General features: G+C 38.4%; 11 protein-coding genes across 15 annotated transcripts in view; 1 reads left to right on the top strand and 10 right to left on the bottom strand.

Annotated features, from left to right (window-relative positions):
• Positions 1–5,187, bottom strand: part of LOC139147489 (ganglioside-induced differentiation-associated protein 1-like) — a 6,690-nt gene extending 1,503 nt beyond the window's left edge. Inside the window, exons 1-5 of the mRNA XM_070718599.1 lie at positions 4,971–5,187; positions 3,788–3,980; positions 3,215–3,400; positions 2,282–2,491; positions 1–721 (exon numbers count right to left, since the gene is read on the bottom strand). The exon at positions 1–721 is cut by the window's left edge and continues 1,503 nt beyond it. Coding sequence (XP_070574700.1) covers positions 438–721; positions 2,282–2,491; positions 3,215–3,400; positions 3,788–3,980; positions 4,971–5,021 — 924 coding nt within the window. The 5' untranslated portion in view covers positions 5,022–5,187 and the 3' untranslated portion in view covers positions 1–437. The remainder of the gene's footprint in view (positions 722–2,281; positions 2,492–3,214; positions 3,401–3,787; positions 3,981–4,970) is intronic.
• Positions 5,188–9,120: 3,933 nt separating this feature from the next.
• Positions 9,121–15,200, bottom strand: LOC139147491 (ganglioside-induced differentiation-associated protein 1-like). 2 transcript variants are annotated; one of them, XM_070718600.1, is made up of 5 exons: positions 14,852–15,200; positions 12,224–12,416; positions 11,187–11,372; positions 10,572–10,784; positions 9,121–10,091 (listed from the first exon to the last, which is right to left on the bottom strand). In XM_070718600.1, the coding sequence occupies exons 1-5, from the start codon at positions 14,906–14,908 to the stop codon at positions 9,697–9,699; spliced, it is 1,044 nt and encodes a 347-aa protein (XP_070574701.1). In that variant the 5' UTR covers positions 14,909–15,200; the 3' UTR covers positions 9,121–9,696. The 2 variants fall into 2 exon arrangements, with proteins under 2 accessions (XP_070574701.1, XP_070574702.1); XM_070718601.1 differs by having other exon boundaries at positions 12,224–12,406; positions 14,852–14,948.
• Positions 15,201–16,640: 1,440 nt separating this feature from the next.
• Positions 16,641–21,512, bottom strand: LOC139147492 (ganglioside-induced differentiation-associated protein 1-like). Of its 2 annotated transcripts, none has more exons than XM_070718603.1 (5): positions 21,193–21,512; positions 20,219–20,411; positions 19,456–19,644; positions 18,438–18,647; positions 16,641–18,041 (listed from the first exon to the last, which is right to left on the bottom strand). In XM_070718603.1, exons 1-5 carry the CDS (start codon positions 21,259–21,261, stop codon positions 17,755–17,757), a joined length of 948 nt encoding a protein of 315 aa, XP_070574704.1. In that variant the 5' UTR covers positions 21,262–21,512; the 3' UTR covers positions 16,641–17,754. The 2 variants fall into 2 exon arrangements, with proteins under 2 accessions (XP_070574704.1, XP_070574703.1); XM_070718602.1 differs by having other exon boundaries at positions 19,456–19,647; positions 21,193–21,426.
• A 3,430-nt stretch (positions 21,513–24,942) lies between these two features.
• Positions 24,943–38,496, top strand: LOC139147493 (ganglioside-induced differentiation-associated protein 1-like). Its single transcript, XM_070718605.1, has 5 exons — positions 24,943–25,352; positions 32,110–32,302; positions 33,424–33,603; positions 34,269–34,472; positions 35,223–38,496. The coding sequence occupies exons 1-5, from the start codon at positions 25,302–25,304 to the stop codon at positions 35,507–35,509; spliced, it is 915 nt and encodes a 304-aa protein (XP_070574706.1). The 5' UTR covers positions 24,943–25,301; the 3' UTR covers positions 35,510–38,496.
• Positions 38,497–39,047: 551 nt separating this feature from the next.
• Positions 39,048–51,240, bottom strand: LOC139147010 (amine oxidase [flavin-containing] B-like). The gene is made up of 18 exons (XM_070717861.1): positions 51,162–51,240; positions 50,397–50,503; positions 49,945–50,039; positions 48,977–49,114; positions 48,601–48,705; positions 47,903–48,107; positions 47,392–47,429; positions 46,581–46,644; positions 46,306–46,391; positions 46,080–46,163; positions 45,537–45,624; positions 44,702–44,792; positions 43,972–44,016; positions 43,362–43,419; positions 40,802–40,896; positions 40,519–40,630; positions 40,197–40,259; positions 39,048–39,823 (listed from the first exon to the last, which is right to left on the bottom strand). The coding sequence occupies exons 2-18, from the start codon at positions 50,440–50,442 to the stop codon at positions 39,689–39,691; spliced, it is 1,548 nt and encodes a 515-aa protein (XP_070573962.1). The 5' UTR covers positions 50,443–50,503; positions 51,162–51,240; the 3' UTR covers positions 39,048–39,688.
• Positions 51,241–52,450: 1,210 nt separating this feature from the next.
• Positions 52,451–55,646, bottom strand: LOC139147496 (amine oxidase [flavin-containing] B-like). The gene is made up of 4 exons (XM_070718609.1): positions 55,553–55,646; positions 54,353–54,464; positions 53,698–53,760; positions 52,451–52,624 (listed from the first exon to the last, which is right to left on the bottom strand). Exons 1-4 carry the CDS (start codon positions 55,597–55,599, stop codon positions 52,484–52,486), a joined length of 363 nt encoding a protein of 120 aa, XP_070574710.1. The 5' UTR covers positions 55,600–55,646; the 3' UTR covers positions 52,451–52,483.
• A 1,843-nt stretch (positions 55,647–57,489) lies between these two features.
• On the bottom strand, positions 57,490–79,062 carry LOC139147011 (amine oxidase [flavin-containing] B-like). Its single transcript, XM_070717862.1, has 12 exons — positions 78,940–79,062; positions 78,173–78,240; positions 71,725–71,819; positions 70,136–70,273; positions 62,789–62,893; positions 62,066–62,261; positions 61,591–61,619; positions 59,685–59,748; positions 59,438–59,523; positions 58,718–58,801; positions 57,980–58,069; positions 57,490–57,543 (listed from the first exon to the last, which is right to left on the bottom strand). Exons 2-12 carry the CDS (start codon positions 78,216–78,218, stop codon positions 57,505–57,507), a joined length of 972 nt encoding a protein of 323 aa, XP_070573963.1. The 5' UTR covers positions 78,219–78,240; positions 78,940–79,062; the 3' UTR covers positions 57,490–57,504.
• A 1,907-nt stretch (positions 79,063–80,969) lies between these two features.
• On the bottom strand, positions 80,970–92,815 carry LOC139147495 (amine oxidase [flavin-containing] B-like). The gene is made up of 18 exons (XM_070718608.1): positions 92,719–92,815; positions 91,898–91,976; positions 90,379–90,473; positions 89,693–89,830; positions 88,961–89,065; positions 88,209–88,404; positions 87,718–87,746; positions 87,282–87,345; positions 86,987–87,072; positions 86,511–86,594; positions 86,190–86,280; positions 85,692–85,782; positions 84,813–84,857; positions 84,310–84,367; positions 83,997–84,091; positions 83,338–83,449; positions 82,729–82,791; positions 80,970–81,868 (listed from the first exon to the last, which is right to left on the bottom strand). The coding sequence occupies exons 2-18, from the start codon at positions 91,941–91,943 to the stop codon at positions 81,728–81,730; spliced, it is 1,539 nt and encodes a 512-aa protein (XP_070574709.1). The 5' UTR covers positions 91,944–91,976; positions 92,719–92,815; the 3' UTR covers positions 80,970–81,727.
• A 7,007-nt stretch (positions 92,816–99,822) lies between these two features.
• On the bottom strand, positions 99,823–113,200 carry LOC139147494 (amine oxidase [flavin-containing] B-like). 2 transcript variants are annotated; one of them, XM_070718606.1, is made up of 18 exons: positions 113,060–113,200; positions 112,019–112,097; positions 110,065–110,159; positions 107,772–107,909; positions 107,500–107,604; positions 106,728–106,923; positions 106,242–106,270; positions 105,791–105,854; positions 105,529–105,614; positions 105,051–105,134; positions 104,731–104,821; positions 104,241–104,331; positions 103,286–103,330; positions 102,770–102,827; positions 102,452–102,546; positions 101,793–101,904; positions 101,181–101,243; positions 99,823–100,335 (listed from the first exon to the last, which is right to left on the bottom strand). In XM_070718606.1, the coding sequence occupies exons 2-18, from the start codon at positions 112,062–112,064 to the stop codon at positions 100,195–100,197; spliced, it is 1,539 nt and encodes a 512-aa protein (XP_070574707.1). In that variant the 5' UTR covers positions 112,065–112,097; positions 113,060–113,200; the 3' UTR covers positions 99,823–100,194. The 2 variants fall into 2 exon arrangements, with proteins under 2 accessions (XP_070574707.1, XP_070574708.1); XM_070718607.1 differs by lacking the exon at positions 110,065–110,159 and having other exon boundaries at positions 113,060–113,175.
• Positions 113,201–115,846: 2,646 nt separating this feature from the next.
• LOC139147497 (amine oxidase [flavin-containing] B-like) lies at positions 115,847–131,163 on the bottom strand. Of its 2 annotated transcripts, none has more exons than XM_070718610.1 (18): positions 130,943–131,163; positions 130,071–130,245; positions 129,620–129,714; positions 127,926–128,063; positions 126,372–126,476; positions 125,536–125,731; positions 124,629–124,666; positions 124,003–124,066; positions 123,693–123,778; positions 123,331–123,414; positions 122,594–122,681; positions 121,548–121,638; positions 121,102–121,146; positions 120,760–120,817; positions 120,069–120,163; positions 119,602–119,713; positions 117,642–117,704; positions 115,847–117,158 (listed from the first exon to the last, which is right to left on the bottom strand). In XM_070718610.1, exons 2-18 carry the CDS (start codon positions 130,114–130,116, stop codon positions 117,000–117,002), a joined length of 1,563 nt encoding a protein of 520 aa, XP_070574711.1. In that variant the 5' UTR covers positions 130,117–130,245; positions 130,943–131,163; the 3' UTR covers positions 115,847–116,999. The 2 variants fall into 2 exon arrangements, with proteins under 2 accessions (XP_070574711.1, XP_070574712.1); XM_070718611.1 differs by having other exon boundaries at positions 130,969–131,153.
• Positions 131,164–131,361: 198 nt separating this feature from the next.
• The window catches only part of LOC139147499 (amine oxidase [flavin-containing] B-like), a 12,667-nt gene continuing 1,195 nt past the window's right edge, over positions 131,362–142,833 (bottom strand). Inside the window, exons 4-13 of the mRNA XM_070718613.1 lie at positions 142,730–142,818; positions 141,953–142,036; positions 140,333–140,408; positions 139,645–139,732; positions 138,802–138,855; positions 137,658–137,715; positions 137,258–137,355; positions 136,823–136,934; positions 135,543–135,605; positions 131,362–133,616 (exon numbers count right to left, since the gene is read on the bottom strand). Coding sequence (XP_070574714.1) covers positions 133,431–133,616; positions 135,543–135,605; positions 136,823–136,934; positions 137,258–137,355; positions 137,658–137,715; positions 138,802–138,855; positions 139,645–139,732; positions 140,333–140,408; positions 141,953–142,036; positions 142,730–142,818 — 908 coding nt within the window. The 3' untranslated portion in view covers positions 131,362–133,430. The remainder of the gene's footprint in view (positions 133,617–135,542; positions 135,606–136,822; positions 136,935–137,257; positions 137,356–137,657; positions 137,716–138,801; positions 138,856–139,644; positions 139,733–140,332; positions 140,409–141,952; positions 142,037–142,729; positions 142,819–142,833) is intronic.

The raw sequence follows: 142,833 nt of genomic DNA on the forward strand, positions 1-142,833 counted from the left end.
GAGATTACACTGTGTACTAATGGGAAAACAGCTTTGCTTTTGATAGGATTTCCATTATTTTCATCCTCAAAAATATAATGAAGTAATTTTTCTTCTTCCCTTTTAAGTCTATGTTGAAATACAGAGTATTAACCATACAAACACATACACAGCACGTTATGAGCATGTTTATATTGATAAATGCAAGTTTCTTCGCAGTAATATTCAGATGTCAGCGTTGAACTCACACAGACTGTGTCGACGAGATTAAGTCGTGATTTTGAGAGCAGATCAAGAAGAAGAAGTATTTAGCGAACAGAAAAAAGTAATAAGTGAAAATGCATCAAAATATGCGACTAATTAGTACTTCAACAGCAGTGATCACTGTATGGAGACATGGTTGCTTCAATGACAATGACGATCCAAATACCGCGACACAATAAGCTTACTTTAAAACACTAATACACTAACACTACAAAAATCGCTACAATCGTCACAGCAAAGGCTGACAGCCAATACCATAGTACCATATTTTCGTTAGCATCTGTTTTAGGCGGGCCACTAACGGCTTGTGAATAACTTGCTCGGGAGCGCACACGGTCGTAGTAAGCTGACACGTGAGGGCGCTTGCCGTTAGCCCAGTAGCGGTCTGCCAGACCACTTTCCTCCAACTGAGCCAGAAGCGCTGTCCAAAGCACGTCAGCGATTGTGTATCTCTCTCCACACAGCCATGTCGCTTTCCCTGTAATTAAAATGAAGATGCTGAAAATAAACGTTGCTAGCTGATTTAAGGAATTAATTTTCACTGAGTCGAGTTTTCAGTCATGTATCATACCAATAGTAACCTTTGACATCCCATGACTGTATCAAGTCATGTTGTGTTGTGGTTAAGTCTTTTTATCGGTGTTCAGGAGGTTTAGGTTCAACTTGACAACTTTTGGGGGTTTTTTAATAGAATTGTTTCAAATATGGAAATGCACCATACAAATATTAAATACATAAATTTTTCTTGCTAATGTGCCTTATCGAACAGAATATACAATAGCAAGTCATGACGGAATCTGCAGATCGTCTTTTGAAACAGTTACGTGTGTAACTACCAGGAGTTTATTTTAGAGATAAAAATCATATTTTGAATAAGACATTGACGTAACAAAAGTATATCAATGGCAGCAAGTTAGTCCTTCATAGTAATTGGCTGTCCGTGCATAATAGACTTGCGGTCAAAACTGAAGTTGGCGATTTAAAAAATGAATGACGAGCATGGCCAGCATAGAAAGTACCTCTTGCATATTGACGGAGTCATAGCTACTTTATGGGGAAATAGCTGATCGATATCATATCTGCAAAGTGTACCGCAAATTTGCCATTAAGTTCAATGTGCCGTGGCCGGACACACAGTTGGAGAGAACTCGACACTGCTAATGGCAAGACTGTGCAAATATCTAGGTCCACACCTGGGAAAAATCCAAAATCCCCGATGTACAAAACCTAAAAAACTAAAATATGCAGCCTGTAAATCAGCTATTTTCCAGCACAATGCATTGTTTACAATAATCGGTTATTGTTGACAAAGAATTCTAGTTCAGACTGAAATTGAATCATCAACAGAATAGGAACACTGGGTATTTTGACTTGATTTTAGGACTATGACAAAAACTGTGTTTTACACACTGGCCATGGAAAATAATCAAAAGTTGCAGCTGATGAGAAGAGATACTGTGACTGTATATCTTTAAAACTCATTTACTGAAATCTCTCGCACTATTTTACATGATTGTCAAAGGACGACCTTCAAGTTTTAATCATGCTGCATTAAATTACACAATCTAAAAATATAAGTTGTGTAAGGGCTTGTATAAACATGTCTCTCCTCAGTGGCTCATCGATGTAGTAAATGAAAATCGAACAAATTGCAATTTTAAGTGCAATTTTCAGAGTTGGAAATGTTATTATTGCCTTCATAACGGCGCCATAAAGCAAAAATAAATTTGCTTTATTTGTTACTGTGAATGGAGGAGGAGCATTTTATCATACTATCTACATGATGACCACACAACATGTCAAAACGTAAAACTATACATTGGAGATATTGTTTTAGGGGAACCTGAACGATTTTATTTAGTCACTCCAATCATAGTCCTTCCGCACACGGGGTCCGTGCTCCAGTTTACCAGTTCATTGTACGCACACCTGCAACGACACATCTCTCGATGAGTTAAATGGCATAGCGTGAATTTGAAATTAAATTATGGAAGCAATGCGAGAGATCTGATACATTTGGGCTTTAATCTTTCCATACCAGCTTCTCCCTGTGCTTCGTTCCTGTCCAGTTCCGATTCAACTTTGGTCATCACGTCATCGAAGAGCACCAATAGGCGTTTGAGGTCTTCGACATCCGGGGTCTTCGCCTTATCCGCTCCTTCCTCCTTGATTTTCAAGTAGATATCTTTTAAATCCAGGTGACTTTCCGACAACTCTTGGCACTTTTTCGGTCTGTCTTCCCTTAAAACTGTTTAAAAATAGGTAAAAAAAGGCATTTAGTCTATTATTTGAAAATGCTGAACGAAAAGCAAGTGTTCACTACAATAATGCCCTTCAAGTGACCGTATGTCTCTCTATGTTTATTCCCCAGTAGTTATAGATTTTCTGGTTACGTGATAGTCTCTGTTGATATTTTCTTGGTAATATTCATAATATCAGACTCACATAGCTACAAAATTTACAAACTGTCATCTTAATCTACTTATACTGTCATTCTGTCTGTCTAAACGGGTTTACTAAAATTGTATCAATTTATTAAAAGCTGATAATATAGATATTGCATGTCACACTTTGCTTCCTCACAACTGAGCTTTCTTCGATACCAAAACGTTTTAAATTGTAGTGATGCAATCAAGAAGATGACACTTTGCTGGGCACTATGATTGCCCCCCCCCCCCTTCCAGTAAAAGTATTACCGACCGTTGTATATCAATAAAGTCGTGGTGGTAAATCTGATCAGCAAGTGATAGTTTCCAAAAGAATTTTATTTTGCTCAAACAGTCTTATCCACAAAGACAAAGCATGGCGGGAAGACCTTGGGAAAATCGCTTATCGATCAATCAGTAGGCAAATTTATATATTAAACTAGCCGCAGTACTCGTCACGTTTAATCACGCAATGTTATGCATATGTTTCATATAAAATTCATTGCGTCTCAGTACACGTTCGTAAAAAAGAAATGCCAACTTACTCTTCCGGAGAGACTGACACTCTTTTCTGGTCCCTTCAACGTCCTCCAAAGTACATCCAACATCGTCAGGGTACATTGACACCCCATAGTACACCAACCCCGCGTCGAATTTGCCATGGAGACTTCGAAAATAGTCGCATCGCTTTTTTATGTAAGGCGTTGAATCGTCGGGGAACAGTTGGGCACCTCAATGTAATCGGTGAGAACGAAAGATCAGAAATGCAATAAAAAGTTACAGTTGCAGAGCGTATATGTTTACATACACACAAATACACTCAAATACATACATACATACATACATACATACATACATACATACATACATACATACATACATACATACATACATACATACATACATACATACATACATACATACATACATACATACATACATACATACATACATACATACATACATACATACATACATACATACATACATGCAGGTAGCCAGACAGCAAATTACGGATAGACTGATAGGCAGACAGATAGACGGACAGACGGACAGACAGATCATTAGACAGACATGCAGACACGGAGACAGACGCATACGTATTTTTAGCCACTTACTATTTGGAAACGTTTCATCAAGGTATTTGAGAATTTCTTGTCCGTCTCGTACGACGGTTTTACCGTGCACCAAGACTGGTAAGTTTCCCTCAGGGTTCAGTCGAACAAACCAAGGCGAAAGATCTTCTGATCTTCGAACATCTAGAAGCACTGGGCGGAAAGATAGGCATTTTTCTGCCAATACAATTCGCACCTGTGATGAATGGAAACGTCAACCTCAATATCAGTGTAATTGCACAAGTGAAGTAGTGGATTGCTCTCTATGGGCCTACAAGTTATGTATGTATGTTATGACAATAAATAGCACACCCGAGTACAAATTTAATAATCCTGAGAAAGCAGAGTTGACATTAAAACAGTGAAAATGTGGACACTTTTATTTCGCACTGTGAAACACTAACACAGCAGAAAATGAATCAGAACGAAACAATAGGAAGGCTATTCTACATTCCTTATGTGCTCTTTCTTCTGATGAATTGTAAAATCAATACAATACTGCCCCCAAGTGAAATGGTCTGTCATTATCTGGTACCATGGTACATAATGCTGGGGGACATAAAATTTTTGGATTGTATCCATTCAATGAACAGCGATTTAATAGAAACAGTCGCTGTGGGTAAACAATGATACTCCATTTCAACCTTCAGATTTAGAATCCGAGGAGAGCATCAGCAGTAAAAACAATATGGCTATTGTTAGCTAACGTCATTGATTGGGTTGACACCTGACGCACAGTGATAAATCATAATTTGCATCTACCACGGCACAAATTGCCTTTGAACTCAGCATCGCTTTAAACGATTAAGAAATTATATCTTTTGTATGAATTGAGATTTTGGAAAACCTTTCTAAACGTTCGAACCATATTTGCAGCATTCATCCAACACTCGAATATTTTATACTCATGCGCACAGCCCGGTGTGGAATTCATCGAAGCTTGAGTGCCGTAGATAAAGCGCCATACTTCACATTCCATTGAAAGAAACAAGATTCGCCAGAAGACGAGGCAAAAATATTTCTCCTAAGTTCATATTGTGTGATCAGAAAGAGTGGTCTGACACTGACTTGTATAAAGAGCGATTCGATTAACTGTAAAATTATCTAATTAGCCAATAAAAATACATGTGTCATACTGCTATGATTCCTAACTTACAACAGGGCATTTTGAGTGTTATCCACTTACAATTCTGGCCTGGACGGAGACATCGTCGTAATACAAGACCAGCTCCGCCATAGTTTTCCCTGGTCTTCGTCTAACTTCAAATATACAACTTACACCAGTCTGTTGAACTGAAAAAGAAGAAAATAAACCGGCCGGTCGAATACGACTTAAATGGGTTTCTTCGACTACTCTTCTGCAGTGAAAGTTGTTGTTGACTTCCCCGATGTTTCACCTTTGACCCCACTTGCTTGACCTTTGACCCCCTTCCATTATACCCAGCCAACAAACTCAGTTACGGTTGACAGACAACATATGTACGCGTCTGAATATGTGTCCTTGCCAACGCAACTTTTCCTTCATGTCTTAATGCTTCTTTCGTCATATACATGCACGAACCTATAATGACGCTATGTGACGAATTCTAAATTTTAGCCTGCCACATTTAAGCCTAGTGTGATTGAAATTTTTCCAATGTCATATTAGTTTATATATGTTAACTACGATTTGTTTTGAATTTTATATCTCTACCTATTCCCCAAGTCGACGTAGGGGGCAGATACCTCAGAGTCTATAGAAAATGAGTATTTTACTTTATCAACGTTTACCTGTTCCCTAGCAATATCTAAAGATGGTCGTCTTAAAGGGACCGTCTCAGATTCTCGCATAAGTTCAAAAAGCGAAATTCGTTCGTTTACGAGGGAAGGGGGTTTGACGTCCATTCAATTAGTGAACTTCACTTTCGCACTTTTATTTTGTGATCCCAAATTCTCTTTACATTGTGCGTAAAAATAAACAAAAACTGCTGTAACTGTCAACTCGTTCGTGTCATGCTATGGTCGATTATATTACTTGACGATGTAATGTGGTCAGGGGATACATATTCTTCAGTAGCTATAGCAAAATGCTACATTGTACTCTCAGGCAGACATAAATATTTCGCCCTTTTGAACTTTCGTTTGGGGGGGGGGGTGATTTAAACGAAGGAATTTCGTTTCTCGAACTTATGCGGCAATTTGAAACTGTCCCAAAACTTGTGTGAGAATAAGATATTCCATGGGCCAACAAACTTGATCTGTAGGGTCAACTTAGCTTCCCAAAGTGATTCTTCTTTTAGCATTTACGGTAATATCTGTAGGCGATTGACTCTTGAAATAACTGGGCGTGCAGCAGTCTCTATGTTCAACATTTCAATGTAGGATCATAGTAATGTACCAATAGCCCAGAGGCTTATCATAGCCAAACAAATATAGTTTCAACATTATGCTTGAAAAATAGGAATAGATTAGTTTAAGAAGAAAAGGCAGTTCCGGGGGTTTCGCCAATGAAATCACTTTTGGCTTACCCTATCAAAGGAAAACAACGTTTACAAAACTCGCCTTAGTTTCCCCGATATCGAGCCTTTTCATCATTCAGCTCAACCATGATGAAAGACCAGTAGCTTCCAATGCTTTCCAAGAAAAATATTGGACGATACAGTACATTTAAGGTTGTATGCGCCCCGTAATTGAGCAACTTCATCTTTTGATCAAACTTTCCGTAAGGGAACTTTAAATCACTCCTTTTCGAAATCAACTTGAAGAATAAACATGGGGTCATCGTGCAAAACCTTATGCTTGGAAATCAAATTATCTAATATTTACCGACACTTGATATTAAAAATGGCCGCCAATGTTTTGGTAACCGTTTGGGTAAAAGTGCAATTTTGATTTTCACAATAATAAGCTCCATGAGCGGTAGATCAAAGCAGTATTGTAAAAGTTTTAGCCTCCGACGGTCCGAATAATTTATCTGTCCGCATTCTTCCTTGAATTGAAAGATTATGGTGACGCACACCAAACTATGCTGAGTTACGTTCATGGTAGATCTTGGCATTTGAAGTTTACGTGAGCGTCATATATAAAGAGTTCCTTTTGAGCTCCAGTTGCCGATAGGACAGCATTAGTATCGCCCTTTTAATGCACGATTAGCTGTCCTTTAAGTCATACATTTACTCTTTTCGCTCATCCACAAGATACATTTATTTGGATATAATTGAAGTTTTCTAATGATGAAGCGTTATGTGCCATACGAATTCACTTCTTGCATCTTTCCGGGCTGAATGATCAAATTATTATCAGTTTATCAGTTATGTGAATATCAATGTCATCTACTTCGGCTTTTCCACGAACAGAAACCAAACCGTTGAGTCTTGTGATACATTCAATTTGATTCACTTCCGAACACTTTTGTTATGTGTTTACGCCATACAAAATCTGTAATGGTTTTGTATATTTTTTATATTTCTTGGTGATTTCGATGGAACAGGTTTTCTCGAAGGCTTAATACCGAGATGCAAGCAGCAATATAAATATTTGTACCTTTGGTTTTTGCGTGCTTCAGCTATCGTTAACGTGACAAAGCCATCATGTGTAATTGAATCATAGGTAATGTGTTGAACACACATGGTCACCTTTCAAAACGTGTAGTGACAGGCGACATGTGCGACTTTAGTTCATCATACGAAAATCGCGTTTTGGTAATGTAGACTGTTACTTGATGTATCTCTAGGAACTGTTAACGTTACAGCGCGTCTTTCTTTGAATGCATATCCTTCAAGTCGGGATGAACATTTTGCAGATGATTACAATATTTCCTTTGATATACGACGTACTAAGTATTCATTCTTCTTCTGTACACAATGGCACCTTTCACTTGTGGGTTTAGTGAAGATTTGCGGAAACACGCCTCTATGAACACTAAATGACGGGTTCACCTGTGTGTACCCTGACCGATACTGTAACTGTAACATCGACCGAGCGCTTGGTTTAAGTTTTGGTCACCATTTCATACTGCATTTCTTTGTGAACTTTCCGATCACCACAGTCATGGTGGCGCTTTCCTTTTTCAGTAATAGAGGCCTGATGACGGCCTTGGATGAGAAGATGGCTCGGTGACCTGAGATTATCAGTCATTTCGCATCGACAGGGAACGTATACTTCTTATACTCCTCTCAGTCTGTCACAAATGGATCAAAATACAATTGGAACACACCCAAGATTTCCTTATTGTGAGCAAGCTTTTAGGAAAAAGACTTTGATAAAAAGTATAAGATCAGTGACATGAAACCTTTCTCATCCATAACTGATAAGTAAAATTTTGATTTCCATCATAGCATAGAAACGCACATTAACATAGAAACGCACCTTATGCTGTTTTCTCTACCGCAGAACAAAGTGCATTTCATGAATCATAGAGTTCAGGATATCCTTTACCATTGAATCATTTCGTAACTTCCGTTCGTGATATCATGTCGACGTCATCGGCGGTACGTATACAGGATAAACGCACTTAAAGGCAACTGGGCTTGATGTCAATGCTCGATAAAATTGTCATTGCGTACTGCACGGCCTATCTCCGTGGTTAGAGCAGGCAGGCGACTGTAAATAATTAGGGAAGCCTTTTGTTGTCTCACCTGCATGGTTGGTATTGCGAACCACGTGTACTGAGTGAACTCCATTCAATAATTAAACACATTACGTCAAGGCATGCCATCAATTACACGCAAATCATTTTTCAGTAATGTTCAGCATTATGACGAAGCATTAAATTCAGATTTGTCGCACAGTCTTCAAGTTTCCAAGGCAATTTCTTCTTTATCCCCTCGAACCTTGACCTCACACCGCTCACAGCTAGTTGTCTGTGTCTATGCCGTTTAGTGTAAAACTTGGAATATTTGCTGGTTGCCGAGAAGGTTCAACTATGACCGCTTTCTCTACATCGGTCGTCTCCGCGCCACGTTCAGGTAATGCATGTGTACTTGCCCCATGGGTGGGGCGCAGTATCTTTCAAAATTCCGAGATTGTATCCACCATAAATGCAATAAAATCAACCACAAATGTAATGACACAGTTAATCATAAGTTTAACTGCACGCACACGCAACCATAACAGAAGTTAACCATAAATGAAATAAGGCTCATTACTATAAAATAATATAAACTTGAATCAGGATTAGACATTTGTGGTGACGATTATATTCATGAGAGTCACAGAGATTAAAAGAGCAATGCCGTATTCTCTGACTTTTCGCTAGTAACCAAAGTATATTCGATGAATATCGAATTCAACAATGGCCAGAGATAGAAACTAAGGTTGGTGTAACGGCAGGATTTCAAAGTCTTAGAGCAAAGAAATAAAATTTGCATTTTGTCAGTTTTTATTCAAAAATATAGACATATCGAAAACATTGTTAGAGATGCTAGTGAAAGTTTTCACCGATAAGAAAAGAGTTGTGTTACATCTTTGTTCAATGGGCAAAAAGGATTCTTTCACTTCAGAAAAATGTTATATAGATAAATTATTGAGTACCAGTATTGTCTCCGACACCCTTCTGTTTATTTTATGGAAATATTACAAGTTAATTGCATACCTAATGTTCACTTTATATAGACAACGTTTGAAATACTTTCAACTGAGTAAATTCTATCGAAGAGAGAAGTCTAAAAAACCGTTGGTTATAGTTCAATGTTTGGTCAACATTGTTTATGTTGTGTGTGGACAAGAAGACGGGACGGAAACGGCTTCGACTGAAAGGTGATCAGTGCTTCAGTCTTCAAGTCAACTTATCAGCAAGCCCAGGAGCTCGATCACCGTTACTGTACATAGCATTTGACATTTAAGATAGCGATCTTAAATCGGTGGCAAAGGATCTTTAAAAAGTACAAAGTGCGTGCACAGACCCGCTTCTGGGTTCGTCGCTCCTTGGTCCACTACGCATGCCTAGGGTAGCAAAATCTCCAGACCCAAATTTTGTCTTCCGTGAAAGTGAATGGCACATAATCCTGGAAAGTGCTTCCCTGACTTCCTTTGGACAGCGCGTACCCAATCCCGATGCCCAAAGCTGCAGCTGTCGCGCCAACAGCAAGAATCCATGGTAATTTAGGTCTGATGATCGACAGAGCAAGGCTCACTCTCGTCAAAGTCGGCCTGGATTTCTTGTAACTGTCCCAGTTGCGAATTTGGTTGAAGTATTTGGCAACTTGAGGGCGCTTGTCGTTCCCCCAGTACCTGTTGTGGAGCCCTAGTTCTTCCAGACGATGCAACAATACAGACAAATAAATATCCGCCACCGTGAAGTTGTCACCACATAGCCACATTGGCTTGCCTGAAAAATTACAGAATCGAAAAACTCGAATTTTTTACAAAAAATTGTCGACGGAGTATTCGAAGACATTTGTCAAATATAAAAGTGTCAATTTATCCTAATGTCTAAAAAACTTAAAGATGTGACTTTACATCACCCTCGTAAAATAGACTTTTTTGGTCAGAATATATCAAGATGTACTATCAGACCCTCTGATGAAGTATTAACCTTTACATCATCATCCAGATTTGAGTCATTATTGAAATTGGCTTGTCTGCATCAACGCACGTGCGTCTATACAGGTGTGCCGATATACTCATCAGAGAACAGTTCCACCAGTGTTGTATGACGTCACATTATGTCGATAAATCGGCTAATCCTATGACAATATTGGATGACGAAAAACTAATGAATGCTCTATTTCCCCAAATTTATGAAACATTTAAATTTCTATCTTCCAAAAGTTTTCCCTGTTTCCTCCGAATAATAAGGTTTTCTCACCATCGTGTGAAGCACTCTCCGCGTTTCTGGCGATTTCAATCTCCAGTTTAGTGAAGACGTCGTCGGTAAGATGGAGCATCGTTTGTAACTCGTCGACGTTCGGCTCGAGGGTCCATCCTCGTCCCCATGCTGCTTTCTTCAAGTACACACCCTTCAAGTCGGGATTTTCTGTCGCGTATTTTTCGCACTTTGCTGGTATCAGATCTCTGAATGCTTAAAACAACGAAACAGTAAAAATGTGTGTTTCAAGAAGTAAGGAACATTTTGTTAAGATTTGCTATAATTTTTTCGCTTAAAATGAATTCATTCATCGTTCCAAGCGGTGGTGGCACATCACATAACGCGCATAATCGCTGTTTCAGCTCCAGGTTCAAGGAGATGACTTCATGTTAAAGTCGAAACAATAAACATCTAAATATTAGCTAAACATATTGTTTTATGTTATTCTTTGTTTTTATTTCCCTAAATAATCCAGGTGACTCCTTAGGCTACCAGTGATAAATGCGAAATGCTAATTATGCAAACAATGAGACTTCACTGTATGATTGCCAATTGTACTTACTATTATGCTACTTTTTTGCAAATACAATTCTTCATGGTCAACTGTGTATTTACCTTTCCTTGTTAATCTTACGGTGGATGGCGAAAAATACCAGACACTGTTCTCAGAACCAGATATTTCGGTGTAAATAGTGGAGCCTCCCATTGTGAGTACTACTGGATTGACCTTATTACACAGCTGTTTGAAGTATTCACACCGATGTCCTTCGGCGGTCGATTTGTCCGGGCAGAGACGAGTCGCTGCGATGAAATTAACAAGGTGTCATAATCGCACACTGCGCATGATCAATACAATGTCGCATCGCATTCTAGTGGGCTGGGGTGGAAATTCTCACCCGAGCTTCAATTGGGAATTTCTATCCCGCACTAGCCAGAGGAGAGTGCGAGACAGATATTCCTCGACTCAGCAATTCCAGCTGGTGGGTGGAAACTAACGTCCCTCCAGTACTTGCGAAAATTGCGGTTGTTATATTGCACTGTAGAATTCACCAATTGTGTAATTCCACGGTAGAAAAATGAAGCCGGTAAATTCTCATCAAATGCTTTGCAAAACATTTTTATGCCTGTTAAATATGTCATCAAAAGAAACCAAATCACAATTATGACAGTTTTTAGGTCCATATTTTAAGATTTAAAATGAGCATTCGTCAAACAAACTTGAAAACATAATGATTTCATGATAGGATGAGTCAGTATTATGCTTTATGTGAGTGTGCACAAAGTCATGGGAAGGCTGAAATTTTCACGGAGATTTCACTTCCGAGTATTAAAAAATCTTGAATCTTGGAAGTGTTAGCGTAGTCAAAACGCCTGAAATTCAACTCCACGGGTTTTTTGTGTTTACAAGCATATTTTAAAACGTTTGGCCACACAGTAATAAATACAGAGGATAATTACATGACTAGTGTGCAGAAATGTACTGATATATCGGATACGGACCTGTGAATACAGCTCTGAAATCTCACCAAAACTATGCAAGCCCTTGGGTTATAAGGCATATACCCTGAGACAGGAGCTGATCAAGGCCCGTGACAAGAATGCTCTGTACACTATCTGAATATAGCTGTGCTACTGTCCTGTACTGTACTCACTTTCAGGAAACTTTTCGTCCAGATATTCGATAATCCGTTCCGATTGAGTAAGAACAACGTCTCCATACACCAAGGTAGGGACTTGGCCGAGCGAATTGAGTCGCATGTACCAAGGCATGATGGTCTCTGCCATTGCCACGTTCAAGTTGTACTGGCGGTACTTCAAACCTTTCTCCTCCAGAGCTATTTGGACCTTCATTTAAATAGAGAAGTCGAAGACGTAATAAGTCACTGATTCACGAACTAAAACCGAAGTTTTACGAAATATCACGATTCACAGCACCCTAAGGTTCTGGTCCCTGTTCAAACAGGTCTTCACGACCCTGAAGGGACGTTCAAGTAATTAATGATAAACACTATACAAGAAATGACCTTTCCCAGCCTTTGTGAAAGGTTAAGTGAAGACGGCGTACTTATTGGGTTTTTGTTTTCGATGACCAGTCAGACAGTTGCTATCGTCGCACTGCCTAACTGCTCCTCGAAATGAACTGATATGACAACTGCTGCTGTCGATCATTGAAGAATGGAGAGTTCACATACAAATATTTCGAGCATACATCAGTGCTCAGATTTTTTTCCCCGCGAACGTCCTCAAACATCAAAATGCTCAAGTTTGGTTAATTATGCAATGTGGTGTTCTTGTGTGGTGTGGTAAGATTACAGATGATCTCCAACATGCATGGTTGTGTGATCAATGAAAAATGGCGTCAAAAAAGCACATATTTGCTACAGAGAGAGAGAGAGAGAGAGAGAGAGAGAGAGAGAGAGAGAGAGAGAGAGAGAGAGATTTAAATTTATATTTCTCTACTGTGCATTAAACGTTAAAGACGCCACCATTTTGTTCTCCGTGTCCTTTACACTTCTATTCATTCACAACATAAGTGGAGCTTTTGATTTTCCCTCAACCCATGCCTTGTACCATGATGACCTGACGGCACGGTGACCTGAAGTCTGAGGTCAGTAAATAAATAAAGCCATGCAGTGTACAGCTTTTATAATTTTGACTCTGACTTGCCTCAGATAGATTTGCATGGATTCAAATGTCGGCATTCTGCTGAACTTGTCTTGTTGTATACAAGCCATGTACAGGGAAACCTTTCTGATTGAATTCTAGACATTTTCATACAGCATAGTGAATAACACGTAAAAAGCTAACACTATCCGTTTAGTAGGAACAAATCACTACCAATCAACGTAGACCACACAGTGTATAGCTTTCAAGCTGTTCTGTGAAGTCCCCTGTTGCAGGGAGACGCATGTTTTTACATTTTCATGCAAATTTGATTCTCAACAATATGATTCCTATCAAACCACACTTCATGAACAGAAACATCCGCTCGTATCAATGTCGACGTCATCAGTCACGTGTAAGTACGTGCTGGGGAAGCGCATTTTAGGCAGCTGGCACCAACCCAATTCATATCGTGCCCCACTCCCTTTCAATGACACAGCCGTGCCCGCATATTAATCTGTAATTTATCACTTATCGGCGCGTTTCCGTCGTTTCGAATTTTTGCACAATCATGCATACACCGTCACAACGCATGAATACACGTACCTCTCCGAACCGTTTACCTTTTCACCAATATTGATTTGATGGATCGATTGTCTCGTCAAAATATGCAATCTCGAAAGAGAATAGGATTTCTCCTCAACAATGCACTGATACATATGTGCAGTGCTAAGGAACTCCAGTTTGTTTGCAGACTTCGACAATAGAGTGCGTGGTAAATCTAAATTATCCTAAATCAACCTGTTTTGTAGTCGCACAATGCGTTCAGACCGTCCATACGCTTGATGCAAACAGGAGGTGAACAGAAGCTGTACAAATAGTGATCGGACACTACCCTTTGCAAGCTATGGGCAGAAATTTTCAACGCATCGCGATGGAAATATGAGAAAGATATCATATTTCATATTCCAAAACAAAATTTACAAAGCGAATAACGCTTACTCATGGTCCGCATCCCCGTCAAAAATGCAACAGCTGTCTCGCTTGGTTAGGGAGAACCAGATGATTTCCGGAAAGTGGAGGAAATGGGTCTTGCAGCATTTTTCCCGTCACTGCAACAGCAGTGCTTTTTTCTATTGTCAGTCCTGCATCGTTTTTCAAATCAATTTTTCTCAAATCATAACAGGATCATATTATATTTTTACTCCTTCCACTGCTAAAATATCCTTCCAATGCCGACAAGTTTTTTTTTCGAAAAATCCTCCGTCTCCCAACCCCCTGAAATCAAATCGTTTTCCCTTTAGTATCGTTAGCGCTCGATTGTAAAGTACCACCGCCATATATGACACTCGAGTCAAACGAGAAAAGTACAAAGCTCTAGTTTTGTATTTCTATAGAAATGGACATGATATCCTTCTTTCCGGTCTCGTCTACGAGAGATGATATGCCCATAGTATTCGGTGTGTCTGTTTGTATGTAGCTGTCAGGTATAGGATCGATTGTTATTCGTATGGTTCATTCTATCCAACACTGACCGGGCAGTGGTTATTGATCGGGTCATCAACAAAAAGGCTCTGAGACGGCGGCCTCCACTCCGCTGCACTGCCAAGATCCGTACGTGGCACTGACACCGTCCCACTGCTTTAATTCGACGTACATTTTAACAACCCACTTACCCTTTGAGTAAAATAGGACGCATCTAGTCCGTAAAGCAGGAGACCACAGTCCGACATGTCTATCCGAATCTTTCTGGCGGTATATTCGTTCAGGGTATGCGTGCCAATCTGTCTCAGCAAAAACTAATAACGACGTCCTGTCAATTCTATTGCGCCTGTATACTGAAGTAGATTCCTTTAACAACCTACTCAAAAGGGCAACGGGCCAGGGTCAAACCTTTGATGGTTGGAGTAAAGAAACAACATAAAAAGCGCCTGCGTGCGAGAATCCCCTTTCACCCGATGCCCGCGGCCGCTTGATGCAAATTTCCGCCAAAGCGCGATGACAGGCGGTCACATTGTGACGAAGTACACACATCGGTCACCATATGCTCATCCTCCATTGGCGGATGAATATGTATATCAATAACCGGAATACATTACCATAATTAGTAGGTGCAATAAAAGTGCTGCAATGTGCGCTTTCACGCTGTGCGCAATTCATCTCGCACGGTCATGTATTTATATCCGTTTCGAATCAGACAATTTTACCGAGCAATTGTATTGCTTCACTTGGAAAAAACGCCCTTTTCAATCGTGATGTCTCCGAATCGACTGTTCATGTTCATTGCTAAATTCAATATCCTCGTTTTCTGGATTAAAGTGACACGTTCGCAGGGCATGTATTTGCCTGATATGATGATGTAATATGATATCTGGGCATTGCTACAGCAGCAGCGGTGTTTACAGGCCAACAATGAACGTGATGAAGGGACAGAGCAACACAAAACAACACAACAAATAACAAGGCAAACAGACAATAATGAATAATTAAAATCATAAATAACTCTGTCTTGTGATTATTTTGGAAAAAATATCGAGAAAATTTGATCTGATGTTGGATTACATTTAATTAATAACTATATAGTGTCAAAATTGTTGGTAGACATGACACATCGATTATGAATTTATTTAATTTGAATATTTTACGCATTTGTTGTAACTATACGACCCTTATTTCTGTGTAATTTCAAACATATCAAAACCGCCAATAGTTAACTTCTGTAATATTGCTGTACACTTTCGCCAAAGTAAAGTATTCTCTAGATATAACTTTGAAACAAATGACTAAACTGATGGATTCTTTCGGCCTTTCTGTCATTGAAATATACATTATTATATCATATACCTTTCGCACATGGGGCCTGTCTTAAGTCTTTTTTCATGTTTTTTTATGTGAGATTAAAAGCTATTACAGAATTTGAATCTTCTTAAAATGTAATAAATGGCAGTATTAAGATAGTTGCTGTGGATGAGATTGTCCAAAGTATCCTGAGTGTTATCGATAACAAACTGTACAATGACGCTTTATCAAGTACAATAATTTCGAAGAATTTAAGACGGTTATCCCGTTCGTGAGTCCGATTGCTCTGGAAATGACCTCTACACTGTAAAAATATAATTCACGGTCAGTCAGGTCAATGGTATGACATGGAATGCAGTACCGTCCATACCCATGACTTTGCATTTTAATCTTAATCTACACCGTTCTGAAGAAAGCAGTTCGTTCTGAACACTCCGATTGTGATTCAGTGACGATTCTCCATCATCATGATGACCAGAAGTGACGTAACATTTTAGAAAACAGTAAACAGTATAACCAAAGTATAAATCTCCAGATTTTTCGCTCAGAAAAATATATTCTTCTCAATAACTCACCCACTCACTCACTCAATCAATCAATTAATCATTCATTCATTCCAGTAAGTCCATGTACTCACAAAATTGTTATACGCTGACGACTCGAGAATAGACTTTCTTTAACTTTATTCCGCAACCCTCTTATTGTGCAAGTCACGTCAGTAATTACGGAAATAGATCTAGAGACATTACAATCTTGCGTTTCCCGTGAGTTGCAATAAAACATTGATAAAAATAAATCTAATTAAATAAATTAATTAATTAATTAACTAAAATAAACGCAAACTGAAACACTGCTAAAAGATTGCGTACACGTCAAGGTTTTGCATTTTAACAACATATGCAATAGCTCTGATAGTTGACACAGCAAACGACATTTCTCAGCAAACTGCATCCAAACGTTCATTCATGTGTGCTTTTAAGAAAAGCATATCTCCGTTGTCCATGATTCGAAACAAAGTCGCTGTGAGGAGAATTCAAGCATTAATATTTGTCATGGAAGATTACTAAATATCGTGTTTTCTGACCAACTGTTGGGTGCAACTTGTGGCAGATTTTTGGACCACACATGAACACTGCAACATTCTGCATTCTACACACCTTATGAACCCATGAGAAACTAACATTTTCGTTTTCCTGTTTTTGTATAAATCGACAATATACTTTGTTCCCATCATCATGGCGGTCATTTTGAAAGGCAAATCTAATCTGAGGGAAGTGTTTTTTTCTAATCCAAAACTTTCCATGGCGACCCCATCATGAATCCCTGATCATGTGTAAAGAATATATCATAGCAACAATTTAAATCTTCATTTTCCAAGCACACATCACCGTTATGTTTTATCTGTAGTAGGGGAGGTCCGCACCTGACTTCACTGTTACCTGCATACCTACAAGACTTGTTCTTCAGAATATGAAATCAAACTCAGTTGATAAGGTACAGTACTGCAAATCCTGAACTTTGGTACAATGCATGACGACTTCTGTCCTCGCAACGACCAATGTAAAAATTAATCTTTATCGTTGATACTTATTGTTTTAGAATGACCTATTCACGGACTTGACATAGCAAAATTATGTTGATCAAGAAGATGACAGCAGCGCAAGAGACAAGCAAGGACGCCACCTATATAAAGGGAATGTTGGGAAGGAGAATTTTCCTCATGGCTTTACAGGTTGTGTTGGGTATACCTTTTCTATGCTAAGGGGGATTTCTTTCGTTGTCACATAATTATAAGGGCAAGAGCCCCGGCCGCTGCGAAACCAGCCGCAGGAACCATCCAGGGCCACCTGCGTTTGATCCCGTCGACAAATTTCTCAAACCTCGTTCTTGGCACCTTGGTGAAGGTCTCTCGTTGTTTGATGCGGCTCAAGTACGCCGTTACGTGAGGGCGCTTTCCGTTGGCCCAGTAGCGCTTGGCCAGTCCCAGCTGTTCCAGTCGGTGGAGGATACTAGCCCAATAAACATCGACTGCCGAAAAAGTTTTCCCGATGAGCCACCATTCTTTCTCTACGAAAGAAAAAAAAAGGTGATTTAGAAGTCAACCCTCTTTTATGCGTTACTGTAACGTCAGTTATTCTCGACCGCGGGTCATCCGGGTGCTTGCGGGTTCTTACGTCATTTTTGCGGTGAAAACAAATAATTGAAGTTCGGATTTTTCAACCACCAAACAAATACTCGAAGTTTCAACATTCATAAATGCCATAACTTTTAGTTCTGCTTTTGTCACACAATTTCTGTATCGTTCGCTCTTCTGGATCGTCTGATCTCTCATTTACGTCGCTCACATTTTCACTCACTGACGTCACTCCGCGGCCAGGAATTCATACTCACTGAAGAGTAGACATGAAGACGAGGGGAGGACAGGAATGTGCGTGCTGGTATCATACACACTTTAAGAATCACCTGGAGGTTCTTCTATTCTCCTCGTTTTGAGCTCATCCTCCAGTTTCGCCATGACATCATTCGTCATCTTCAGCGCAGCGTCAAGTTCATCGTCATCGATACAGTCCGGGAAACTCAAACTTCTCTCCTTGAGCTTCTGATAATTATCTTTCAGCTCGGAGTTTTCTTCAGCAAGTTGATCGCACTTCTCGGGTATGCTTTCCCTGCACACTGGAAAGTGAAAAGAAAGGTATACAGAACGCATCTTGTCATTGCTGCCTATCTACTACGAATTACGCCCAGAATAGAAAGACAAGTGAAGTGCCAAAACGGTTCAGACGACTGTAGGCGGTATAGACTTTAAAAAATGAGAAACATATCTACGTCGACAATCGGATGAACTCACCAGCAATAGGAAATCGACGAAAAGTCAATGAAATTAAAAAAACCAAAGCATTCAAAACGATTTGTTTGCTACAACGAGAAGAATTATTTTTGCACCATTGTATGTTTTCAGTTCCACTATTCAGGCTAAATAAAACATTATTTATGTTACCAGTAACCCGACTTACCCTATTTAAAAAACCGCCAATCCTAAACTTTTTTTCACATTTTCAGAGATCACACCTATGAATTTGCTTAATTTTATTGTTTTGTGATGGGTTACACCTAAATAAAAATATAATATGAAAAAAGCTCTTGGTGGACCTATTCTATTTCCTATGGGCATATTAACGGAAGCACACATAATTCTCAGGGGCTATTACACGAAGTTTGGTCGATACAGAGTCGTATTCGAGTCTTGTGTCTTTGTTTTATCTGCCATGTTCATATATTTTTCCGTAACTGCACTCGGTACATGCTAGCTATATGCACCATTCAATTGAATTAATTTCCATCGACATTGACTTCGCAAAACCTATACCTACAGAACTACATAGATATCTTCTCTCCACAACTGATACACCATTTTGTATCACTGATGCAGATTGACCGGCTGTATCTCACGCACACAATGCCACGCCTCGTCATTACTTACACATGAGGACTTTCTGTACATCTTGCTCCCTGTAGCCATTATCGAGTTCATCGCCGTCAACCTGAGCGAGTTCAGTTTTCATCGGCACACCCAACGTCAACGTGTCCAGATCTATCTTGGCAGCCAGTTTAAGGAAATACTGACATTTCACACTCTCTTTGGTAGATTCTTCGGGAAATAATCTTGAGTCTGCTGTAGTATGTAAAAAAGAACAATTTTGACAAGAATTGATTTCAAGAGAGTATGGCGTCCACTCTGGTGCTCAATGTATCCCTCCCGATCCATAATGGACGAGAGCAAACTTTGCACGACATAATGTACTCAGCTTCGCCTAGTACAATTATCGAGTACAAAGTTTGCTTGAAAAAGATGCATATTTTCCATTATATTATAATTTTGGTAGTGCAAGAGAATTTCTGCATGTAGAAAACTTCTTGAGCCACAATGCTGGATGATCAGATACATAGTAATAATCTGGACGGGATGACGTCACAAAATTAACTGATATTGGCAAAGCTATAATATAATAGGGAAGATAAAATTTGAAAACAGCTAATGCTGTGCTACTATGTGTACCTATGGCTCACCAGGGATTTCAAAAATAAATTTCTTTTAGAACGATAAATTTAACAATTTTATCAAAACAGAATATACTACAGGGGGCATTGCATTAGATTAGAGAAGTACCAGGGAAGACCAATCTAAATCTGAGATGGGCACTACACCACAGGTATTACCTGACCGAGGTCAAAGGTTAACTCACGTTCCGGGAAAGCTTCGTCCAGGTAGTGCAGTATCTGCTCAGGGCCGGCGACGACTTCGACGCCGTGCACGAGCGTTGGAGTTTCTCCGGACGGGTTTAATTTCATGTAATTTGGAGATAGATTCTGTAAATTGAAAATGTCCACCTCTATCTTCTTAAATGACAGTCTCTTCTCTCCGAGTGCCAGCAGAACCTACAAGTTACAAGTTACCGAGATTGTTGTGTCCAATAGTTTATGTCAACTTTCAGGACAAAGGGTTGGTAGTACCGACAGTTCTAGACGTATTGTCACGTGGTATTTTTTTCAATCATTCTGGCGTGATGCCATTTGTATGCAAACTAATTGATAATTTTCTAATTAGATAAGCTTTCTATCATGAAAAGACTTCTCGGTCTTGTCAATGGCAGATTATCCCTACAAGAGGAATATGTGAATATTGATTAAAAGACAATTTTACTGTATATGCCATTTATAGTGTGTATTAAAGGTGCGTGTAACACGCGATGTCTGTAATGAGCGAGATAGAGGTTCATTTAACGTTTTGAATTATTATACTGGTCGTTCTTACAATTAAAGTAAAAATACATAAATTCTGAGAATAGGAAAATAGATACTAAACTGTGATTTTGTTATTATAAGAATAGAACACTTCAAATTGCTGTCCTCAAAATTAAGAAAACTAACCATCGATCCAGGAAAGTGTCAAACTAATGACTTCCAAACTCTACATGACAAGTCAACACTGGAGAAGAATTGCTCATCGACTTGGATAATTGTGCATGCGCAGTTGCATGGTGTGCCAATGAAAGTCTACGTGTGCAGACGGTTAAATATTGCGGTACTGCTGATGATCGTATTCAACGTGCAGTTTTCACCAGGTCGAACGCATGTCACCGAGGCATATGAATGTACGAAGGTATCTAGCTACGTGATGTCTGGGCTGTCTTAGCACGTTCGCACATGTGTCACTTACCCTATGACAGTGGTACGAGTTCCCCTCGTAGTACAGCAGAATATCATCGTCCTGGAGCTGGTCCGCCATGATAATCTCTCTATCTTCTGCCGATCGCTACCATGGCAATGACTCTCTGCAATTTGAGCGTTGATATTCTTAAATTCCAATCGCCATGTCTTTGTAACTCGACGCTGTGACGTTGGTGACCTCGATATGTGGCATGGGTTCCTGCGCAAACAACTATCACTTTCTGAAAAATTGTGTATACTTTCGGACGAGGGCGCTCTATAACTATCACTTCTGTTGAGTTAATGCTGTAGTGAAACACAGACGCTCGGCTGCAAATCAAATGGAAATTATTAAGTTCGGTTTACTGTGTTAATGGAAGGGACATGCACACACATGGTGCGCCGAGGATCATTCTGTTCTGCGACTTGAGCGATGCTCGGCCGCTTGGCTCAACTCGCTTACTAAGTATTTTTAGAGAATCATCTGGGGTGAGATCTGGCACAAAAATAACAGAAGTATATTCGGCCAAACTTCATTTAACATAGTAAATCGACAATTTCCGTTCATACGTTTTATCGAGTATAAATGTATTCGAACCGGTACCTTAAGATCGTGGACTTATCAATGGATCCAAAGGCCTGTGCAATAAATAGATATGGTATGGAGGGAGAAATTCGGCTCTGATATGGTACATATATGTTCTTTGGAAAGTTCAAAAGTCCAAAGTTTTGGTCATATACTGATATACCAAAAGTCTATATTTCCTACAAGATACTTGGGACATAAACTGTATATTTAAAATGTGTTCCCATACACGGGGAGAAGGCACAAACATAAACGTCATAATTTATTATTTATCAGTTGTGCGGGTTACTTCAATAGGATACTCTATCGAAGATTATCTAATTATATCGTTTGAATTATTAATCGTTTTTTCTCTCTTATTTGTGTTGACAATATGAAATGGATACTGTCACAACAGTCGTCTGGTTAAGAGGCTATCAAAGTGCGCCTCTCGCGGCGAAACAGCCAGAATCGCTTTGGCGTTAACAATGTGTCCTTTGTCACCAGGTAATCATTTCGCGTGGAATTTTTTAAAACTCCCATCAAAGGAAGGATTACAATACAAGTGTCTTCAAAGTTAAGATGAGAAAAGTATGCTATACAGATCTACCTGGAGAAGTAGGGCAGTGTAAACACAAACAAATCTCAAGTATTTAAACTGAGTTTCCAAATGAGAAATGACAATATGTACTGACCCTTGTCGGCTCATCGCATCTTTGCATGTTGAACTTTGCCAACGTTTTATGGGCTGCATTAAATCATAGATATCTATGCAACGGATTGTTCAAAAAAGTCAGGAACGCCAAATTTCGAATTCCTGCCACTTTTTGTCTACCTACAACAAAATAAATGTAAGTATAGAGAAAAAATCAATGGCGATATTTCTTGGTACTAATTTACAGTCAACGACCTTAATGAGTTACATTATGGTCAGCCAGCATCTTATATATCTCCTTATACTGCCCTTACTTTAGCTGATGCATAGGAATACCTGCATTCGTTTTCAATCAATTGAGGTTTCAATCTTTTGTTCTGATATTCTATTGTTTGTGTGTTTTTCACTGCTGTTACTTCTAACACAATATTAAGATTCCAGCGTGGCAGTTACAAGTCATTATAAGAATATCGAAGTAAAAACGCCACAACCGTGCTGAGTCTCATTTAGATTTATCTGTTACATAGACAACGTGTTGTCATTCTGTACTGTATACCTGCCTGTAAACCTATTTATACACAGCATCTATAAAATTTATCAGTACCGTTCTATCTAAGAGTTTACGCTGGCAAATGCACAACTTTTTTTCAACATATTTATACAGGTGGAAAGAATGTAATTGATGCATACAGCTCGCTAGCACTAGCCATTGTCAAATGACACGGTCATTTTACTGAGGTTTAGAATGCAAGAAAAACACCGACCTTGGAGCGATTTGGGTGTTTCAAAATACAGCCTCGATACGCGGTGACCCTAAAACTTTCTCATTCAAGGCATCAGATCTGGTATTTTCGTCCCTTCATCCGTTTCCAACCCCAATGTCGAAAGAATTGACCACAGGACTGGCCTACCACAGTAAATCAACATCTCTTTCGTACTGGAAATGTCACTTTCGACTGTGAAAAAATTCGCAATTTAGCACTGATGTGATGGTAACAAGTGTTTTCTGTTAGCAGAAAAGCACGCAATGAGTGTCATGTGATAGGTCAATGTACCATGTCAAAGATTTTTGTCGAAGATATTTCTGGTCAAAAAGTGCATGATCACTTCAAGACCTGTTCAACGTACTTCACTGGGTGTGTCAAACAAAATCCTTATTGTAGTATTGCCAAGCAAACTCGTGGCTTACACACCTAAACACGATAAAACAGTCACAAGAAAAGGTTGAAAACTGCACAAGTACGCGGTAAAAATTGATCGTCGCGGCCAGCGGTGAATAAAAATACATGTACTTCAAAGGAAAGGTTGAACACAAAACCGTGGACGTTTTGGGCACATCCATTCGCCAGCTACTAAAAAAAGGAGAATATGACCTAAATATACCTAGGTACATTGCAGGGTGAAAGGGATATAAGGACCAATCAAAATGCGGGAAACATTATCTGTCACATCAAAGACTAACCCTCATGCCGGACGTCGTACCCTCATGAGGGGGCGTACAGAAATGTATGTCTACCGGGTAGATTATTTGATTTGTATTGACGGTACGAAGGTGTTCTACAACGTAGGCAACCGTTTTTGTACTGTACCATGTATTCCTTTATCGCATTCTCCTTGATTTTCAATTGCTGATGAAGATGATGAAGGGCCGTGCCCGAAACAACCTTGGTTTTACCTATCACTTTCAAAGAGTTTTCTTCACCGATGGCTCGGCTGACACAATTATTTACTAAAGGCTGGCGAATCACTATATAGACTTTTTAGTTGCCTAAAATTTACATACTCTGCCAGTTGTGAGGACCTGCCCTCCTTTCATACTATTTAAAAGTTGGGACGGATTAGGAGGTATTTTTGCTGTCCAGTGTAAAACGAACAATAACTGTTCCGAGTCTTACATCAACGTGATCAGTAAAAACCACGTGTTGTAAAAGGTCCAGCGAGAATCTCAATCGTCCCTGGCCCTCTGACGGCGATACCAATTTCATGAAAGGTTCAGTTTTGCGATGAAAATGAGTTGAGTAAAACATTTCGGACTCTCAAACTCTACTTATGCTATTTTGTGTCCACCATGCACTTTAGGGGCTCATTTTGAATCTCACGGAGTAGGTAAAATATTCACCGGCTCATTTTTGTGAAAATCGAAAATTTAATTTTTCCCCAAACAGTTAACACGAGAATGGCGTCCATTTTTGATTAGAAATTATCAGCAAATTTAAGTTGATCTGTTTCAAAAATTTGAACCATGGCCCCGACTTTTATTCTTAAAAGGAAAGAGAATATACATTTAAAGTTTCGTTGAGGAAAGTTTGAGCAAAAGTTCAAGTCTCTCTATTTCGAAGCGCTACCTTAAAGCGGTTTCCTCTTTAAAGGTATCTCGATTTTTCAAACGTTTTCAAAAATGTCACCCAAAATTATGTACAGAAATGGCATGAGATAAACGTTGCCATTGTTCGTCTAGTCGAATGGAACACTCACCAGTTACCACGTCATTAACACTTGATCCCCTGTTTTTATGATCATAACCTCTGACCTTTTCCTGTACACTGAGGATTTACTGGCTTGCTGCAAGCAAGCTTTCAAGACAACCGCTTCCTGTCCCAGTAGCTATTTTGACACCTGCAACCTCGTGATTCGCACATATAATAGTGTTTTTAGTTGTTAGCTGGCATCTTTCCTCCACTGACTGTCACCGGGGGCCCCACAATTTCAGGGTCAGCCCGAGTAGAGACGTTTGACCCCTCGCCGACAGGCATCCACCTATTAAGGAATAGGTGCTGGCACAGAGTTACTGAGAGAGACAGAAAGAGCGAGAGAGACGCTGAACTTTTGCGCTGTGTGAAATAACAGAACTTCGGCGGAGGAAGAGCGTGTCGTCTGATCAGAGATACAAAACAGCAGAATGTCTGACCCGATTCTTTACTATTCGGAGAAATCCCTACACTGTCACAGGGTAAGTCGGTAGACATTTTTTACTTGTTTTAAACGCCGTCAGGGGCTCTTTACAACTGCTAGGTCCTACGAGGTGCCGTCGGGCCACGCCCACCCTTTATGCCTTTCGCCGTACGCACACACGACTGTATTCATCTGAGCACTATCTGGAAAACATATACGCTAACACATGGTCTCTCTATGCAGCTTTTTAGAAAGTTAATTTAAATGCAGCCGTAACAACAATAGACTTTAAGTCCTTCGTCTCTACATTCAAAGTTCCAAGCAGAATGCTTACATGTAAGCTGAAAGGGAAGTGATCAAACGTTGACGGGTTCTGCGTTCAGCACTTGTGCCGTTGGGTCTGTTGTGCCGCCGAGTTCGTGATAACCGTAGACGCTCGAGCTCCCCCAATCTCTTGGCGATGCATTTCATTCCGCCTATTAGTCCACGGTGCAAGGGAGTTTATAGTACACGCAGAAATTCTAGAATCGGTCAATAAGATTGCCCGCATGAAGTATATGTATACAAGTCTTCGTGGAGAGACCCAGCAACCCGATATGGCCTCGTTTGCCCACAGACATCGGCACGTTAAGCCTTCTGAAGGAACCGATCGTTGGCCAAAAACAATCGTTGCGCAGTCTAAAACTGGGGTGCAGCGAGTCCTCCTTGGGTCAGTGACTTTTAACGAGTATTAAGCAGCAGGGGCATTATGTATAAAATATTCATCAGTGCGTCGATTGTTCTCTATTTTTGTGTTTTTTTTCCTGATGTTTTACCTTTTGAGTCGACGAGCATTTGTCATTTAAATGGTTCGTCTATTCTCTGACTTTCGGGGACGTGCCTGATCATTTGTTTAAGCTAACGTAATTTCCTGTCCATTTTTTTATACACAACACGTCCCCGACAAGTACAATTTATGTGTGTGGAAACAATACAAGACTAGACACGCTGTTTCGCTGTCACCGATTTCATTTGCTGGTTACCCGAGTTGTCGATGGTAACCGAAAGACGATATTGGCATTTGAGAACGATTTTTCAAAACCCGCAAATTGCATTGAAGAGGAAACACTTTGTTTAATTTCGAAATAGTGACATGATCCAAGTGCTTCAGCCTCTTCTACTTGTTTGACAAATGAACACCTATACGTATGCAATCCCAGGGTTCACTGGTGTCGATTTGAATTTTTTTTCAACGCGAGTATGATATTTTGGGATCATTGTAATAGCTACAATTTTGTGAGAATATCTGCTATTTATAGTTTTTTTTAATAACAACCGAACTCCACCCCATCAGATGATGATGGGACATCTTCCATCTCTAAAAGTAATTTAGTACGTAGAGTGTAACGAATGGGAAATTTGCATTCGCGCGTTGGGTGAAGCCGGACAATATACTGTCACTACGATAAATTCCGTTCATCTATGTGAACGGCCACTTCAAATACATATTGTAATCGTTTACAGGCAAAACTGGTCAAACGATGAAAGCATACCATGTCACAATATAACTTGTGCTATCCTGGTAATATATTTAAATTCTATACTCGATCAATATTTGTAAAAGTACACCATTGAAAGCAATCGCCTAGGCTGCACCTCAAATGACAAATATATGATATATTTGCGTGTACTGCGGAGCAAACGATCTAAAATGAAACATTTTGTTGTTAAATGTTAGAATAGGTGCTTCGTACACCATGAACCAACATTTTTATCAAGGTAGCATATTTTCGCACTTTGTCATAGGGATTCACTTGTTATGTCTAAAATAGTTACTGCAGAATGCTAACTGATTGATACAGAACCCTTGGCTCAGGTAACGATAGGTAATCGAATCCCTTAAATATGTTTTCTCGACCTCAGCCGCACGTGATGGAGGGAAATTGTCGGCTTCAGTGAACTGAACTTAGTCCAACCGACCAACTTCTAATATACTGACAATTTTCCTTGCTTAGCAAATTATATGGAACCATCTCAGATCTCTTCCAAACTGAGAAACCCGTTGAAATTCGTTAAGTTTATACCGTTCGCGCACACACCTTGTTGATGTAACCCAACACCCACCATTATATTTTATCGCAATTCTAAAATAATTGTACTCCGTTCGCTACGTGTACGGAGCCGTCATCGTATCGCGCGGAGTAAACTCTTTCAACAAACTATAATTAGAAGCGATTATGTTTGTTGTATCCCATACAGCACATTCGATAAACAGACGATAAACAGTGGGTTTTATTTAGATTCTTATCTTTTGGGGTTTTTTTTCCACGGCAGAGACCAAATAAAACTCAAAAAATCATTCCCAATGGTGTCAGACATTTCCATGCTTGAATTTCGTGGTCATCGTGCAAGGAAATATGACTCTCAGTGTGTATTGTCACTTGACTCGGTCACAAGGGCACTGTTTTGGTGTTTGTTGGTCAAGTTAAGCGTATCTTAAAACCGTCACATCACAGACGGCGAATACCTATCATGCTGTTGGACATACCTTAAATATGATACACCTGTTGCTTTAACGTTGTACGTAACAAATGTACACTTTACAGGTCTATGTTGAAAAATTTTTACGTAATCTCATCAGAATTATGTCTTTTCAACCAGAAAAAATACATTGAAGTGATAAACAAGATGACACTTTTTTTAAAGGATATCTAGGGAGAGAGTACGCTCCGAGTAAAATTTAAATCAAAATGTTGACTACCCGAAAAAACCTTTCTCTACTTGACAACTGTCAATGGTTTATCCGTTTAATGCCATTTCATAAAGTCACCAGATTCGAAAAATATGCAAATTTGGTCTAAAGAAAGTTTGGGGCAGGAGAGTGATTAACCCTGACCACACCAAACGTGCACTGAAGACCAACCCATACTAATCAGGTGTACACTGAGGACAACCCTGCAGGCTTTTTTGTCTGGTACCCGTATTTTGCTAAAATGCTGACCTTTTGCAGAGTTCGAGGCAGCGGCGGCCTGTATCCAAGTCTGAGGGAAGGGAAATTTGAATAAACGTTCGAATAACAACAGCCTTCAATCGTCCTGCTCCACAACAATGCCATAGCTTTTTCGTGTCAATTATGTTTTAAAAATTGTCAATATTTAGACACTTCCTCTTTAGAGCTCCGATTTGTATCTTCCAATATCTACCTATTTTGTAAAAGTATACAATACGAAAACAAGCAAAAAATTGTATGAAAAAAAATTTAATTAAATTAGTTTATATTTGGTGAGATGCTGTACCTCTCCTGTCAAATCTTCTCTTTTGGAAACCGTTTTGCTGTTGCGGAAACTTTGGTTGGTCGAAACTCTGAGTTGAAAGATCCCCCTGCGGGTCACAGTTATTTTTGAATTCAAACACTTCAGCTTTAAGCGTTGACGCCCATTTTTTGAAATACCGACACGTCGAACCAACAGACTTTGAAATTCAACGGGTTTTCAAATCTTAACAAATTCATTTCTTCACGTGTCGGGTCAAGTTCTCGGCCCACCACAGCGTCAGATTTAATTGAAAACAGTTTCATCGACTCAACATGACGATGTGAGAAAAGTTAGAGAGTTTGCTGTAATTTATTAAAATTAGAAAATTAGTGCGGAGGAGACATACGTTTCTTAAATAGGTTGTTTCCCTCCAATCATTTGGAACGAAACACTGTGTTACATAGATCATAGTTAAAACACATGACAATATGTAAGTCATTTTCAAAACATACAAGACACGTACGCGCGTGTATATGCATTGATATCCTGAATATTAATTGTGTGAAAGATCACGCGCAACTTTCCGTTTCGATCAATGCTCGGATTACAAATTGACTATACTGTTTTTGTGTGAGTTTTGAATGACTGTTAGGCGTTACGAAATTTTACGCAACTGAGTAAATGATCTGAATTCAATTGTAAAAAAAACATACTATAATCTGTAGTGCAATACTAAATATTCTCTTGGAAGTGCACGATGTCCACGTGAGTCGGACTGTTAAGTGGGGGATAGTTCCTGTTTCTTTGCATGGGGAAAAGCTATCGACTCTGGTAAATTGGTAATGGTGCTGTAGATGACAATGACGATGACGACAGTGATGATGAAGATGATGATGATGATGATGATGATGATAATGATGAGATGATGATGATGATGATGATGATGATGATGATGATGATGATGATGATGACGACAACGACCACGATGACTATGCTTATGATCAAGACGACAACTACGATTGTTGACAAAGATTACTACGAGGTAGACACACGGGGCAGATGAGTATAGCTAGCCACTTTTACTGGACACTTTAATGTCCTAAATTCAAGATGGAACAAAGCATCTTTATGTGTACATACGGCACCTCATTTTCACAATGCTTCCATTGTACCGGCACTGACCTTCGTATAGGCGTTCGCAGAGTACAGCGACACCTGGCAATATACTTGCTGGCAGGTAGCGGGGTAGGTATCACTGAACAAACGTTGTGTTTTTATTCTAATGAGAATCAAAGTGATCTCAGTTCCACACTCTACGCCATAAAGGCATAGAAACGTGATAAATACTTGTCTAAAGCTTACAATTTGATTTTCGCCCATTTTCAATAATTTACCTGTACAATGCAATTTCTGATATTTATTCGTGGCAAAATATTATCACTAGTAAAACTTCGCATTTTGGTATCTAATAACCACACAGTCAGATTATTATTGATAGCAAGGAGTAACAGCTAAAAAAAACCAACAGCCCTCGGGACAAGTACAATGCAATCGTTAATTGTCAAGGTCAGTATATTGTGATCTAGTCCTCTTTACTATATTCACGCCCCAAGAGAGAACGTCGATATCAAAGCGGCCAAAACGCGACCCAAATTTTTAAAATACTTAAGTTTGCAGGGAAACAGACGGCTCTTTGTTTTCTACATGCGGGCTGAGGTCAGCCAGGTCGCGTTGCATACTTCGCAAGTAGCGAACTGGTGTTCATTCCCTCGCCATAATGTAGTAAGGCATCCAATTGTCCATTGTTGTATTCGCAACTGCTGCAGGGATCGCTCCACTTTCTCCCGTGTTCAGTGAAGAGGGAGGCTGAAGAACTGCGGTAAAACGTATTAAATTTCGAAAAAAAATCACGAAGTTCACTCATCAAGGCGCTCTCTTTCTCTTATTTTCTCATGTTCATCATTTTATGCATTTCTGCCGCTTTGAACTCACTGGAGATGCGACTGTCAACGTCGGTAGTCAATCTATTCTTCATGTGAAACTAAAGATATAATAACCAAAGAACCGCATTTTTGGGTGAAATGACTCGAGGACAGCTATTCAGATTCTTAAACTTTTACGATACGTGTTGGTCCACTACTTTATGGAGCTCATTTTGAAGCTTATGGAGTAATTTAAGTTTTCACTGACTATTTGGTGAAAATCGAAAAAATTATTTTACTGTATTGAGTAATCATAGGGTTGGCAGTTATTTTGAATTTCAAACAAAGGTGAATATTTTGTAATTTGTCTTTGGTTCGAACGTTGTTTTGATTTAGGCCGCACCAAAGCTGATTACAGATTTTTTCAAGATAATATCCGTATCAGTGGCTCTTTCACGATAATGCTTCAATAGATATGCGAAACTTCACGAAGTCATTGTTCGCGGCTGAATCAGTCTTTGAATAACCAACTTTTTGACATGGAAGATAAACCTGTGCAGAAGATGATGCTGACAGATTTATGTCCGGTCAAGTTGAAGGGCTGGAAAATTTCTTGTCACGGCCGGTCAGACAGGAAATGTGTGACAGGGCTGTGATAAAAGTAATTAAAGTGACCATGATTTCCAGGGGATTGTGGCCTTGACACTGTATTGAAAAGCCTCCTGCAATATAAACTAATCAAAAATAATCTAAAAGTTGCGGGTTGATTTATTCATCAGTCAAAATGAGTTAAATTTAAGCGGTCAAACCTGGTTTCTCGGGAGTTCACCACGAAGTGTATAAATATGAATAACGCCTGTACAGTATCATATAAATACATTTTTTCTAGAAACTTGCCCAAGGATCAAGGTCGTGAGAACCATAGCATCCATTTCACTATCAGAAGTGGGAAAACATTTCATCGTCAAACCTCGCACGAGCCAAACATGTAAATGTTTTACAGGCTAACGTAACGTACACTTAAAAAAAACCCCCAAAATAGGGATGGGCGTTCCGCTGACGATAGACCCTGCAATGCACTCACACAATGGGCTCTATCAAAATCACGTGATTACAGAGCGCTAATCGCACCTTTCGGTGTTGTCTCTTCCGATACTCTATATCAAGTACTGCCGCCAATATGTTTTACTCGTGTTTGCAGAAGCGTCACTCGATCGCCAGAGAACTCACAAGAAAAGTGGGTCGGAGATCTTGTTTACGTTGCACACTAGAATGAGATGGAAAGGCCACTGCGATAATGTTTATACTTTGGCAGACACGTTAACGCAAACAAGTCCATTTAAGTGGAAATTGTACAGTATTGCGGTATATAATGGTTGGTTGCCATCGCTGAGGGCAGAATTGTGGCTGAAATTGCCCTGTTTACTTTTTACAATATTATTTTGGATTGTGAGACACAAGAAATTATAGTAATTTAAAATATTCGCGGGGATACTGACTGTCTATATCTTGGAATGTTATTGATGGGTCTAGGTGTATGACAGTAGACGATTGAGGTCGGGACAGGGTCAGGGATGAAATAGGTTACCAAATTTAGCGCAGACTGCAGGGGATACACGCACCATGAATAAACAAGATACCGTACATTGAAATTCTGCAGGTACGTGTCGCCCTGTATGAGAAAGGTATCCGATACAAGCAGCGATGCATGGACGTTGCGGCCCTAGAGAACCTGTCAGACTGGTTCGTGAAGATCAACCCTGACACCAAAGTACCTACACTGCGTCACGGCGACAAGATACTGACCGACCCTGATGACATCATTCGCTACCTTGACGATGCGTTCGTCGGAAGTAAGCCGCTTTCCATGAATAGTTTTCATATTAATTTTTAGGTCTGTCCGCGCAATCGCAATAGATGTATAAAAAGACTGATGAAGTTTCACTTCACTCGCATAAAAGAACATACAATGAAGTGAATAGGAATATTCTCCCACCATGATGGAAACCTTGGAATGACTAGTATTATGCTTTCCATATATTACTTATTTTGTCTCATCCATTCCTGATAATGTACGGTGAAAAGAATTGTGTCGAGACATGACAAGACAGAAACTATGATGCAGTGTACAGCAGACTCTAATCAGTGATGGCGCCGCCTCCATTTTTGCTCGTTCCTTGCTGGTGTCCCTCTTCATTGAGGAAAAACGGGAAACGAGAGCCACAAAAATTTCAGCAATAATGTGCCTTTCCTGGCCCATAATGGACATAGCAAACTTTGCACCACATAATGTCCGAGGCAAAGCCTAGTACATCATGTTGTGCAAAGTTTGCCTGAGTCCATTATGAGCCGGAAGAATGTACATTATTTTCATTATTTCATAGTTTTAACAAGTCTAGTGAATTTTGTTGATGTAGAAAACATCTTGGCAACAATACTGTATAATCAGATACCTAATAAGTAATAATGTGTGTGATGACGTCACAAAATTCACTGGTATTGGCAAAACTAATAAAATAGCAATAATAGAGCAGACATATCGAAACGCCGTCATCGCTACATCTGCTGGTCCATCATGACCAATTTGGCTAGCGTCCAAGACAATGAGATCCCGTGAGTACAGAGCTTAGAACAACATCGTAATTATATACATTTATCGCAATTTATGAAGAGCGCTAAATCTAAAAGAGTACGCCTGATATGTTCATTTACAACGCCAATACTAAAAATTCATAATGCAGAATGTTGTTTTAGTTGCTAGGTGACCGGCAACATATGTCGGGTGTGAGCCCAACAGGTTGAACTGTTTGATGAAACCTTCATCACAAAGATGTTTTAAGTATTCGACAGTGTTGGTTTCAATTCATTGCCAGTGCGTGATTCTGCCTGCGTTTTCGATATAAGGCATTCCCCTCTTGCCATAGACTGGTCCCCTTCGGAGTCAATGACTCGTTTTGTTTACACTCACTCGCAGAATCACGACTGTTCCCCGACGCCTCCACCGAGGAAGGCAAAATGTGCGAATATTTCATCCGGATCGCCGAGAAGATAGACATTAACACGTTGGCCTTGGCCATACCTGAACTCCCCGGATTTGACGAGTACAAGTTGAAGAACAGCTATCCAACATCGTATTATCGTGATCTGATGAAAGGTAACGAAACTGTAAGAGATCATTTGCTGAAATGCGCGAGACTTAGCGAGAGCTTGCGTGACCACGTTGGAAGCTCAATCAGCGCTAACTTTTAATGTATACTTCAGTATTTACGTTCTATTATCTTCAGCTCCCAAAATTCAAGTCGAAATAGTTGATATTCAACTTGTCAACGCAACTCTTATCTGCAACGTCATGATTTTATTGAAGACGGTGTTGCATTTGTAAAACAAATAAGAGTATTTACACATACCTAAGGGGAAGAAGAAAGAATGTACACCCGTTTTATAGAACCGAAAAGTATGAAATTATCATCATAAGTCAAAGCCATTTTCCCTTTCTTAAGGCATATTAAGCTCAAAACACAGGACTGTATTATATATGTACATAATGGCTCATCATGGGAATAGTTACAGGGTATCACAAAAGTTCAAGTAACTTAAAATATATTTATTACAGAGTGTAACAAATATCTTTCGTGTAGTCAGATGGTTGGCAACGGGCTGATATCTTGTTAATCAAAGTCTCGCGAGATTTTGTACTGAGTGAGAAAATGATCTTTTCTCTAACTTGTGCGCGACTAAGTAATAGTCCTTGCAGCACTTCCGCGTGCGTTGTAACCGCACAGAGTCATGGGAGAAACTCTTTTTCAATGAATCCTACAGGATTCCAAGACAAGGCGCCAGAGCTCTGCGAAAAGATGGCGGAGAGGTACCCTGAGCTGAAGACCACATACGACGACATCAGAGAGAAGGCCGAGAAAATTCGCCTGTCGCCGGACGACGAAACCCTCGGCGTCGCTCTCCCGCTCAGCACCGATGTGATGACAAAATTGGAAATGGAACTGAAGAGGAACAAAGATGCCAAAGGTTTGCTTAAAAAATAAAGTTTGACCTTCAAATAAGAAGAAAGCATACTTGCAGTAAAGAAAGAGACTATAAGAAAATAGATGTGAAAGTAATGATGTAGGTACGCTTAGATAACTTAGGAAATGTATCAGTCATGAAAATGCTCTGCATGATAGATACATGTATAGTTTTCGTTTCAAGGAAGTTCGCACCTGAAAAAATTGAGAGACATAAATTCTAGCTCAAACTTTCCTCAGGAAAACTTTGAATTATTCCCTTTCGAAATCAAGAATATATGTAAGGGGTCGCCAAGCTAATACACGAGGAACAAAATACCTGATATTTACCGACACTTGAAATTAAAAATGACTGACATCGCTGTGTTAACTCTATGGTAAATAATCAGTACAATTTTTCGATTTCCACCGTATAAGCCGGTGAAAATTTACACCGTGAGCTTCAAAATAAGCACCTACAAGTGGTAGACAAAAATATATTGTAATGTTTGGGAGTCCGATTATCCCTCCCTGAGGCGCATCCTACATAAGGAAAGAAGTATTTTATGGTGTTTATTTTTCTTCGTTTTGCGTGAAAATCTACCCGCCCCCGGACGGCAAACAAAGAAGTTTATCAAAGGTACCTAAACGTTAACACCCCAGTAATAGTTGACTATAAAGTCTGTGGTTGTCTGCGTTTTTTTTTACTGTTGGTCGCTCACTGTGTTTGATAACACCTGAACTCATGGCATTTTATGTCTGTCCTTGGTTACAGGTAAAATGACGTGGCTCTGTGGTGAAACTTTCACGGCAGCTGACATCTACTTCTCGACCACGCTGCGGGCGCTGTACGACCTGGGACTCGACGATACGTTCTGGGGGAACGAGCAGCGACCTCTGGTGGCTGAATACTTCTTGAAAGGAAGAACCCAGTCTTCCTTCGTGCAAACGGCTCCGGCGCTTGACGACGGCGCCTACGTGATGAAGATGCGCGTAGTCCAGCCAGAGGTCAAAGGTCAAGGCCAGCCGTGTTGTGGAGAATACCCATGTACGATAATTTAGCTCCCAAAAATGACTTTATACCCTCTTCATCGTCATACAAACTATCCATCTAATTTCATGCATATCTACTCTGTATGAACGCTTTCATTATTTCCTCGTGGAGGCTTTGCAACAAAACAAACGCATGACGGAGAAACTCGACTGCCTTCGATATCAGTTCCCTCTAAACCCTAAACGAAAGCTTGAAAACCTGCAAAATGCGACCAAGAAATAATTATTCGACCTTGTGCCTTCACAGCACGCATAATAACACATGTTCAAGGGCAACCTTTCAGAAAAGGAAAACAGAAGATATTGTATGTAATTACTCATGCTATATATTCTAGGTCATCATTCATTACGTAATACCCACGCATGTTCTCTTCAACCCCCAAAATTAAGGAGTTTCTCTTGTCATGCAATTGTTTTTTTAATCCGCCACGTGACCCTGAAAATAAGTTGAACTTTTGTACAGAGAACATCTAGTGGAAAGGCTGATGAAAAAGATTATAGTACTTCTCAGATTTCTTTTATATGTGAAAGTGAACCATACTATAAACTACGAAACATTTACGCAAGTCAACGTTTGCAAAAGTTATATTAAAGGTATACTGTCACCTGTTCCAATTTTGCCAGAGTTACCATGGAGAGGGAAATCTAACCAATCACAGATTTTAAGCGGTTGGCCACTTTTTAAAAACAGCGCCCTCAATTGGGCATTTTGAATACCAAAGAATGCCCCTTTGACCATATATGGGCATATTTTAGATTACAGGTGACTGTATAGCTTTAAGTCTCAATCAGTAGGCGCAACATCCGACCCAGACTAATGCCTGGCCCGATACAATGGCGTTGAAACTGTATTTGTGTTTGAAATTTGTTAATGTAAAGTCATTGCTTCGCATACAAACGACACAAGTAGAAGTTATGACGCAAATGGAATATCTTCATTTCAAGGAATAGATCATAAAGTTTCTGTGATCGAAAAATCATCTGAAATCCAATGAAATAAGATTAAATACGGGGGTTTGATATCTCCTTAAGTAACTTAGAATGCATAGATTGTTATCACAAGTAGAAAACAATATATTGAGGCTACCCCATGTATGGCTCGGGGTAGGGGGGTGTAGCAGTTGCTGTTATGTAAATCAGAGTGGACATTCCCAAACTTGTCAGAAATTCAATGCGTGAACATATTAGCTTTGTTTCTAAAGGTAGTACGTGCCTCGAAATTGAAAGACTTAAACTTTTGCTCAAACTTTCCTCAATGAAACTTTCAACCATTCTCTTACCAAATCAATAATAAAAATTGGGGGTCACCGTGCAAAGGTTGGAACTAGCGAAACAAATTACCCAACATTTTGCGATATTTGAAATTCAAAATGGCCGCCATCCCCATGTTAACTCGATGAAGAAAATAAAATTTCGGATTTTCGTGAAAGTAAGACAGTGATAATTTCCTTTCTCCAAGAGCTTTAAAATGAGCCGCCCCCCAAAAGTTGTAGATTAGAAAAGCACTGTAGAAATTTGAGAGTCCAAATGTCTGTCCCCGAGGCGCGTTCTACCTTAAGTGTGAAACTGCGCATGCTTTATTCCATCATGTACGTATCGTGAAAAAATCTCTGAGCAAGCAAGATACATGTACATTCATGTTCCCCTACTTCTGTGCCAACTGTTTCTTTTGAATAATATTAAGATATTTTTACTAATTTTGCTAGTTTTGTTGACGTATTAAATGCTGCAATATTTCTATAGTTTAGGTTAATTTTTTATTGTTCAGAGGTGTTGGATATTTACATTGTCGTGACTAGAATTTAACGAAGTCATAGTGATGCTATATTTTGTTTGTAGAGTCGATAACGAGGCTAAACCGTATTTGGTTGCATAATAACTTTAATTATAACATCTACAACAATTTCGGGTTAACTTTTTTTGCAAGTTTACCGTGCGGCAGTGCCCGTATTAATACGGTAACTCACTGTGAACCGCATTTTTTTTCCCGGAGTCGGAGTTCACGTGAAAGACGTTCGGTATTTAAGAGTAGTCGGCAAGTTATATTTTAGTTTGAAGATCAGAAATTTTTCTATGAAATTTGAAGGTATACCATACCCACCAAATACAGATAAGCATTACTAAGAAAGGGAATTATAAAGGGACAGTAGCTGTAACGTTTTGTATATATTTTCATTATTTGTTGTTCTTTAAAAGAAGTACATGCACTCGTTTTCTTCTTCTGTTCTTCTGTTTCTCCGAAAGGTTTGTTGTTCAAATACCAAGTATTTGCCTTTCAAATACGGCGCATTGTATACGATATCCAATTTCATTGTTAACAGTATGAATTCTAGCCCGGACCAGAGTTCAGCTGTCGACAACAACATTGGATTTTTCACACTTTGATACAGGCTGTATTGATAATATGAATGCCGGGCATCTTTCTGACATTATTAGTGGCATTGGAATAAAAACTTTATCTATCAAATAGAGAGAAATGCTGGAATATGCATCCAAAGTCACAGCTAGAGAACTTTTATTAACATCAATTGTACTGTTACTGAAGATCGTTAATTTCTCTTTTTAAAAGAGTGGACACAGAAAACATGAAATTTCTATTTCGACCTGAAAACAATTACAATTAATTATTCAATATGTAAATAAGGTTATTACATATGAATGGATTATGAGGGGATTATGTACAAATTTAACACGTATTGGAAATAGCAAGTTTCTAAAGTTGCAAATAGGGGATGTTAGAAATCGCCACATTACTGAAATGATATTTTCGATAGTTTAGTTGTTGTAGAATTTCGTTATGATTTTGATGCCTGAAGGCGATGCTAAGTAAGACACATAACCTATTGTTTGCCTAACCTGTAAAATTGTGTAGCAACAAGTCGGTAATAGCATAATAGCGAAATGATTTTGTTGAAACTTAGTGAAGCGCCACCTAAGTTTGTAAGACATTAATAAAGTAAAAATACAATAGCAACGATCGATTGATGTCCTTCAAAGCTACGACTTGGCGATTGTTTTAGAATCAACCTTATGTTTATGTGCATATGTATATATGTATGTGTATGTATGTATGTATGTATGTATGTATGTATGTATGTATGTATGTATGTATGTATGTATGTATGTATGTATGTATGTATGTATGTATGTATGTATGTATGTATGTATGTATGTATGTATGTATGTATGTATGTATGTATGTATGTATGTATGTATGTATGTATGTATGTATGTATGTATGTATGTATGTATGTATGTATGTATGTATGTATGTATGTATGTATGTATGTATGTGTGTATGTGTGTATGTGTGTGTATGTATGTATGTATGTATGTATGTATGTATGTATGTATGTATGTATGTATGTATGTATGCATGTATGTATGTATGTATGTATGTATGCATGCATGCATGCATGCATGCATGCATGTATGTATCTATGCATATATATGTCTATGTATGTATGTATCTATGTATGTATCTATGAATATGTATATACGTGATTGTGTGTGCCTTTCATAAATTAATGCAATGCCTGGAGGTAAATACGATATGATCAAGTTATTTATTGCCGATACTAGTTAGTATTGATCGACGGATATTGTAGCCTTGTAATCAATGTGAAGAGTAACTAATACATGGATGCTAATCAAAATCTTGTTGTCGGTAAATTTCTTTGGGCAATAACTTTTAATATAAGGAGTCAAAGACTGACAAAACTCTCGCGGATTCATCGGAGGAATCGAGTAATCCGGCCGTAAGAGAGAAAATATAACGATGATTCTTTCCTTAAATGACGTCAGCAGAAGATACTGCAATATATACTGGTATACTGGTTCACAGCTCTATCGAGCCACAATTGTTGGTTGTTTTTCTCGAGGGTCTATGGTTGTACCACTGTCCCTCCACAAAACTGATGGCCAATCGTAAAATCAAGGGACTGTATAGCACAATTTTTGCGGCGTTTCTCGATTTGTCGCTGACCAGGAAGTGCATTCTCGAAAATATCGACAGGAAGTTGCATTTACGAAACAGGGTTGCCAGGTTGACTATTTGCACTTCAAATTGGAATATAGACCAGAGATATATGAATAATGATGATGCACAATCTTATATTGTTGGACATGATCTAGATTATCATACACGCCCATTCATTTGAGACGGTCCTGAAGTCTTCAGTGCTGATCTTATTTCAATATTATGGCAACGACTGCTGCAATGGCGACAGCCACTGCAATCCCACCGAGGAATACCAGCAAGCCCGGCACGGACGGCAGCAGTTTCTCTACCAGTGTAGCATTGACAGGTACCGCGGGGACATCCTGCGAGAAGACATAGCACAAAAAGACAACTTATAGTTAAGATACAGGAAAAAAGTCAGAACAGCCATAGAGGCTTTTCCGACGACAGACTGTTTGTTATTCTCTAGACGAATTTATTACGCGACTGTTGTACTCGAACAGAGTGTAGGATGGAAGACGATATCAAAACGAGATACCAAGAGTTTGAAAAGAATTCATACTCGAAAATAGTTTATTCTTTTCGTGACTGTCAGGACATCACGTGGGAACAAAATTGTGTCACCGTCTTGTGACGCTGACCAGGCCAAGATCACGTGTTCTTCTGACATCGGCGATCTGCAAAAGATCCGATGGCCAACTCTACGGAATAAACAGGACATCGTACGTTACGTACCTCAGATTCCGGTTCTGTTTGCCATATCTCATCGGCACGTATTCGACCCATCACGTGGAGTATCTGATAAAAATTAATTAACCTTCAAGTTGAATATTTCATCGAGGTTATGAAATCCAGGAAACTTGTATGGCCGTCGGTCATGGTCTTTGACCAGTTGTCGTATCCGATTTTAATTCACAATTAACGATCACTATGTTGTCAAGTTTAAATTTTGCAGTTCCCAGAAATTTAAGAGTAGCCTTCACATTGACCACACACAACCATTAAGACAAACCTATTTATATCCGAATGCTGTCGCTATCCCTCGGAAGAATCTTACCTCTCTGGCAGCGCGTTCACCGGCTTGGATGGCGCCGTCCATGTAACCAGCCCATCGCGTCGCTGTTTCGGTGCCGGCGAAGTAAACGTTACCGTGAGGCGATCGTATATACCTATAGATAACATAACAGTCATTAAATTGACAGTGTACATTTTCATTTCATTTCATTTTTACGTTATTGCAGTACCTGTTATTAATCTGGTAAAACAATTTCATATCGCTTCTTATTCATTTCAAAATTCAAAAAGGTAATATACTGTAAAGCTTGCCTTCTGCATCTTACCTGCCATATCTAGTCAGTGCACCCGGTGGCAAGACGTTGACACATTCAGCTGTATACTCGTCTTCGATGAAGTCGTATTCAACAATGTTTACTGGCTACATGGAGAAATATTTTAATATTGTCGTTTTTTATCATCTGTTGTGTGTGTAATACGTACATAGGCACAGATATCATGCACATACATACATACATACATACATACATACATACATACATACATACATACATACATACATACATACATACATACATACATACATACATACATACACACATACATACATGCATGCATGCATGCATGCATACATACATACGATACATACAGACACACGTACATACTTATACACACACACACACACACACAACACACACACACACACATATATATATATATATATATATATATATATATATATATATATATATTATATATATATATATATATATATATATATATATGTATATATAAGGGTTCTCAAAAATTTTGAAGTAGGCGGAAATTCAGAAAAGTAGGCGGTTAGCTAATGTGTGCAACCAGGTTCCCTGGGCGGGGGGGGGGGGAGATAGTTCTAAGCAATTTCAAGCATTCTTATACAGTGTATAAAAGGCTATTCCAACATACACACAGGAGGGAGGGTTTCAGGGAGGGGGTCCCCTCCCTGAAAGCAAGAAATTTTTAAAATTTGAAGACATTTTGGAGTAATTTCATGCATTATTGTACTGTATGAAAAACCATTTCAGCATGAGAGTGTTAAGGATTATTTTTAAATTTGAAGACATTTCTGAGCAATTTCATGCATTCTTATACAGTGTATAAAAGGCTATTTCAACATACACAAAGGGGGAGGGTTTCAGGGACGGGGGTGGGCAAGAAATTTTTAAATTTTGAAGACATTTTGGAGTAATTTTATGCATTCTTGTACAGTATTAAAGACCGTTTCAGCATACATAATAATCATTATCATTGCAATTACAACATGTTTTCAAGGGATAAAGTTTTAAAAAAAGTCAGAAAAATTAATTTGATATCTCTTGGGCCTGTCAACTACATTCAGTTGACAAGGATAATAGCAAAATTTCACCAGACTGTTGTGTAGAATTATGTTTAGCTCATGACTTGAACAAACATTTTGAAATACATCGTAGAATGGGGCCTAGGGTTTTCACAACCCAGGTAACGATCCGCTAGAATCCTGACCAGCCTGGCTGTACAAAGTGTTTTACTGATTTAAATAAACTTGATTGAAGATACAGTAAAATCAAAGAGTTTATTCAATTCAATGAATTGTAGGAACACAATTTTCAGTGATTTTAATTCACTGTACTAATTTCACAATAAAACGAATCCGCGAGCTGATTATTGATTTTTTGCTGATGTTGAATATAATTGAAAAAGAGAGCTAAATTTTAGTGTTCATGTTTGATAAAACCTCAAACTATAAACGACACTGAACGCCAGCCTGTACAACACTGGTAGTCAATTGTAACACAGTACACACAACGCGATATCGGTCGACCTGAAATTTGACACTGTGATCGACGTAGCGTTTCAAAAGTACGAAAAGTGAGACCAAGTAATTTTTTGTTTATTTAGATTTGACCTAAACCTCCCATAACCAACAGACAAAGTCACAAAATCAAAGTTTTCAAGCGTCGACTTTCTCTTCCGCGATGCACACAACCACAGCCCTCCACAAAGCGCGATGTCGATCGACTTGAGTTGAATATTGACATCGTGATCGACCATGGATAGATTGAAGTGCGTTTCGAAAGTATGAACAGTGAGACTCAGTAACTTGTGGTCGCTTTAGATTTGATCAAAAACCTACCAAACCCATCAGACTAGGCCCTACCCTTACGCAGAAAACCAAAGCTCTCAAGCGTCGACTTTCTCTTCCGCGTTTGAGCGAAACAAAAGTCGGCTTCATTCGGAAATGGTCGGCTATTCGCGGGAATAACGTAATTGTATGTTAGTCCAATTTTCGGCTATACCCGATGTGAACGTCGGAATAATTCGGGCTGTGATCGGGCGAGCGAGGTTGACCTCGAGAGCGATGCCCAGTGTATAGTACAACACGTTCGCTGATCGCGGTACTACAGTGATAGCAACAAGTTCACCGCGTAAATTGCTAGACTACATATAGCCACATCGGCACTTCTGAATATTATCTGCGGCTTGCAAGACCACCAAAAAATCTAATTATTGTTATCAAAACCAGAATTTCCGGGCCAGAGAGCGAAACAGTGCTGTAAAGTAGCCGGCCAAAATACGAAAGTAGCCGGTCAATTTGGCCGGCATCCGGCTAAAAATGAACACGCTGATATATATATATATATATATATATATATATATATATATATATATATATATATATATATATATATATATATATATATATATATATATATACACATCGTATTACTTATATGTGTGTTTTATTCATCTCATCTAATATTTTTATACGAAATAATAGAAATAATGGAAATAATAGAAATAATGATCATGGCGTAACTTATTTCTGATCTCTGTAAAATTTTACCAGAAAGACTGAAAACGTACATGCATGGCCTCTTCGGCGTCAAAGTGTTTGGCGAAATGTTGACAAATTTTCCTGTGTCTGTGAAAGATTAGAAACTTGTCAATGAAAGAGAAAGCGTACGCAAAATGGTACTGTTTATGACATTCTATATGAACAGTTCTAATTGTTCCAGTCGCAATCAATATTGTAAAGTAACAGTAAGTTTATGTATCCAAATATGTATATTGTGTTATAGGCCTGTATTGTCTTGTTTACAAAGTAGTACTTCTCTCTCGACATGTTGTCAATTGTTTATCGTTGTCTGAGGCATATTTTTATAGTTTTACTAAATGTTCAAGAACAATAAAGTGAGCTGACCGTGTGAAAACATTATGTCATGTTACGTTGACAGTGGACGTCAAACGTGGACATCAACAATTCGCTTGTCGGGTGGACAATAAGTTTACATACATATATGAATACAACCCCATGAGTTTGACTCACAAAAGACACGGGGTGATAGATGGGCTATTGACCCGGATATGATGATGTAACCATGATGCCCTTTTGACTGTTTGTCCCTGTGGAACTCTTTTGACAAATGATAATAAACAGTCTAATTCCCTGATGGCTTTCGATCTTTAACTTTACCTTTTTTCAACACTGAGAGACTGGAGTGGCATACCATCGACAAACCTGTGAAGAATAGAAAGGCATAACACGTGTCACACTAACATTTATACATATTCAAAGAATGGCGAGAACCTGGCAAATAAAACCCAAATCGCTAGAGTTTCTGTGTGCATTTTCGCTCTGGCATCATATAAATATTTTGTGGATTCATTGTATTGCGAAATTTTAGAGGTCCCTTCATTAACCCGCGACAATTGGCTTTAAGGTAGTATGCGCCTTGAAAGTGGAAGACTTAAACTTTTGCTCAAACTTTCCTAAATGAACCTTTCAACCATTCTCTTAACAAATCAACAATAAAAATCAGAGGTCACCACGCAAAGTTTGGAACTAGCGAAACAAATTACTCAACATTTTGCGATATTTGAAATTCAAAATGGCCAGCAACCCTGTGTTAACACTATGGGGTAAAAATAAAATTTTGAAATTTCGTAAAACTAAGACGGTGAAAGTTTTTCTTTCTCTAAGAGCCTTAAAATGAGCCCCCCCATAAGTGGTAAATTTGCCCGACAAATCGCAGCGCTTGCTACCGTCAGTTTTCAAAAAATGCATTGAGCCATCGGATCCCATGTCACATATGTCAACGTAGCATTATAAGTTTCAGTAGCGGGCGGAATTTAAAAAATACAAGACCAGGACGCTTGGATGTATACTACACAGTGTGAGTAAATAGTGAATATCTACCACTTACACTGCTAGGGCCGGTAACGATCCGTCAGCTTTTGTATCGTCAAGCGATCCCTTGACGAATGAATCACTGCTCAGCACTTCGCCATTAAAGCCTAATGACCGCAGGAGGATTAGAAAACGCCAAAGAATGCGTCAAGGCTCTTTACCTTATAAAATTACCAGAAATTCAGAACTACATGTAGGCATTTGAGTCCCTAACAAATTCGATCACTATTGTTCCTGACTCTAATTCACGGTGACTCCATAGCACAGTTCAAGAGCCTCAGGGTTTCTCTGGTACAAATCAAAGGGGTGTTTTTGGTTCAAATATTACTCGAGTGAACTCCGAAATACTTGTCAGTTCAAAACCTATGGGAGATTCCTAGACTAGCACCAAGTCTGTGAACATATTAATATCATATTTACTAAATTAAATTGAAAGAATAAACATCAGCAGACTACCATATAGACGATTGAGCCCGAGAATTGCCAAGCGACTAATGGGCTAGTGTAGGAGACTCCATAAGATTGCTTCGTTTTACTCGTTCACGAAGAGTAGAAGCACAGTGCTGATAAATCGCCGCACTTAACAAAAGAAAATCATTAACACTTAATTCGTAGTGGCAATATTACCAACATCGGTGCAGAGTAACTGCTTTCACCATGAGGATCACGTGTCAGAAGAAGACTATGTACTCGGTAGGTGGATTAGCTTTGGTGTATAGAAATATTTTCCATCCTTTCAATTTCACGTTCAAGCTATGTTTGCAAGGTGTTACACAACAAATCTTACAAGAAAACAAAATATACTTTATTGTGACGTAGCTTCGTTGTTCTTTTAATCTAGTGAGACTAACCTTTCTCTCTCCAAAACGGCTTCTCGTAAAATAGTATCGTTTTTGTTCCAGGCAACGACAGCGTGTTGTCATCAATGAGATCTATCAGCTGAAGAGAGATTTCAGATTGGGCTTGGTCAAGTTCGACGAATATTCAAATTGGTCAGACAGTCGATTGGTTTTATGCTTTTAGACCATTCAACAGTTCCCATCAAGGTTACTATTAAAATTGTTCATGGACTGCATAGTCCTAACTTTCATTTGACGCGATAGCTACTGTTAGTAATATGGCCGATAAGTTTCAAGGTATGTAAACATAAGAGTCAGCGATACTTGTCTTCTTACCATTGTGTAGTGTAATAAAGACAACAAATGTTCCATAAATGTTTGCGGTGCTGATACAAATTTCGGGTCTATGATGATGATGATGACGACGGGGAGGTTAATGATGACAGTTGTAAAGTTAATAGCGATTGTTGTTATGATGGTTGTGAGAATCATGAAAAATGACAGCGATAACACTGAGGTTTTCGATTCCGAGAAAATGAAAGAGAGCGGACCCACCTTTTGTTTGCCTTCAGGTAACGGCGGGCTGAACGATATCTTGGACTGCAACAGTATTGGCAGGGCGACGATCACGTGATTGGCCTGAAAGACAACATTGGGACAGTGCTACATATTTTGTCACATAACTTGTTCAGGGATTAAACTAAGGCTAGATCAGGTGGAAAAATTGAACACATGGTGCCATCTTCGGAAACACCTGCATCTGAATCGACTGTTTACATACCTTGTACTGTTTTCCATCTCCGGTTGTCACGGTTACCTGCTCAACGTCATCCTCAACTGAAACTACAGGACTGTTGAAGAGGACATCTGAAAGACATCGAAATGTAATCGATAAGCGTATCGAACTGAAGTCATCATCCTGAAAGAAATTTTGTCATCGGCAAACAATGTCATCATACAGCGCCATCTGTCGGTGAAGACTGCTCTATTTGAGATGATTTCAGAGTGTGTGTTTCCCTGTGAATGACAGGCTTTGAAGGTTTGTGGATTACATACCTTTTCCTAGAAGTTGTGCTATCTTTTCGCGCACCTGCATTGTTCCGCCGACCATGCGCCTCTCCTAAAGGGTAAAAGAGCAAGCACAAAGCCTGGGCCATGAAGAGAAACATCAAACACGGAGTGAAATTGTATCCAATCGATGCTAAGCAGAGAACGACCTGTCGGAGACTATATGAAACAGAGAATTACGGGTATGTTTGAATCATCTGTGGCAAAACTGTACGTCTAATCAGGGTTTTATCAAAACGATTGTGAATGTTCGAGGTTATTGTAACAAATATTTTTTTTCATTAAGTACTGGATTATGTATTATTCCCTGCAGTGAATACATGGTTTATGTGCCCGAGAGCACTCGGGTGACAATTTGCCCGAAGCCTGAAGGGCAAATTGTCTCCTGCTGCGAGGGCACATAAACCCATGTATTCAGGCAATAATATTTTTATTACATGCCTCTTCACAGTTAATGCTATATGACATTTAGTTACATGCAGGGCATTTTCAAACAATTTTACCATTATCGACCAGCATCAAACAGATTTTAACGAAAATCAAAATAGAAGTGCGCGCATGGATATTTTACATCTAGCGTTAAGCGTCTACTTTGACGTCGAAAATGTCGAAGGGCTTCACTGGACCGGGTAACCATGGAAACCGGTCAGTACATCGTTCATCGGCCCGCTAACTCCCCGGATGTTCCTATTCAAATCAATGCACTGATTTGCACTCACATCGAGGCATGTAATAAATCATGATGTGCCTTTGACAGTACGTCAATTTCTTATTAAAAACAGTAACGCTTTTTCATCACCTGAGCTCCATGTTTGACTTTCGTTATACTGTTAAATCCTGAAACGAAGAAAGAAGACAGGTGGACGTCTTGCGACAAACAGAAAGCTTATTGAACGAATTATATGCTTCGAATTCAACGATAAGGAGAATGTAAAGTTTTCATTTGAAAAGACACGAGAATAGCTAACATTTATTTTTTTGATTTGGATCTCAAAGGGTCTGCTAAAACAGACAGCGTTTTGCAGTAGTCACTATTAACCTAACGAGTCGTTTGGGTTAGGCATAGGGAACATAGCCAGCAGCCACCGCGGAAAACCCTTTCAATTTGTATCTGAAGGTGGTATCCACTAATCGTCACTCGCTCCCTGAGAAATATAGTGAACTCGTCATAGGAAAGAAAGGTTACTGAGAAAAAAAACCATTTCGTTCGTCTTTATGAACATTTTTCAAGTTTTCCTCTATATATATGACGTATCCTACGAGTAAACATCATTTGAAATTTCAAATTTGTGAAAAAAGGAAGATATTGCTGTAAATACCTTGGCCAGATTTGATGTACCATAAAAAGAAGAGGGCCGAAATGAGTGCAGGTTCCTGGCCCGTGAGCATGTTTACCGCCACACGTCCCAACTCTCTTCCTGTCGTTGTCCACAGCGTCTTTCTGAACCACTCGTCCATTGTAATGCTGTCCAGATACTCGGCATTTTCCGAATTCCAAGGATCCTCAAGCGATAACTGTGGTAATCGTTAGGTAGAAATGGTATAAGGCCAGATCTTTTCCCTCTCGCGCGCTGAATGGTAGTTAGCGCCCGCTAGCGGCGAGTAGGTTGTTTAGGAATAAAGCGACGGTTTGAAAACAAGAAACACCGCACTATTAGCGGTAAAAGCTCGAGGACAGTGTAAATAACGCACGTGACGAACAGACTCTAGCTGCCATTGAACCCATTGCCCCCCTTTCTTATCTTATACGAATGCAATTACGTTCACGTAAGGACTACATTAATATACCTGGCAATCATACGGCAAAATACTGTTAGTTCGAAAGGAAGCTGTTCTTTGCTATTACATGCACATTCCTATCTTCATATGCTGTTTAGTTAATGTAACTATATATTTTTTAGTATGAAACTTTTGAAACCACCTTCATTCCAAGCCTTGTGTAGAAATATATGGGAGATGGTTGAATAAAAATTATTATTTTGGCAATAATACGAGAGAAAGTCTTTACCTTTTCCGTTGCTCTGTCGATGGCGTTCGTCAGATGGTTCATGTCCAGAAGTTTGGTCAAACTGTTGACGTGTGGCGTTTCGTTCGTTACTTTGTAAGTGGCACCCTAACAAACGAATCATGAGAAGAAATGCGGTGATCAGTTGGGGTTCAGTTCATTGTTGGCCCTTGAGAGAGCGTAAGTATTAATTGCAATACTAAAGATATGAAATTTGATGAACGATATGGGAAAATACTCAACTCTAATGCGGAGTTTCCGAAAGCTGTCACGGGGGTCACATTCTGCTCTTAGTGATTTGCATGCAACGCAATAATCGCATCCCGACTCTACTCTTCAACCTCTAACCTCACAGAAATTTCAACACGTTTTCCCTTACATCTAATTCCATGATTCCCATTCCTTCGTCGTACGTTTTAAAGTGTTTAATTCCTAGCTCCTTCGTCATGCGCAGAATTCTATTCTGCGTCGGACCGATGTACTCTGCCCCGACATCTGCGTACTGATAGCTCGGATCCTGGGTGCAGAAATAAAATGAGCAGATAAGCGGGGAGATATACTTGCAGAAAATCCGTGTGGGTAGTTTTCGTTGGGCAGATACGGCCATTCTAGAATGAACTTCATACATGATTTTCGGAAAAAAGTTCCCGGGCAGTTAGTAAATCGTGATGCATTATGGTGCTATATTATGTAGGCTTATCATAGCAATTCAAGTTTGGCTGCAACTAACCCTCTTCAGTCAGTATACATTGGACGGTGGGCAAATAAATATTAAATTGAAAAGTTTTGCTCTAAACTGCAGCTGCTGTGAGTAGTGTTATATGGTGGTGCAAAGCGAATGTTTCCTTCCCTTTTGTAATCAATTAATCAAAAGCCCCTGTTTAACATTAAGGTAGAAAGCGCCTCGGGGACGGATATATAGACTGTCAAACAATTCTTTTCTGACCTATCACTTGTGGAGGGCTCACTTTGAAGCCCTTGGAGTAAAAAACTTTCACCGTCTTAGTTTTTATTGAAAATTGATTTTTTTTCTCCATACAGTTAACACAGGCATGGCGGCCATGTTAAATTTCAAATAAATCTAGGGTACTTGTTTCTTTTGTAACAAAATTTGCACGGTGACTCCTGATTTTTATTCTTGATTTTGAAAAATGGTTTAATAATTCTTGGATAAAAGTTTGAGCAAAATATTAAGTCTTTACCTTCGAGGCGCATATTACCTTAACTTGCAAGCACAGACAGTATTGGGAACTTTTATTACCACCGAGAAAAAACCGTGTGTACAATGTTATGTATTGTGTATTTTTACGGCAGTGAAAACGATATACGTCACCGTCATGTGCGTACCCTCATCGTGTAGGTCCGGCCACCGACTCTGTCCTTGGCTTCAAGTACTAATACTTTCAGGCCGAGTCCGTGCATTAGCTTGGCTGCTGACATACCTGTGAAATGACGATCAGCGTGTGAGGTTCAAGCAAGCATGGAAAAGAGAACCACGATCCGTGTTTGTAGTCGGAAACCATGGAGAAACTGGAACAGTTGCGTATATAGTTGTCAAATTCGTGAACCACGAAATAGGAACAGTGAAGGTATGTTATGCTTTGCGTTAACTGTCGAGTTCAGCCAAACTATCCCTGATACAATCCGTTATGCAAAATCATTTGCTTTGGCGCCGACATTGAATTTGCAAATATGAAGATTACCACATCGCTTACATTTGAGAGCAATATTAAATCATTACGCTGACCACCGTCTGCCAGCTCAGTGTTTCATTATGATTATTACAACGTTGTACTTACCACTAATACCAGCTCCAACGATTATTACATCTCTTTTTTCTTCCATTTGTCGTCAAGTTCTCGCAATTTCTCGGGCACGCAGATTACACAACACTTGGTTTGTGTAACTGAGAAGACAAATCGTCATATAATACCAACCTTGGGCACATGTGATATGATCTACATGTATATCGCCCCCATGGGTGTAAAACATTGGTACCGGATGGAGAGCTGACTATGAGTTCCCATTCGGTGACCTCAGATCGACCTAAGCTATTCACTTGTACAAAGGTTGTCAAGACTACGATAGCAAAGTTGTTGTGGTTTTCAGAAGTAGTGTCCATTTAATTTCAATGTTAGCAAACGAAATGTGGTAGTACTACCTACCGATCTACACAGGAATGTCTGTTCTACAAGCAGGGCAGTAAAACACTGCATCAAGTGTATAGGCAATTGTGAGGTCACAATACTAAAATTGATGAATTTACTACATTAGATATGGCGTATCCAAGGCAGGGCTGATAAGGACTGCGTCATTAGGAAAGCATCTCTTCTCACATCATTAACTTCACGAACATACATGTAGACGACTTCATGTCTGGTAAATACAGTGTCTACCCCCCCCCCCCGCGCCGCCCCACCCCACCACGATAGTTTAATGACCAAATGTTTCCGTGGTGAGTTACGGAACAGACTGAGAATTGTCGTCAAGATAGGCTGATGTATATTTGTACATAGTGAAGATTTTGAGAAGATTTCATCGAAACATCATGTAGCACAATTTACCTTACAACCAAGACAGCAGTCGCTTAAAGTCAGGGAATTTGTTCTTCACGTCAGTGTCTGAATCTTGGGGTTCCGAATCGGGGGTTTCGCTAAGCGAGGCACAATTTAAACATGGCTTACCTCAAGAATCAGCTGTTCTGTGCACCATGAACTGTTCGAAGCGACCTACTTGCTCTGTTTCATTGTAATGTCCAAAACTCGACTCTAACGTTGATAAGGATACCGTGTTACCGTGTATTATACAAGGGGTGTCTGTATATCAGAGAGTGTCATTAAATGCATGAAGTATACGTAGTATCATATATATATAAACCCCGATATAAACCAGAGGGTGAAATTGATTGCAATTCGTATGATTGAGACGTAAACTTATTGCCCCGTTCGGCCGCTGGTGGCGCTTTATTCTGAGGCAGTGAAAAAGTTGTTGGTGTGAAACAGGTGTTCGCAAACGTACGATTGCTTAGTGAGCTGTCTGGAAACATTTTCTCCCATATCAACAGGCAGGGCATTTTTCAATCAGCATATGGGGGATTCGGGGTGTTACTGCGAAGCCAGAAACTTGAAAAGAAGCCCAGTGGGCGGACGTGAAATACAAATCGATTGCTTATAGTTGGCGTTTTCCGATTGGGAAAGCCAAAGCCGCATGAGAAAGCGAAGTTGGTGATGAACAGCTTTTACAGAGGGAAGTGGAAAGAGGACGTTTTCAGTAGGGAAGACCGGGCAAGCAGAGACCGGGTCTTCCTGCCAGAGGTTGGTGATAGGGAAAACAAGTTGGGGGGGGGGGGTTCAAAATCCTGGCTATTGTTGGTCAACAAGTGATGTCAGTACATGAAAAATATCATGGCACTACTGCACCCACATTTACTTAGAAACATGTAATGGGCAAAGCATACCCTATTGTAAGTTATTTTTCGATAAACATAAGAGAATCTCAACCTCTGCCATTTGCATATGAATTGCATTTTATTTTCTAACCGTATCAGTGTAATTTATTGTGTGTGTTTTTGTACATGTAAGAACGTTCAAACATGCGTAAGTTCTGAGGACTTGCCAACTATTCGCCTAACTGCTGTTTATGTCAGCATGGTCATGAACTTAGCCGACGTACGTTTCAAGTTGTTCAAACCACTTCCGTGTTTGTAACATTGCATTACCACTCTATACCGTCACCGAAACTCATGCACTTTATAGCTATACTTATGCTATTTTATAGTGAAAAGAAGTAAAATCTAAAATTAAGTCAAAAGGCGGTCTAATATGATTGAGACACACTCGGAAACCCACGTATTCGGGGCAAGTTTGGCACATCAACAGACGATGATTTATTGCATACGTTGTTGGACGATGGCGGCTGCTACGACACCACATATCAAAGCTACTCCTCCGAGAAACCTTAATAAACCAGTGACGCTGGGCAGCATCCTGTCCAGCAGCGGAACTGTCACCGGTATATCAGGCAAGTCCTGTGGAATAGTAAGTACAGAAAACGAGAGTGAGTAATCTGGGCATTAAATCTCCACTAGGTATAACCTTTGGGGCATTTTCTTACACATGTTTTCTATATTTACAAGATACAGTTTCTTGTTCTCCTCCCAACATCAGGACAGAATGCCCAGCGTTCAAGTGTCAAGACAGCTTACCTGATACAGATGATTGTTATGTCCAACATTCCAACCAGCAAATAAATTTAGTCCGGACTAGAAATTATTAGTTATCAATTATATAATATTGGATATTGGATACATCCAATAATATTAGATATTGTACATGTGACCGGTTGTGCTGGCTATATTGTTCACTGCATTGTCGGGAGAAGCATAAGAAGAAAAAGTATTTGTCTTCAAGGTAAAAGTGAAAATTATAAAACGTTATCGAAAATTGCATCTCGTTATACATCAAACAGGTTCTATGATTAGATGAGCGCTTACCCCAACCCACAGGGAAACACCAAATGGGCACTCTGATGGGGAAAATGTAGCCGAGGCCAATGTGCAGGGTCTCCGAAGGTTATGGCTTATTGGTAAGCAACCTCAGCAGTCTGACACCAAAGGTTATTTACTGGCTAATTGGTTGTTTTGAAATGTTTCGTTGATGCCAATGATATTCTGCCATAGACTTTCTCGACTGTCTATGATTCAGCCGATCAATAGTGTAAAGCTACCGAGACGATACACATTGCAAGAAAATTCCGCCATATGATGTCTTTCTCTCTTCGCATGGAAATAATGCAGCGCACATAACAACAAGCTGAATGGATTTCAAGAATTCATGAAATTGTTAAGTGCTGCACTTTATGTTTTGAAGAGCTCCTAACTTAAGATTAAAAGATTGGGTTACTGAACTTTATCGAAACGTCAAACGAATTTAAGAGAGTAATGAGCCGAAGTGTTTCGTCTGATATACAGACTGATATATTTCTCTTGTCCGTAGTTTTGCTTTATCGGAGACGAAATCTTATATTCTTTCATTCTGTCCCTCTGCCAAGATTACCGCGGCATAGACTGGTAGATATAAGTAAAAACCTTTGATGACGTACCGGGCATTCTGGTTCCTCTTGCCAAATCTCATCCTTGCTAATTTTTCCCATGGCGTGAAGGACCTAGTTTTTGACGAAAAAAACAAACAGAACTGTATACTATAAGGTCCAAGTATCGGTATTTTTCTAGACGACATGTGAGACGTCTTTAACGTTTCAAAGCAATATGGAAACCTGGGCGAAAGAAGCGGCAGAAGCACCGACCAAAGTAATGAGAAGAAAACGGAAACACCAGAAGGACACAGAAGGGGACAAAAAGGGACAAACACACAGATGACAGACAGACAGGTAGGAAATTACAAGATATGTAAATGCAAATTGAGAGGGACTCGTACATGTTCAAAAGTCGGTTCAGCAGTAAACGAGGGGTGCACGTACATCCTTCGATCAGACAGGGCAAGGAAAGAAAGTCAGGTCAGCTCTTTGAAAGAGAAATTCGAGGAAAGGAAAATTCTACAGTTATTGGGGAAGTGACATGACGCCGACTCTCTCCACACCCTGGGGTGAAAAGTTCCGCTCGAAACAAACTCTGCCAAGAGGTCAAGAAAGTATGAATTTCGATAAGCGTTCTATTGGGATGTGGAATCTTTATTATGTTGTATGTTTTTCATTTAAGATGAATATCTCTACAGGGTCTTGAGAAACAGCAGCCTACCTCTCTGGCCGCTCGTTCACCGGCTTCAATGGCCCCTTCCATACAGGTACTAAATACAGTGGCCGTTTCTGTGCCAGCAAAATAGACATTGCCATGAGATGATCGCAAATACCTGTGGACGAAGTAAAATTAAATTCCTGTGAACGTATTCTGTAATACGTATTCTGTAATTCTGTGTTTTTTACTAAAAATTATACATTTTAGAAAAAAACAGTATCTAAGCTTTCGAAAACAACAACAATAACGACAATAACAACAACAACAACAACAACAACAACAACAATAATAATAATAATAGTAATAATAATAATAATAATAATAACGAGAACGCCGAATATCTAATGGGAGACTGTTTCAGAGTATGGGACCGGGAGCTGCTGCTACATTGAACGAACAATCTCCATACTTCTTTGTGCGCGATTGCACTGAACAAAGTCTGTACTGGTCAGCTGTCCTCAAGATACGACATGGAATATAGAGTGAGATCATATTTGAAAGATAACTGGGAGCAAGCCCGTGAATACACTTAAAAGTCAGGATTAACATCTTAAAAAACAAATCGCTGTGTCACTGGTAACCAATGCAACTGGACAGAGCTGGGGTGATATGAAGAGTGATTTTTGAACGAGGTACAATTCTTGCAGCCATGTTGAATCTGAATGATTAAATCATTCAGAATTCTGTACAACAGAGAGTTACAGATATCGCTACGAAACGTGATAAAAGCATGGACAAGTTGTTCTGTGGCAGACCTTGATAAATATTTACGAATACGTGCAATGCGTCGTAGATGAAAGGTTGCTGTACGGCAGATCTCTGAAACATGAGGTCTCAGTGTGAGACGAGAGTCAAGGATGGCGCCCAAGCTTTTAGCCTGATAGCGAACAGCAAATTTTCCATCCTCAACACGAATTTCTGTAATATTCCTATCTGACGAACTATCCAAGGAAAACATTTCAAATTCTTTTTAAATCTATAAAGTGAGAAAATCTATAAGGTGTATAGCATTTCAAGACAGTCAAAAGTTGCTTCATAAAAAGAAATGCAAATCCTAAACCAGCCCAGAGAGGTAGTGCATCCCAAAATATCCAATGTTAACATCTTTTTTCTTGTTCAGCAGGTTCTAAGGAACAAAAAAATACCCATGAAGTAGATTTATTGGTTGTGCACGGTGGGCCCTCCAGCGCCACGGGCTATTACCTTCCATATTTTGTCAGTGCGCCGGTGGCAGGACATTTATACAGCATGCTGTATATCCATCTTCAAAGAAGTCATAACAAACAACGTCAAGTGGCTGCAAGTTTAGGAGAATACAACAACACAATGTTACCTTTCACCTAAAATGAAACACTAAAACGGGCACGTACAATACATAAAATTAATAATGATTGAATCTCTTTCTTTCTCACACACACACACACTCTCTCTCTCTCTCTCTCTCTCTCTCTCTCTCTCTCTCTCTCTCTCTCTCTCTCTCTCTCTCTCTCTCTCTCTCTCTCTCTCTCTTCTCTCATATGCAATCACAAATTAACAAGTGGAAAGAAATGGTGTGAAACACTAACATGCCAGGCCTCTTTGCAGTCGAAGTGTTTTGCAGCGTTTTCGCAGATTTTCTTGACCCTGTTATGTTATGGGAAAACAAATACCATTGACATTGAGAGGTTTTGAAACCGAGGCTACAACGTCTTCATTTTGTGAAGCGAGAACGCCTTCACTTTTGTACATGCTTCAGTGTCACTTTTCCTTTTTACTGGTGTCTGTCTGATCACCGGGCAGTTCCTCGTAAGAGTTGTTCGTCAAGGCTCTCTATTCAGCATTTACCAAGTGTACTGTTTTGGCATTGATTCAAACTTGCCCGGCGATTTCTGTATGATCGATGGTTGATTCCGCAAAAATGCCCCAGAAAGACATCTTTACGTACTATGACAAAATTTCAATACTGACGGACGGAATGGAGACTCCGAGAAAGGATCCAAGTCTATACCAGGAGGCAATAAGTCAGTAAGATCAAATCTTTCACTTTAAAACGTAAACAATGGCAGTGTGAAAGTGTGGGGCTCGACAATTTACCATGGTTGAAATGATACATTACCTTTCTTCTTTGGTCATAGTCTCCCGGCTTTTACCATCACATACCCTACAAGTAACCAACAAAAAGTGCAGATTTCTAAAGACCTTTAATTATATAAATTGTAATGCAGCAACAATTGAGGTTCAAGGGTTATAAACAAAATTTGTGCATATTTTTCTACATGATCATGCACATATATTGCATCGGGACTTAATTTCCCGACTATACATGTAGGTCAGTTTTCATCCTTGGTAATAAACTTGATATTTTTGTTGTAGAAACAGCGATTTTGCTACTCAAGCATTAAATACACCATAACATGTCAATAACATTAGCCTAACCACTTGACAGATTTGCAACAAGTACAATAGATGTCACATATGCAATGACAATCTTAATCTGAACTCTGACAATTTTAATCTGTGACACAGTCAATATTCGAATGTATGCATTGAAATTGAAAATAGAAATGTGGTTAATAATTATTTTTTTAAAATGTTCGTTGTGATGATGAAGTGCCTTGTGGCCACTATCTAAATAAATGAGTTTTCAAACACAGCAAAATTCAGAGAGATTGGTGTAAAATCTTTTGTGAGGATGATTTTTTGGGGCCAATCAGAATTTTGCTTGGCAAGCTTGATTGAATGTGGAAATCCTAGAAAGAAAACGTTTACAAAATTTCTAATTATTTATTTATAAATATTTCTATTTTGAAAGGATAAATTGGAATATTGACTGTCCACAACGTACCACAGATTTTGTGTGCTTGATGTTTGTTATTTCAATTCCACGGATAACAATAAATGTGAGTAAAATAAAATTCTTGCCAGAATCAAACTAAAGGATTTTACAGAAGGAATAAGCCATTGAATGGAGCAGGTTCAACTTTTATACGCCAAGCTTTGCTTTCACTTGTACAAATAATTCGATGCGTTTTGTCTAATCTGTTCATCTCTTTTGGCAAATTTTTAAAGTTTACCCCCTCCCCCGGCAGTATGGTTGCATGGTAAATTGTAACAAAGCTAAAGTCTTACGCAAGCAAGGCTGAATGAGATCCGTCAGGTTTGGTCGATCATTGCATTCATGAAAGAGCCAGGACAAAATACGTCACCAGTGTAACCTAAAAATTACAGATTATTTTCAAAAACGCCCAGTCAGAATAATCTTATAAAACCATTTTACCATCCTATAGAGTAATATAAAATCAAATCAAATAAATAGTCAAGTAATGAAATATGCAATTAAGTACACAAATAAACAATCAATAAGAACAATAAATAAAAAACCAAATAATCACTGAAACAAATAATTAGTCGATAAAACATTAAGCAACTAATGACCAAAAAAGCATTAAACAACTAATAACCAAATAACTAAATGAACGAATGAGTAAATGAATGAATGAATGAATGGATGGATGGATGTCCATGTAACTTTAATATGAAGTATGATGATGACGATGATGACGATGATGATGATGATGATGATGATGATGATGATGATGATGATTGTTGCAGTTGATATACTGTAGCCCTACTTATCGGCAAAGTTCTTACCTTTCTCTCGCCAGAATGCTTTTTGTAATAAACGATCATTTTGTACAGGCCCAACACACGCTTGACTTTCTTCTCGATCAGTCTGATCATCTGAAGGATTGGGGAGCTAAACTTGTCAAAAATCTGCCGGACGTGCATTAAAACACTCCAAAGCTAAATATCCTGCTGCAGCATGATTTTGTGGGATTGTTCGTAAAGCACGTACTTTTGAGTTCAAGTGATAGGGACAGAGACGGCAGCTCTGTTCTTCAAATTAACTACGTTGAGCTACTGCTTCAATAACATAATGTATCAATTGTTGGATAAGTGACGACGAGTTCCAGTGGTGAGCGATGCGCTCTGACTATACACCGTGATGCAACCATGCAATATACTAAAATTATGAGAGTAATTGTAATTTTAATTGAGGCTGCATTGTAGCCGGTTTTGGCGGGAAAGTTTGAATTTGATTGATTAGAGATAAATATCGTTAGAAAGAATTAGAATTATGTGTAAACACACTAAATTAGTAAGGAACTGACAAGATGGCAATCCTTCTTCATGGGGAATAAAGAAGTAGTTATCCCTGCATGACACTTCTCAACACATGATTCTCCTGACAACTCTTCTCGAACTTATGGTGTTTCGTGATCAAACTAGAATATTATAATTCTCCAGTTTGAACCGACGAGTTATTTTACTATCAACGTTTCAAGAGACTCCATGGAGTCTGCATGGTAAGATGAGTACTATACCTACCTCTTGTTTGCCGACAGGTAACGGTGAGTTGAATGCAATCTTTGACTGAAGAGCAGGCGGCAACGCCATGATCACGTGATTCGCCTGTGAAACAATGGTCGTTTTCACTAGGTGACACACACGGTGACATTGTTTAATGAATAAACATGAGATAGTCACTGCTGCTAAACCGAGCCATTCTCTGCCTTTCCATAGTCAACCTAGAGATGGCAGTATATGAACCTGATGGGCATTGCTTTCAAAAAATCGTGTCTTTTTAAATGCAGTATATAGGACAGAAAACAAGCAAATTAAAAGTATATTTTACAAAAGACAACCATATGCAGATTGATTTCCATTGTAGTCGAAGATCCGTGAAAAAATAGACCGCTTTCCGTCACCGAATGGTGTATAGTGACATATTAAAATCACTGTTATGCGGTTTTTATTGACGTTTTTGTGAGTAATGTTCTAAAAACCGGATTTCCTATGTAAAACATGTAATTTGAACATTTTGAAATCCGAAAGTAGCCAAGCTGAAACTAGTACAGGACCAGCATACACTGTCAGTTTGAATGATGACTGTGCGGCCAGCGACGTCACAACAAGTTACCATTGAATCCTATTTAGAGTGCGATATTCGATATAATATAAAATGCTACATGTACATACATGTCTTGTCAGCCACATGTAATTACCAAGTATCGATAGGTTAAAATTAAATCATCATTCAATTTGTACCTTGTATTCTGCTCCATCTTTCGTTGTTACTGTGACGTGTCGTGACGTGTCATCGACAGAAACGACCAGGCTATTCAACATTACGGCTTGGAAGAGATAGAGAGTGTAAATTGTAAAAAGGGTTTCCATCACTTGATATATTCGTTCCTTGAAAAAAGAGAGCCTCCGCGTAAAATTTATCGAAATATTATTTTATTTCAGTGTTTGTTTGATACACTCACGAAAAAAGAAAAGGAAGAATACATACCGCCGTTCAATGATTCTGCGATTCGCTCGCTTACTTGCTGGGTTCCACCATTTGCACGTCTAGTCTACAAACATCAAATACAACACAAGATATAAACCACAGACAACTTACGTTTTCAAACTATACTCAATTTGCAAGCAATGTACCAATGTTCCATTGCCACAAGTAGAACTAGCTCTACTATGTCACATATACAAATTTTGTATAGTTTATGAAACGAATTTCAAAATATGTGACGATCCCCTACTAGTTCATGGAAGGGATAAAAACGGCGGAGTTATCACTCACGTCGCATCTTTAAAGCTAACAGCGTTGAGCAAACTGTTGTGACGTTCAGCTGTTTATAAGAAACACGAAGTAAAGAGTTTCCAAAACAATTTTTCAGGTTTTAGTCAACTTGGTTGACAGACGTTCAAAAACCAAGTTCACGTAGTGTGCAGGATAAAAAGTCATTCATCACAGCACTTCAATCTAAAAAACGTAGCGTCAATGACACTTTGCTCACATTTGGTTCTATGTGGCAGGCCAGAGTGAGTGTACATACGACATTTAATAGCTTCTTTTAGCCTTAGCTTGTGATACTCACAGTCCATCAAATACCAATGCAAAGTGTGTAATGGTTGGCAACTGTTGCATTCGACACACATATATAACACCATGCATGCCGGTACAAAAAATTAGTGAAACAATCTACCTGCCAAGGTAAAGATGTCCTCTTGTGATATTGTACTATACATGGATTAATGTAAACAACATTTGGTAATTCATCAACAGTAATATTTAAGAAAACAACAGTGTTTAACTTATTATTGGCTTGGAGGTCTTCGGTTGTGTTTCTGTAAAAATATCACCAACAGCTAAATTCTGACTCACAGTTATTGACATTTTCACAAAGTTTACACTTTTGCTGCTCATTATTTTTATTCAGCATACTTTTCCAAATGATAATTTCATTCAAACACATTTCCCATTTACAGTTTAACATACGCCTACCATACAAAGGTGTAATGTGCAGCGATCTAAAGTTTTTGCAATTCGACCAGAGAATTAAAGAATGCGATATCTGGCCTTTTTTGGCCAAAAAACAGCGAAAAATTCACAAAAATACAATGTCACAATTTGAGCACACTCAACTAAGTTGACACCTGGGTACATGCAGAACAAGTTTCAAAACAATCGGACGAGCGATTTCAGAGAAAATGATTTTGACCGAAAATGGCAAAAAATGTGCAAAAATAAAACTATGAAAATTACAGCTCAATGTAAAGACAATAAAGTAAGGTTGCCCCTAAGTATATGCATACAACATTTCAAAGCAATTAGAATTGCTAATTCAGAGAAAATGATTTTTGACATAAATTACGAAAAATTGGCCCAAAATAAAAATATGAAAATGTCACAGCAATTTGTACACATTTGACAGCGGCCGACGTTAGGATCATGCATACCAAGTTTCAAGGCAATGGGACTAGCGGTTTCAGAGAAGAAGATTTTTTGACCAAAACAGGAAAAATGCCCCAAAAGACGACTATAAAATGTCACCACCGTTTGAAAAACATTGATTAAAGCAACGTTAAAGAACCTCCATACCAAGATTCAACCAAATCTGGCCCGTTGTTATAGAGTTTTAGCAATTTGCAGCAATTTTCCTGTTTTACCTCATTTGTGTAGTTTTGACACAGACTGTTCATTTGAACAAATTCACATCTCTACCATAGATAGCATAGAAGATACATACATGCATACATAGATACATACACACATACACACATGCATACATGCGAGAGAGAGAGAGAGAGAGAGAGAGAGAGAGAGAGAGAGAGAGAGAGAGAGAGAGAGGCGATTCACCATATAAGCTCTCTTTGGTATTTATACTTATGCAAGATGTGAGCTAAAATGAGTTTACCTGAGCTGTGACGAGTATTGTCCGCAATCCTTTCAAACAAATCACAGAATAAAAGAGAACATGGTTAGTTTACATGTCTCGTCGTGCATGGAGAAAAGAACAGATACGAAAGTAAAGCCTCTCATAATTAGATGAAAATATGTACTGTAAACATGCGAATGATAAGTATCCCGGTGATTGGTGCACCTCTTTGTATACCGATGCTATTAAAAAATCATTGAATTCATTATGATGATTGGGTTTCCTTCATGTATATTGAAATGTTTGCAAATTTATCTATCAAATGAAGCTGTAAAATGAACATACTGATAATACTTATGTAACAAAATGGAACAGAAGAGTATCTTAAAAGATGCACCTGTTTACAAGAATGGTTTTATAATTCTAAGACTAACGAACAAAGCACGTGCACTGGTAGTATTTTTTAATTATTATAATCAATGCAAAGTGTTGACCTACTACAGTTCTGTTATACCTTTCCCGGTTTTGAGGTACCAGAAGAAAAACAGTGCCGACACTACATCAGCTGCATAGCCTAGAATTGCGTAGACTATGAATCGTCCAAATTCTCTGGCAGTCGCTGTCCACAACGTCTTCTTCAACCATTCGTCTATGGTAATGCTATCGAGACACTCGGCGTCCTCTGAGTCCCACGGAGAGTACAATGAAATCTGTGACACAGAAGATTAAAGTATCTTTAAATCTTCGGGTAAATGATCGATTTACTCAAGTGAGTGAAATTATAATGTATTCACCACGCAGTCCTACTGCAAAACCACTTCACTTTGTCCTCCTCCGTTGGCAAGTTAGACTACAAGAGACAATTGAATCTCCATTGGCTGCGATTTTTCATGTCTCCAGTGTGATGGTCCTGTCCTTGAAAAACTTCTATCCTATCAACATAATAGCTATACTTAATTTGTCAACAGTCTAATGCCAAGAGGGATCTCTTTGGGACCGGTGTGCATTCTTTAATCAATAACACAGCACATTGCGATGCACTGCATCTGACATGTTTTGACTTACGGTGAAGGTAGAAGAATGGAAAATTGTGCTGTTTTGATGACACAAATAGTGACAGGACAGCTAACTCTAAGACAAAGATTTCCTTAGCGAGGAAATGAGTAAGTCCGTACTCACGTATCAGAAGATATACATACCTTTATATTAGCTTTTGAAAACGTGACACAATCCTTACCTTTTCAGTCGCTTTATCAATTGCCATTCCGAAATGATTCATATCAAGGATTTTTATCGGATTGTACATGTTTAATTTTCCATTCTCTCCTCGGTAAGTGGAACCCTGATAGGAACGAAAATACTCAAATAAGGACATGTCTGTACCAATTACGACGATGAATTAGTATGTATGTATGTATGTATGTATGTATGTATGTATGTATGTATGTATGTATGTATGTATGTATGTATGTATGTATGTATGTATGTATGTATGTATGTATGTATGTATGTATGTATGTATGTATGTATGTATGTATGTATGTATGTATGTATGTATGTATGTATGTATTGTTATGTAGGTCATTCCCCCCACACTCATCATGACCTGAGTTCAATTAGTCTAGAACATTCTCAAGGTCACTGCCCTTGATGACCTCACAACCTTGAATTCAATTAGTCATGTTTGGAATGTTCTGGAAAGTTGATTAGTTGTGTAAGGGAGATAATTTTAGAACAGTAATTAGCATGTCAATAAAAGTTCTAGATTGTTCTTATATGCCTTTATAAAAGGGACGTGCACAGCTTCCAGTCAGACTTTTGGGATCGTGTCTCTTGTGTGTTACTAAACTCCAGCAGTAGTCATTCTCAAGACTTTCCAAGACCTTCACTGTCAACGCTGGATTTATACTGTGGACTTTGTGCAGCTTCAAGCCTGCAAGCCAAAGGACTGTTCATTCATCCAACGACTGTTACAACTCTGAGACTGGAGCTTTGCCGTCCCAGCTGAGATAAGTAGTCTGTACACTTTTAAAGCTTGTACTCTGTCCCTGACTTAGCAATTAGTTTTGTTTTCGTAATAAATTTTGTTTAAACGGAAACTGCTGAGTTCACCCTTTTGTTCGTTTTCTCTGCACGTAACAAATTGGGGGCTCGTCCGGGATACGAATATTTTGAGCCGTTTGACAACATTTTGCCTACCTTTTCAAAACTACTGTATACTGTGAACTCAGCGAAATTCAATCATGGCGGAATTCAAGCCAGACGAATTTATGGATGACCTTGATCAGGACACATTTAATTCCCTCAGAAAAGACAACCTCATAGCACTGGCCAATTTCCTTAAAGTAGATGTCAAAAGATCTATGCGCAAGCGAGAAATACAGTTCAAGATTGCAAAACATTTAGTTAATTCTGGCCATTTTGAGGAGTCTGCCTTAAAAGATTATGAGCCTGAGTCTTCCTTCGAACTCAAAAAATTGGAATTAGAAATACAGGCAGATTTCGAGCTAAAAAAATTGGCATTAGAAAAAGAAAAAGAATTACAAATGAAAGAAAAAGAATTACAAATGGAAAAGGAGAGACAGGCATTAGAAAAAGAAAAAATACAAATGCAGTTAGAAATGGAAGAAAGACAGAAAGAGAGGGAATTGGAAATGAAAGAAAAAGAATTGCAAATGAAGAAAGACAAAGGGAGAAAGAAAGAGAGGAAAAAGAAAAGGAAAGAGAATTAGCAGAACACCGACTGCAGTTAGAAATAAAACGTTTAGAGCTTGGAAAGTCAGGAAAATTCTTCCCTTCAGACGGTTTGACATCACTAAGCATTTCAGGCTAGTTCCCCCTTTCCAAGAAAAGGATGTTGATAAATATTTCCTTCATTTTGAGAAAATTGCTCAGAGTCTGGATTGGCCTAAGGAGTCTGCCTGTGCCTAGGTTCTGTTATGCTTTTGCAGAGTGCTTTGGTGGGTAAAGCCAGAGAAATTTACATTCAGTTGTCAGTAGAGCAGGCTTCAAATTATGATTCTGTAAAGGAATTAATTCTCAAGGGCTATGAATTGGTGCCTGAAGCTTACCGTCAGAAATTTAGGGATTGTGAGAAGGTGAAGGATCAAACTTATGTTGAATTTGCTCGAACAAAAGAACAACTGTTTGATCGTTGGTGTTCTTCTGAAAAGGTCAGTCAGAATTATGACAAATTACGACAACTTGTTTTGATTGAGGAATTTAAAAGGTGCATCCGGAGTGACATCAAGACATTTATCAATGAACAAAAGGCAGATACATTAGAGGTTGCTGCACGTTTGGCCGATGATTATTCATTGACCCACAAATCTTCCTTTCTCAGCAAACCATCCCAGTCCTTTTCATACAGAAACAATGCAGGTAAATTTAACTCCTCCTTTTCATCCAAGAATTTCTCAAAGGACAGTAGGAAATCAAATGACAACAGTTCACAGAGTTCAAGTAACACTCCCACATCATCAGATCCCAAGTCTCAATCTCCTTCTGACAAACAGTTTGGTACACTTTCTTGTAATTATTGTAAGAAAGACGGCCATTTAATGTCAGATTGTTTCAAATTGAAAAGAAAACGTGAAGGTCAAAGTGGTCAAAGTGGATCTAAGCCACCGGCTTTATTTCTTCATCAACTCAATTAGAGTCTAATAATGTGTGCAACACATTTTCTGAGGTTAAACCCCTCTTATCCCCAATTAATGAGGTCAAGGTCAATTCTTCTCAAGATAGCATTATGGGTATTTTCGAACCATTTATTCACGATGGTTTTATATCACTTTCTAGTGATTTTTCTTCCGCTACCCCTGTCAAAATTTTAAGAGATACCGGGGCTTCCCAGTCTCTTTTGTTGGCAGATACCCTGCCGTTTTCTGAAAAGTCATTTTCAGGTTCTAAAGTTCTTATTAAGGGGGTAGATTGTAATGACTACATTCCTGTTCCTCTCCATAATGTCTATTTGTCTTCGGACTTTGTTTCTGGACCTGTGACTTTAGGTATTAGGCCTTTTTTGCCTTTTGAAGGGATTCACCTTCTTCTTGGAAACGACCTTGCTGGGGACAAGGTCATTACTAATCCACTTGTGACTGATAATCCTAGTTTAGATCAGGATCCAGAGCCAATTGAACAAGAGATACCCGATTTATTTCCTTCATGTGCCATTACTCGAGCCATGTCAAAGAAAACTTCTGAGAATCAAAATACTCTCAAAAATAATGTCACAGACGTGACTTAAATGACACCTTTCTCAGTCAGGTGTTTGACACGGAGCATTCCGTTATCCCTCGTGGATTTGAAACTTCCAGTAAAACTTCTGCTGACCAAAGTCAGACATTTTCTAGATCAAATCTCATTGCAGAACAACACAAAGACCCAGATATTTTGTCTTTGTTTGACAGGGTAGATGATGAAGGTAAAACTTCAGATAGCTCTGTTTCCTATTATACAAAATCTGGTATTCTCATGCGTAAATGGAGACCTCCAGATGTTTTGGTTGATGACGATTGGGCTATAAAACATCAAATTGTGGTTCCAAAGCCCTACCGTGCTGAAATATTGCGCCTGGCCCATGAAACGCCCTGGGCTGTGGTCATTTGGGAGTAAGGAAAACTTATCATAAAATTCTCAGTCACTTTTATTGGCCTAATCTCAGGCAGGATGTAGCACATTTCTGTAAAACTTGTCACACATGTCAAATGGTAGGAAAGCCGAATCAGACCATTCCAAAGGCCCCTTTACAGCCAATTCCTGCATTTCAAGAACCATTTAGTAGGATTCTAATAGACTGTGTTGGGCCCCTACCAAAAACAAGATCAGGAAATGAGTACATGTTGACAATTATGTGTACATCAACTCGGTTCCCAGAAGCCATACCACTGAGAAACATAAAGACAAAGACTATAGTGAGAGCTTTAGTCAAATTTTTCACTTTATTTGGCCTCCCTAAATGTGTCCAGTCCGATCAAGGCTCCAACTTTATGTCTGGTATTTTCAACAAGTAATGGATCAGCTAGGCATTAAACAGTATAGGTCATCCGCCTATCATCCAGAAAGTCAGGGTGCTCTTGAGCGATTTCATCAAACTTTGAAAAACATGATTAGGACCTACTGTTTTGACACAGAGAAGCAGTGGGATGAAGGAATTCATTTTCTGCTCTTTGCTGTTAGAGAGTCAATTCAGGAGTCTCTTGGTTTTAGCCCATTTGAGCTTGTATTTGGACATACAGTCCGTGGCCCACTTAAGCTCGTTAAAGAGAAATTCCTATCAGACGATGATGATTGTCTGAATATTTTGCAATATGTGTCAGATTTTCGTACAAAACTCTCTAAAGCATGTGAATTAGCCAGAGAAAATCTTGAGTCATCTCAGCAGTCAATGAAAACCAAATATGATAAAAGCACCTCAAAACGGAAGTTTGAACCAGGTCAAAAAGTTCTTGTTCTACTTCCAGTTTCTGGCAAACCACTCCATGCTCGATACTTTGGGCCATATCTAATTGATAAGAAACTGAGAGATTGAAATTACATCATAATAACACCTGACAGGCGAAAACAAAAACAGTTATGCCACATAAATATGTTTAAGCCATATTTTGATAGGAATAATCTTACTGTAACAACCTGTCAGTGCAGTCTGTTCCGATCATTATGAAGATAGCGATACTGAAACTGACTTGAGTGAAAATACTCTAAACTCAAAGCTGGGCTCGGTCAAGCTTCAGAACTCAGAAATCCTGGAGAAGCTGGAGTCTACAAAGTTGGCACACCTCCAGCCAGAACAACAACAACAGGTGAAAGAACTGCTCCATGAATATAAACACCTGTTTCAAGATGTTCCAACGAGGACAAACGTTATCTATCACGACGTTGATGTTGGGGACAGTAAGCCTGTAAAACAACACCCATACAGACTGAATCCAACAAAAGCGAAATATCTCCAGGAAGAAGTCAAATACCTGCTGGACAATGACTTTATTGAACCCAGTAAAAGTAACTGGAGTTCGCCGTGCATACTTGTTCCCAAATCAGACCACAGTTATCGTATGTGCACGGACTTTAGGAAGGTCAACACTTTAACAAAGACAGACACTTTCCCAATCCCGAGGATTGATGACTGCATCGACCGAGTGGGAAAAGCCAAGTATGTGACGAAATTTGACCTACTGAAGGGATTTTGGCAAGTCCCTCTGACGGATCGTGCTCGTGAAATATCCGCCTTTGTTACACCAGACGGATTGTTCCAGTACAAGGTGATGCCATTCGGAATGAAGAACTCTCCGGCAACGTTCCAACGGATGATCAACGACGTCATATCCGGGCTAGACGGGTGTGCAGCTTACGTTGACGACGTAGTCCTGTATAGTGACACCTGGGAGGAACACATCAAGCTCATGCGGAAGTTCTTTGAGAGACTGAGCAAAGCAATGTTGACTGTCAACCTTGCCAAATCTGAGTTTGGTTGGGCTAGGGTAACTTACCTCGGACATACTGTAGGACAGGGTGAGGTAAAACCTGTTGATGCCAAAATCAGTGCCATTTCAAGTTTTCCCATACCAAACTGCAAACGACAACTGATGCGCTTTCTCGGTATGGCTGGTTACTACAGAAAATTCTGTCCAAATTTCTCCACAATTACTGAGCCTTTGACTAACTTACTTAAAAAGAAAGTAAAGTTTGTTTGGTCAGAGCAATGCCAACAGGCATTTGATACACTTAAAGCCATACTGCAAAGTGCTCCAGTGTTGTCTGCACCAGATTTCACTTTGCCATTCAAATTAGCTGTAGATGCTAGTGATACGGCTGCTGGTGCTGTTTTATTGCAAGAGGATAGTCATGGTGTAGATCATCCTGTTTGCTATTTTTCACGCAAATTTAACAAATCCCAGAGAAACTACTCTACAATTGAAAAAGAGTGTTTATCTTTGATATTAGCTTTACAGCATTTTGAAGTTTATGTTACTTCTTCAAATCAGCCAATAGTGGTTTATATTGATCACAACCTCTTTTTTTTCTGCAGAAATTTAAAGGCAAAAATCAGAGATTGCTAAGATGGAGTTTAATGTTACAGGAGTTTAATCTTGACATTAGACATATCAAAGGCAGAGACAATTTAATTGCAGACTGTCTCTCTCGTATTTAGAGTTTATTGTTGTTCACTTTCAAGAAACTTTACTTTAGAGTAAAACAAAATTTGAGTACTTAAATCCTTTTCAAGATTACATTTGTAAAAGAAAGATTTTTCTTTGAAAAATTTTCTTTTTTTTGAAGAGGGGGTGTGTTATGTAGGTCATTCCCCCCACACTCATCATGACCTGAGTTCAATTAGTCTAGAACATTCTCAAGGTCACTGCCCTTGATGACCTCACAACCTTGAATTCAATTAGTCATGTTTGGAATGTTCTGGAAAGTTGATTAGTTGTGTAAGGGAGATAATTTTAGAACAGTAATTAGCATGTCAATAAAAGTTCTAGATTGTTCTTATATGCCTTTATAAAAGGGACGTGCACAGCTTCCAGTCAGACTTTTGGGATCGTGTCTCTTGTGTGTTACTAAACTCCAGCAGTAGTCATTCTCAAGACTTTCCAAGACCTTCACTGTCAACGCTGGATTTATACTGTGGACTTTGTGCAGCTTCAAGCCTGCAAGCCAAAGGACTGTTCATTCATCCAACTGACTGTTACAACTCTGAGACTGGAGCTTTGCCGTCCCAGCTGAGATAAGTAGTCTGTACACTTTTAAAGCTTGTACTCTGTCCCTGACTTAGCAATTAGTTTTGTTTTCGTAATAAATTTTGTTTAAACGGAAACTGCTGAGTTCACCCTTTTGTTCGTTTTCTCTGCACGTAACAGTATGTATGTATGTATGTATGTGTGTGTGTGTGTGTGTGTGTGTGTGTGTGTATGTATGTATGTATGTATGTATGTATGTATGTATGTATGTATGTATGTATGTATGCATGCATGCATGCATGCATGTATGTATGTATGTATGTATGTATGTATGTATGTGTGTGTGTGTGTGTATGTATGTATGTATGTATGTATGTATGTATGTATGTATGTATGTATGTATGTATGTATGTATGTATGTATGTATGTATTTATGTATGTATGTATCGATGTATGTATCTATGTATGTATGTATCGATGTATGTATCTATCTATGTGTATCTATGTATCTATGTATCTGTGTTTGTGTCCTGTCTGTTTTACCATGCACGCATATACGTAAGGTACATGTCCGTATTTATGTGTGTGTACCAATCCATCCATCCATCCATGCCACCCGCCAACACTCTGCCTCTCTGTCTCCCTGCCTGTGTCTGTTTCTGTTTGTCTCTGTCTGTCTGTCTGTCTGTCTCTGTCTGTCTGTCTGTCTGTCTGTCTGTCTGTCTCTCTCTCTCTCTCTCTCTCTGTCTGTCTCTCTGTCTCTGTCTGTCTCTCTCTCTCTCTCTCTCTCTCTCTCTCTCTCTCTCTCTCTCTCTCTCTCTCTCTCGCTCTCGCTCTAAAGTTCTCAAGCTCTCTCTCAAGCTCCCTGAATTTGCATCCAGGCTAATTTGAGCATTGCCACTTACTGCCAGTTCTAAGATTTTAACTCCTTCTTGATACACTGGAAAGGGTTCAATTCCTAATTCCTTCATCATTCGCAGAAGTCTCCTAAAAGGTGCACCAAAATACTCAGCGCCTGCATCAGCATATCCGTAACTTGGATCCTACAACGCAATGGTTAGGTATATTACAGAATATGTTTACTTTTTACACGATTGGAACGAATTTGGCATAACTGGATAGTGTAATGTTGATTTCATCTGCAAGTGTGAGCTCATCTGCAGTCCTTCTTTTGTAATACACTTGTTTTTATGGCAAGTAGCACCTTACAATTTTGATAAATTTGAACAATTAAAAGATCCAATTTTTTCAAAATTAGTTCCAAACGTTTTTTTTTTCACGAGAAATCCTCAAAAAATTAATCCGTCACATTCCGACTTTAACGAAGAAGACACATTTTGGTGGAATCGTATCTCAATGTGTCTACTTTCTATTTTTTCACTCATTTCTTAAAGTAGAAACTTTAAGCTACTCAGAAAGCAGATCGAAGCGAAAAAAATTGTTTCGAGTTTTTTTACTGTTATTTACCGATATGATTTGTATATGCTTGATACACAAAACACTGCAGCATACCGATAGCAAGAAATAAGTAAGAACGCTGACAAAAGTGGATTGTGTCTTTTCTGACTCATGTTACCAGAGATCTTTAACATGGAAAGAAGGAAGGAGAGCGGTGTTGTAATTTCGTATCGTGGTGAAGGGAGTCAGATATTCCTTGATTGTCAACAAAGTTGACACCAACGCAAATCGGAGTTCGAGTTCAGGGCAACTACACCTGTGGCTGGGTTGCCTTTATTGGTATTTTTAAAAATATTTCATGTTCACCTATGACAATCATTTCAAAATACATATCTAGACTGAACTGGCATATTTATGACGCATCAAAAGGACTATACGAAAACTGAAACGAGCCACGGGAGAACATGGTTAACAAAACGATTAGGGTTGATAGACCAAAGTATGTTGCTATTGGGTACTGCTAGAAAATGTAAATTGTAGTCTGCCAGTTTCAAGTTTCATCGCCGTGGACAGAGTATTGCCTTCGACAAATCGAAGCTTTGGGCAGACTAAACATTACCGTAGACATGTTATCCTAACTTATGAGGTTGCGCTTGCTCAGGGGCTGTCCCTGTATGCGATTTGTTCTGAGACTGGTTTGCACCTTCTTACTCACTGCCGTAAAACTAAACGCATATTTTGTCAAATCTACGCATGAAGAAATAATAGTAAGAATGAATGAGTCAATGAATGAATGAATGAATGAATGAATGAATGAATGAATGAATGAATGAATGAATGAATGATGAATGAATGAATGGATGGATGAATGAATGAAAACAATTAAGCAAGTATGATTCCGTCTGTACTACTAGAGAGTCGGAATATTTCAAATGACAAAAAAACATGCACTTCTTATCAGCAGTGACTTGACATATGATGGTTAAATTGTTTGGAAAATTGTCCTCACATAGATGATATACAGATTTTAACAAATATAACTTATTAGCCATGTAGTCGCAGAGGGTAACGGTGCTTTAATCAAACTTTACGCTACCTTTAATGTGTACGTCCGCCAACCAACCCTATCCTTTGCTTCAAGTACCACAACGTCAATACCTTGTTCTTTTAATAACTTCGCTGCGGATAAGCCTGTGTATGAAAAAACGTGAGATGTTTTCTCAAATATTTGCCAGTGGTTATAAACAACAGAAAAGGTTATAAATAACAGAAAACCTGAATGTTCAATACAATTTCAGACATTAAGGTGGTTGTCATCTGATTTCCACTTTTCAGAATGAATGAGATCTGTGACCTAAGTTTTCCGGAAAGATCATTATCTTAGAGTCACAATTACCCCAACAGCGCACCGCCCATTTTCTGAAGGTCTCTAAAACATTTAACACGATTGAACTAATTTGGGATAATTGGATTTTCATACTTTTCAAATATCTCAAAAATGTTAGGTGCCCCATAGCTGAATGTTGCAATATTACAAATTACTCATAAAAACAAGTGTGTAACTTAAAAAAAAGCAGATGAGCTTACATTTGCAGAACAAATAGACTTTGCTTCATCATCCAATTATCCCAGATTTGTTCCAATCGTGCTATTTGTCAATTTAGAAAAAAATACCACTGAATCGGCTCAATCCGGGCAACTATCCACACTCAAACACAAATCACCGTGCCATGACAAGGCAATCGGTTATCTTGCACAACTTCATCAGTTTGAATATATGATTTTCTGTTTTACATTTGAAGTGCTCAATCGGGAATGTTATGATTTTCTGTTTTACATTTGAAGTGCTCAATCAGGAATTCTGTTTTCCCTATAGATATAACACAGGAGTGGCAACCATTTTGAATTTCGAAATCGGTAAAGTTGTTTTTTTCAATATTGGTTTGGTTTATTCCAAAATGCATAGGCCTCAGCCCATCGCATATTAAGGCTACAGAACACAAATCAGGAGAAAGACAAAACATGTTAACGCTATTTACAAAAGACAGCTACGAAAAACTACACAGAGAAGTATTAAATCGTTTCTCGTTGGTTAATAAAGCCATCTCTAATCTTATACGCTTTGTGAATAAATATTGACAATTTGTAAAGAACCCGATTGTTGTTACTTGCTAAGAGATTAAAAAACTTTTCTTGTGTTGGATGTATTCTGTAACCTAAAGGTATCAAATCAACTCTCAGTTCTGCGTATAATGGACAAAGTAAAACAAAGTGAAATTCGTCCTCTACTAGCGAATTTCCTATACTACTACAATATGGACAAAATCTCTGATTCGCAGGTATGGAGGATTGCAGTGTCGTCCGGTTTCAATTTGTAACATATGGCTTGAACATCGGAGTTTGGCAAGATCAACCTTGAATTTTGGAACGTTAATACACGAAAGATAAAGTTCGGGATTGAGCATGGATTTAAAATGGACATAGCTGCGAAGACGTGGCGAATCATTGATTGACGCCGACCACTCTTGCCTATAACAATCCCGTAAACGGTCTTGAAATAGATTGAGAAATAACTTTGGATCTCCTACTCCTTGTTCAAGCCAAACGATACCAAAACCATATCGAAATAAAATCTCACGCACTTTAGTTACCCAATTCACTCTGCCTGCCAGGTCTAAATCTTTCAACATTTCGTAGCAAGCTTTTGGGTATCGGTTGTTATTCATAGCTACAAGTTTTAGCCAATAGGCGATACATCGTTTCATGTAAATACACGACAGTGGATATCTACCACATTCCCCAAGAAGTACTTCATGGTTTACACTAGAATTTACACCAAGTAGAAATCTACAAAACTTAAAATGTACATTCTCAATAACAGGTGAGTATTCAAAGCCCCAAATTTCAGCTCCGTAACAAATTACCGGAGCAACACATGTGTCAAAGAGTTTAAATGCTTGTGAGAGGGGGAGCCCTCCTAATTTCTTGAAAACAATTTCTATCTGATAAAGAGCTTTGTTTCCTTTCATGCACAGATTACTTTTAGCTGGTGACCATGAAAGTCGTGATGACATTAGCATACCCAAGTAGTTGTAATGTTTGACAACATTTACTGGAGAACCCATGTAGAACCATTTTTCATATCCCCTCAATATCCCACCGTTTCTAAATACCATGATTTTTGACTTGTCTAAATTGACCGACATGCCCCACTGATTACAAAATATCTCAAGTTTGTTCAGCTTTCTCTGTAATTTTATAGGCAAATCGGCAACATCCGTTACATCATCAGCGAACATGAGAATTCCAACGTTGTCAAAGTTCGAATTAATTGAAATCCCCCCATTTTCTATATACATATATGACGCAAGTTCGTTGATAAAAAGACTAAATAATAGAGGACTGAGCATGCACCTTGTCTGGTTCCCACATTACAGTTAAAATAATCGGTTAGTCCGCCATTACACAGAACACTTGACTCGATGTTATTATACATGGATCTAAGGACTTTAAGTACATTCCCATGTAAGCCATAGGATATCAGTCTATGCCACAAGTACCTGTGAGTCACCCGATCGAAGGCTTTAGAGAAATCTATAAATAAACAGTACATGCGGCCTCTTCTTTGAGAAAGATACTTTTGTACAATAGACTGTAACGTGAAGATATTGTCAATCGTACTGTAGCCCTTACGGAAACCAGCTTGTGATTCAACAATGATATGCTGTTCCTCTACCCATTTGACCAGACGCTCGTTAATAATTTTAGTAAACATTTTGCTCATACATGATAAAAGGGAAATGCCACGAAAATTATTGACGTCTGTAAAACTACCTTTTTGTGAAGGGGATAAATAATACCTTTACCCCAACTCTCTGGGAATACACCTAAAGCAAGAATCAAATTAAACAGTTCACAAAAACAGTGTTTCAAGACTCATTACAGTTCTTGAACATTTCGTTCACAAGTCCATCAGGACCAGGAGACTTAGAGTTCTGTAAGGCGTCGATACACTTCGAAACTTCCCGATAGTAATAGCTCTGTTAATGTCCGAAGGAGTATTATCGTCGCAGGCAGCACAAAAAGCATCGTGGTCTGCTAAATCAAGGGCAATTTTCCGTTCAAAAACGGCATCCTGGACAACAACTGAATTATTTAGTAGCGTGTTAAAATAATCAAACCATGCATTTGTTGTGATGTTATCAGCGGTAGATACCGACTTATTGCTTTTATTTCTTTAATTGTCTTCCAGAATTTCGTATGATCGTTCGCGTGATGTAATAAAGTGTCCCGTTGTTTCTTCTTATAGTTTTCCGCTTTCATTTTACATAATTCTTTAAATAGTTTTCTGGAATCAGAGTACTTTGTTAAGTCTTCTCCCTTATTTGATTTACGAAATGTATTTAAAAGTTCGAACTTCCGGTCTCTAGCGCGAGAACACTCCTTGTCCCACCATGGTTTGTTAGAGGGAATGTCTGTTGTACGTCTCTTTCCACTTGTAGTCATCATGTCCTCCCCAGCTCTTGTGAATATATCAGTCAAAGTCGTTACAGCTTTGTTCAAATCCTTGTCCTGAACAGCTTGACTGAAAATTCTATACAAAAATTCAAAACCTTCGTCTTGTAATTTGTGTTTGAAGGAGTCAGATAAAAGCGAATTCCAACGAAATTTCTTCCATACATTGAGTTGCAAACATCTGTACTGATATCTCCGTCAGTTGTAGTGTCATACTCATTTGGGAAACAAAGCAGCATTGAATAGGTAAATGATCGGAAATGTCTAACGTGTCAACTCTAAAGTCATCAACGAATTGAAACAAAGACGTGCTAATGATTACATAATCAATCAAACTTGCTCCGTTATTTGTATAGCAGGTGTAGTCCCCTTCACTGTCACCGGTAAAACGCCCGTTTACTATGTGTACATGTTGTTTATAACAGAATTCAATTAGGGATTGACCAAATCTATTTACAGTCCTGTCCCGTGATTTTCTGGGTAAATCAAAGTGGTCAATTTCATAGCCAGGCTGGGAAGTACCTGTGGCATTCGTATCATCAGTAATGTGCTCATCTTCAAAATCTTGCAAGTCCCCAACTCTAGCATTAAAGTCGCCAAGAAAAATAAAATCAACATTTTCAAACTGAGAACAAATGTCCATAACACAATTTTCCAAACGAATAATGCCATCTAATTCACCCTCTCTATAAATTGGGGCGCCCTCTGGTGAGATGTACACGCCACACACAATTAAATCACGGGGTGTATTAAAAGCATTTCTGCTAACGAACAAAAACACAGAGTTCTCGTTATCTTTGAAAATGCGTCTTACAAAACGAGAAATAAAATTAGCAACATAAATACACACACCACCAGAAAATCTTCCATAATTTCCCTTACGTTTTCTCGAGGACGAATAACATTTGTAGTTTGGCAGCCAGTCACAAAAATCATCATTGGATCTTGCCCAAGTTTCTGTTATACAAGCTATAGAAAATGCAGAGAAATACTGTTTCAGTCCGATGTCATTTGTGTATTTTTTCAAACCCCTGGCGTTCCAAGCAGTTATTGAATGTGTATTTTCAGCAGTTCTTGCATGTAAGTGTTCATCTTGACACTGACTCACACTCTGGCGATTTTTGGCGATGATAGCCTGGCCACACCACTAGATAGGAGTTAGCTCATTACTTCCAGAATCAAGTTTGTACTTTCTACCGTCAATAAGCAATTTATCATACGATAGAAATGCTCGTTTACCTTCATCTCTAGCCTTGACAAGGAAAGGTATGAGTTTCTTGCGAGCCTGTCTAACAACAGGAGGTAAATCTTCAGTGACAAATATCGGTGAATCTTTTGTCAGAACAGAACGCGCTTTCTGCAGCACTGCCGAACGTGTCTTGTATGATAGAAATTTCACTCTAACTGGACGTGGTGAACCCTTTTCATTTTCACATGTAGTCGGTGCGCTCGTTCAATTGCGATAACTATGTCATTGTCCGCTTGTTCAATATCAAGCTCCGTTTTCAACATTACACGAACTGCGTTTTCGCAGTCTTCCCATGTTTCACCCTGTACTTCTTGTATCCCTCTAATAATAAGGTTATTGCGACATGTTTGGTTATGAAGTCCCAGAGTTTCACGTTCTAGAGTTTCTATTCTTTGTGTGAGCTTCTTGTTTTCCTCAATTAAATCGTCCTGTTTCCTTTGCATAGTAAGAACTGACTTGTTTACTTGATTCACGTCCTTTCTCAGTGCTTTGATGTCATCTCGAATCATCTTCACAATTTGTATCAATGATTCACCGCTTTCTTCGTCTGTTTCAATTTCTTCAGTATCAATTAAATCGCCTCTAGCAGAGAGCTTCATCTGTCTCGTCCTAGGGCCGGGATTCAGTTCGACGTCTCCGGCGCGAAACAAAAGTAAAGAAACATGTGGGTTGGAAATTTGTCGAGGAATGTCACAGCTGTTCAAAGGATTTCGCCGAGTGAGACTTGTGGAGTGAAAACGTAATGAGAATTCTGTCGAAATGTTCACTTGGTTGTCAAACGAAAACTTCTCAAATGTTAGCCTACCACTTTTCTCCAGCCAGGAATGGAACTGGTCAGTTTGTTGTAGAAGTAGCTCACTTCCCCCGTACACCAGTCCAATCACAAATACACAGGATAACAACCTGTAACATGTCTCCATAGCCGGCGTCCATTCAGTGAAGGGCGTGTACCACTCCAATGATACACCTCGCCAACTTTTTGGCTGCGAAAAACAGCCAATTCTGCTTCTCCAGGCTTCAGTACCAACACACATATTGCTGTTTGATATACCTCGTAACTTGAGCCTATCCGCAACTTGCGTTTGTTGAAAAAAGGCGAACAAATACAAAGTGTCAGCGGAGCTCAAACAAAACGCTGTTACCTCTAGCGTGTCATGCGCAGAACACCCGTAAAGTTGTTTCTCTGGTACCAATACTTGCATGGTGACCTGAATTTTTAGAGTTGCCTTTGAAAGACAATGGTGAAAGGTTTGCCCGAGGAAAGTTTGAGTAAATGTTGAAGTATAGTTTTAAAGGCACAAACTACCTTTAAGGACATGCATGAGCTTACAAAATTGATAGAGAGTGAGAATATGTGGAGCAGTATCTAAAGCGTCCATTTTCAAAAAGGTGGTTACAAGCAACATGGTTCAATGGTTTCGCCTTTTATTTACAAATGATTCAAAACTCTACCAACAGATTCATGGTAAAATTTGAGCGCAAGATTCTGAAAATTAGGACTAACTTTAATAATTCTGTGGGGCATAGTGTATCAGGTTGAAGAAATACCAAAACCGATTGAACGAATTCAAAAACTGATTAAAATCAGACGTAAAGATGGCGACGTTTCCGCCTTTCCCTGTTGTTCTCTTAGATAGGCTTTTAGTGAGGTGACTCTATCATCCAACGAGAACAGCAAAGAACAAGAAGAGTTGGACACGTCGCCATCTCTATATCTGATTTTAATCACATGGAACTGAAGTATGTCAAAGTTCAGACTCACTCAATTTGTTACACTTACCGCTCAAACCTGCTCCGACAATAATCACATCCTTCTCGTGTGGCATGGTATTGTAAGTCCTTTCCAACCTAAGAAAATTGATGTTGTTCAAGATGGTATCAGTGCTTGATTGGTCTTCATAATTTTTGTGCAGCATCCATTTTTAAAAAGTTTGCCTTCACAAGCGTATGTAAATGATCAGCAGGCTAATAATCAAGAACAAATGAACCAGGTCTTGCACAGACGCCCTTATTGACCTATGTTGTGTCAGGCTTAAGTTGTGTTGTCCGCCATGTTTGTAGGCTAAGCCTCTCACGGATGGCACCGAAATGTAGAGCACTACTCTGCCAAATTCTCTCGAGTGAGAAATTAAGTTGGAATCATTAGAACAATGCATAAAAGGAATATAAATTTTGGTGGACAAGCCGGAATTCACTGAATTACTGAAAGGGGGAAACGTATGTTGTGCTAGAATACGTGTGCTATTTGAATCTTTTCGAAAATCCATGTCATTTTGGATACGTTTCATCTATAATAATGGATCGTTTATGCATTGTCCTGCATTGTCTATATTCATTCTCGGGGTTTCATATCTGATATGCCACAAAGTCATATTCCCATGTGTGTTCAAATTCCTAATCTCGAATGAGATGAATAGTTGCAAAACAAGGTCAAATAGTGCTGACCTGACCGAAGAATAACCCCAGTGCCAAGAGTGGATACTTCAAGCAGAAAAACCACCGTGACGGGGAATGTTCATGCTCATTCGGGAAACAAAGTATACTCACGCTTACGATGACACGCTCAGAGCGGCACACCACGAATCCAAACGTATCAAATAATATTGATCGGAAGAAAAACAGCCGCGCACACGATACAAGTAGCATAGGCTGATATATGTGTAAGGGTCATCTACGGGTCTCTCCACTGCACCGTGGGTCATCGTTATGGTCTGTGGCTGGTTATTGGTGGCGCTGCACAAGACTGGAAGGTGACTGGGTGACTGAAGCAAGGTCATTGTTGATTTTTTTGTAGGATTGTTTTAACAGTATTCTATTCCCGTTTTTTTTTTCCCATTTTATCATTTGATTTACTGAAAGGGGTTAAATGAGTTCTTAAAAAAGGAAACATCTCGTTGAATACCGGACCCGGCAAGACGAGATCTTGTAAATTATAAAGACTCAAGAAAACTGGAGCAACACTTTGGTGAAAATCAACTTCGGGGTACATTTAAGTAGAATCATGCAGTTTAGTTTTGTTAAATTTAAGCAAAGCCAGTTGAATAAAATTTAGGTGATATTTAACACCGTTACCAAAACAAATTTTGGACAATGACCGTCAATCGACGTCGTTGCTATGTTGCTACGTGCAAGTGTAAGGATAGGTAATGTCAATAAAGGGACGACTTTGAGTCAAAAATATTATTTCCGATAAAAGTATGTTCGCGAAAGTACGAAAGTATATTAAGTGGATTATAATCAGTTTAGCAAGAATTTTTCCTTATTTTGAAGACACCTGATGACATTTCTACGCAAACAATTTATGACACAACCATTAACAAAATTCAACTAAAATGTTTGAAAAAAAATCCAGGTGCCAATGTACGATGACAAAACTGCATGATCAAGCGAAGTTAGTGATAGGCAGCATTTTATAGAGGGCGTTGGAGCAAGGGTGTTTTCAGCAGGGATGGCTTCCTGCTAGTAGATTTGATAGGGGAAATAAATAGGCGGGGGCGACTTTTTTCAAATCGTGGCGAGAAGATGTACAATTCTGGATAGGCCAACAGTGGATGTTAATACAACCACAGGGGACTGTCTAAATGTCCGTCCCCAGGGGTGGGTAGGTGTTTCGTTGTATCGCTAATAAAGATATATTCTACCAACCTTTGGTGTTTCGGTCTTAACTTAGCACTGTTCTTGACAATCTTGCGTATACGTTTTATCAACATGCTGCGTCCATTATCTGATGAGTTTGAGTGCCTAATTAGCCAAAATAATCAAGGGTAAATTACTAATCTGTAGACGCTCTCACCAGATTATCACCGGATTAAATTGACAAAGTCAATAACGAACGCACCAGCAAGGTATAACTCATACCTTGCTGGTGCGTTCGTTATTGACTTTGTCATATTTAATCCGGTGATAATCTGGTGAGAGCGTCTACAGATTAGTAATTTACCCTTGATTACTTTGGCTAATTAGGCACTCAAACTCATCAGATAATAGACGCAGCATGTTGATAAAACGTATACGCAAGATTGTCAAGGGCAGTGCTAAGTTAAGACCGAAACACCAAAGGTTGGTAGAATATATCTTTATTAGCGATACAACGAAACACCTACCCACCCCTGGGGACGGACATTTAGACAGTCCCCTGTGATACAACGCACAGCTTCACTCACATTTACACAGAAATATTTGTTTGGCAAAGCATATCAAACACTCTTTTATTTTAAGGTGGAGCTGCATGTTGACAAACAGAGTTTTTTCCAAAGCAATATTTCTCATCAAAGATGACAAGGAAACCCCCTCACACTATATATTTTCGAAAATCAGAGACTCTAAAGTTTAGTATGGTGGCAGTAGTTTAGTCAAAGGATGAAGCGGGTGTATATTTGGGGTAAAAAACCTCTTGTGTTAATGATAAAAATTAATTGAAGTCAAAAAACTTGAGGGTATTTTCTGAAATGTAATATTTCACTTGAAAGAAGAGTATATGTATGAAAAACGACTATTTTATTTGGCATTATTTATCCTCATTCTAAAATAGCAAGGGTTTAAACACTGACACTCAAAAAAATTGATTAAAATCACGATAAGCAAAATTAAAATGCCTCTTATTCGAAATGTAATAATTTTATTGGCAAACAAAATAGTCGTTTTTTTATATAGCATTAAAGAACATAATGTGAAAATTTCAGGAGATTTGACCCAGCCAGAGAGGAATTCAATTCTTTGGAAATTTCGAATGGGAGGAAAAAGAAGCAAGAAAATCGGGTGATTTGTATACATTTGCATAAATTAACACTTCTTTATCACGCAACTTTAGAGTGCTTGACAAGGTACAAGGTGAACCCAACCAATATTTTAATCTTGAGTTAACAAATTAATTAAAATTGAATAAATATTTGCAAAAATGTGATTTTTGAGCAAAATTTGCTGTGTTGGGTGCAGTTAAGTTGATTTTTGATGAATATGAGAGATCTCAACCTCTGTCATTTGTATATAGATCGCATTTTATTTTCAAACTAAATCTATGCAGTTGCATTGTTTTGTTTTCATTTACACACTTTCAAACACGAGACTTTCCAACTATTCACATAACAAGTATTTATGTCGGAATTGTCATAAACTTAGTGCGTTTCAAGTTGTTCAATCCACATCAATGTTTGTGATACAGCATTATCACTCTATACCGTCTCCGCAGCTCATGCACTTTATATCTACTCATGCTATTTTATAGTAAAAAGAAGTACAATCCGAAATCTAATCCACAGGCGGTCTGATTTGATTAATACACACTGAAAAGCCCATAGACTCCAGGGCAAGTTTGATGCTTCAAGAGAATACGATTTTATTGCATACGTTGTTGGACGATGGCGGCTGCTACGACACCACCGATCAAAGCCACTCCTCCGAGAAACCTTAATAAACCAGTGACGCTGGGCAGCATCCTGTCCAGCAGCGGAACTGTCACCGGTATATCAGGCAGGTCCTGTGGAATAGTAAGTACAAAAAACGAGTGTGAGTAGTGAGCGTAAAGACTGCTTTCTAAATATGAATGCTATGTCCAACATAATTATTAACAAATAAATTTTAGTCCGTTTCATTGGATATCGAACATTTCTCATTATGCTTGCTAAGAATGTTCATTTTACGGTCGGGAGAAGCATACGGACGAAGTCTTAGAGTATTTGTTTCAATAATAAGAGTATCATAATAAAACTCTATGGAAAATTACATTTATTGTATATTACACATTTTCTCTGATTAAGTGAGCATATCTCTCCCCCACAGGGAAACACCAAATGGTCTCTATGATGTGGTAAATGTAGGGCTAACGTGCAGCGGCTCCGAAGGTTATATGTCATTGGTAAGCAACTTAAGGAGTCTAAAACGAAGGTTAGTAAGTAGCTGTTTAGACAGGAATTGTCGATGTCTTTGATGTTCTGGAAACCAATGAGCTTAAAGCTTCCGAGACGACGGACAGTCAATTTGCCAGAAAATGTATTCTGCTATATGTCTAGCTGTATGTCGCATGGAAATATTCAAGCCAGTCGCAAAATATAATGTGAATGACTATCAGTAGTTCATGAAGTTGTTAATGCTCCACTTTAATTTTTGATGGGCTGCGAAGTTAAGACTAAAAGGTTAAGTCATTGAAGTATATAGAAACCTCAAACAAATTACGGGGAGCATTGAGCCAAAAAGTGTTGCCGTTCGTCTGACATGCAGACGAGAAACTGATATGTTTCTCTGGCCCGCAGTTTTGCTTTTTCATATCGTATTAGAAGCCTTGCAAGCCTTGTATTCGTTCATTTTGTAGTCTGTGTCAAGGAAAATCTGGTGACGTACCGGGCATTCTGGTTCCTCTTGCCAAATCTCATCCTTGCCAATTTTTCCGATGGCGTGAAGGACCTGGTTTTTAACAAAAAACAACAACCAACAAACAAAAGTGTAATACCATGAAACTTAAGTGCTGATTCTTGTCTCGAGGACATATGAAATGTCTTAACTTCAAAACAATGAGGGAGAAAACGAAAACACCCAAAAAGTCACAGAAGGGGACAGAGAGGGACAAACACACAGAGGAGACAGACAGGTGGAAATGGTGATCATATATAAATCAAAACCATACGTACATGGAAATTTGGAGAGAATTGTGAAAAGACGTTTAAGCAGTAAAAGCAGGGTGCATGTATATCTTTCTATCAGACAGCGCAAGGAAAAAAGACGAGCTGCTTAGAACGAGAAATACGAGACTGAAACATTCTATCAGTTATTGGTACAGTGATACTTATGACGCCGACTCTTTCCACACGAAGCAAAACTCTGCCAATAAGCAAGAAACTGCACGGGTTTTGAGAATCGTTCTAATAGGGCGCGGAAACTTTATTATGTTGTATGTTTTCTTTTTCATTTCAGATGAATATCTCTACAGGATCTGGAGAAACAGCAGCCTACCTCTCTGGCAGCTCGTTCACCGGCTTCAATGGCCCCGTTCATCCAGGTACTGAATTCAGTCGCCGTTTCTGTGCCCGCGAAATAAACGTTGCCATGGGGCGATCGCAAGTACCTGTGGACGAAGTAAAAAAATCCTTGGAGACTTATTCTATAAGATTGATTTCATGATATCTTTATTGGCACTTTGAGACTAGAAAGGCTTATCTGACAAATCAAAGTGCCCATGATCAAATGGCGTGAGAACTTTATGGCCAGTTAGTTTACAGGTGCCAGGATCAACGTAAACATTGAAGAGTGCTGTGTAGCGGATAGGTTGTTTGTAGGCCATACTGAGGCATTTCAAACCCGTTGACCAGTTCTAATGGACAACAATTTACATCTTTAAAAACTATAACTTGGTCAGCTTTTCTTTCCACATCCAAAGGAAGCTTTCACACCGGTGTGACGGTTCTCAAAATAATGTCTCGTGGTCGGACAATAGACATTGCGCTTTATCCACTTGATCAGTGAAGGCTGTATTATACGGATGAATAACTGAAAATTTGATATTAGTATACCATTTATATGACCTCTTGCCTTTTGTAGCATCTTTTACCAAGACAAGATATGCGTCCTATAGACTATGTTAAAAATGGTCGTGAAAGTGCTTTGTGAGTTACCTTCCATATTTCGTCAGTGCGCCTGGTGGCAGGACATTTATACAGCATGCTGTATATTCATCTTCAAAGAAGTCATAACAAACAACGTCAAGTGGCTGCAAGTTTAGAACAATACACCAACACAATGTTATCTAACACCTAAAATAAAATACTGAAATGGTACATGTTTTATCTCTCTCTCTCTCTCTCTCTCTCTCTCTCTCTCTCTCTCTCTCTCTCTCTCTCTCTCTCTCTCTCTCTCTCTCTCGTGCAATCACACATTGATAAGTTGAAAGATCTATTGTGAAAGCTACATGTATTTTATAAGACTTACATGCAAAGCCTCTTCGCAATCGAAGTGTTTGGCAGCGTGTTCACAGATTTTCTTGACCCTGTTAGGTAATGAAAGACAAATATCATTGAGAGGTTTTGAAACCGAGGCTACAACTTCTTCACTTTGTGAATCGAGATAACCAACATTTTTGTAATGCTTAAGTGTCAATATTTTTACCAGAGTGTTTCTGATTACTGTGTAATTCATCATAAGGGTTGTTCGTCAGGGCTCTCTATTCAGCGTCGCCAATTGTATTGTTTGATATTTGATTTTAACCTGTCTGGCGATCGCTCATTCAGCTAAGCTGTTGTAGAAAAAAAACGATCCAAACACACTGTGAGAGAATTACAATTCTGACAGGCGGAATGGAGACTCTGAGAAAGGATTCATGTCTACAAGGAGGCGATAAGTCAATAGGCAAAATCGTTTACTTCACAACATAAATAATGGCAGTGTGAAAGTGTGAGGCTCGATAATTTGCCATTGTTGAAGGGATACATTACCTCTCGTCCTTGGTCATAGTCTCTCGGCTTCTACCATCACATACCCTACAAGCGAACCACCAAAATAAACATTTTGCAGAAAAGTGCTATAAATTGTGCTGGAACATTTGAAGCTCAAAGATATCATTCTCTACATGACCATGCCCATATATTGTATTGGAGATTAAGTGGCAGAAGATATAGGTCAGTTGTCGTTCTCGGCAATCACATTTTATATTTACGCTGTTGAAGCAACACTTTTAACCATTCTAATTACAGCATTAAACATTAGCCAAACAACTTTAAAGATTTGCAATCATAGGTGTCGCATACGTCATGACAATTTTTTGCGAACTCTGTCATACCTTCTTCACTTGTCGTACATGCCGGGCAGTCAGTGTTCTAATTGATGCATTCAGAGAGAAAATAGAAATTAGCCTAACAATCAATATCCTTGTCGCTTTACGGCCTTTCAGAATTTGCTTGTCAAGCTTTATTGAATATATGGAAGTCGTATTATAATTAGCGTAATTTGTATTTTCTATATGAATGAATAAATTGGAATACTGACTGGTTGCAACGAATATACCGCGGATTCATAATGCTTGAAAGTTTGCTGCATCGATTCTATAGAGATCAATGAGTGTATGTGAGTGAAGTTAAATTCTTGCTTGGACTAGACTAAAGGACTTTAAAGATGAGATAAGAGATTGGATGGACGAAATGTCGTTTACTTCCGTTGCAATTTAATGAACTTGCCCAGTTCTTAAACATCACACTTTACATTTGTGCAAATAATTCGATGCGTATTGTCTCATCCGTTTGTCTTTTGACAAATGTTAAGAGGCTCCAGCATGATTACATAGCATATGTAAATTGTAAAAAAGTTAAAAGTCTTACACTTGCAAGGCTGGGTAAGATCCGTCAGCTTTGGTGTTATCGATAATGGCTCTCATGAAAGAATTAGCACAAAATACGTCACCACTGTAACCTAAAAATTACAGATTTTCAAAAATGCACAATAAAATAATTTTAAAACCATTTTACCGTCCTGATGGAGTATTAAAAAACTAAATCAAATAAATTTAAATAAATAAGTAAATAAATAAATAAATGATATAGAACGAAATGATACAATAACGAAATAACACAACAAACAAATATAATAACCATTCAAGACAGTTAATAAGTTAACAGAATAAGATAAATAAATAAATCAAAATAAATAAAAAAATAAAAAAATAAATAACTGTCCATGTAAGCCTAATTTGGCGGCTCCTGAAATACAAGTTCATAAACTGAGAAGGATGATGACGACGATCACGATTATTGTTGTTGATATGTGTACGAGAATACTCAGTAAGTAGAGCTACATGTACCTAACAGCGAAATTCTTACCTTTCTCTCGCCAGAATGCTCTTTTGTAAAAAACGATCATTTTGTACAGCCCCCGTACTCGCTTGACATTCTTCTCGATAAGTCTAATCATCTGAAAGATTGGATTGCCAAAATTGAGGTCAAAAAACCTACCAAGAGTGCATCCAAATACTCCCAACCTATTTATCCTGCATGGCTCTCCATACAGCTCTTCTTGGTTACCGTGTTTCGTTGATCAAAAATTAAAATTAAAATCCAGGATGAATAAAAGTGTAACGACAATAATTCTATCTGCGTTTGAGGAGACTCCGAAAAGACTTCATTGCAAGATGTGTAACCTACCTCTTGTTTGCCGACAGGTAACTGTGGGTTGAACGCAATCTTTGACTGAAGTGCAGGCGGTAACGCCATGATCACGTGATTCGCCTGTGAAACAACGATCAGGTTTTATTAGAGGTATCACGGTGGCATTGGCAAATGAAAAAACATGGGATAGTCACTGTTGTTCACCGAGCTATTTTCTGCTTGCCCCGGAATTTAGACAGTCTGGAGATGGCAATATTTGAATCTGGTGGACATTTATTTCAGAAAAATTGTCTCGTTTTTAATGCAAGTCTATAGGACACGAAATGCGCAAATTAAAAGTATACTTTGCATGACCTCATATGACGATACTAAATAAACGCAGCCATGAAGTATGTTGATTCAAGTGTGTGCAGCATACGAAATGAAATCATACGCAATGATACATGTCTTGTCAGCCACATGTAATTACGAAGTGTCCATAGATTAAAATTAAATCATCATTGAATTTGTACCTTGTATTCCGCTCCATCTTTCGTTGTAACAGTGATGTCTCGTGACGAGTCTTCGACAGAAACGACTGGGCTATTCAACATAACGGCTGGAGGGAGACAGAAAGTATAAATTAAAAAAGGGTCTCTCACTAGTTGTATTTGCTCTGTGTGACTGTCATTCCTGAAGCAGTTTTAGTGCAAAACGTACTGGGCGCCTTGAAAATAGCTTAATCTTTGCGTAAAATTTATCGACAGATTATTTTATTTCTGTGTTTGTTTGATACACTTACGAAAGAGGAAAGGGAAGAATACATACCGCCGTTCAATGATTCTGCGATTCGCTCGCTTACTTGCTGGGTTCCACCAATGGCACGTCTATTCTACAAAGACCACATGCAACAGACAACGTGGGCTTTCAAATTTACTCAATACGTATAAACGATTTATCAAATTTCTAAATTTTGTATAGTTTACGAAACAAGTCTCCATACAGATGACGATATACTTGTTAATGAAAGAGACATGCGTACCGGAGTCTTCACTCATGACGTATATCTTTCAAACTAACAGCGTTGAGCAAAATGTAGTGACGTTTAACTGTTTTGAAGAAACAAACAGTGAGAGTTTCCCCACATAATTTTTAGGTTTGAGTCAACTTAATTGACAGACGTCCAAAAACGATCTTCAAGTAATGTGCAAGATAAAATAAAGTCATTCATAACAGTACTTCAATCTGGAAAAAATCAGTTTACCTGAGCTGTAACCATTATGGTCCTAAATCCTTTGAAACAGATCACAGGATAAAAGAAAGATCATGGTTAATATGTTTTGTCTCCATGCTCCCCGTGGATGGTAAACAGAACGGAATGAAAGCAAAACCTCTGCTAATTAAGATGAAAATGTGATATGTATACTTGTGAAGGGCAAATATCCCGGTAGGTGCTATACCTCTTTATATGTCAATGATATTAAAAACAATGAATTCATTGTAATGTTGGGCTTCCTTAATGTCTATATGTTTGATAACCTAACTGTCAAAACCAGGTATAAAATAAACATACTGATAATACTTTACAATATATAAATAAATGTAAGGGCATAGTAGCTCAAAAGACACACACCTGTGTACAAGAATGCTTTCATAATTCCAAGACTCTAACAAACAAGGGGAAAACACGTACACTGCAAGTCTTTTTTTTTATTATTGTAAAGTGTTGACCTACTACAGTTCTGTACGTTATACCTTTCCCAGTTTTGATGTACCAGAAGAAAAACAGTGCCGACACTACATCAGCTTCATGGAATAGAATTGAGAAGACCATGAATCGTCCAAACTCTCTAGTAGCCGCTGTCCACATCGTCTTATTCAACCATTCGTCCATGGTAATGCTATCGAGATACTCGGCGTCTTCTGAGTCCCATGGAGAATGCAATGAAATCTGTGACACAAAAGATTAAAGCAGTAATTTGATCTATTTACTCTAGTGGGCAAAAGTTTGGGGACTCATGTAAAATTTATTCTCCGGTCCTCCTGCAAAATCACGTCGCATTGTCCTCTTCCGTTGACAAGTTTGACAACAAGAGACTATTAACTCTCCATTAGTTGCAGTTTTTCATGTCCCTAGTGTTATTGTTGTGTCTTTGAATAACTGTGCCTAATTCTTCCCTGTCAAAATGACAGCGATTTAATTTGACAACACAGTCTACATGTTTGTAATGTCTAGAGAACTGGCTAGAGAATTCTCTTCTGGGCTGGTGTGTACTCTTTAGGCAATGACGCAGTGGCACATTGCAATTCATTGAGTCTGACGATCTTGATTAATGCCCATTTTTACTTACCTTACAGGTAGAGGAATTTAAAACTACACTGTTTTGACGACACAAATGACGCGAGAAATTGTCAAGGTATATTTCTGATACATGGGTACGGACCTGCTCATTTCCTGACTAAGGCAATCTTGGTCATAGAATTAGGTGCCGTGACAAGATCCTTACCTTTTCTGTCACTTCATCAACAGCAATTCCGAAATGATTCATATCAAGGATTGTTATCGGATTGTACATGTTTAGTTTTCCATTCTCTCCTCGGTAAGTGGAACCCTGATAGAAGTGACAAAACTCAAATGAGTACGGGTCTCAACCGATTATGACGATGGAATATTTGAGAAATCGAATAGATGCGACTGCAACATGTTCACAAACGATTTGTTCTAAATTCTCTAGTCTCTCACTACAAAATCCAGGTTATCATCATCCGCATAACATGCATGTATGTATGTATGTATGTATGTATGTATGTATGTATGTATGTATGTATGTATGTATGTATGTATGTATGTATGTATGTCTTGTCTGTTTTTGTGATCATGCTTGCATGAATATACGTGCAGTACATAATTATGCTTGTACATGCAAAAGTGTATGTGTCTTGTCTTGGTGTGTACCCAACCACCCACCCATCCGTCCATCTGTATATTCATCTTCAAGAAGACCATGACAAACAACGTCAAGTTGCTGTAAGTTTAGAAGAATACAACTACGCAATGTTATCTAACACCTAAAATAAATACCGAAACGGGTACTTAGTTACCATGCTTAATATCTCTCTCTCTCTCTCTCTCTCTCTCTCTCTCTCTCTCTCTCCCCACACACACACATACACACTCACAATATATCTAGCTATCCCTCTGATTTTGCATATAAGCTAATTTTGGCATTGAAACTTACTGCCACTTCTAAAATACGAACGCCTTCTTGATACATTGGAAAGTGTTCAATGCCAAATTCCTTCATCATTCGCAGAAGTCTCCTACAAGGTGCACCAAAATACTCAGCGCCTGCATCAGCATATCCGTAATTTGAGCCCTACAACACAATGGTTAGGTACATTATAAAAGATGTTTACTTTTACCAAAACCACAAAACAATTGATTCGTGACATTTTAACTTTGATGAAGTAGACATGGTTTTGTTTAATCATGTCTTCAACTTTCCATTTTTCCCAAGTCTGTTGCGATACTGGTAGTGCTCAAACAATGCGAATGGAAATCTGCCAGTTTCAAGTGTCGAAGCTGTCCACAGAGTATTGCCTTCCACAAATCATACCATTAGATCAGCCTTAACGTTACCGTACACATGTCACCCTAACTTATGAGGTCGCGCTTGTTCAGGGGCGGTTGCACCTTCTCAATCACTGCCATGAAATAAAACTGCATAGTTTGTCTAATGAATGAATGAATGAATTAGCACTTATGATCCCCCCAAAAGCGTAGGTCAACAAGAGAGTTGGAATACTTGTAATTGTTTGGATAATTGTAATCACATCTCGAGTCTGTGTCATTTTTCATCAAATTGTGCTTATTAGCAATGTTGTTCACAGAGTGTAATGGCGCATTTATCAAACTTTACACTACCTTTAATGTGTACGTCCGCCCACCAACCCTATCCTTTGCTTCAAGTATCACGACGTCAATACCTTGTTCTTTTAATAACTTCGCTGCGGATAAGCCTGTGTAGGAAAAATGTGTAATATTTATTTATATTTTTGGCAATATTAATGAATAACAGAAAATCTGACTCTTCAAAGCTAATTTCAGACATCAACATTTCAGAATTAATGAAATCTGTGATCTCAGTTTCCAGGGAACCATAATCCCAGAGTCTCAATTACACCAAAAGCGCACCGCTCATTTTCTTCAGCTGAAGCATTTGTCAATTTTAGCAAATTTACCACTGAATCAGCAAGAATCAGGGCAAATATCCACATTCAAACATAAATTACTAATTCTAGATGACCGATATTGACATGCCATGCATAACAAGGCAATAGGTTATAATGTACACCTTCGTCAGTTTGATTATATGGTTTTCTGTGAAGTGCTCAAAAAGCACTGGGAGACTCTCTGTGGTATTTTTTTAGAGTTGAAAAACGTTGATTACACATTAATGTATCTATTTGAACACAGAGGTCAAAATGGGACTGTAGTACTATTTTAAGGATATCTGAATTACACAATGTATTTGCTTTGAGCGCAAGGGCTGTGTAAGAATGTTGCCGACGAAAATTTTCTTGCATTAAGATAGAATGCATAGAAGACAGATATGCGGACTCTAAAACTTTTACAATAATCATTTTGCCTATAACTTGTAGGTCTCATTCTGAAACGTATGAAGTACATAAAGTTAATCAACGGTGTTGTTTTGTGAATTCGGAAAATATATTTTCCTCATAGAGATAACACAGGGATGGCAGCCATCAAAGTTTGAATTTAAAAATCGGAAAATTCTTTCTCTAGTACCAAATTTGCTAGGTCGCCCCAATTTTTATTCTTGATTTTGAAAGAGAATGGTGGAAGGTTTGCTTAACTCTTTCACCACCATGGTTTGTCCCAAATCCATTGTTTTCTATGGTAAAGTTGGACCTGTATACAGGGAACTGGGGGTGAAAGGGTTAAGAACAATGTGAGCAAAAGTTAAAGTCTTTCGTTTTAGAGAGGTGAACTACCTTTAAGAACATGCATGAGCTTATAAGATTGATACAGGGTGATAATATGTGTGGCAGCATGATCGACAATCATAATGACACGTTTTTCAGAAAAGTCATTGCAAGCAACATGGTTCAATGGTTTCGCCTTTGACTTTCAAGTGATTTAAAACTTAATCGAACTGATTTACGGTACAATTTGAGCTCAAGATTCTGAAAATCGGAATTAATTTGAATTCTGTGGGGCATAAATCAGATGTAAAGATGGCGATGTATCAGACGCCTTTTCTGGTTATTCTTTTTGACTACTATTGAGGTGACTCTATCATCCAACGAGAACAGCAAAGAACAAGAAAAGTTGGACACGTCGCGATCTCTACATCTGATTTTAATCACATGGAACTGAAGTATGTCAAAGTTCAGACTCACTCAATATTTGTTACACTTACCGCTCAAACCTGCTCCGACAATAATCACATCCTTCTCGTGTGGCATTGTATTGCGATCAATTAACTTTGACCTCTATGCCTAGAAAGCAATTTTAATTATTCCGTCTTAGGTCTGGATAAAGTAATTTAGTACATACGTTCGAGCTTGCCCGTCTAAAAAGGTACAAAAACGATAACCTTCTATTTGCAAAGCGTACAATATTTTCTCAGGCAAACCGTGAAAGCAATCGTAGTACATTCTTTTTGTCTTTCTAAAAGTTCTTTACCTATGAACACTGGATGTTGTTCAAGATGGTATCAGTGATTGATTGGTCTGCAAGATTTTTGTGCAAAGTCCCTTTTTATAAAACTCTGCCTGTACAAGGGCATGTAAATGATCAGAAGGCTAATAATCGATAACAATTGAACCAGGTCTTGCGCAAACGCCCTACGTTGACCTATGTTGTTTCAGGCTTTACGTTGTGTTGTCCGCCATGCTTGGGGCCTCTCACGGATTGCGACGAATCGTAGAGCGCTACTCTGTAAAATTCGCTCGAGTGAGAAATTAAGTCGGAATCAGTATACAAGTGCATAAAAAGGAAATTTTGTTGGACAAAGCCGTAATTCACTGAATCACGGAAAACAGTGAAACGTATGCTGCGTTAGTGTATTTGTACATTTAAGTCTTGTGGTAAATCCATTTCCTTTTTGATAGATTTCATCCAATGTCAAAATGTGGTGACCTGACCCAAACGTACCCCGGTGCCAATATCGGATATTGTAGCGGGATGAAAAGGTTGCGGTGTATGTTCATGCTCGTTCAGGGAACGAAGTATACTCACGCTTAAAATGGCAAGTTCAGAACGGCACACCAGAAATCCCCACGTATCAAATAATACTCATCGGAAGAAAAATTACTGCGCACATAGTACAAATAGCATAGGCTGAACTGTGTGTAAAGGCCATCACATATTATGGTATGTGACTGATTACTGGTGGCGCTGTTCAAGACTGAAAATGAGACTGATCCCAGAAAGTGAAGCACGGTGATCGTGTTATTTTGTAGTTTTGTTTATACGATATTCTTTCCCCATTCTTACATTTTATGATTTGATAAACTGAAAGGGATAAAATAATATTAGTTTTTTTTAAGAAAGGTAACCTCTTGTTGAATACCAGGCTCGGCAAGACGAGATCTTTGCGAAAAGTGGATCAACAGTTTGGTGAATATCAACTTAGGGGTATTATAAGGAGGATCATGCAATTTAGTTTTGTTAAATTTAATATGATGCCAGTGAAATAAAATTTAGTTGATATTTAACATTATTACCTAAACATGTTTTTGGACGGTGACTGTCAGAAGGCGTCGTTGCTACATGTAAATTTAATTAACGTCAGTAAAATGACGACTTTGAGTCAGAAATTATTATATCTGAGAATAGTATGTATGCGAAAGTACGAAAGCATATTAAGTGGCTTATGAATACAACTAGTTTGACGTAGCCATTAACAAACTTTAAATAAATTGTTTGAAAAAAAGGCCAGGTGCGATTGTTTGAAAAATTGCGACATTCAAAGGGATAAGACTTTTAAGTCTTTTATCTTCATATTATTACAGGCTGGGTGATATATTATTCGGCAAAAATGTAATGCTTGTTTGTAAAATCCATATTTCTTCCGAGAGTATAATAGCTGTGTACTTAACATGTCGTCGATTTTTATTCTAGAATTCAAGCATTTAGATATTTTATACCAATAAGAAGACATTGTCCCTGCTCACCATGATTGATTGATAAATTCTGAAAGTTTTTTTCTTAAAGACATAAGAAACCAAAACGTGTCAATCAGTTTTAGAAAAAAAAATTGTAAGCGCAAGTCTCTGCTTGGATATCTCCTGCACTTTGATTGTGTACAAGTGCACACGCACTCAATTGTTAAGGATTTCAGTTTTATTTAGTTCATTTCTTACCTTCATTCATTCATTCATTACAACTGCTATCCCCTCACAGTGTTTCCTGAAAGTCAAATCTTTACATAGTAAACTTATTGATGAATAAATACCTTCCAGAAATATGAATAATGATATTAAAGTTTAATTAAGACTTGCTGACGTGTTCAAAGTCAGTCATTCCCGGGGTTATCAGTTCAGTTGCTGTTAGCTCCATCGGAGGAAAACTTAGACAAACAGACCGTCCCTCCCTGCACTTTCATTTATTGGCCCTGAAGACGCCACCATCTGAAGTAAGACTTACCTGTGTTATTCAACTGAATACAGTACTGTTTCTTCAAGTTGAGTGGAAATTGTCTTTGAAATGCGGATATTGTATGATTCTAGGCTCTGTTTAACTACATGTACGCGCCAAGGAGTAGTTTCAAATTTTAGAGTTACTCACCTGTGTATTTCTGAGACCACTTCAAATGTATATGTCGAGGTTGTATATTTCATGCTGTATTTGCCTCCCTGAAACTTATCTTCAATACCTATGTATATTTTGCTATTCACAACTGTGCGTACATACACTTTGTAAACTAAGTGATGGTATTGGCTCCAGGATAGAGTGAGAATTATGAAAGCGCCATCAATAATTGTCCACAAGTGTCCAGAGAGTATGTATTAGGGATGCGTACTATTTATAAGGGTTGGATCATATACAAATTAATTTAATAATTCATTTAAGCGACTTACTGATCACTCCGAACAAATCAGGCTATATTTCTAATTAACCCTGGCCCAGAATAATTCAGAATTATCCTAAATGTACCTAGGTATTAAAATAGTATGAAAGACTTAGTTTACGCTGTCGTGCAAGATTTGCAGGATAATATCGCTTAAAACAAAGGTCACTAGAGACGTGACGTATGAGCTCTTCAAATGCACTTACTCTAAGTAAATGGATACATACAAATCCTTTTGACTGAGGAGAGACTTGGAGGTTCTACTCTGCGAATAAGGAGGGATCTGGAATTATTTTGTTCCCGTTTATTTTTTACATTTTCCGATTCAAGGTTTGGCTGGTAATTCAATGAAAACTGAGTAACATTTTTTTGTCATTCAATGTTTCTAATGTTAGTAATAATTAAACAAAATTTGGAACTATGTTGCATTTCATGACTTTTATTTCGAAAAAACCCGTATGAATGCCGTTGAATTTTCGTAAAAAAAATCAAGTAGGCTTCCTAACGGGTAGAAGCTGCAACTGTTGATAATTTTTTTAAATATTTCTATGAAATGTTCGACTGCCTACACAATTATCATTTCAATTGTTATGATAATGGTTTAATGTACTGTTTAACTCTTACACTGTTTAAACTTTGTAAACCAATCACAAGATAAAGGAATACTGGTATTCTTGTTTCCATTTTGGTATGGGTGGATTGTTCTAGGGAATACCATTGGATAAACTCTATGATTAAATTAATTCATTGTTTGATTTTCTGCACAAGTTTGATGAAATGCTCAGTTTTCCATGTTGTCAGCACACTTGTAAATGTGGAACAAACCACAGAAAACAGTTTAAGACTTCAATGGACACAAAAAATGACACCACTACTAAAGTGTCATCAGGCTATGCTGACAAACTGAATCAATACTGAGCATATAATGCTAAAATACAGCAGCTAATACTGAAAAATTCTGAAATCTTATGAATTTATGTAACTCTGACCTGCAAAGTAAACAAAAAAACCCCCACATCTTGTCCATACACCATTGTTTCAAATTACAGTGACTGACAGGCAAAACTAACAAAACAGCAAACATGGAATTCAGCCATTTTCATTGGCCATTAAAGGGACAAAGTCACTCATTTTTGACAAAAGTTTGGTCATTTTAATTTCTGTTGAATATATGCTTTTCTGCTGCTCACTGAAATAGGCTAAATCGCAATCTCTGGTTGTCACACCTCAACTCATGTGCATGCATGGATATAACATGTGATCACTTAATACTTTTATGTACCAAAAATTGTAACATAGTAAATATCACATGTTAATTTGTTTAATGAAAAGTGAGAATTGAATTGCAATAACCAGAGAGTGAGCATATTTCAGTGAGAATAATCTATCAAAAGAAATGTGAATGGCAAAATAATGTCAAAAATGAGCAACTTTGCCCTTTTAAATTGGTACATATCTAGTACAGATTCTTTTAATTCAAGTGTGAAGCAGCATGACCATTGCACTGTTGAAATATTAAAATGGTGGCAATGAATATTTTTATAGTTGGTGCATTGACAAGATAGTACTGTAAAATGTTGACAAAAATAGCTTTGTCCAAAGTATCATAATATTAGCCATTTCTGAACAGGGATGTAAGATTACACCACCATGTGAACTCACAAATATTTCCAATATGAAAGTGCAGTCCTCTGCTCAGTGCCGAATCATGTACCAGTATGTTGTACACCATGGAGGTAGACACCAAGTATAGCATCGTGTGAAAAAATTTAAAGTCTTGGTACTAGATGACTGCTAATCAAGATCGGCAGTCTGCTTGTTTCAAAGCTATTTAAAAACTGTCTTCTGAGCTTCTACTGTCTTCATACCATACTTGACCCTCTGGACTTGACTTGCAAGCTTGGTACGTACATTGTATTCTGGAAAATGACAGTAACTTTTACGTCATTTCAAGTCACAGATTCGTCATACAAGTCATTAATTTCACTCAATTATTTCTGTCTCTTCTTCCTGACTGTCAAAATTGATTGAGGTCTAAGTATTGAAAGTACTTAATTTAATGATGATTTTCATAAATATGTTTCATTTACAACTGGACTAAATTGTCACTACTTCCAAGTGTGACTGAGAACATCATTCTAAAAATATTCAAATAACTTTAACGCATTCAAGTTTGTTTACAAGTGTCGCGCTGTACCAAGAAGTTCTCTGGACGTACACTGTACATTTTAGCCTATCATTTTCAGGAAATAAAGGTCTGTATGTTTAAATGATTGACGTATTGGCTTATGAAAAATATATTAAGGATCAGAAGGATGTTTTCCCGAGCAGGGGCGTATCAGTATCACCATGGAGCTAACAAGCTCTGCATGGCAGGGCTGTGTGTTACCGTATAACGGCCTCCTACGACAGACCGTATAACGCTGGTAACGCACAGCGCTGCCATGCAAAGCTCGGAGCTACCACACTCTTTTGGTAGTACCGTGGTATCATATTTTGCTTTATGTAGCTGCAGTTCCGAAACTAAAAGGTTTTGCCTTTTTTCGAGTTTAAGCTTTTAGTTTTTAGGGTTTGATCAAGTTGACGTCCTACTTAAACACCAGTCCAAATATTGAGGTACAACGGTAATATTGCCCTATGCTAGGAGGAAATGTGTGCCACTGTTGCTGCGCGAAGGCTACTTACCCAGAAGAGCTCTCTCTACCCGGTGCATAGGCCTTCGCGATGTGATTGTGGTTGCACCTGTGTGTGATGAGTATGCCGTTTTGGAGGCAATCAAAGCAGCCAATAGCTGAATACTCCTACCATTCTCGTAGGGCTTCTCGTAGGCAGTCTAATTAGACTGCTACACCAAGTCAATGGCATATATCATGTAAAGTAGGCAATAAATATGTACCCTTTCACTTTGGCTTTGAACTGCAGATGTGGAATGTTGTGATTCAACAGGCTGTCCAATAATTCCAATAATGAATGCCCAAATTGGCTTATTAAATGGAATAGAGCACACTTATACTCCATTAAGAGTGATTGTAATAAATAATGCTCTTCAAATGTTTTCTTTTATATTAATGCCCATGTGCCTGCCATTTTTTTAGGAATCATAATTTAACATTTATCAAAATATCAGTGAAATTCATAATTTTAGAATGTATCACATTGACAATTGAGGGAATACTGGAAACTCAATGTGACACTGATCTCCACAACAATGTTATATGGTCACGTACAATGTATTGAATAGTTCAATCTTACATGGGGAAGAAATATGGGAAAGTATATTTAAAATGTGTTCCTGGTACAGATATAGAACTACATGTGTGTGCAGTACCCAATTGTTCACTGAATTTTATAATATTCCGGATAGACCTGTGTAGTCAGAGAACTGAAAATACCTATACATGTGCTCATTGCACTCATATCAAATCCAGTTTTACAAAATGTACTATGTGTTCCAGTAGACAATGAGAAGTTTTGGTCATGTTGCCCTGTTTGTGGAGAAAGGTCAACAGAAAGGCTATGCCTATTTAAGCAATAATTTAAGCAAACAACTCAAAGTATGGTCATAGATTGAATGCTATTGTGTGAAATTATGATGTTTTAACATTGATAATACTTTGTCAATTTTTTGTGCCTCGTTTCTTTTTGGGGTTTGCATTGTAAACATATCATAGAAAGCAGCCTAGAATAGAAGATAGACTGATCCTGATTTGACACAGAAGTGGCAAACACTATTTCATGACCAATCAAGTCTTCATATTCTGAAATGACTTTGGGATTTCACCGTATTTAATCAAGTTCAATCTGAATAAGTGATCAACATGGCTAATTCACTGTATAAATTACCCACATTAAATTTCAACAAATGTCATATATCCTGCCATCACAACAGAAATGAACACTATCCAGTACCCACGTGGTAAAGCCAATATAAACTTGAAAAAATGCCACAAGTAGCCATACCAATCAGATGACTGTACCTAAAATCACTTTTCTGGAATCAAAATTATTAATTATTACACCAAAGCTTACTCTTAATTTCAAACAATAGTACATGTATCTCTAAAAACTAAAATTCATGAACCTAAAAAGGGACTTATGCAGGGTGGAGCTTGGCCTTAAACTTTAAAGGGAAGTGGCTTATGCAAGAGAGGGAACTTTTGTTGATCAACAAAAAGTGGAATGAGAAATAATATTGTCAAATAGTTAGGTTCAAAATTGACTACCACAGTAGAACAATGTAAGATATTGTGGTAATACCCAGCAGCGTTTTTGTTAAGGGCGGTACCTCGGTAAATGTTACCAGGGTTCCCCAGTCATTTTACCAGGGCACGGTCCCTCCACACCGTGACCAGGGCTACCCTTGGTATATCAGTGCAGTCTTTCCAGCGGACAACAGAAATTTTACTAGGGTTCCCAATATTCCCAAACCTTAGCAAAAACACTGTCCAGTGTTTATTAACAAAACACACTACATGTACAATTTGTAGCCAGAATGCCACGAATCATAATATCCCTTTATTATTGTGGGTTAGCCGAGGAACAATAGATTGGATTTGCTATAAATTTAATGGCGATAAGAATAGCAACAAGAGAGACAATCCTATTTAAGATAATGGTGGGGAAGAGATACACAGAGAGTTGGGAATGAGCACTTAATAGAAAGTAAGAGGCAGTGTGTGAGTGATGCCATGTGACCATAATTGTCCATACAAACAATTCGTTTTCTACTTTTAGTGTTCCGACAACAAGATCAAAAATTTGTGACCCTCCCCCTTAGAGGAGCTCAAAAAATTGTGACCCCCCCAAACAGAGGCTCAAAAATTTGTGACCCTCCCCCAAATCGCCCCCGGCCCTCCCCTCCTGCTAATATACGTCCAGTCCCTAAATGTTGATAAGAATACATGCACAATGGCATAGAACGGTCTTATACAGGAGGTGTCTGTATGTCAGACAGTGTCATATGGATGGATAATGTGTATGTATTATCATGTACAAGTATATAAACTATAGAGGGCGACACATGTGTTAGGTGAGCTTTAAGATAACCCGCTCTTCGGTCAGCAGGCAGGGCATTTTTCATAAGCATCATTTGTGTGTGTAGGGGTGGGGGGTCGTGGCATTATTGCGAAGCCGGCAACTTGTAGGAAGAGAAGAACAATTCGAATGTTTTGAGTTAAGGTTTTTCCTCAGAAACATATGTGTGGGGCAAAGTATACCCAACACTATTTTATTTTATTTTTTTGCTGAATATAAGAGAATCTCAACCTCTGTTATTTGTATATAAATTGCGTTTTATTTTCAAACCATATCAGCTGTGCACTTTTATTACTTTCATGTAAACACTTTCAAATACGTAGAAGTTCCTAATTTCTAACTATTCGCATAACGACATCGACGTACCGTTTATGTCGGAATTGTCATTAACTTAGTGCGTTTCAAGTTGTTCAATCCACTTCCATGTTTGTAATACAGCATGATCACTCTATACCGTCTCCGAAACTCATGCACTTTATATCTACTCATGCTATTTTATAGTAAAAAACACAATCCGAAATCTAATCCATAGGCGGTCTGATTTGATTAAGACACACTGGGAAGCCCACAGACTCCAGTGAAAGTTTGATGCTTCAAGAGAATACGATTTATTGCATACGTTGTTGGACGATGGCGGCTGCTACGACACCACCGATCAAAGCTACTCCTCCGAGAAACCTCAATAAACCAGTGACGCTGGGCAGCATCCTGTCCAGCAGCGGAACTGTCACCGGTATATCAGGCAGGTCCTGTGGAATAGTAAGTACAGAAAACAAGTGTGAGTAGTGAGCGTAAAGACTACTTTCTAAATATGAATGCTACGTCCAACAGAATTATTAACAAATAAAGTTTAGTCCGTTTCATTGGATATCGAACATTTTCGATTATGCTTGCTAAGAATGTTCATTTTACGGTCGGGAGAAGCATACGGACGAAGAGTATTTCTTTCAATAATAAAAGTATCATTCATAAAACTTTATGGAAAATTACGTCTATTATATATTACATATTTTCTCTGATTAAGTGAGCATATCTCTCCCCCACAGGGAAACACCAAATGGTCTCTATGATGTAGTAAATGTAGGGCTAATGTGCAGCGGCTCCAAAGGTTATATGTCATTGGTAAGCAACTTAAGGAGTCTAAAACTAAGGTTATTAAGTAGCTGTTTAGACATGAATTGTCGATGTATTTGATGTTCAGGAAACCAATGAGCTTAAAGCTACCGAGATGGACAGTCAATTTGCCAGAAAGTGTATTCTGCTATATGTCTAGCTGTATGTCGCATGGAAATATTGAAGGCACTCACAACAATAATGTGAATGACTCCAAGTAGTTCATGAAGTTGTTAATGCTCCACTTAAAGTTTTGATGGGCTGCGAAGTTAAGACTAAAAGGTTAATTCATTGAAGTATATAGAAACTTCAAACGAATTACGGGAGTATTGAGCCAAAAAGTGTTGCCGTTCGTCTGTCATGCAGACGAGAAACTAATATGTTTCTCTGGCCCGCAGTTTTGCTTTTTCATATCGCATTAGAAACCTTGCAAGCTTTCGTTCATTTTGTATTCTGTGTCAAGAAAAATCTGATGACGTACCGGGCATTCTGGTTCCTCTTGCCAAATCTCATCCTTGCCAATTTTTCCCATGGCGTGAAGGACCTAGTTTTTAACAAAAAACAACAAGAAACAAACAAAAGTGTAATATTATGAAACTTAAGTGCTGATTCTTGTCTCGAGGACATATGAAATGTCTTGACTTCAAAACAATGAGGGAGAAAACGAAAGCACCCAAAAGGTCACAGACGGGGACAGAGAGGGACAGAAGAGACAGACAGGTGGAAATGGTGATCATATATAAATCAAAACCATACGTACATGGAAATTTGGAGAGAATCGTGAAAAGACGTTTGAGCAGTATATCTTTCTATCAGACAGCTCAAGGATAAAAGACGAGCTGCTTAGAATGAGAAATACGAGATCTAGACTGAAATATTCTATCAGTTATTGGTACAGTGATACTTATGACGCCAACTCTTTCCACACGCTAGGGTAAAAAGCACCCCTCGAAACAAAACTCTGCCAATAAGCAAGAAACTGCACGGGTTTTGAGAATCGTTCTAATAAGGCGCGGAAACTTTATTTTGTTGTATGTTTTCTTTTTCATTTCAGATGGATATCTCTACAGGATCTGGAGAAACAGCAGCCTACCTCTCTGGCAGCTCGTTCACCGGCTTCAATGGCCCCGTTCATCCAGGTACTGAATTCAGTCGCCGTTTCTGTGCCCGCGAAATAAACATTGCCATGGGGCGATCGCAAGTACCTGTGGACGAAGTAAAAAAAGTCCTTGGAGACTTATTCTATAAGATTGATTTCATGATATCTTTATTGGCACTTTGAGACTAGAAAGGCTTATCTGACAAATCAAAGTGCGCATGATCAAATGGCGTGAGAAATTTATGGCCAGTTAGTTTACAGGCGCCAGGAGAAACGTAAATATTGAAGAGTGCTGTGTAGCGGATAAGTTGTTTGCAGGCAATATAGACGCATTTCAAACTCGTTGATCAGTTCGAATTGACAACAATTTACATCTTGAAAAACTATAACCTGGTCAGCTTTGCTTTCCACATCCAAACGAAGCTTTCACACCGGTGTGACGGTTCTCAAAATAATGTCTTGTGGTCGGACAATAGACATTGCGCTTTTATCCACTTGATCAGTGAAGGCTGTATTATACCGATGAATAACTGAAAAATTGATATTATGCCATTTATATGACCCCCTGGCTTTTGTAGCATCTTTTACTAAGACAAGATATGCATCCTAAAGACTATGTTAAAAAATGGTCGGAAAAGAGCTTCGTGAGTTACCTTCCATATTTCGTCAGTGCGCCTGGTGGCAGGACATTTACACAGCATGCTGTATATTCATCTTCAAAGAAGTCATAACAAACAACGTCAAGTGGCTGCAAGTTTAGAACAATACACCAACACAATGTTATCTAACACCTAAAATACTTACCATAAACATGTTTAATCTCTCTCTCTCTCTCTCTCTCTCTCTCTCTCTCTCTCTCTCTCTCTCTCTCTCTCTCTCTCTCTCTCTCTCGTCCAATCATACATTGATAAGTGGAAAGATCTAATGATCTAATTTTAAAGCTATATGTATTTTATAAGACAAAGACTTACATGCAAAGCCTCTTCGCAATCGAAGTGTTTGGCAGCGTGTTCACAGATTTTCTTGACCCTGTTAGGTAATGAAAGACAAATATCATTGAGAGGTTTTGAAACCGAGGCTACAACTTCTTCACTTTGTGAATAGAAAAAACCAACATTTTTGTAATGCTTAAGTGTCAATATTTTTACCATAGTGTTTCTGATCACTGTGTAGTTCATCATAAGGGTTGTTCGTCAAGGCTCTCTATTCAGCGTCGCCAATTGTATTATATTGTTTGATACTGGATTCTACCTTATGGAGATTCCTGTATGATCGATGGTTGATTCAGCAAAGCTGTTGCAGAAACCATCGTAACACAGTGTGAGAGAAATTTAATTCTGACGGGCGGAATAGAGACTCCGAGAAAGGATTCATGTCTACAAGGAGGCGATAAGTCAATAGGCAAAATCGTTTACTTCAAAACATAAACAATGGCAGTGTGAAAGTGTGAGGCTCGACAGTTTGCCATTGTTGAAGGGATACATTACCTCTCGTCCTTGGTCATTGTCTCCCGGCTACTACCCTCACATACCCTACAAGTGAACAACCAAAATATTACATTTTTGCAGGCATATAGCAGAAAAGTTCTATAAATTGTGCTGGAACACTTGAAGCTCAAAGACACCATTCTCTACATGGTCATGCCCATATATTGTATTGGAGATTGAGTGACAGACAATGTAGGTAGTAGGTAAGTTGTCATTCTCGTTTTACATTGAAGCTGTAGAAACAACACTTTAACCATTCTAATTACAGCATTGAATATGCCATGATATACCACCGACATTAGCCCAAGCATTTCACAGATTTGCAATCATAGGTATCGCACACGTCATGTCAATTTTCTTCTGTTATACATTCTTCACCTGTCGTACATTGCAGTCAGTCGGTGTTCTAATGGATGCATTCAAATAGAAAATAGCAATTAGCCTAACAATCAATGTTTGTCGATGACGTGTCTTTTGGTTCCTTTTGGAAATAAATGGAGGTTCAAAAGTACAAAACTAAGAGAGATTAGTAAATACCCTTTCCGCTTTACAACCAGTTACAATTTGCTTGGCAAGCCTTATTTAAAAAAGGAAGTCGTACCGCAATTAGCATAATTTGTATTTTCTTTATAAATGAATAAATTCGAATACTGACTGGCTGCGACGTACCACGGATGTATCAATTCTATGAAGATCAATGAGCGTACGTCAATAAAGTAAAATTCTTGCTTGAACTAGACTAAAAGAGTTTAAAGATGAAATAAGAGATTGGATGGACGAAGTGTCAATTCCTCGGTTGCAATTTAATGAACTTGCTTAGTTCTTAAAAGTCACGTTTTACACTTGTGTAAATTATTCGATGCCTGCTGTCTCATCCGTTCGTCTGTCAACAAATGTTAAGAGGCCCAAGCACGATTACATGGTACAAGTAAATTTGAAAAAATTAAATTCTTACACCTGCAAGGCCGGACGAGATCCGTCAGCGTTGGTGCTATCGATCATTGCTCTCATGAAAGAATCAGCACAAAATACGTCACCACTGTAACCTAAAAATTACAGATTATTTTCAAAAATGCACAATAAAATAGTTTTAAAACCATTTTACAGTCCTGATGAAGTATTCAAAACCTAAATCAAATAAATAAGTAAATAAATAAATACAGAACGACATGATACAATAACGCAATAAAACAACAAACAAAAAAATAACCGTAAAAGACGATTAATAAGTTAGTAGAATAAGATAAATAAATAAATCAAAATAAATAAAAAAATAAAATAATAAATTACTGTCCATGTAAGCTTAATATGATGGCGTCGGTAATACAAGACAGTTCATAAACTGAGAAGGATGATGACGACGATGACGATTATTGTTGTTGTTGATATATTGACGATAATACTTGGTAAGTAGAGCTACATGTACCTAACAGCAAAGTTCTTACCTTTCTCTCGCCAGAATGCTCTTTTGTAATAAACGATCACTTTGTACAGCCCCAGTACTCGCTTGACATTCTTCTCGATAAGTCTGATCAGCTGAAAGATTGGATTGCCAAACTTGAGGTCAAAAACCTACCAAGAGTGCATCCAAATACTTCCAAGCTATTTATCATGCATGACTCTCCATACAGATCTTCTTTGTTACCGTGTTTCATGGATCAAACAGAAATAAAAGTTCTCCAGATTGAATAAAGGTTTAACGACGATAATTTTGTCTGCGTTTCAGGAGACTCAAAAAGACTTCATTGCAAGATGAGTAGCCTACCTCTTGTTTGCCGACAGGTAGCGGGGGATTGAACGCAATCTTTGACTGAAGTGCAGGTGGCAACGCCATGATAACGTGATTCGCCTGTGAAACAACGATCGGTTTTTATCTAAGATATCACGGTGGCATTAGATAATGAATAAACATGGATAGTCACTGTTATTTAACCGAGTTATTTTCTGCCTTCCCCCGGAATTTAAACAGTCTGCCGATGTCAATATATGAATCGGATGAACATTTCTGTCAGAAAATTAACTGCAAGTCAATAAGACAGGAAATGCGCAAATTAAAAGTATACTTTGCATGACCTCATATGACGATACTAAATAAAGGCAGCCATGAAGTATGTTGATTCAAATGTGGTTGCCCTGCAGCATACGAAATGAAATCATACGCAATGATCATACATGTTTTGTCAGCCACATCTAATTACGAAGTGTCCATATAGTTTAAAATTAAATTATCCTTTACTTTGTACCTTGTATTCCGCTCCATCTCTCGTTGTGACAGTGATGTCTCGTGACCTGTCTTCGACAGAAACGACCGGGCTATTCAACTTTACGGCTGGAGGGAGACAAATTAAGTATAAATTAAAAAAAGGTCTCTCACTGGCTGCATTATCTCAGTGTAACTGTCATTCCTGAAGCAGTTTTAGTGCAAAACGTAATCTTTGCGTCAAATAAAGATTATTTTATTTCTGTGTTTCTTTGATACACTCAGGAAAGAGGAAGAATACATACCGCCGTTCAATGATTCTGCGATACGCTCGCTTACTTGCTGGGTTCCACCAATGGCACGTCTATTCTACAAAGTCCACATGCAACACAATGAATAAAGCACAGACAACATGGACTTTCAAATTTACTCAATACGTAAAAAAACGATTAATCAAATTTCCAAATATTGTATAGTTTATAGAAACAAGTCTCCATACAGGTGACGATATACTTGTCAATGAAAGAGACATACGTAGCGGAGTCTTCACTCATGACGTATATCTTTCAAACTAACAGCGTTGAGCAAAATGTAGTGACGTATAACTGTTTTGAAGAAACAAAAAGTGAGAGTTCTCTACATAATATTTCAGGTTTGATTCAACTTAGTTGACAGACGTCCAAAAACGATCATCAAGTAATGTGCAAGATAAAAGTCATTCATAACAGTACTTCAATCTTGAAAAAATCAGTTTACCTGAGCTGTAACCATTATGGTTCTAAATCCTTTGAAACAGATCACAGGATAAAAGAAAGATCATGGTTAATATGTTTTGTCTCCATGCTTCCCATGGATGGTAAACAGAACGGAATGAAAGCAAAACTTCTGCTAATTAAGATGAACTTCTGCAATGTATACTTGTGAAGGGCAGATATCCCGGTAGATGGTGTTCCTCTTAATATGTCAATAATATTAAAAACAATGAATTCATGGTAATGTTGGGCTTCCTTCATCTCTAAATGTTTTCAAACCTAACTATCAAATGCAGTTATAAAATAAACATACTGATAAATACTTAACAATATATAACAAAATAGAACGGCATAGTAGCTCAAGAACACACATCTGTGTACAAGAATGCTTTAATAATTCCAAGACTCTAACAAACAAGGGGAAAACACATACACTGGAAGTCTTTTCTCAATGGCTGTAAAGCATTGATCTACTACAGTTTTGTTATACCTTTGCCAGTTTTGATGTACCAGAAGAAAAACAGTGCCGACACTACTTCAACTTCATAGCCTAGGATCGCAAAGGCCATGAATCGTCCATACTCTCTAGCAGCCGCTGTCCACAACGTCTTCTTCAACCATTCGTCTATGGTAATGCTATCGAGATACTCGGCGTCCTCTGAGTCCCATGGAGCGTGCAATGAAATCTGTGACACAAAGGATTAAAGTCGTAATTTCTCTTAATCTCTGGGTAGATGATCGATTTACTCTAGTGAGTAAAATTTTGGGGGACTCATGATGAATGCATTCTCCGGTCCTCCTGCAAAATCAGGTCGCTTTGTCCTCTTTCGTCAAGTTCGACTACAAGAGACAACTAACTCTCCACTAGCTGTAATTTTTCCATGTCCCTAGTGTTATTGTCTTGTCTTTGAATAACTTTGCCTGATTCTACCCTGTCGAAATGACAGCGATTTAATTTGCCAACATGCTCTACATGTTTGTAATGTCTACAAAATTGGCTAGAGAATTCTCTTCGGGATTGGTGTGCATTCTTTAGGCAATGATGCAGTGGCACATTGCAATTCATTGAGTCTGGCGTTCTTGCTTGATGCCCACTTTGACTTACTTTACAGGTAGAGGAATTGAAAACTTCACTGTTTTGACGACTCAAATGACGAGAATAACTGTCAAAAGTATATTTCCGATACATAAGGACGGACCTGCTCAGTCCCTCACTAAGGAAATCTTGGTCATAGAATTAGCTGTCTTGACAAGACCCTTACCTTTTCTGTCGCTTCATCAACTGCCATTCCGAAATGATTCATATCAAGGATTTTTATGGGATTGTACATTTTTAGTTTTCCATTCTCTCCTCGGTAAGTGGAACCCTGAAAGAAACGAAAATACTCAATTAAGGATATGTCTGAACCGATTATGACGATGAATTGTTTATGTATGTATGTATGTATGTATGTATGTATGTATGTATGTATGTATGTATGTATGTATGTATGTATGTATGTATGTATGTACTAATTTTGGCGTTGACACTTACAGCCACTTCTAAGATACGAACTCCTTCTTGATACAATGGAAAGTGTTCAATACCGAATTCCTTCATCATTCGCAGAAGTCTCCTACAAGGTGCACCAAAATATTCAGCGCCTGCATCAGCATATCCGTAACTTGGGTCCTACAACGCAATGGTTAGATACATTACAAAATATGTTTAATTTTACGAGAAAACATCAAAACAATTAATACGTGTCATTTTTATTTAGATGAAGAAGACATGGTTTGGTTGAATCGTGTCTTTAACTCTCAACTTTCCATTTTTTCTGAAGTATGTTGCTACAGGAGTAGTGCTCAGACAATGCGAACTGAAGTATGCCAGTTTCAAGTGTCATCGTTATGTACCAGTATTGCCTTCCACGATCAAAACGTTTGAGCGATGAAAAAGTTACCGTAGACATGCCACCCTAACTTATGAGGTTTGGCTTGTTCAGGGGCTGTCCCTGTATGCGGTTTGTTCTGAGACTGGCTTGCTCCTTCTTACTCACTGCCGTGAACTAAAACCGCATAGTTTGTCTAATCAACGAATGAAGAAGTATAATGGAATGAATGAATGAATGAACGAACGAACGAATGAATGACTAAAAAATAAATAAGCGATTATGATTCCCCAGATTCCCCTGAAAAGCGTAGGTCAGCAAAAGAGCTGGAATATTTCAAATGATAAACATGGGGCCAATGTCCCTGAAGCTACTATATAGACATACATACAAAATCAAGTATTTCCTGACTGTATGAAATTATCTTACTAAGGTCATCCTAAGAGAACTTTATAGCAAATATCAAAGCTGTCTGCAGTTTTTAAGAAACAAGCGACCTAACAGCCGATAGAGCTCTGCTGTGTTATGCATGTAGAGAATACTATTTGTGACACGTGTTGATGAAGGTGGATACCTTTGATAACTCATTTCAGGATGGTATGACCAAAAATGGCAAAATAAGCTGCAAAAATACAAAATTGAAATTTCGTCATAATTTCAATATATCATATTAAGAGAAAACCCTAGGAACCTGTATACCAAGTATCAAAGTTATCAGATGAATAACTTTGAGAAACAAAGGTTTTTAACAAAAATATGGCAAAAATTGACCCAAAAATACATAATTTCAATACATCACAGGCTAAGATAACCCCTAGGAATCGGTATACCAAATATCAAAGGTATCAGACAAGCAGTTTTTGAAAAACAATTTTTTTGACAAAAAATGGCAAAAATTGCCCTATAAATACAAAATTGCCGATTTCATCACTATTTCAATATATCATATTGAGTTAATCTGTAGGAATTTGTATACCATATCAAAGCTATCAGACATGAAGTTTTTGATGAATAATTTTTAAACCAAAAATGGCAAAAACTGCCCCCAAAATACAAAATTGTATATTTCAACACAATTTCACCATATCACATTTTGATCATCCCTATGAAGCTACATACCAAATATCAAAGCTATCAGACAAGTAGTTTTTGATGAACAAATGTGTTAACCAAATATGGCGAAAATTGCCCCAAAATACTGAATTGTAGCCAATTTGAGCCAATTTCCATATTTTCATCAATATAAAAAAAAAACAAAAAAAAATAGTTTGTCATAATCATATTTTACATCTACACATCAAATACCACCTCTGTAAGTACTGCGCTTCTCAATATATTTATTTGAGTGGACGGACACCCTCAACAAACGGACATACACACATACACACATACATATATATATACATACATACATACATACATACATACATACATACATACATACATACATACATACATACATACATACATACATACATACGTACATACGTACATACGTACATACATACGTACGTACGTACGTACGTCCATGCATGCATGCATGCATGCATGCATGAATGAATGAATGAATGAATGAATGAATGAATGAATGAATGAATGAATGAATGAATGAATGAATGAATGATTTGGCGAAGCGGGTCTGTCTGTTGCTTCTCCGCTAGGTGACTTGGTGCCTTATGTAGTGGGTTCGAACCCCGAATGAAGACACTGCATACTTACAGACAGACAGACAGACAGACAGACAGACAGACAGACTAGTACTGACGCCGGACGCCGGACGGATACTCATCCAATAGCTTCAATAGACTATAGTCTATAGTAGCTAAAAACGGGCACTCCTTATCAGTGTTTGGAAAATTGTCCTCACATCGAGGCTGTACAGATTTCCATCAAATAGTACTTATTAACCATGTTGTTCAAAGAGTGTAATGACGCTTTTATCAAACTTTACACTACCTTCAATGTGTATGTCCGCCCACCAACCCTACTCTTTGCTTCAAGTACCACCACGTCAATACCTTGTTCTTTTAATAACTTCGCTGCGGATAAGCCTGTGTATGAAAACACTCATTATATTTTATTATATTTTTGGCAACGGTTATGAATAGCAGAAAACATTACTAAATTCAGACATCAATATAAATGCCACCTGATATCCACTTTTCAGAATTAATGAGATCTGTGACCTCAATTTCCAGAGAACCATAATGCCAGAGCCTCAATTACACCAAAAACGCACTGAATCGGCAACAATTTGGGCAAATATCCACACTAAAACACAAATTACCGAGTCCTACTTTGAACATACTATATTGCAATGCCATGCTTAACAACTTAGGCCATTAGTGATCTTGTACAACTTCGTCAGTTTGATTATACGGTTTTCCGTTTTACCAATGAAGTGCTCAAAAAAGCACGATTTAAACGTTGTATTACACATTAATTTAACTATTTATAATTATGTAGGTCATTTTCCCCTACACTCATGACCTGAGATTAATTAGTCTAGAATATTCTCAAGGTCACTGTCCTTCACGACCTCACGACCTTGAACTCAATTACTTGTGTTTGGAACCATCTAGAAATTAAATTAGTCGTGTAAGTGGGAATATTTTTAGAGCAGTAATTAGCATATCAATAGAAGTTCTAGATTGTTCCTGTATTCTCTTACATAACCATTTGAGTATAAATAATGGGACAGCACAGCTTGCAGTCAGACATTGTGGATCGTGTCTCCGACGTGTTACTTCAAGACTTTGGAAACTCCAGCAGTGTTAATTTCAAGACTTTTCAAGACCTTCACAGCAACGCTGGATTTATTCTGTGGACTTTGTGCAATCTCAAGCCTGCAAGCCAATGGACTGAATTGGTCTGTCTCACTGTCTAACTGGAGCCTTGTGCGGTCCCAGGTGAGATAAGCAGTCTGTAAACTTTTACAGTTTGTATTCTATCCTTTGACTTAGCGATTAGTTTTATTTTTATTATAAATTTTACTTTAAAAGGAAATTGCCAAGTTCACCGTTTTGTTCGTTTTTATTTCACGTAACACTATTTTAACATGTAGGTCAATTTAGCAATGAGGTACGATTTTAAGGATGTCTTTTACAAATTGAATATTCTTTTGGCCTATCACTTTAAGGTCTCATTTTCAAGCGTATGAAGTAAATAAAGTTTTTCAACGGCCTAGTTTTGTGAAAATCGGAAAATGTATTTTGCTCTATAGATAACACAGGGATGGCAGCCATTTTGAATTTCAAAATCGCTAAAGTTCTTCTCTAGTTACTAGTACCGAAATTTGCACGGTCACCCACAATTTTTAATCTTTAATTTGAAAGAATGGTTGAAGGTTTGCTCGAGGAAAGTTTGAGCAAAAGTTGAAGTCTTTCGTTTTAGAGAAGCGAACTACCTTAAAGGACATGCATGGGCCTATAAGATTGTAACAAAGTGATAATATGTGTAGCATGTGATCGACAATCATGGGGACTTCTAAAGCGTCTTTTTTCAGAAAAGTCATTGCAAGCAACATGGTTCAATGGTTTCGCTTTTTATTTTCAAATGATTTAAAACTATACTAACTAACAGATTCATGGTAACAATTTAGCTCAAGATTCTGAAAATCGGAATTAACTTTAATAATTCTGTGGGGCCTAGTATATCAGGTTGAACAAATACCAACTGACAATTGATTGAAGGAATTCGAACCGGTTACAATCAAACTTAAAGATGGCGAAGTTTCCGCCTTTTCTTGCTGTTGTCTTTAGCTTACAGTGAGGTTGACTCTATCACCCAACGGGAACAGTAAAGAACAAGAAACGTTGGACACGTTGCCATCTTCTACATCTGAATTTCATCATAATATGTGACTGAAGTATGTCAAAGTGCAGACTCACTCAATATTTGTTACACTTACCGCTCAAACCTCCCCCGACAATAATCACATCGTTCTCCTGTGGCATTTTGTTGCGGTCAATGAACTGTGAACGCTATGCCTAAGATCGTGAAGAAAGAGCGGTGTAATTATTACTACAAGGTCCGGAAACAGCTATTTATACATACATCCGAGCTTGACCGTCAAGAAAGTATAAAAACGGCAACTTTTTATTTGCGAAGCCTACATTAATTTCTTCTGAAAACCGTGAAAGCGATAGGATTTTATTCTTTCCGTCTTCCTCAAAGTCCTTTGCAAGCTAAGAAAACTGGATGTCGTTCAAGATGGTATCATTACTTGAAGGGCCTGCATAATTTTCGTGCAAAATCCATTTAGCTTTTTTTTTAAAAAAAAAAAAACTCTCTGCAAATGCGCACGATAAATTATCAGCAAATCGATAACAAGTGAACGAGGTCATTGCAAAAACGCCACTAGACAATGAGAAGGCTTGGCCTATATTAGCCCTGTGTACGATGCTGTGTGTTCCCGGTGAAGTGGGAGGGCGTACATCGCCATGTGTCAGACTTAAGTTGTGTCGTCAGCCATGTTTGGAGGCCTCTCAGGGATGGCGCCGAACTGTAGAGCACTGTTCTGTAAAATGCGCCCGAGTGAGAAATTGAGTTGGAGTCAGCATAGAAATGCATAAAAAACGAGAAATTTCGGTAAAAAAGCCGCAATTCACTGAATTACGGAAAACGGGGGATGCTGCGTTATGTGTACTGTTGAAGTCTTTTAGTTAATATATGCCATTTTGGATAAATTTTCATGTAATGGATGGCCTCGTTTATGCAAAGTCCTTCAATATTTATAACTATTCTCTGGGTTTCATATCTGATATGTCACAAAATCATATTCCCATGTGCATTCTAGTTCTTTACCTCGAATGAGATTAAACGTTGCAGCACAAGGTCAAATGCTGGTGACCTGACCTTAAAAATAATCCCAGTGCTAACAGTGGATACACGGGAAAAACAACCATGACGGTGAAAGTTCATGCTCATTCGGGGAACAAAGTATACTCACCCTGAAAATGGCGCGCTAAGAACGGCACAACACAAGTCAAAACGTAGAAAATAATAGTAACACTGAGCGGAAGAAAAACAACTGCGCACAAGGTACAAGCAGGATAGGCTGACCTTTGTGTCAGGGTCACTATTTGTTATTGATGTTCGCTGTTATTGGTGGCGCTGTACAAGATTTAAAAGTCAGCTGATTTCATTCTTTGAAAACAAAGGAAATTTCTCGTTGAGCCCAAGACTCGGCAAGAAAACCCTATCAACACTGTGCGGAAATCAAGATTATCTCAGTGTTGTGTACAAGGAGGATGCAGCTCAGTTTTGTTAAATTTAACGCAATGCTAGAGAAATCAGATTGAGTTGATATTTATTTTGGACGATGACTATCAGTCGAAGTCGTCGCTAAGTTGCTAGGTATAGGTAAAGTCAGTTAAAATTTTTTCAGTATGAAATTTTTGTCCCTAGAATAGTTTGTCTGCGAAATTTTATTAAATGCCTTATCATCAGTTTATCAAGGTCTTTCCCTTACTGTGAAGACATCTGTTGGCATTTATACGAAAACAAATGGGTTTTTTGCATAGCCGTTATCAAAAATTGACTAAAGTGCTTAAAAAAATCAAAGTATAGTTGCTTAAGAATTGCGACATTGAAAGGGGTTGCAAAACACCGATAATTCTTTCGTCTTCATATTACTACATAGTGATGTAATATTCAGCGACAAAGCAAGTTTTGTTTATGAAATCTATATTCCCGCCATAGACGTTGTAGTTGTATTCGTAAAATGTCGTTCGTTTCTATTCTAGAATTCCAGCGTTTAGATATTTTATACCAATGGGTAGACATTAACCCAGCTCGTCATGACAGATTGATAAATTCTAAAAGTTCATCACAAAGACATAAACAAGCCAAAAGGTGTTTACACGCTTTTGAAATGAAAACACATTGATTTAATAACTTACTTTAAGCGACTAATTGACGCCCCGAACAAATTATGCATATTTCTTATTACCTTAGCATTCTTCAGAATTATCAATATTTAATAAAGTATTCAAAATATTATAGCCTAAAAGGTTAAGCGGTCGTGCAAGTTTTGCAAGATAATCTCTCCAACAACAAAGATAACAAGAGACAACACGTATGAACACTTCACATGCATTTAGTCCAAATACAATCGATACATACAGTTTCTATCGATTGTCATGACAATTTAAACTGGTGACTGCGCCAATCGAAATTGACAGCGCCGACATAGAACAAAGAAATGAATGAAGCACAGTCCTGGATGCACCCGACTGGCCTTACGCTAAATAACCAGCCCTATAGTCACAGCAACAAACAACTGTAAGGAGGAAAATTGGGTTTAATTAGTCCCTACACAGGCATCAGTTTACATGTCCGTCCCCACGGGAGGGGGCGGGGAAAGGAGTGTCTTTGTCTAAGCACAGGTTTCTTTTTGCTATTGTTTATTTTATTTTAATTAGTCCCTTGGTTTAATTTGTATAGTTCTTTGGTTGAGGGACTTGACACAGGTACTTCTATACTTCCTGTAATATTTTGGCAAAGTGAGCATCATCAATGCTAATAAAACATGATTATACTCTTTTTGAACCATCATCGTCATTGTTACCGTGCGAAATCTTGGTTTACCACGCATGCTCCACTTTAATTAAGAGTGTAATCGGCACATTGATCGACCACAAATATTTGGTGTTGATGAAAAAGTTACGAAGCCCACCGTGCATGTGTTTAGAAGTGTTGGGTTTTTGCAGAGAAATCCACGCAATGTTTTTCTTCATACTTTCAGCGCATGTTCCTTGTTATTAGTATTTGTTTACATTTGTTGTCCGGACAAGAATCACACTAGAATGTATTTGCAAGTCTAATTCTTTGTACATCAATATATTTTTAAAAAGACAATATACTTGGTTCTCCAGAACAAAATGAAAATATCACCACTTATTACAGATATTGTCATTGTAATGTAGAGATTATAACAGTATAGAGGCTTAAAGATTTCTTTTATTTGCAAAATAGAAGATAAAACATTTCACCAACCTTAAAAAGTCACAGATAAGAAACGAGCATTACACACTAACACTACCCGTACATTGACTAGAAATAGGTCATTTGTCGGTACCAGTCGACGATTTGTTGACCGTGTCCGCGACTTGCTGACCCTTGTAACTAGTGCATCACAAATACACGATGAAAAAGATCGATGGCGCAATACTAATGTGAGGGAACTTGTGATTACTCAATACCATTGTCATCGCAAATATTTGTCTGAGACTCCGTGATCAGACGCAGAAACAAGCCAATTTAACAACATGCCGCACGCGAAAGTTCTCAAACAACATAGAGTCTATAGACATGTACTGCAGGCTCATGATTCTTCTGATTTATGTGTTTGCTGTCGTTCAAACACAGAGTAGAACCAAATGATGACATAGGGAGCCCGTAGTTTATGCAATGCCACTTACGACGACTCCAGCGTTAGCCACAGCTTTCACAGGGGCGAAGTGACGGCCGCCACAATTGAAATCCTACGCGGTGCAAAACAAACTCCTTTCACACATATATATATGTGTACACACAATGGTTGTATCTATGGTCGTTCCTATAAGTGCCTCTCTTAGTTTCGTATCAATGTGTGTGTGGTTTCGGGATTGTTATGTCTTTGCTATATACGACTTGGTGTGCCGTGCCGTTGAGTGAGTTGGAATCCGATCGTACTGAACTTACTTCAGCAACGACACGTTTTTCTAAAGAAAAAGCAATTACATCAAGTCCATTAAAAAGTATTTTATTGCAATAACGATATTCGAAGTCACAGATATTGAATAATTTCATGTAAAAATTATCATCATAGGGAAATGATATTCCTGCAAGATCGTTTTCTAAACGCGTTGGAGAGAGACGCTAGTCTATCCAAACAAATACTTGTTTTAAATTGGCAGCTCACGGGAACAAAGTCGCTCTTTTTACCCCGTTTCTCGAATTTTGTCTGATATGAAAAGGAGTGTGTGTTGTTTGGCTTCTTGAAATATAAGCTGAACTACTGGTCAACTGTGCACAATCCCAAATCTAGTTGCAGACAGGATTAACATTCAGTGACACATTTTTCGGTCACCGTCTGCGCTAAAATCAAGTTTTGTGCACAACTGTCACAATGCATGACTGAAAATACACTATATGAATACAAATGTGTTGACCTCATGCACGTATTAGTAATGAAATCTGTATTGGCGGTACCTCTCATATAGGTAAGGATAACAGCTTTTCCCTACATCGTTGTAATGTTTATTTGTCATGGGATTTATTTGTCATCGAAAAAAACGATCAAATTTTTGTCTTGAGGTCACAAACAAAGTCATCAGTATGCATCAGTATGCATACCAAAGAGGTATTTTTGACACACTTTTGCAGTTATGTACCGTCGTCATTTTTTAACCTGAGTGACTTTGTGCAAGTTTTCCAAGTTTTCTTGATGTCAGAAAAAGGTAAAAGAAAGAGCGACTTTGTCCATTTAAGCGAGGAGTGTAGCACATTTTATTATTGCTTTCTGGTCAAATAAACGACATGAAATATAACCATTGGAACGCCTTGTCGTCTATGGTTTACAAGAAATGTACATTGATGACGGCATCACGCGCACAAGTATAGTCCATTGGTTGATGGACTTGATACAAGTACTACTATACTTCCTGCCGTCTTGTGACAATGCGAGCATCATCAAGAATGCTAATATACAAAATCGTACTCTGTTTAAACCATCATCATCATTGTTATCAAGTAAAGTATTGGTTTACCATGTATGCTGTATTTTGAGAGTGTAATCGGCAAATCGATCGACCACAATGTTTTGGCGGTGAAAATGTAAAGAAGTCCCACATGCGGGCGTTGACAAGTGTTTAGTATTCGCCGAGAATTCCACGCGAAGTCTCTCTTCACAGTTTCAGTGCCTTGGAGATTTCGTTTCTGTATTTGGACACCAGAACGACTGCTACAACAACCACCGCCACCCCTCCGACGATTTTCACCAAACCACACACGGATGGGAGCGCTCTTTCTACTAGCAAGGCATCAAGTGGTACGGCGGGAACATCCTGGTGGACAGATAGAAAAATGGTGCAGATGAGATTTACTATTGACAATATAACAGATAGCGTGCAGGTTGGAAAAGAGGTTTGAGCTATCAAAGATCCATAGAACCCTACAATCACAGGTTTGAAGCGCATCAATTTGCCTTTCAAAAACAAAATTGACCTTGACAGCGCATGTCTCCTGCGATGGCGGCTTTTCCTTTACTTCATGCTAACTCAAGGCCAATCGACTGGCGTTCAGTACATCTAAAAGTGTCTTCTCATACAGCCATGACTTCTGACATACAACATTAACAGCAGATTGAAAATGTGGCCAACTTCACCGTCTACAAAAGAACTTAGTAAAACATATAACTTGCTCGTCAACATCTTTATGCTTTCCTGCATCATGCTATCATTTCGTTTCTCAACTTGTCACTTTGCGATATGTAATAATTCTACCTGTACTTCGAGTTTAGAATATAGAGGCTTTCAAGAATGACATACCTTTGACTCTGGTTCGTCTTGCCAGATTTCATCTTCACCGATTCTTCCTATTGCATGGAGAATCTGAAACAGACCAAGAACAGATAATATTATGCTGTCACGTGAACGTTTATAGCTTAGGGTGGACCATTTGATATTCTGGGGATGGGTTTGGGTCGGAAGATTGACTCTGGACCATTATTTTTCTCCCTGCTTCACATGGAATTATTTTTTCAACCTTGTGAATTCTGGCATCTTTTATTCCATTTCCCCTCCCTGAGGAATTCTTTTGTGTGCGCGCGCATAAGCTCGCTGAAATGTCGATATTTGCAGTTCTTTTTATTAAAATGCTTGTCTTCATATGACATGACCTAACTAAAAGGTAAAGCAGCACAAAGTTTACGTGGCACTATAGGCAAACAGCATCTGCTTCAGAATGCTCGAAAGTTGAAAAGAAATTAAAGAAGAAGCAATGCCAGTCTTAACTGTATAGAGAAATCACATGATGGAGACAAATGAGAAGTCACTGAGATCGCAATCTGTAAGTAAATCACTACTACTGTTAGTGATTAAAGTATGGGGCACTACTAAGGATTTGAAAGACTGCAAATGCATAGAGGTAGTCGAATACTGAAAAGAAACAATTAATCCAACCATTTTCGGAGGTTAGGAGGGGTTGATGTCCCCTCCTGATGGAGAACATTTTGAATTTTTGATATGAAAAATGGGTTATTTGAGGCCATTTTGAGTGTCGTTTTAACAGACTTTCAATGACGACTGAAACTGTATTGGACAAGGAATTATTTCCCATTATTAACTTGTCAACAATGGCAGGTGAAAGGCAAGGAAAAATTTCTACTTTTTCACAACTTAATGCAGCAAAATTCAAATTATACGAATAGATCAAAATGCAGCTTCTGCATATACATGTATGCTACGGGCGTGGGATTTCTAGTGTTTCAAATGTGATACATTGCATTGCTACTTCTTTCGGAATGCGGCTTCTATTTGGACATTAACAGATGTATCTTATATCATGCTTTGAAAGACAAAATAGATCTTATATTACTAGTAAGGTGCTCTTCAGACATTTATACAATGTAATAAGTCTATTTCACGGCAAAGTCTTGCACCCTTGTCCAACCTTCGTCACGTTGCATTGCAAATGTTGTGCTTAAAGTTGTAAGAAATTAAAAAAGAGTAGCTTTATAAACATTCAGTATTGGGGGTGAGTGCTGGAACAAACACAAATATGGATATAGCATAGGTACAATAAATATTCTTGTTGACTAATCATGATAAGCCTAGCACATCATTTTAAAGAACCACAATAGAAAAGAAATCAAATGCAGGCTATGTGGGCAAGCAGAATTGAGTATTCAAGATATTTTCAGGTGTAAGGATGAGAAACTAGCAAAGCACAAAAACGAATAATTTAAACACTGATACATGCAAAACAACAGCAAAAGTGTGAGTTAAAATATTAGTAAAATCTGGGCATTAGCGAGATGAAATGTAATGAATTCAGATGTTGATGAAAATGTCGTGACCAGAGGGTGCGCAAAAAATGAGAGATATTATGATCATAGGATGCCCGAAGGTCACGCCGACATTGAAAGACATAATAAAATTCGTGAGCCCGAAGGACACGCCGAAAATTAAAGATGTTACAAAATGGGGCTCCGGGAGGGCCGGGCCGCAAATTTCATATAAAGACTCAAAATAACTGCCCGTACATTATTTTTACTTCATATCTGCTGGCGATCTTTTTGATTTTTCTGCCATCGTCGGATGGATATTTTTTCCAAAGGCAACCTCTTGGAATTTTTCTCCGAAATTAGAAAAATGAATTATATTTCACAAGTTTCAATTTGTTACAGTTTATTGTCCAACTCTATTTTGAACAGGTGCTGTAGTATTGTTATAGCCTCCAAGCATTCAGGTATTCTAACGTGCGCCGTAGTCTCAGATATAGCCATACCTCTCTGGCAGCACGTTCTCCAGCTTGAACAGCGCCATCCATGTAACCAGCCCATTGTGTTGCCGTCTCGGTGCCAGCGAAATAAACGTTACCGTGGGCTGACCGTAAATACCTAGACGAGTGCACAAAAGGTATCGTTTATTAGCTAAAATGTTTATGATGGGCCAATTCATAGGATGATAGGCATTGCCAAAAACCGTGTCCTCATTTTAAGGTTGATAATATCATTGACGTCACTATGGTAGATAGATTTGAATGGAAGGTTAGCCTCATTCAATGATTGGTTGACACCATGCATTGTATTTCTATGCTTTCGTCCGTTAACTTCTCTAGTTGAATGCTGCTGCACTTTATCAACGCCTGACTGATAACGTTTTCTCATATGCTATATATAATAAAGACTTTTCAAAGATTTGTGATAGTCAATCCAGTTGCAATCCTTTATCCACATTGGTACACGTTCATACCTGCCATATTTGGTGAGTGCACCTGGCGGCAGAACATTGGCACAGTTAGCTGTGTATTCGTCTTCAATGAAGTCATATTCGACAATCGTGATCGGCTGAGAATAAGGAAAAATTAAACAGCTGTTATATTCCTTATCGGCATGGACAAGTAAATATGAGACAAACAATCACACGTACTAAGTCTTGGGATGCATGGACACCTAGAATGAAATATGAATAGGGACAGAGAGACAGAATAACAAAAAGACAGACAAACAGGCAGGCAGGCAAATAAATCTTTAGATAGATAAATTCATGGATAGAAGGATTCAAATAGACAGGCATTGCACGCATATATACATGCATGTATACATGTATATGCATGCATCCCACATACATACATACATACATACACGACGCATGCATGCATGCATGCATGCATTCAGATAGATAGATAGATAGATAGATAGATAGATAGATAGATACATACATACATACATACATACATACATACATACATACATACATACATACATACATACATACATACATACATACATACATACATACATACATACATACATACATACATACATACATACATACATACATACATACATACATACATACATACATACATACATACATACATACATACATACATACATACATACATACATACATGCAAAATTTTTAGTTAGTTACCACATACATGCATAGCCTCTTCAGAGTCGAGATGTTTGGCAAAATGTTCACAGATTTTCCTGTGTCTAAAATGTAAAACAAAACAACGAAATATCAAATGCAATTTATGCGACTGTCATACATGGGAAGGAAACATCACAACAATATAAATGAATCAATAGACGTATATCTAATGGCTTAAGTTTAGATACTACAACTAAAACACATTTGACAACAAAGGGATTGGTCAGGTCAGTAGATGTTTAACTATGCCAGTAAAGATCTTGTTTATCAGTGTTTTTGAGTAATGGACGCAGAATAAACTAGAAGCAATGCATCCTGCGACAACAGATGATTTAAATTCCCCTACCTTCCATCGATATCAAGTGTCTGCCTGGATTTGCCGTCGACAATCCTGCAAACAGTATATTGATTCGTTAGTCAATTTAGAAAAGACGGCTGAATAAATTGCTACAAGAAACAATACTTTGATAAACTAACGTGTGGCGCTGTGCGACTGTGGAAGGAAATCTAATTTAAACCTCAATGTCTTCAAGGCGATACGGTGAAATTGCCCGTTTCTGTTGTTTAAATTTATTTAGTTATTCAGAGAAAGGTACATTTTTCACAAATCAGAATTTTTTTCTAACATTAGTAAATTTGTCGTCTAAAATAGACGCATTAGAACCAAACATTGCAGCTGACTCATAAACAAGTAGTAGTACTGATTTTTCCTATACATGAACAATGAGAAGCTTGAGTGTAGATGTAGGATGGACGATAGAGGGCTGAAATGACTCAAGGAAGGAATCTTACGCGATTAGGGCCGGAGAAGATCCGTCGGGCTTGGTATCGTCCATCGATGCTTTAACCAGCGATTCCCCGCTTATTATTTCACCACTGTAACCTGAAGCGTAAATCAGCAAGGAAAAGGCGGGAATGTCGTGAAAATGTTGCCAGTTTACGACACAAGATGTTTGCCGTATAAGCATACTGACAAGGTTGTAATGAAGTGCTGCCTTTGAAATTGTGCTTATCATTATACTGCCATGCTACTACTGCTTGATGGCCTGGTTTCGCAAGGTATAGATATTGGCAAGTGGCAGAATCGTCACATGTTCGGCAGACATTGATGCTGCGTCACTTCAGCCAGTTTCAACAACATTTCGATAGGACCATATAAGCCGTGCCCGAGTGCCTGAGGTGCCCGAGTTTAAAATCTCTGTTTCTAAAAGTCAAGATTCACAGCACTCAAATGAAAGGTAAAACACGCAGAGAACGCCAGTTACGGTTGCTCATTCGTGTAAGTATGCGCCTCGAAAGTGAAAGATTTAAACTTTTGCTAAAACTTTCCTCGAGGAATCTATCAACCATTGTCTGTCAAAATCAAGAATGAAAATAGGGAGTCACAGTGCAAGTTTTGTACTAGAGACACAAATTACCCAAGATTTACCGATATTTGGAATTTAAAATGGCCGCCATCCTAATGTCAACTCTATGGAGAAAAATAAAATTTTCGATTTTCGAATAACTGAGACAGTGAAAAGTTTTCTCACACCAAGAGCTTTAAAATGAACCCCCACAAGTCAGTGGTTGATCAGAAAACAATTGTTTGAGAGTTCAAATATGTGTCCCCGAGGCGCATTCAACTTTAAGACTGTATTGTCTTTAGGTTGTATTTAAAGTATAGGCTTTCCTGTATGATCTAAAGAACATTCCCAGTAGACTCTAAAATGTCGACATTGTCATTTTATCCCTGGTCGAAGAAAGAATTTCAACATTTGATCATTATTTTATTCATGGATTTATTTTGAGTGAACAGAAATATTAGAATTCGAAGAATGTTAATATACAAACTTTACCTTTATCTCTCCAGAATGGCCGTTTGTAGAACAATATCGTTTTTATCCCCGTAAATCGTTTGATTTTGTCCTCTATGAGCTTTATCATCTGTAATAAATGAACAAAGAAAATGTAAAGTATGGCATTTTACCAATAAAATCTCTTTAAAATGTTGGGCTGTATGGTATTTTAGTCAAAGTAGCATACACTGCATGATGATGGCTGTGTAGTGGAGATGGTGATATTCCTGACGACTACGATCTTGCAACCATCATTCAAAATCGTACGATCGCGACGATTTTGAATGATGGTTGCAAGATGGTGGCGGTTCCGATCACAATAATTGTGGCAATGACGATGGTGGCTATGATTCATACGACAACAAAAACCGTCACGGACACGATGGTTATGGGAATAACATTTTAATACGGTGATAATGACGACGACGACGACGATGATGATGATGATGATGATGATGATGATGATGATGATGAACGGATGACAGTGATGATGATAAGAAAAATGATTTAATACGATAATGAAGATGATGATGATTACGATGAAGATGATGATGATGATGATGATGATGATGATGATGATGATGACGACGATGATGATGATGATAATGACGACGAAGATGCAGAAAATGATCAATATCAATGGCCAGTGCGATGATCATTCCTAAATTAGAGACTCCGTAGTGGTGATAACATGGATGAATTTAAATCACAAAGATCTATAGAAGTTATGCAATTACCTGTTGCTTTCCTTCAGGCAGTGGTGGGCTGAAAGATATCTTCGATTGCAGTATAATCGGAAACGCTATAATCACGTGATCAGCCTAACGGGAAGTCATACCAAGATATTAAGAGAAAGCGTTTCTACTTAATTCGTATTTTAATCATTAACACGTTAATCATCAACACGTTTAGGCGGTTTTGTGATTGAAAATCATCCCGAAGGGATATTAAATATAAAATATGCAACAATGAGATTTGGGAAATAGGACATCTCTAGTTAGGAGTGTCTCTGTCATTGCCCAACAGAGATTATAAAAGGTTACTCGTCACATAACCGACTGAAGAGTAGTAGCTGTCAGATTTACAAGACACAGCTCACCTTATACTGTATGCCATCCCTGGTCGTGACCGTCACTTCCGTCGTGCTGTCTTCTACAGATACTATTGGACTATTCAGCAGAACACCTTGAAAAGAAAGATAAAAATACCGAACAGTTTGTTGGTTCATTAACATTTGAAAGCAGTACGCATACAAATAATCGTGAATAAGAGATGTGTTTATAGCAAAGCATCTTACGTGAAAACAATCTGTACTCCGACACAGGTTTCATTGATCTACCGACATTACAGTGTTTGTTCCAGATTTCCATAAAAATAACGAAATTTTTGTATATAGTTCTAATCAATACCTTTGTCCAATGTAGCTGCTATCTTTTCACTGACTTGCTGCGTGCCACCGACAACTCGCCTCTCCTGTAGACAAAGAGCGAAAACGAAGATATACAAAGAAACGAGAAATCTGTCTCTTTCTATCTCTGTCTGTCTCTCTCTCTCTCTCTCTCTCTCTCTCTCTCTCTCTCTCATTTGCTTTATGGCTGAATCTCTCTCTCTCCTCTCTCTCTCTCCTCTCTCTCTCTCTCTCTCTCTCTCTCATTTGCTTTATGGCTGAAATTCATTTGCTAGAAAATTAAGGGTTTTTCGGATGAATTTTCTTATTATTCAATTTACTTTTTAAAATTCAACATCCCTGTCACGGCTGTTCAAATCGACGTAAAAGGAAATTAAAAGAGGATGCAAAAATTACTAAACACCTCTGAAGATAATCCAATAGACTACTTTAAGTTAAAAAGACTGGGAAATCGTGAGGCGAGATGACGGTGAATTTAAATACCCTTCTTGATATCATGTTGTTTTAGCCTCATGCACAAACAATTCAAGCCTGCTTTCATGACATTGTAGCTGAGTAAGACATGAAATCCTAATTAAAGTTTTCATTAGACTATTCAAAATAAGTTAAATGACGTTTTATAGTAACCTTGGCTCCATGTTCAGTTTTCGTCATTCTTCTAAAACCTTAAAAGAAAAAGAAAACAGTTGTTTCGAGAAGACGATTCATAACAAGCTGACTTCATTGATCAAACTATACGTCAACACGATACAAGCAATTCTCTTGTCTGACAATTACAGTCCCTTCTCTGTTATCGCCGGCGTCATGTTTCATCTTACTATGCGATCAATATGTTAACGTAGGAATAGTCGATGCAGTGTTGTCCTTGGTCAGTTACAGCAGTCTATAATTGTTGCACGTAGCGACACTTGCCTTTGAAAGACAAGCAAGTCCGCTGAATGCGTACCCGAAAATACCAGGCTGATATAGAAACGTAAACTTATGAAAAAAGTCAGAATAATATTCGATACACCTCAGCATTTACAATTTGTATTGTGATGGTTTTGTTTTGTGCGATTTCCAGTTATAGAAATTGCCCACACTCACCAATGCACAACCTAGAATAATTACTCTAGCTTTGTTTAATATAACACCGACTTAGCATGAGTTCACATACAGACTTCTACCCGTGATGCTTTTAGATCGCCCGAGCGACGCATTGGAAAACCAGTTCGTCAAGAAAGAGTGTCTCGATCCACTGTGAGCCTGAGGCAGAACCTCACAAATTGGATTTGTCGGGAAAGACTGCCGTTTCAGTAATGTAATCCACATCAAAACAAGCTAACTACGTCATAGCTTTCAGTGTTTGCCTTTGGGGGTTAGGGAAAATGTTTCTAATATAATGTGACGTACTCACTAGCCCTATATTGTGCTTTGCTTTTTTTTCAAATATCTGCTGTGATTCGTTCGAGAAATTAAAACGATATATGAAGATTGCCACGGCTAGAGAAAACGAAAAGTCATAATGTTATAAGTGTTTGACATATGTCCATACCTTGCCCAGACTTGATATACCAGAGAAAGAAAAGTGCCGAAATGTTGTCAGGATCTTGTCCCATTAGAATATTCACAACCATTCGCCCAAGCTCTCGCCCCGTCGTCGTCCACAACGTTTTTCGGAACCAGTCGCTGATTGATATGTTGTCCAAGTATTTGGCGTTTTCTGATTCCCACGGGGCGTCCAGATGAATCTACAAATATGAATCACACAGAAAGGCAGCAGATAGGTGTTGTCTGCGAGTGAGCAGCTGAATCATCACGCAACACTTCGTGGAAAAGTGATGGGTGCAATAAACGCACACCTATCTAGTTGAACTGCATGTGACATATAATGGAACATTGCGTGTGAGGGTACTACATTAATCATAGCCAATCTGCCTTTTTGAAACTGACTTGGAAGTTTAGTTAAAATTTCAACAATTATTGACAACTTCAAGCTTCATGTAGGCCGAGACGAAAACTGGCAGTCGCCATGAAAACACCCTGCCTGTATGGTTTACATGCAATGATTGTGGTTCATGTATAATGGTAATATGCGGTCGATCTGAGAGTATTGAGTAAATTTGTTAAAACAATTTGCGAGCAGTAGGCCCTATTTATCATGACGGCCGCCAGAGTCGGAAAAGTTGGAAGTCATTTGTAATCGTTACAATAACTATTTTGTGCAAAATTAAAGCAATTTCTAATAAATTTTAAAACGTAAAGGGCATCTAAACGGCAAGCTGCGATATTTTGTGAAGAAACTTAATTAGTATATTGTGCGCACCAAAGCAGAACGCAGGAAAGAATTCTCTTTGGGTTATTCTTAGCAAGGTACTTCGTGAACATTACCTTCTCCCCAGCCTCATCGATGGCGTTTTGCAGATGATTTAAGTCGAGAACTTTCATCACGCTTGTAACATTTGGCTTCTCGTTCTCGATTTTGTAAGTTGACCCCTACAAGAAAACACAAACGAGTTCGTTTTTCATTGAAGTCACAACATCTACAAGTCTGTGTTGGTCAGTCTACAGAGTTGTCAATTTCTTCGTAATGGTCGTTGTCAGCAGTCATATTAGATTCACTATTACGGAGTAACCACGCTTCACATGTGGTTAGTCGCCACATGAAAATACCCTCAAGTTGGTTTCAATTTCGGTGCCATAACTCTAAGGACTGTGAGACAGTTTTTGCTGGGAAAATCTTCTAACTTTTAGCTGCAATTGTTACTAAAACAGCCACATTGTAGATCAAGTGCACGTAACTGTTCAGCTATCGGTCCAGACAGAGGTGACCTATGGTGGTTTAGTGTAACTAATCAATGAGTCGGTGGGCTTTAGAATGTGTGACGACAATAAGCCAATCGTTGATATTGTACACACAACGTGTTGTCTCTCATACAGAGTTGTGGCACCGAACTGAAACGCACTGTAATTTGTTGGCAGTGTCAGTGCATGACTGCAGCGCTAACTGAATGGCATTGAATATTGATACTGACAGCAAAAGGTCCCGTTAATATCGATTATAACCCTTTGAGTGCTGTATTTTTTTCCAACCAAAATAGTAGTGCAACATTTTATCAATTTTTATCAATTTTTCTTTAATTTATTTGACAATTTTGGACTAAATAGACATCACGTCTTATTGGCTATAGTTTTGTGTCAAAATTTTGTCCAAAATTTGGAAAATCATCGACGGGAGTATATTTTATTAAGGTGATAAAAATTGACTTTTGCGCTCAAAGAGTTTAATATACTATCTACTTAAACACTGATTAAGAAATGAAATGTCGCGAGTTCTGTAGACTTCGGACCTTAAAAACTGCTTTTGCAAGCATTGATACAATGAAAGTAATAAATAATCATAGGCTGCTGGTAATAACATATGGGAAAATGGGTCAGCACATTGAATGTTTTGAAATATGAAGACGCCTTCATTACGTGCAGAAAGTCTTGGATGGGGAATTTGAGCACTAGTTTACTAAACTATTAATACGTCGTTTACATGTGGATACAATTAGGAGGATCCATAAACGTTTTATTGCAAATATGTAATTTCCTCCGCTCAAAGTATAAATCTTGCTGTCGAGAGATAAGCAGTCCAAAGCATTGCGCGTGATTTCTATGACGTCATGTAAACCGTAATAGCCACTTCCTCTTCAATCCAGGGTGTGCTATTCTGGGTGAACATCCAATATTCATGTCAGTCACCGTCCCCAACGAGAACACTTTGTGAGGGCTAACAACAATACTAGTGGCTCAAAAACTTAGAGAATATATTCGCCTTTGATATATTCGACTTTCAGGCAAAAATTTTACTTTGTCAAGTTATGAACTTAACTTTGGTAAAGGTGTCCTACCAAAGTCATATTTGCTGGGCTAAGCTATGTAGAAAAGTTTTTTTCTTACATCTAACTCCATGACGCCAATTCCTTTTCCATGTACTTTGTAGTGTTCTATGCCGAGATCTTTCGTCATCCGGAGTATTCTGTTCTGCGTTGGACCTATGTACTGTGCCCCCATATCAGCGTATTCATAAGTTGGGTCCTTCGGATAAAAATAGGGAAATGGTAAGAAAAAAAACATGAAAATGTTCGTCAAAGGAGCGCTGTTGGCTGTATATATAAACGTGATCGGAAATTCCAATGCCCATGTATGAAGACCACTTGGAGCGGGCTGTACGGTACTCTTCGGCTCTAATCATGTGCGATTGAGTTGAGCAGAGACAGTACTGTACCAGTTTTCTCTATGACAGACGTTTATCGATCCGTTGGAGTGACAGTTAAGTTTAAAACAATGACGCAGAACATTTAGGATCATTTGTAATATCACAGTCTCTTCAACACGGGACCGTGGTAATATTTTCATCCGCAGAGCAATCGTGTTATTCTTCCACTGTGAAGATCATGAGCCACGGAAACAACACCTATGTGAATTCTTCAATTAAAGATTGAATGTGTCTGGGAAACAAATATTTAAACTCTCAGACTTCTACAGCATTTTCATGGTCCACCACTTGTAAGCTTAGGGGCTCATGTTGAATCTCGTAGTGTGAAATTTCACCGGCTTATTTTTTGAACATCGAAAAATTTATTATTCAACACGGCGTTAACACAAGAATAGCGGCCATTTTGAATTTCAAGTATAGGTTATTATTTGGTGATTTGCTTTCTCTAATACCCAGTTATTATTCTTGATTTCGAAAGGGAATGATTTGAAGCGCCCACGGAAAGTTTGAGCGAAAGTTTAATTTGTTTAATTACTACCTTAAATGTACATGTATATAAAACACGCATACGTGTATTTAAACACGAGTCAGTGAGAGGGCACTGACAGCTCATGTCTCAAAAATTATAAAATTATTAAAATGTGTCAAGCTATGAAGTTAATGGATGACCAGTTTATTAAAATATGGTATTGATTAAACCGTTCGCAGTAGAGAAATTGCAGTAAGTCCAGGCAGTTCTTAAAGTTATCATTGTAAGCAAGGTATTTATTTTTTTCGATTCACAGAGGTTATCAAGGTGAGAAGTAAGGTACAAAAGTTCAATATGAAATCATGACTTCAAAAACAGAGCACAAACGAAATACTGTGTGTACATTTATTTAGCTTAGTCATCCCGCCATACAGCATAGGTATTGTTGCATTATGTGTCATTTAATTATTAATCCTTTGCGTCGTTGAGTTTTCTTCTTCTATGGAACACAGACATGTTAAGGGTGTCATTCTCTTTAAAATCGTGTTCAAGATTTAGGGCACAAAGAATACTGAATCCGACCTTTCAGTCGAGTGATAAAAAACAGTGACATAAAAAACACGGGCGTTTTATTCCAGCTCCAACACCTATCATTACATTTCGCATTTAGCTCATTCGAATTTTGCTGAGTAATTCTTATTGAGACAAGGTTCAAGGCACAGCTGAAATATATAATCCATTTAGTTATCGTTTCAAATTATTGTCAGTCATAAATGTCCATTTATACAGAACGTAAATATATTGTTTTACCTCCCCAATTTCGATAAACATTGGGTTATACGAAGATAAAGTCAACGGAGAACAAAAAATAATGCGTCTAATATAAATGATATATTTTTAAGTTACCCTGAAGGTGTACGTGCGCCCTCCAACTCTGTCCTTTGCTTCGAGGACCAATACTTTCAGGCCTTGTTCGTGCAATAGCTTGGCCGCTGACATACCTACACCGTAAAAGTGGAAAAAAATGACGTTTTCATGTCAATAACATTTGCGGTCTTGCAGATGTATTGTTTCTCGAATGCCCGTAGTGTTATTTGTATTTGTCACAAGTTAATCATCAACGTCATTCTCAACGCTGATGGGATAAGAATATCATGTAATCGTAAGATATATATTATTTTCGAAACTAAAATTAAAAAAAACCCAATAATTATAAAAACTTACGTGTTTCGCAACACGCGCGTCAGGGAACGTTGACCTTTTGAAACATGGAAATTTATAATGTGAACAAATAAAATACCAAGTGAAATTGACTAGTGTTCGCAACGAGTGCTCCATTTCTTAATTATTTTCTTACCACTGATGCCGGCCCCAATGATAATCACGTCCCTCTTCTTATCCATGTTCTTCTCAGTTAAAGTTGCCTTCGCCCCGGAGGGTTATGCCTGGTCATTGAGAAATGTAAGCTTAAATCGCCCGGGGACACCAACTGTACTTTTTGAAATTCGGCCTTTCTAGTGCACAATGATATCCTGAGACAAAAAAAAACTATGAACGATTATTTGTCAAAGCTATCAAATATTAATAAGGTGAGCCTATACGTGCCGCACAGAAATCTTTACGAAAGCGTCAGTTTTTCTGGTGTAAAATACCATCAATCGACTCGGTGGAAACAAGAATGGGATGTTTGTCTCGGTAATTCGCCATTTTGTGTAAGTTCACTTGCCTACAAGAGCGGTATGAATGGCTGCTTTATCAGAACAAGCGAGCGTCCGAATCGACAAGAGTTGATCTGATGTGTGATCAGACACTTTTTGCCGGAGCTCAAGAATTATCATTTTATTTACACTGATATCGGGGAAAGACATTTTACACACACTTGACATGTCAGATATACGGGGCATCGATGTCACTGTAATGGCATTACATCCAACGATCAGCTGGTATTCCTAGTTTCATGTTACAATTATATGCTATTCTGGCACTTAAAACACATCAAACATTATCTCTGTCGACAACTGCGACGCACGGCGACCGTAGCAGCGTCTGCATATGTGTGAGAATATTGTCGTAGCGATCATGCGAGTCATTTTGCAGGCGGGAATAAAAAACATTAACGGCTTACGTGATGAACATCAGGTAGACTCATGGAGTGCTAACGAACAACACGTAGCTTAAATTGTAGAAATTTACCGTTTGTCTTACTGCAATACAGCTTAATTTCGTTACCTTTAAGTGGATCTCGACCGCCTCACCTGGCAATCCCCGCAGTACCGTGAGTTTTTAGAGAGCAGCAAAGGTCAGCTTACCGATCAGATGAGGTCAGCCTGAGGACAGGCGGGACATGTTGTAAAACATTTACCAGGTCACATGAGAGCGTGTATTCAACCAACAATCGCTCGGTATCGGCGGCGTTCTCTGAATACCAGTGCAGTGTGTATACATACTTTAGTCCGCAGAGGGCGCTACACTAAGGAATTTATGATGCTGAACTAGGCCTACAAAATGATGGGTAGACGAATAGGCAGGGTGGACAAGTACACAGACTGACTGATATAAAGACAGGCAGACAAATAGAGATACAGACGAGGAAGACAAACAGACAACTCACATCAAGAAGTATATAAAAAGGCGTTTGAACAGATGCCATCAATAAAAGTCTTACTCTAAATTTTATTTCGTGCATAACGTTTCCGTCACAATAGTCTTGAAAACTAAATTTATACAGGAAAAACAACTTAAAATTTACCATTTCAGATCTGAAATTTCCATCTTTGAATACGTGCGACTTTTACATCCATCAAAGATAGGTTTAAAACACCAAAAAACGATGCCAAGGATATAGTATGCTTGGCACAGTTGTTTGCCATGCACGTTGCTTAAAGTATGTGAAAATCAACTTTTCTTCATAATGTTCTTTTATTTTTGTGTTTTCCTCTAGAGATGCATCATAGCAAGTGTTTTAAACCTTGGCATTGAAGTAAGAAGTCCGCCACGAAATTCGCAGTAGTAGGGCCAATTAGCCCAGTCACAAGGCAAGTGTATTTGAAACAAAACATTTGTGTTACAACACAGTCCAATATGATTCAAAGTGAATATAATGTCTGAAAACTGTTGTTCAACAGATATAGAATTCGAAAAAATTTGTCCTTCCATATCATAAGTGTTGAATTGAAAATGATATCTGCATCTCTGAAGAGCACAAAATATAAACCTACTCGCTCCTGCATGATCACGTCAGATATATAGGCTCCGTGGGAAAAAAACCGTTACAGACAGTACAGAAAAGTGTTCTAAATTTGCTTCCATTGTTGATATTAGTTCGTGGTTAAAAGCACCGCATGACTATCAAACACTTCGAGATATACCAATAATCTAAGAGTTTGGAGGTTTGACGTCGGGGTTATAATTTTTACATTTTAATTTCGTCTTTTCATAATTTTGTGTCGTCAACTACATCAGTACGAGTGCGTTGTTGTGATAGCAAAGATTTGTATGAGATCAATGTAAATTTATTCGAGACTGTCTTTACGCGACATCCACAAGTTATACAATGCACTGTATTCTATAGAGTGGTGTAGTATTGCTGCTGGCACTGCAAAGGTCAATTCTGGTTGTCCTGTATAAGTTTCTATACAGTCCATGGATTTATGAAGCACACACTTGTGTTGGCTGCTGGAAGACGAAAATTGACAACCAATATTCAATAAAACCGAATGATGGAAAATTTACAATGATATCCCTAATTTCTAACGAAATGTCGAGAACTCAACTGCATCATGAATGCAAATATTATACATGAAGTCGGCAAAAGGCAGAGCGTTTTGCTTTTGCTGTAAATGGCGCGGAAAAAAGTATTGCCAGTTTTCTAGCGGTTCGCGAAGCACCGCGTCAGACGTAAATCTGACGTAGAAAATACGGGTGTACTAAAAACCTGAGAATTGTGTGTCTTCCTGAAGAATAATATTGACATTTTACTTGAACTATTGCCATTTCCATGAAATATTGCAGGAGTGAAATAAGGTTGAATCAAACCTCAGGCTACTTGGCAAAAAAATTGCTTTTTCACGGCATTTAAAGGGAGGCTGTTGTCGGAACTGCGCGTGTGCGACTTTGTTGTTTACAAACAATGCATTTCATGCATGATATGAAGATGCATCACGCAAACACAGCTGCAACGTTTAAATTTCACGATATTCATTCTTAACAAATATGTTTTAACTTTTATCAGTCGATAATGAACCCTAGATACAGTGTTTACCCAGTACCGCGGTAGCAGGGCTCCCTGGCAACCATTGAGCAGAGTTCCGACGACTGCCTCCCTTTAATTTTGAAATAAACCGCACTGAACATTTTCCTTCGCAAAACAGTATCGACACAGGTGAAACGCCCTGAAAATTTACCACATGGGCACTTCCGATCCACCGATTGAAACTAGGGTTACGGATAGGGTCAGTGTCCATTCGGTAATTGTCCAGGAGGCAATTGTCGTATAATCCACAAAACTCTTTGGAACAGTCCTGAATCGCCATTTAAGCATCGTCTATTCGTCACGTCAACAGCCTTATATTTCAACAGCTAGTACAGTGATACCTATATTGTAAAAGTGACTAGGGGGAATGCCAAAATCTTCAATAAAATAATTCCTCGACAATACTTAAAATTATATATTCAATCTGCATCACATAACATTGTACATCCTTGTAGACTGTTCTAATTACAGCTGCAGGGTTGCTATATTTGTCAGACTGGTTTTTATCGCATCGAATAAGCTTGGCTTTTTAACAACGACGATGGCTCCGGCGCAGAGAATGGCCGAGAATATCGTGAAGTTGATGAATGCCGGTACAGAAGGGAGTACTTTCTCCCACTTTGTCGTGATCAGCGGCATTACCGGTAGGTCCTGGTTAAAAGATGAAACAAATACGGAAAGTAATTAAAATTCCAAGGAGTTAATATCGACTGTAAACATATCCTCTTTCCAGTTTCAAGAATGTCATTTTAAGATCGTGAACAAGTGCGCATAAGGCGTGGATGACATAAGAACGATTAATAACGTGTTATTCATGTATTTTAGGCTGCATTCACAAACACCTCTGAAGGGGGAAATTCCAAAAAAAAGTTCTGAGATTTTTCAAATGCCCCCTGACAAACTCACAATGCCTTCTTACTTACGATAATGTTGAAGTCCTCCCCCTCAAAGGAAGGCGAAATGTAGCCGATATCGTCCTTCTTACAAAAAAATCAAAATCGTAATACAAGGGAGTGTCTTGGGCAAACTAATATTTTCCCATAAAACAAGCTCTGTCTCTACATTTTTATGTGTTTGATAATTCATGTCAACGTACTTTGCTTGAAGTGGCAGGTGTAAAGTGCATGCATTTAAAAAAAAATTGATTTTTGGATTTTATCGATAATGTTGATTCACTATTGATGGTAGTCTGTGAGGAAACTATGAACATTTTTTTCAAATGTGAAACTACCAATATCTGTGCATATGTAGACGTATGATAATAAACGTACTTGATTATAATAGGGCGGTTACACGTGAATATGTGTACAAGAAATTTGATTTTGGAATTTCGCCGGAAATGTTGATCTACTACACATGGGAGTCTATGAAAAAAGTGAATAATTTTCCCCAATATAAAACTCGCAATATTTCTGTATATATAAGACCCTGGATAATTGACATAAATGTACTTGATTAGAAGAGAGTGGTTTCAAGTGCATTCGTGTACAAGAAATTTGATTTTGGAATTTCACCGAAAATGTTGATTCACTATACATGGCAGTCTATGAGAAAACTATGAATATTAATTTTTTACTGCACTTAACTAACCAAAGCTGTGCTTATCATGCTCAACAACTGATGCAAATTTACGTGATTCAAAGGGTGTTGGAAAGTTCAGATGCGAACAAAAAATGGTATTGGAATTTCACCCAAAATCAATATTTCACTTCTCATGGTACTCTACATGTAAACTATTATATATTTTCCCAGACAAAATTTGCAATATCTGGATATGTGTAAAGATCGTAATCATTGTTATTGATGACAACTGAATTCTAGTCCGGATTTGAATTCAATTTTAAGCAATAACAATGCTGACTGTACAACATATGGCTATGCTGGACGTTTCATCATGCTTCATGGAGTGGAACGAGAAACTGCAGGGTACACAAAACAAAAACCACCTAAAAATTAGCAAAAGTAAATAGCTTAAATTGACAAAACCCAACACATATTTCATATCAATCAGAGACAATTTTGTTTCAAGTCCCCCCCCCCCTTTCCAAACAAACCCTCGATATTTTCAAGTCTCCTTCCAGTGGTGTTTGTGAATGCAACCTTAGTGGTATAACACTTCATATAATACACGATGTACTACAATTTACAGTGCTTTGTGTTGAACCGTTGGCAATACGGGAACTATATATGCTATGCTGAGGAGTTTGCCAACACTAGCGCTTATACCAGTCGAACAAAAAGAAATCAGCACTGCACAGCTTGAAACATTGTCTGGAAGGAGGTCAGACGTACAGTCAAAACAACACCACCAGATCCGCATAAACGACACTCGCAAATGTGTTTTGGACAGTTTATATCCAAAACACATCATGGGATGTGTGTGTGTGTGGTGTTGATTTGACTACGTGACCTCCTTCCAGACAATGTTATTTGCAAAGTCGATTCCTTTTTTATTGTTTGATATTACCGCCTTGAAGATAATTACACTTAACAATGTTGGCAACTCCTAAAGCATGCAGTTCCCGTATTGCCAACGTTTCAACGCAAACCACTTTATAGGTTTTCTAATTATCCTACCGGTGACACGGGCTCGTCTTGCCAGATTTCGTCCTTAGAAATCTTTCCAACTGCGTGAAGTACCTGCGAAAAGCATAAACAATATTAATCCATTACAATACTGTGGGCTGTGTGAAAGCAATTATAAGACACTTTCATTGGTCAAATAGGGCCCCGTGACTGATTATTATACTTGACATATCAGTGATTCATTTTTCTTGGATTTATTATAAAGGAACGGCATGCAATACACCTAAACTACTTTGGGTCCGTGTAAATCGCGTTTAAAAATATTAAAACCAGCAGATTCACAAAATTTCACCACATTAAAACAGCGGCAATTGGCCCATACAGGCATTCCAGTTTTTTACTATTCTCAGTGACCCAGCCTGTAAGCGACTAGTCCATCATTCTGTGTATGCCACATTTGCTTGCCGATCCCTGTACAGCCAAGTAGTCTCTCGCTGACATTCGCGCACAAACATTTTCTTAGATGTGTTTGTATCATAGTAAAGGAGTCCGCACTGACCACTGACGTTTATTTATTGGCTGGGGCGAGTAGAAAGCCACACTAAAGAGTACGGCTAACACCTCGCTTGTTAAATGTTGGCCTTCCTCTCGCCCTTGCCAATAAATCATGTTTTAATGGTCAGTGTGGAGCTCATTAGTCCTTCAATATCGGAGAACTTAAGATAACCCTGCTGAAACCATAAACAGTCTTCCGTATCGAGTGCGTTTCCATCGTCCTCGCATGATGCTGTGCAGGGGCGGGGCTGATGTGCTCGACGTCAACATTAATATTTGAATTTATTATTTTACTTTCGTATTTGTGCGAATAATTAGATATCGACTGTGCACAATTTATGTTGTCGTACGTGTGGTTTCGATCAGAACTGCATCATGACAACAGGATGTATCCACCGGGTATAAATTTAGATACGTTTGTTGTGTAACTGTTGGTGAAGTCACAACCCTTCTGAACGCGATTGTGTGATCGGAACGTACTCAGCCCTACATGGCACACTTGCTTGGCTACATCAAATCCGAACTGAAACTCGTATTTACGTCGAAGAAATTTCCGGTTGTCCCACTTTCTTGCCCATATTTAAGTCAAACAGCTGTCGTCTAAACGTCATATCTACACTGTTTCCTCGTCGGAGGGCGTGCTTGTCAACTCGTGATTACGAATCAATGGGTTTGCGTTTTCTGTATGACAATTGGCAAATCACCGTACCAGTCGGGGAAATGGACCGGCGTTTCCCTGACAACAATGGCTCTTTTCACAAGCCCTACAGTCTTACCTCTCTGGCTGCCCTTTCACCAGCCTGTACTCCGCCTTCCATATAGCCGGTCCATTCGGTGGCTGTCTCCGTTCCAGCAAAATATATCCTGCCGTACGGCTCTCTGAGTACACTGGAACAATACACAATTTATTCCTTAATGTTTGACAGTTGCACGTCACTACATACCGTAGGAAAATATATCTCTTTTTTGTAAAAAAATGTCGGACATTTGGCTTGCATCTCCGAAAGGACATTTATCAGCACCATCAAACCTCTCCTATATCAAAATTTGTCGTCACTTTATATCATCAAATATAGCACCAATTTAGATTTATGACCGAACTACATCTTAATTATGCATTGTCAAAGTTGTCATAAGTTCACAACTGCGGGTCTTTTTGAAAGCGATGAGATACATTGCCAGAGTTATTTTCGTTGGTCTGAGTCACTTACGGTCCAAACTGGGTTAGTACACCGGGTGGCGTGACACCAACGTAACAACCGCCTGAAAACTCTTCCGTTAGCCAATTTTTTTCAACGTAGTTCACTGGCTGTTGAGAAAAGTTAGAATGGTATATGGTTAATGAAAAGTCGAAAAATCTGTTCCGTGTAACAACTTGGTAATATTTTAACATTTGCTGAACTGGAAACAGGATCAATTCAAGCATACCCAAAGTCCTTTGCGAAGAGACCCCGTGATCAGATACGTTGATGTTGCGAGAGCATCGTGTATACCAATGTCATGAACTACCTCAATTCTAATTATTTAAGTTTCGATGTTTAAATAAATAAAGTTCGTTTACATTTGAGCATCAGGTCGATATGATTGGGTATATAAATAACAGATACTCACTCGCAGCGCTTCATCGCTTTCAAAGATCTCGGCGAAGAACTCGCATAATATTCTCTTTCTGATAAAAAAAAAGAGCAAATGTACAATTGAACGTTAATTTGTAAAATCTGTTCACAAGACACAACTTCAACGCACCACTGAACATTTCCTGGGTTATTTATGACTAAAACTGTTTGTTTTGTATACAATGTGGCCTTACCTTTTAAAAACTAAATCATAATATCCTAGTTTATTCGGTTTTATTGACTGTGTAAGTGTATCAGTAACGTATCGAAAAATCCAACATTTAAACAGCAGATGTGAGCTGAAAATGCTCCCGTGTTTCAGTATGTGTTGCAGTCGTTTGTAAATTGACAGTTTTTCTGACATTATGGTCACGGGTTTGCAACTTCATTCATTTGTTACAATCAACAATACGAGCAATATTCATGTACAGCTTCTTATGAAAATCGCATTAAGTACATACAAAGTAGTCACTAGCGGAAATGAAAATACTGCATTTCTTTTACTGTTATCATATCATTGCCTCGTATATGCAGCAAGTTTACTTGCCTTTGGTCAAGCTAAAGTTTTCTTTGCTTAATTGTGAAAATTCATCCGATTTGAAAATTGCCTTATGTTTCCTTGATTAACTTTTGTAACACGATTCATAAGATCTGATACGCCCGCTTTGATCGGAATTTCTAAACAACCAATTATGTCAATAAGCACATAAATTATGCAAGCCACAGCAACTAGAAAACTAAATTCTTGTCATTCCAAATTATTTGCCTGATTTAATTCCGATCCGATCAGCGGTTTTTGAAAAATTCGCGCCAACAGGCAGACAGAAAGCAGCACAATTGCTCATGTGAGCTATTATACAAGTCTTCAGCACGCGAAAACACGAGATCCTATAAACACTTTTGCAATTCTTTTCACAGTTTGCAACACCTCTTATATATAAAATCTGATCGCAATACACATTTATCTTTTTAATTATTAATTACTTAAATATAGTCTTGTAATTCGAGAAATAAGATTTGCATAAATAACTTGTTTGTCGGTTAATCTTGTCTGTTAATTAAACATTCCGACAGTGACAAATTGTAAAACTACTTATTATTTTAAACTCTAGCTCTTCAACAACGTCTTTAATATTTACCTTTCATCCTTTGTTAATTGGGTCATTTCTCTTGCATGCTTGCCGTTGATGAACCTAATTACGTAATAATAAAAATATCATCACAATCATCATCATCATCGTCATCATCACCATCACCATCATAACCACCACCACCATCATCGTCATCATCACTATCACCATCATAACCACCACCACCACCACCATCATCATCATCATCATCATCATCATCGTCATCATCACTATCACCATCATAACCACCACCATCATCATCATCAACAACATCACCACCATCATCCATCACTGATGAGATTAACAATCTTTTGACAAAAGCTGCCAGTCGCCGATTCGCGTTTTAAATCTTCACAAATTGAACGATCGAGGTGAATGCACATTACTAAATTAAATTTCCAATCGAGAATACAGCATACAAATGAAGTAGTAAAAGGACACACACGTGTAATTCTACGATAACGCTAATCTTTAAAAACACCAGCAATGCCAACGACCGTCGCCCATAAAGTGTGTGTGCGGAGGTACTGTGCACCAACAATGCACAGTAACTCCGCGGCATGTGGTAGCGAAATCTCTCATCTTTCACATTCGATGATTCGTCACTTAAATGGGTTTTTTTTGGGTTTTTTTTTAATACAAACCTTCGGCAAAGCTAAAACTAAGGCACAATCAAAAAAACATTTCCGAATGCAATACCTCCGCCATTGTCACTGCCAGGAAAACGTCTTGATCTCGAATTTCCTTCGAGTTCAGTGCCTTAGCAAAGTGTTAAAACAAACAAGAATTTCACACACAAGCGCACAAAAAAACAAGCATCCTCAAAGAAGGGTGTATGGCATATCTACATACGCGACAATTGCTGGATAGGAGCCATCCGGTTTCGTATCGTCACAAGCAGAAGGCAAGATCACATCTGATCCCACGGTACCATTATAACCTGCACAAACAGTACATAGAAACACTCTCAGTTGAAGAGTTTCAGCACGCTCCATTAATATACTGGTTCTCTATTGTCTGATAAATTTACCACTGCGGAGATCAAGTGAACAACCTATGTTGGACTCCAACTGAGGTAGTTTATTAATATCAATGATGTTGACGAGAATTTGAAATCACTGCTGGTCACTAAGCAAGACTGGAAACTATTGTCTGAGGTCGTTTTTACATAGAAAGGCATGTAATTCGTAACCTTCCCCACACAAAACTGTTTACTGCATTCGAAAGATAGTCGTGGTAACATGTCCCATAACATACTGGGTTCACTTTGAACTCTTAAAGATCGAAATTTCACGGCAGCTGCATAGAGGGACCCTTCCGAGTTTCAGTTGTGACGTGGGTAGTGACGCCGTAAGTTCCTTGTTCGCACGTGTTGCGCTCCGAAAAAAACTTTCCTTCGATGGTGCGGTTATTACCTATGTGAACATGTGGCAAGCTTACAAATTCTGCGATGTGACTTTCTTGCGTTTTGCATATATGCAATTGCATGTTCCTTTTCTCAAGTTCAGTAATCAGTTTGTAGGATTTCTTAAGTACTTGCCGTTTTCTGACCAGTATGAATTCTCATAGAAAAGTATCGCCTTGATGACAGAACCCATGGGGAATCTTTGGATAAGCTGAAAATTTCGGAAAAAAATCTGTTACTATCTATGAAAAATGAAATTGCTTTTAATTTTTTAAATGCGGCGTGAATGTTATACCCCTGCCCACATTTCTGTCCATGTCACAACTTTATTCTTCCACAAAATCAATAAGAAACTTGCTATTTGTTCTGAAATAGTGTATTTGCAATCTTCTATAAATACGACCGGGATCTAACTACGTTTTGGTGTTATACATAGCTGGCAAAATGTGTGAATAGTTCAACTAAAAGCAGAGCAAAGAAATTGAATGGACAATTCTGAAATATCTACATCAAATCTGGTCATCTTTGAAGAAATGCTGGCAATGTTAATGAAGAGGTGCGAGAGTGATATGTTGTTTGCAGAGAGGCGCTTTCGCAGTTAACGTTAACGTTCTGAAACCCAGATGGTAAACCTGAAACAGTGAGGTCAAAGTTGATACAATACAAAACCGCAGATTGGACCTGCATGATGATTGTCTATAGACGATGACGGTATAGCACGCATGCATTGACGATTTTGCATATCATTAGTGCTTGGATAGTGATTGCAATAGCAGAACTGCTTTTTTGTTACATTTACATTCTGGTTACATGTTTGGTTAACCCTTTGAGCGCCAAAGTCAACTTTTGTCGCCTTTATAAAATGTACCCCGGTCAATTTTTTTTTCAGATTTTTGCAAGAATTTTGATGAAAACCTGTAGCCAATGAAATGCGATGTCCTTTTGGTCAAAAATAATTAAAAAAATTACAGAAAAATTCTAAAAATTGTTAAAAAGTTGAACTAAAATTTTGGTGGGAGAAAAATTACAGCACTCAAAGGGTTAAGGTAGTACGCACCTCGAAATTGAAAGACTTTAAGTTTTGCTCAAGCTTTCCTCAACAAATCTTTCAGCCGCAAAGTTTTAACTTGAGAAGCAAATTACCGACCATTTACCGATATTTGAAATCCAAAATGCCCTCCATCCCTGTGTTAACTCAATGGAGAAACATTCATACACTGACTCTCACAAAACTAAAACTGAAAGCTTTACTTGATCCTAGCGCTTTAAAAGGACCCCCATAGGCTGTAGACTAGGAGGATCGTAAAACAATCGAGGGTACGAATTTCGGTTCCCGAGGCGCGTTCTAGTGCACCTCGGGGACAGACATTCGGACTCTCAAACTTTACAATTCTGTTCTGATATACCACATGTGGGGGTTCATTTTAAAGCTCTGGGAAAGAAAACTTTTCACCGGCTTAGTTTTTCGAAATTCGAAAACTTTTATTTTTCTCCATAGAGTTAAACACAGGGATGGCGGCCATTTTGAATTTCTAATATCGGTAAATCTTGGGTAATTTGTTTCTCTAGTACCAAAATTTGCACGGTGACCCCCTATTTTTATTCTTGATTTTGAAAGAGAATTATTGAAAGATACCTTGAGGAAAGTTAGAGCAAAAGTTTAAGTGTTTCACTTTCGAGGTGCATACTACCTTAAAGACCAGCGCAGTTCATGCCTACATCGGCGATAATACATATAGGCCCTAATAATATTACCTGGGTTTTTAAAGGTGGCAGCGGAGGAGAGAATGCTATCCGTCCAAGAAGTGTTGGTGCGAGGGCGCTAATCACATGTTTTGCCTGGAAATCACAAGAATAAATCCGACAGTTAATGTTCGTGCAAATCAACACAGCTCGAAAACAACCTTGTAAATCGTGGTCACGCTCAGCCCGAACCAAATATTTACGGTCTTCGAGTTGTTACCAACGCTAAGTGGTATAGCATTTCAACAAGTATGCAATATTGTACATAATAAATGACTTCATTAAACTGGCCTTTGGTCATGCCATAACTACCATGACAGCGTAACTGCTTTGAAATATCTCCACTCTAATCTCTTTTGCAGAAATAGCAAGGTTTTTGTGCCAAGGTCAGCGAGTAGAGGATATTGTTCCTCGGAGTAGTGACTTCCCTGGTGAAGCGAGCATTTTGTCACCATTCTCGCCAATCTGATGGCATTTAAAATTTATAGACATAGTATTTATTACGGGATAGAAATGAACACTGCATATGCGAGTACAAAGATTCAATGAATCCATTGTGTCATAAAACAGACAATACGATGACCCATGTAAGCACTAAAAATTGCAATAAAGGTCTATTTCCTGTTAGTCGTGTAATATTTTTAGTAGAAATTCAAAAGCGGTAAAGCAGAAGCGGCGGATTTCTCTACATAAATCCTGTACTTATATAATTCTCGGGGGTCTTATCTCTGAATTTGCTTTGTGAAATATGCATTTGCCTTCGTTCAGCTATTAACTCACAAACATTACCTGGTAGGTACTTCCATCTGATGTGCGAACGATTACGCCGTCTTCACTCTGTTCCAGCTTGATAACGGGGCTGTTACAAACAACTTTCTCTGGAAATGAAAGTG

Source organism: Ptychodera flava, chromosome 13 (genome assembly GCF_041260155.1).
Source record: "Ptychodera flava strain L36383 chromosome 13, AS_Pfla_20210202, whole genome shotgun sequence".
Lineage (NCBI taxonomy): Eukaryota > Metazoa > Hemichordata > Enteropneusta > Ptychoderidae > Ptychodera > Ptychodera flava.

What these genes read in the sequence shown, in the direction of transcription:
- LOC139147491 (XM_070718600.1), bottom strand. Translation starts at nt 14,908, where the DNA reads ATGTCGGACTGTGGTCTCCTGCTTTACGGACTAGATGCGTCCTATTTT. An exon ending in CGTAAGATTAACAAGGAAAG is followed by an intron (nt 10,785 to 11,186) that starts GTAAATACACAG and finishes CGTTGTTTTAAG; the next exon opens with CATTCAGAGATCTGATACCA. An exon ending in GGAGAGTGCTTCACACGATG is followed by an intron (nt 10,092 to 10,571) that starts GTGAGAAAACCT and finishes GTAATTTTTCAG; the next exon opens with GCAAGCCAATGTGGCTATGT.
- LOC139147492 (XM_070718602.1), bottom strand. Translation starts at nt 21,261, where the DNA reads ATGGCGGACCAGCTCCAGGACGATGATATTCTGCTGTACTACGAGGGG. An exon ending in ACTCGTACCACTGTCATAGG is followed by an intron (nt 20,412 to 21,192) that starts GTAAGTGACACA and finishes TGTAACTTGTAG; the next exon opens with GTTCTGCTGGCACTCGGAGA. An exon ending in TGTACAGAAAGTCCTCATGT is followed by an intron (nt 18,648 to 19,455) that starts GTAAGTAATGAC and finishes TTCACTTTCCAG; the next exon opens with TGTGCAGGGAAAGCATACCC.
- LOC139147493 (XM_070718605.1), top strand. Translation starts at nt 25,302, where the DNA reads ATGTCTGACCCGATTCTTTACTATTCGGAGAAATCCCTACACTGTCAC. An exon ending in TGACGATGCGTTCGTCGGAA is followed by an intron (nt 32,303 to 33,423) that starts GTAAGCCGCTTT and finishes ACTCACTCGCAG; the next exon opens with AATCACGACTGTTCCCCGAC. An exon ending in GAGGAACAAAGATGCCAAAG is followed by an intron (nt 34,473 to 35,222) that starts GTTTGCTTAAAA and finishes CCTTGGTTACAG; the next exon opens with GTAAAATGACGTGGCTCTGT.
- LOC139147010 (XM_070717861.1), bottom strand. Translation starts at nt 50,442, where the DNA reads ATGGAAGAAAAAAGAGATGTAATAATCGTTGGAGCTGGTATTAGTG. An exon ending in ATCTGGCCAAGGTATTTACA is followed by an intron (nt 47,430 to 47,902) that starts GCAATATCTTCC and finishes TCTTCGTTTCAG; the next exon opens with GATTTAACAGTATAACGAAA. An exon ending in GCACTGACTAGATATGGCAG is followed by an intron (nt 40,631 to 40,801) that starts GTAAGATGCAGA and finishes TGTTATCTATAG; the next exon opens with GTATATACGATCGCCTCACG.
- LOC139147496 (XM_070718609.1), bottom strand. Translation starts at nt 55,599, where the DNA reads ATGCTGTATAAATGTCCTGCCACCGGCGCACTGACAAAATATGGAAG. An exon ending in GCACTGACAAAATATGGAAG is followed by an intron (nt 54,465 to 55,552) that starts GTAATAGCCCGT and finishes CTTCGTCCACAG; the next exon opens with GTATTTGCGATCATCTCATG. An exon ending in AAGAGGAACCAGAATGCCCG is followed by an intron (nt 52,625 to 53,697) that starts GTACGTCATCAA and finishes ACTATTCCACAG; the next exon opens with GACTTGCCTGATATACCGGT.
- LOC139147011 (XM_070717862.1), bottom strand. Translation starts at nt 78,218, where the DNA reads ATGCCACACGAGAAGGATGTGATTATTGTCGGAGCAGGTTTGAGCG. An exon ending in GGCGGACGTACACATTAAAG is followed by an intron (nt 70,274 to 71,724) that starts GTAGCGTAAAGT and finishes ATTGCGTTGTAG; the next exon opens with GATCCAAGTTACGGATATGC. An exon ending in TTGATAAAGCGACTGAAAAG is followed by an intron (nt 62,262 to 62,788) that starts GTAAGGATTGTG and finishes TCTGTGTCACAG; the next exon opens with ATTTCATTGTACTCTCCGTG.
- LOC139147495 (XM_070718608.1), bottom strand. Translation starts at nt 91,943, where the DNA reads ATGCCACACGAGAAGGATGTGATTATTGTCGGAGCAGGTTTGAGCG. An exon ending in CCATAATGGTTACAGCTCAG is followed by an intron (nt 87,346 to 87,717) that starts GTAAACTGATTT and finishes TGGTCTTTGTAG; the next exon opens with AATAGACGTGCCATTGGTGG. An exon ending in ACTATGACCAAGGACGAGAG is followed by an intron (nt 84,368 to 84,812) that starts GTAATGTATCCC and finishes ATTACCTAACAG; the next exon opens with GGTCAAGAAAATCTGTGAAC.
- LOC139147494 (XM_070718606.1), bottom strand. Translation starts at nt 112,064, where the DNA reads ATGCCACAGGAGAACGATGTGATTATTGTCGGGGGAGGTTTGAGCG. An exon ending in AGCATTCTGGCGAGAGAAAG is followed by an intron (nt 104,332 to 104,730) that starts GTAAGAACTTTG and finishes TGTAATTTTTAG; the next exon opens with GTTACAGTGGTGACGTATTT. An exon ending in ACAATGACCAAGGACGAGAG is followed by an intron (nt 102,828 to 103,285) that starts GTAATGTATCCC and finishes ATTACCTAACAG; the next exon opens with GGTCAAGAAAATCTGTGAAC.
- LOC139147497 (XM_070718610.1), bottom strand. Translation starts at nt 130,116, where the DNA reads ATGGATAAGAAGAGGGACGTGATTATCATTGGGGCCGGCATCAGTG. An exon ending in CATTGGGGCCGGCATCAGTG is followed by an intron (nt 129,715 to 130,070) that starts GTAAGAAAATAA and finishes TTTACGGTGTAG; the next exon opens with GTATGTCAGCGGCCAAGCTA. An exon ending in TGCCTGAAGGAAAGCAACAG is followed by an intron (nt 122,682 to 123,330) that starts GTAATTGCATAA and finishes CATTTATTACAG; the next exon opens with ATGATAAAGCTCATAGAGGA.